Here is a 123,531-nt window from a genome sequence, read left to right as displayed (position 1 = left end):
GTTTAGAGAGTAACTCAATTTTGTGACATTTTGTCTCTTACTCTTTGATTTTTTATTATTACTATTAAGAAAATAATTAACACCGAAGGTGCCTTGTTAAATATTTCATTGAAATGTCAGCAGTGCCACCATAGCACTCAACGAGTCAACGTAGATCATTGGCGGTATGTAAATTGAGACTGTACATCCATTGACTGAAGCTACTCATTCAAGTAGCCAAGTTAGACTTGTGCTCTTAAAAAATACAGTGAACGCGTCAATTTAATATAAAAAAATGGTGAATCAATTTAGTGTCCGAAATAAATCACAGAACCAGTTTTAAAAGAAAGAACACCCAATCTTATCATTAAAAGGATATAAATAATATATTTTGTTGAAATTGACGTATACCAACTCATCCATAATTAAATTTTAAAAAAAATATATTAATATATCAGTTTAATGTCTATGCATTATTTTACATTGTTGTCATCTAATCACATAAATTCATTTGAATTATTTTAAGATAATTATTTTAAAATTCAACAAATTTTTTATACATGATAATTTATCATGACTACGAAATTATTTTTGCATTAAGTGCATAACCTTTTTTTCCCTCAATTTATTTTAATAATGAAGTTCTAGAAGAGTTTTCAAACACTTCTGTAATTTGAATTTTTAATTTCAAAATGTATTAAGCCGTTTTTAAATTAAATTTCCAGCAGTAATGCACAAGTTAGACAGTTATAATTGTAGAACAGTTGAAAAAGCTAATTCCCAATATTCCATCTCAAAATAATGGTCGATTATCAAAACAAATTGCACGTAGAAATATTGATTGAATGGTGTGGCCATTTTGCACCAGAAGATTACATACAGAGCCACGTCACAATACGAGACCTCTAACACCAAGAAGCCCCTCTTCTTCAATCAGGTCAAGGTACCACCACTCTATTTTCAGGTTTCGAAGTTCGCTGAGAGTTTTTTCCTTTGATTAATTATGTTGATTCTACATAAATATATGCAACAACATGATGAGGTCGAACTCTTGGATTTGAAAAATTACCTGAAGCTGGAGGTGCAAAATCAAATTAGAGCCTGCAGATACATGAAAAATATACCATCTTTTTTATACATGAAATTTGATTGCTAGAGGAATCCTTTAGTTGATTCCCCACATCCATAAAAAAAATGAAAGTTAACTTCAAATCCTTAATTACTTGTATCAACATTGACGATCTGTGTATATTAAATTTCACATAAATTAGTTATCTATCAAAATAAATTTATTAATCCGATAAAGTATCAATTAGTTTGAATTTACTTAAAATTTTATAAACTTAATCTATTAATTTTATAAGGCCTTTCAATTATATATAATGATTAGATGTAAATATAAAAGTTTAACACCTTGTATCAATTTATCCTGTCTCATATACACATATATATACATTATAAGAGGTGTCACAAGTGAGAATTTCTTGATTAATGTGAAAAAAATAACTACAATTGGTCTACACAACTATTCATAAATGATCAAAATTAATATTTATAGTGTGTGGTAACATGATTACTAAAATATTTATTAACATAATTTTTTATAGGAAAAAAAGATACTGCAATCACATTTAGCACGAGACATGGCCAATTTGGTTAATAACGAGTACCCAATTTACATGAGGAATAAAGCCATCTTTCCATGGAAGATATAGAGGGGAAAAAAAAAGATTTGCAGCACAGTTAATACATCTTCAAAACCAATACATGCATTTTACCTAATAATGCATTATTCTTGCATGTTATACATCAAAATTGTAGCTATTGAATGATTAGAGCACCTACAATCCGCTAATAGGTCAGTAAGGTGTGTGATAAGCTGCAGTAAAATGTTAGTCTTAACTCATAATAACCTCATATTCCTATCCTTACGCCCTATATCAATTTTCAACCCATAAATTAGCTAGGAGTGTTGTAGAACCTTGGAACCTTTATCTAGCTTCCCTTTAGCATATATATCCGTTCCCTTTTCTTCTAGTTTACACCGAATCAATTAAGTATCCCCTTCTCATGCATCCTTATTGATTAATGCACCGTTCCGACCACAAAACAATATTTTTGTTCTTCTCTTTAGCTAATTTTAGCCGAATCCAAGAAAAGGATTTTGTGAAATCTATCTATCAAATTAACAAAATCAAAAGACCCCTACAGAAATTCTCTGCTTCTACATTTGACCAAACAATCACGTGCCATAACAACATACATCTCCTCTTGATATGTGGGAGGTAATGAGAAGCCCAAAGGAGAAAGACATCCAAACTAGCTAGTCCAAGCATAAACAATTGTCCAAACTCCAAACCTTTAAAAACCTAGCTAGGATATGCAAAAAAGTGTGTATCTTCATAATATTTGGCATAAAACACGCATTTAGTTTATTATTAATTAGATGAACGAGACCAATTATAACAATTGGTGTTAAACTTTTGCGGTTCCACGACCTAACAATTAACTTAGTGTAGAATATGAAACTGTTAAATTGTAAATTCTAATAAAGTATATAAGGATTATAAAATTTCATTGAAATAAAAAATAATTATGATTTTATGGAACTACATTATCTTGAAAGCTAGATAATATATTAATTCTGAATTAAACAGCAGTGAAAATAGAAGACAAGCATTGATAAGAAATAAAGAGCCTAATTAACTAGGTGTTGGACTCTACAGGGTCCTATTTGATTTTGAGACCTCCAGCAATTAATTTTGCTCATCCAACCTCAACAGCAGACTCAGTAGTTTTTCTTTTTCAAAGACTTTGCTTTTGTTGTTTCCAATTCCCGCTGCAGCAGAGAGATGTCTCCTTCGGATTATGGCCATCAGTATCTTCTTTCTCTGATCACTTTCGGTCTCAAACACGTTTGGGCAGGTGTGGATGCCACCATCATCATCATCTTCGTCTGTTGGTTCGACGTCGTGGTCACATATAATTAGGTTCTTGAAAGTATTAATAATGTTATCATGATCACAAAGTAGGGTTTTGCCTTCATGATGATGATGATCTAACCATGGGGGCTTTGAATTAGCGCCACCATTACCGACAGCAACAACCTTATTATAATTTGGTGGCATTCGGAGAAGTTGGGCTTTGAGAAAGTCGGTGCCGTCGACGTCGGTAATTTCTGGGGATAGGGACATGTTTTCAACCCTTTCACCAATAAGGCTTCGATTGGGTTGTTGGAAGCAATGGAATTGTGAATGATGATGGCCACATTTTATAGGAGATTTGTGTCATTTGATTGCACTAATTCCGTCAAGAACAAATTTATTTGGCTTTGGAACAATATTTAATACTTAGATATACTACAATATTTTGGCCAGTCCAATGTGTCAAATTAGAGAATTCTGCAATTCAGAATATATGGAAAGTGTTTTAAGGATCTGAGTTTGAAGATTCAAATATATTTTAATATCAGCATTTCCCAAATTATTACCTCCATCTTCTATATGTTTTCCATTCTATGGTCAAAGTCTCTCGTCATTCTTATTAATTATATCAGATAAAAATAACTCTAAATTATCTTACCATTTCTTTTTACATTAATTCATGCTTATAAAAAAGTATTGAATTTTTAATTTTTATTACCAACAAGATATTATAATATATTACCAATATATTTCAGATTTGAGTTTGTAAAAAACGCCCCCACTAACCTTTTCATATTTGTAAAAATATCTTTTATGTATAATAATATTTATGTAATTTGAAATGCAGTGAGAATAAATCTCATTATACTTTTAATTCAATTTTCTAAAATAATGAAAGTTATCAATGAAGGCACTAGATAAAGAATAGGTGTTTTGAGCACTTAGATGATTTTGGTTAAAATTAATTTTAAAATAAAAAATCTATATTTAGATCTTTTATTTTAAAATTAAATTAATAGTAAAACTATATTAAAATGTAAATACGAAGCAAAAAATACCGAAATTGCTTTACTATGCTCAGTAAAAAAGAATAGTTATTATATGCATGTGTAAAAATGAATTTTATACTAATAATATATAAAAATTAAACTCTAAAACCGATCGATCAAATACTTGTGCGTGTTTAGATTCATATTAAGTTATATAAAAATACATTGACACACCAGTTAAAAACATGATTACTCATATGATGATGGCTTTCCAATAAAACATCATATGGGGTGACTCCCCCATTAGCCATATACAATGACCGTCCTATTAACGATGATATCGGTTGATATTCAATGTGATTTTTTAAAGAGAATATTCAATGTAATTTTGGTTTATGCACAGTAAATCTATCTTTATACTCTCACCTATGAATATATTACATTTATATTATTAATTAATCAAGGTTATTGTATAGTCTTACAACACCAAGACATAAATGACTCCTTGATAATTTTAGATAAAATAAGATATAATAAAATAAGATAAAATAGGATATAATATAAGAACATATTAAATAAAAACGTAATAAGTTTTAATTTTATTTAGCATTTGATGCGCACTAGATAACAAATCATATATAATAATACGATTCATTGTAAATTATGTTCATATAACAAAGTTGCTGTTCCAATGAATAATATATATATATATATATATATATATATATATATATATATATATATATATATATATATTAAAACAGTTTTTTTCTCCAAATTATGAAGATTATAAAAAAATTCTTAAAATTATTCAAGTAATTCTCCTTTAAAATATTTGATATATATAAATTTTTTGCATAATAAATAATTATAGACATATAATAATAATAATAATAATAATAATAATATTTAATATATTATATTATGCAGAGAGTGAGCTTATCATGTCTTATTAATCCTACACTAGCACTCCCATCAGAATAAAAAAATACACTAAAATAATAGAGTATAATAAAAGATAAGATAATATTATCATATCATATTAATATAACCAAACATATCTAATTAAAATGTCTATCATCGTCATATTAAATTAATGTGAAAGATGAGTATTTATGATTTATACACATGAAAAGGATGTGTAAGGACTTATTCTATTTTAATTTTTAATATTAATTAAAATATATTCCAACTAGTCTCCATTATTTATTTTTAATTTGATTTAAGGTTAATTAATGTCTCAGAAAGTTTCAATTGTTACCTCCATGTTTTATTTCGCATTTTACGATCAAAGCCTGTAATAGGTTTTATTATGCCTGAAAAGGAGTTATTCTCTAATAGGATTTTTTATAGGGTATTATTCTTTATTAGATAGATGGGAAACATATGCTTACGCTTGATGTAATATATGGTGTAGAGTTTCAAGTCAAAAGATAAGGTGCATGCATATTGGGAATTGAATTTTTATCACTAAGGTTTAAGTGACTTAAATACAAAGTGAAAAATTATATTTTACTAGATGAACCTTAGTTGAATGGATGCATTGAAAGTTATTTTTATTTCAACTTTCAAAAGAGTTTATTTATTATAGTTGGTGACAATCTTCACTATAAATAGAGAAGATAATTAGTGAAGAAACACAATACATGAAAAGAGTGTGTGAGAAGAAAGATTGTGAAACAAAATCACTTTGTTGAGAGAAAAATGTCTTTGTGTGAGAGTGTTATCATTTCTTGTAACCATTGAGTGAAATATTCGGGTTTATAGAGTGATACACTATTTGGAGTGGTTACAATCTTGTAATCATTCTTGTGATAGTGAAATAGTTTTGAGACGATTCTGTGAATGTAGACAAGAGATATCGAACCATGTTCAATTCTTGTGTTTGTTATTATTTTTTCTAAGGTATAATCTTTGTGTGTTCTCACGATCCTTTGTGGATGTGAGTAATTTTATTTATGGGAGAGTTGAACCCAATAGTGATACCAGAACATTGATTTCCCAAGTCATGGTTATCTTAATTTGACTGAAACTAAATTCACAAAAAATATAATTAACTAATTATAAAATTAATTTTTGGGATAAGCCAAAAATGATAATTACATGTGGGATTTTCTTAATATCACAAAGTCAATATTTAGATAAAATTTATTTGAAATGGAGCCTACTTTTAATATATATATATATAACACTGATCTACATTAAATTGTGATATTTTAGTGGTTTAAGATTTATAATGATTACAATTCTTATGCAATTCATGTGAATGATGATTTTTTAAAGCTTATATCATGATTTTAAGATACATTTGATTTTAATTTTAACACCTTGATTTTAATTTTAATGAGTGCCAAAAATGGTCTATTTGTGTTGATTACTTGATGAATAATTTGACAATTAAGTATGAAAAGAGTATGCACAATCAAATGTTAGTCATCTTAAAAAGGAAAACATTTATATTTTATCGAGAAATAACACCTTAGCCTTTTATGTTAACAAATTTTAAGATTAAAATATATTTCTATTTATTCTTAATTTAATATGTATATAAATAGAAAAAGTGACTTGTATATGTGAATACTTATTTATATGAGAATACATGAATAATTAATAATTAATAATGTATGTATCAAGATTAAAAATAATATATCATTGAGATTAAGATATACTTGTTAACAACCTTTAAGGAATCATTAATATGTTTTTTTACATGTAAATTATTCATATGTTATTATTATTATTGTCACTATCATCATCACCTTTATTACTATCACCATCACCATCATTGTCTCTATCAATGATAGTGGCCATGATCAATAATGATAATAAAAATAATAATGATACTAATGGTGATAGAAGAGACATTGGTGGTCTCACAAGAATAATTGCTCTTGTCACATAATTTAAATGCAAGCTTATTCTTAGTGGTAGCTGATTGCGTTGTAAAATCTGACCGTCTATGCAAATTAATCCTATAGAGAACGGGTCTAAGCAAATTAGCTAAATAGATTTTGCACTATTAAAAGTAGGCAGTGCTGAATTTCAATTCTGGAAGGTTTGGTTAGATGGAAGAATATAAGAGAATTAATACTGATGATACAGGTATTCACAATACTGACGAGACCTACAGAAAATCTAGGCTTCCTAAAAAAAATTACCGACTCAACCCCACAAAATTTAATAGACACCATAGATCGTATCACGTTTAGGAACAAGGCATGAACCAAATACAACTATATCCCAGTATTGTGATTGTTCCCAGCTAGAATTAGAGAAATTTCTAACCCTCGGCTAAAAGCCTGGTTAAACATTAGGCGAGTTTGGAATGTTGATACAAATGGGAACCACGAAAAGAAGGCAATGGGTACAAAGATGAGCATTCCCATACCAGCATCATAGAGCCGAGCAATTGATCTAACAGATTTCCATAGTCCAAACCTCTTCATCACCGGCTTCCAGGCAGCAGCAATCTAAACATGGACAATCAAAGCACAAAAATAAGAGGCACTGCATACAAATGAGATGTGAATCCATTGTGTACAAAATCAGCTCCATTTCAGCACATTGAATAGTGTTCTTCGTACCCCAAAAAAGTGAATGGACAAGTGTATAAGATTCTAGATGTCAAACAATGTCAATAGAAACAATTTGGCATCCATATGGGCAAGGTACAATTTCATTAAAAGAAAAGAACATGTAGAGGATCCTGTTCTTTTGTTTCTTTAACAAATGCAATTGTTCACCTTTTAAGCTGGTTTTGTGCGATTGAATTAGGTCCTAAAGTCCAAATTCTAAGACAGGCAATCCAATTGCGTAAAGAACAAATAATAAACATGGTTCAGAGGAAAAGAAAACTCACTGACAGAATTCCCCAACCAGTAGGAATGAAAGCCAACATAGAAGCAAATATGTCCGGTAAAGACAGTTCAGTCAATATAACTGCTACAACTAAACCAGCCAGTGCAACTAAAAGGGAGATTCCTTGTATAAAGCGCAAAAGAAGCTGGAAATTGACCGATATCTTCTGGCTAAAGGTGAATACCTATTGTTCAAGAATAAAAGATAGCATCAAGATACAAAATTACCAACATACACATCTAAATGGAGCACAAACACAACACATATTTTTCACCTTGAAAAGAATTATAAGCACAGCCAGAACTACCCATGAGAGACCATAAACCTATACAAAATGCCAAACAGAAGCGGTCAGTTCACAAACCTGTTCATATTCTGTACATGTAAATATGTAAAAAGAATTGCATACTAACACTTGTCAAATATAGAACGAATCAAGCCATCCTATATATATGGATAATTTAAACAGAACCAAAGAAGTCAACTCTCAAAAAACAAATATCGTCACTACAGAAAGCTGTGGCTGATACCTAGGAAACATAGATAAAATACATGTCACATACACGGTAAGAGTAATTACAGATATTAAGCATGCGATAAGCGAGTAATTAGGTATTAACTGTATAGTTAAAACGAGTTCTGTAATTTGAAAGTCAAGTTAGGAATCATCTTGGACTAGAAAACATGTAAGCAGCATAAATAAAAGCCTGTGTACACTAATTATTAATTAATCACACAACTTCCACAAAAACTGGAAACAAGAAAAATAAGCTTGTATATAAGCAGGTAATACCGTCAGTGAAGTACTTGTTCCTTTCACATTAAGCTTGTACACGATACCATATTGAAAGATGAAAAATCTAAGACTCAGAATGGTTTCTGCTATCCTTGAACCCAAGCTCCTGATATGAGCCTGTAGACGAAATAATTTATGAATATTCAGACAGATATTTGAATAAAGTCAAACAATGATGAAACCAAATGTTAAATTGAGAGGGAATATATGACAAATTTAATTATATTATCTAACCATTGAAGAGCCTATCATTTTGAGGAAGAGAGAATGTTTACTTCATGGATTAGCTTGCTCTTACTGTTGCAAATTAATTATATTATCTAACTAAATTATTAAGCAAGTAATATATACTTAATATAGATTGCATTTCCAGTAGTTTTAATCAATTTCAGTTGGCTGAAGAAAGCATGACCAACAGCCTTTACCCGTCATCTTTATCCAACTTTGCATCCAGAGCCGAATTTGAAAGATAAATTTTGAATTGTAACAAATAATAAATAAATGAATGATAAACCAGAAATGGAACCAAGGAGATTAAGAATCTTAATAAAGCTGTGTAGGCTGCATGTCAGAAATGAAAACTCCCATGAAATGAGTGATGCATTAGAGAAAATTCATATAGGCAATCTGATCCAGTGATATATGCAACAAAGAAATGCCCCTAAAAGCATAGGCAATCTGTTCCAACCAAGACAACTGCTCACATTGCATATTGCAACAAAATTTTGGGATTTAACTCGTCTAAAGTGAGGAAATATGTAAAGTGAGAAAGTAACGCACACACTACCATTGATCTAAAGTGTGTCAAGTTGTTAAGGTGCTTTAATTCAAATAAACAGTGGACACACCCTTTCACAGTTTATATATTTCCTCACCAAATCCACACTTTTGGTATTCACAAAAACCATTGAAACAACTGAGAAACTTCTAAATCATTTTGATAAGGATCAGGGGGTCATTGGGCCTAAGGAGCCAATGGCAAATGAGACATCAAAAACCCAAGAGAGTGGATCGTTTATACTCGTAGGAAGAAGAGGGCAAATTAGGAAAAAGGGGATTTGGAGTTTGTTAGAGGAGAGAGAATAAATATTTTCTGTTATGGTCTTTTGCTTTTTATCATCAGGTGTTGGTTAGGGGAAGAGGAAAAATTTTTTTTGGGTGATATTATGGCTTTTGCCTTAAGGTAGAGAAAATAGCTTTTCTCTATACGGAGCATAGCTCTGGGACATTAGGGGTTCATCCTCTATTGTAATTTTCTGTTTTCCTTCAATCAATATTGAGTACTCACCTGTTCTTCTTCATTCCCTTGTTGTTATTTCTTGCTGTTGAATCTGTTTTGTATTACATTTGTATAATGTTTTGTTGTGAATCATGTCTATAAAAACCATTGACCTCTAAATCATTTGTACTAAAATGAGAAACAGTTTTTTTTCCCTTCTAAATGTGCTTGAGCATCACCTGAATGATCTATTTATATTTTATAAGGATTGCAAAGATAATCACAGCCAAATACAAATTATAAGAGAGCGAGTTATCACTACTTCCTAATATGCACTGAATTTAGCTATATACAAAGTATCTGACTACTAGGAAAGAGGAACAACATTAAAAATGCACTTATTTCCTAAAATACTCGTATTTCCAGCATCCTTCTTAATGATTTTGCCTATATTTTTTTCTTTATCTTCCTCTGCCTCTAACAATAGGGCTACCCTATATCTGATCTTAACTCGTTATTGGGGCTTCTATAGTTCTTCTTCACACATGCTCAAATGCCCAAGGAGATATTCTACCATTTTTTCTCCAATAGATGTTACCCCAATTTTCTCTTTAATTAATGCCTTCGTTCATAATCATATCTTGTCCACTAGTATGTCCATACATCTAAGATCCAACAGAACATTATCATCTCTACAACAATGAGTCCTAAAGAAGTGTCCAATTTATTTTATCACTGTTGGACTACTATTTTAGAATAGTGCCCGATGTTCTTAGTGAATATTGTTGTTTAGAAAAGCAGCTGCAACAGCACAAATACCCAGATAGAACCTATAGGATACATACATCTGTAAGACATCATTGTACTTATCTTATTTGAGATTTTATGGGAGTTAAATTAACAAACACCATATTAATAGATAAGGGTAAAAATATATAAAAGCAATAAAAAACATTTATTGATTAAGGCAAAACACTAATTACCAGTTCTTCTTCCCACCAAGCTTCCCAGCTTTCTTCTCCCTTAACACCAATTCCACCTCGGTAGAGTAGCCAATTTGTCCAATCTCTGAAATCTTCCACCACCCTAAAAAAGCACCGTGAAGGAAAATAATCATGACTCATGAGACATGCCAGGAAGAATACAAAGATAAATAGATAATACTTACTTTTGCCACTCAAATCCAGATGGGTTGAATAAATATGGAGCAAACAACCAGGATAGAGCCATAAACCAACTGCTTATACTCAAAAGAATATATGAGAGTGCACCACCTTCATTATAGCCATAAGCAAGATATACTATCAACAAAAGCGCAACCTCCAACCTGAGGACAAAACATAGGAATACAATTATTACATTCCAGGAAAAGGAAAACAGGTATCCAATCTAAACGAGAATAATTTCATAAACAAAAACACGCAAGAGTATTCTAAAACCATCAGCCCAAACAATTTGAGTGCTTAGAGTAACAGCAGTTGGAATAGCAGCAGTCAAATAAGCTCAGTTAATTTCTGCTAACCCTCAGTTAGATGCAATCACTAAACCTCTCTCTCCAGTGAAAGCTGGTAACTAACTGTTAGAAGCTTGCGTTGCAAGACTCTTAGATCTAGTATAAAAGCTATGTTGTAACTGAATCTAATCGGGAATGAAATCATAATTTTTTTTTGATCCGCAAAAATAATATTATATATTAGATAAGTTTCAATACAAGTCGTATGAAGTGTCCCATGTGGAGGTTTGGTTCCCTAATACAAAACTAATCATGATGGATTAAAGAACCAAAACTCTAAGTATATATTGGTGATCCCTATCTGTGGAGCTATTTTCCACTAATTACAAAACCCTTCTCTGATATGACTTGACCATTGATGGAAAGGATTGTCGAATCCTTTTTCTAGGTTCCTTAACCCAGCAAAAGAAAATGGCATCATCCAGTATCTTACTGGTGTTGGGGCTATCATTTGAAAATACGATTCTGTTTCTATGGTTCCATATACTCCAAGTTAGTGCCACCCACCAAATTAACCATCTTTGTGACTTGATACCAAGATGTGCATTGCAGAATGAGTGCTGCATGAAATTCTGCCTTGGGTGTTGCGAAAAAGATCCCACCATGTTGATCCAAGACAAGGATTCCCACCATATCTGCCTAATTCTGTGACAGCTGAAAAACAAATGCCCTGCATCCTCCTCCTTTTCTGTACAGAATGGGCAGAGTGTATCATTGATGTCGATATTTCTTCGAGTCAAGTTCAATTTAGTGGGCAGTCTGTCTCTCATTAATCTCCAGACAAAAAATGCTACCTTGTTTGGTATTTTTAGCTTCCATATGGCATGAAAAATTCCATTTGTGTTATCATCTTTTGAGTTCTTGTCCAGTAATTGGTATGCACTTTTAACTGTGTATTTTCCAGTGGTATCATTTGTCCATACCCATTTGTCCAATTGCTGGAGATTTATATTAATAGCTTGTATTTCCTCCAGAAAATCAGCCCCCATACTTATTTCAGTCTCGAACAATAGCCTCCTCCACTGCAGACACCATTCCCATCAGTTGTCCATCCATCTTCCCAAAATCTAGCTTTTGAACCAGACCCTACATTCCATCTTATGCCCTGTTGGAACCAGCTTTCCTCCCCTGAGTTATGACACACCTTTTTCAGGTCGTACCACCATTTGGAGACTGCTTGAGGTGTATTGTTGCCATCCAAGCTCCGCCAACCTCCATAGTTGGAGTCCAACACTCTAGCCCAGAGTTCTCCCTGATGGTGAAATAGATCCCACTTCCACTTTCCTAGGAGAGCCTGATTGAATTTGGTCAAGTCTCTAATTCCCAGGCCTCCTTTTTCTTTTGATAGACATACTGTCTCCCAGCTAACCCAAGCAATTTTGTGGTTATCCATATCTCCACCCCATAAGAAACTTCTTTGTATTGTGATTAGCTTGTGTACCACCTTTGGAATCCTGAAAAAAGAAATAAAATAGATAGGAATTGAATTTAGGGTTGACTTTATCAAAGTCACCCTGCCTCCAAAAGATAATGGCTTTTGTTTCCACTTAGCTAATCTACTCTCACATTTTTTAACTATGGATTCCCAAGTCACACAGCTTTTTGGGTTTGCCCCGATGGGGATACCCAAATAGGTAAACGGTACAGCTAGCAAGCTACAATTGAAGTACAAGGCAGCATCATTCAACCATTCAGCAGATTTTCAAACCGCCCCAAATTGACTTTTTGCATAGTTGATTTTTAGGCTTGATACCATCTCAAAACTTCTGAGTATTGCCTTGAGGACCTACACGTTTTGCACGGATGCTTCACTGAAGAAAATGGTGTCATCTGCATACTGCAGGATGCTGATTTCTATTCCATCTTTTCCCACCAGCAGCCCCTTGTACTTGTTTGCTTTTATTGCTTCTCTCATTAAACCCGTTAAGCCCTCAGCCACAATATTAAATAAGAGAGGGGCTAGTGGATCCCCTTGTCTTATTCCCTTTTGTGGATCCACAAATTTTAGTTTCTCTCTTTCTATTACTTTCTGTCTGTTACTCACTGAGGAGGTCCATCGAGTTATTGAGGCTCTAGTGAATGCTAAATCTGGCACTTGGGCATGACACCTCTGTTTGCTATCAAGGCTACAACCATCATTTTCTTTATAAATGAGTTCAATTAATACGTAGGGGTAATCAAGTAGGACCAAGCAGTAATCAAACTACATTGACCCAGGTCTTGTATGTGATTCCTACTAGTGATGCTTCATTGGTAGATTGCCTCAAAATATCACTATAAGCTCATGTTGAGGCTTAAGGCATGTCCTGACCTTGGAACAGGACAACCTCCACTCCCTAAACCTTTACCATATTATCAAAAGAGCAAAGGCAACATGTTATCCCCTCTCAATGAAACATCATTCCCACACTAAATCTTCAACCTAACAATCCAATTAGAATTCTCAAATATATCGTAAGGCTGCGTACAATATCCCTCCCCCATACCTTCGCATAGCGAAGAGCCTCCGGGCAATGGGGTACGAAGAAGAAGAAGAAGTATCGTTTCCTGTTAATACAACTGTTCTAAATAATCATATTCAAGAAATGTATCATAATAAGAAATTTGAAGTTATACTGTAGTAAAGATGGACACTTAGAGTAAAAAAAAAATGTTGATTTCATACTTTGAAATTTTATGCTGCTTGAAATTTCTTATCAGTGTTGGGAAACTGATGAGATAAGCAAAGAATGCTAGAAAGGGAATGAATTAGCATTATTCAACTGAACCCTTGGGTAGCTTAGGCGGTTAGGAAGTTATGCCAGCTGTCACGATGACAGCTGAGCCTATAAATAATCAGTTGTAAACTACTGTTAAGGTTGGCCAATAAAAATCTCATCTCTCTTTTCTTCTTTTTCTAAGTTTCCCTGAATTTCAACATGTACATAATTTGAAATTTTGGAAACTTAATGTCGCACAATAAGCACACCAGATATTATCATGTATTGTCTACTTAGAAAAACAGCACGTCTCACCCTTTAACAAAATGACTACGAGAGTAGAGTCTGTAGTTCTCTGAAAATTTGATATGGCGAACAACAAACCCGCGGCCAGTTGCTTGATACTGTTGACAAATAAACAGATTAACATTTCAGAAGACAAGTACAGAAAGAGACAGCATAGAGTAGGCAGACAAACCCTTGCACCACCATGAAGAATTGTCCGACCAAAATAATGTGTTCTTGTACCCAAGGAAAATGTGAAAAAGACAGTGCAAAGCTGGAATTGCATTGTGACAAAACTGACAATGGCCTGCAGAGCAATATTTGAAAAAACAAACAATAAAAACATATTAGGAAAAACATCAATATTTTTGCTTGCAGGGCATTGAATATATAAAATCAAGACAGATTCAACAGAGATGAAGAAAATACCAATTCATTAACTGAAATAATAATCAAATGCCTAAAAGATGTAGGATAGTAGCCAAATAAAAGATGATGTAATCAGGATGTACACTTGACGCAGGTTCCCAAGGCCTTTTTTATTTAATACAAATAGTAACAGTATGAAAAAATGGCCAATATAGCCAAGAATACTTGAGGGCAAAAAGTATAGTGGGGATTGAAAAACAAAAGCATTTGGTTCTTTAATCATGCCTAGGGAAACAATCATGACATGTTAATTCTTTGTAAGAATAACAGAATTGGCTGGATACAACTTGTCTCACCATTGCTAATATAAGCTAACTTGTTCAACTGGATTTCTTTGGTCATATCTATTAAGATAAAGAAAAGGACACACACTTACCTTCAAGAAACCTTGCTCAAGAATGAAGCCCAAGATCATTGGCACAGCAGTGAAGATACCAATTTGAAAGAGAAATTGTGTATTCAAAGCAGCACTCAGTGCAGTGTTCTTATTTATCCTGGCCCTTTCTTCAAGGATTTCACCAACACCAGACAGTGCCTGGAAAACATATTGCATTTGTGTTCATAAGTATAGAAATAAGTTCAGTAGTAAGTAATGAATGTACATAACTATAGTACTATACTAGCAGTGTCCTTGTATTGATAACTTCTATACACAACCTTTGTCTATTGCCAATAACATGTAAACATAAATTGCTAAATAAAACTTGTAAACTGAGAGATTGTTACAAATCAAAATAAGGAAAAATTCCATAAAATGACAAAACAACCCCACCTAAAATGTGAAAAAAAGTGAAATTAAACCATGTCCAACTCAAGACTAACCATAGACTTGAATCTGGCGTGAATAATAAACATTTGCCACTATAAAACTATGAAATTTTGAACAAAAGGGAAAGATAATCTTGAATAAAGCAGATAAACAACCATAAAAGTTTAACAAAATCCAACTTACCAAATATGCTTTCCCATATAGAAAGGCATATACAGTCAGCACTGTTAGCTGCAGGATGAAAAGGACAAAAAATCCTCAGATGAACAAAAGCTTAGATATAAATATATGTATGCTGATGATTCTAAAATTGTACTGAGGGAAATTTCCATGAGATGTGTTACAATGTCAGTGTTAATGTAATGCATGGCTTGCTTCTTCCTCTCATTCTGAATTGTAAACAAAACCAGTTTCCAGCTGCTATTGCTTCTTCACAAAACAACCATTACCACAAAGACTTCTTGCTCAATCAATAAAACCATGTAAGTTAAGGTCATTTTTATGTTTCCGTAGGTCTTCCTCTAGACTTGTTAAAGATATGATTTGTAAAGGGAATATTTGCAGCTGATAATTAGGGATTATACTCATTACTTGTCATTATGTTTCCCTATATTGTAATCTGTTTCTCTATAAATAAAGAACTATATGTGTGATACAAAACACAGTTACAGAAAATCCTTCTTTAAGCTCTTAAACTAAAATATCATTCATTTGCTTCATTTTGCTCAAAAAGAGCAAGTGTTGTTTTTCTTCATACAAAACAACCTCAAACAAGCTCCTGTCATCTTCTTCTCAATAAGCTACTCCATCTCAACATTATAATTTTTGCTACCCTTGTATTTTTTTTGGCAAATGTTGCCACTTCATTGCCCAAAATTCACCACTATAGAGTATCAATTCTAGGTAGATTTTCTACTTTTGTTGATAGGCACTGTGTTAATTCAAAGATAACTGAAGTTTTCTACATTTCATCCAACTGGCAATCGCCCCATCACATTGTGAGATTTGTTTATGGAGGCTCTAAGGACAGGGATGACTGATTTCATCAGTAACAAGGTAGGCAAGATGAATGACTATGCTCCAGCAGAAGGTTTGAGTGCAAAAAGAGTGTAAAAGGGTCCCATTGTCTGTTGTGTTGTGTTGCAGTCTAGGTGCACTAACATACTTATTCATTCAATAAACAAAAATAAATGACGCATAATTGGCATACCATGGTACAAAAGTAGTACCCAACTGTTGTAAAATAAAAAGACAGCATCCGGAAGAAATCAAAAAGCTGCCCAAGTCTGTATACATCACGACTGAGAACTTGTTCACCGTTACCACCAGAAACTTTTCCTTCAAATAGTGCAATCTGATTGAGCCCAACATCTCTTCCCTTTCCAACCTGTAAATTTAATATTAGAAAAGGATTTGTTGTAGAGGCATCATTAAACAACAAGTCTCACCTGAATATATTCATGATGTGTAATATTTCCTTGACGTAAGGTTGAATTGAATCCTGTGAATTAACAAGAATATAAAAAAAAGAGCAGAAGAGGGAAAAGCGAGGCAAAAAGAAAACACAATTTCAAACAGCAATAAAATAAGAGCTTAAGCCAAAGCTCATCAGGTGTCTGTCTTGACCCAAATCCTGACATCACTACTACAAAGAAAACTGTATTACATAACATAAATGAGTAAATAAGTTGTGAGAAGAGAGAAACAATTTTTTCCTGAGTTTGATTACCACTAAGCAGATTGATCTATTTATAATAATAATAATAATATTACAAAAATACCTAATAAATACTAATATTTTCAGAGAACAATTAAAATATCACAACTTCCTAAGATCTATCAAACTCAGCTAAAGACAATAACTAAGCTACTTAGAAGAGCTTCTTAAATTTGAGTTTGTCTCTAACTCAACCCTACAAAACCAACTTGTAAAGTGAGGGTTGTTCCCCACTTACATACTTTTAGTTTATAAGAGTTTTAGAGAGAAGATATTATTGCTAAACTATAAAAAACTTCGTACCCCATTGCCCAGAGGCTCTTCGCTATGCGAAGGTATGGGGGAGGGATGTTGTACGCAGCCTTACCCTTGCATATGCAAAGAGGCTGTTTCCGGATTCGAACCCATGACCAACAAGTCACCAAGGCACAACTTTACCGCTGCACCAGGGCTCGCCCTCATTATTGCTAAACTATGTTGAGGATAAAATGAATTCAACCCACTATGAACAGAATACATGTAGGAATATACACTAGATCCTAACTGTCAACTAACTGAAGTTAGTTGAGAGTACAGCTGTGAAACTCTAGTTGTCTAGATACAACTAACAGTTAGAAGCTAAGACTAATAACATCAGTAATACAAGAAAAAAGATAAACACTCCTATTGAGTAAGTATACTCTTATAAATTTGGTCATATCACTAATTGATGTGGGATTTCCAACAGAGCTGATCACCAAGAGAGGTGGGTAAAATAATTAAAATCTTGACAACCCCATTAGTGAAAATCCAAGATGCAACAAATGTTCAACCAATGGAAGGGAGAGGACATGAAAAAGAGCACTAATACCAATAACCCATTCCATCTTTTTTGAAAATGCTTCAGCTGAAAACCTTAAGGTGTGTTTGATTTGCATTTTCATTTTCTATTTTCATTTCCTATTTTCATTTTCTGAAAAATGTTTTCATTTTCAAAAAATTAGAATTATGAAAACATGTTTGGTTTGATTTCTTGTTTTCTGTTTTCAAGAAATAAAAACACTGAAAATGTGTTTTCAAAAGGAAATGTATTTTTAGATTTGCTTAAAATTACATTCCTTGCCACCGCGTTTTCATTTTACCCAAAATGAGGTTCCTGGTTTCAACTGAAAACGAGATTTTATTGTTTCCAGTTTTTGGTTCGTTTGAGAAAATATTTTCACTGAAAATGTTTTCAAGAATCCAACTAAACGCATTTCCATCACCATTGTCTATTTCCAGTGAAAATGAAATCAAAAAACAGCCAAACCAAACACCCCCTTATATTCTGCCTAATAAATAAAATACATCACTACCAGCAATGTATTTAAACTACTGCATTTTATTTGGTGTCGGAACATGCCTATAATCATCAAATATGTTCGCTAGAATAAATGTAACTGAAATATAATAATTATGGTCTGAAATGTTTATAAAATAATACTATAGCAAGAGGTTTTTAAAACAGTTAAATGGTAGGATTGGTAGCTAAATTACTTGATTGCGAATTTGCAGCATTTTGCCCCCCTGCACCAGAACAGCAAAATAACTATGCAGCAAAAGCAACAGCCATACCTGAATAGATATCTTCACTAATGTTGATAACACGGGAAGCCTTGCTGATACCACCACGGGTTATGTGGAATATTCTATCAAAAACATCAGGATGCCCATAGTGCATGCGGACCCTGAATAGAGCATCATTGTCATACTTAGTTTGAATCTTGACGAGAAATCATTATTTAATTTAAAATGGGCTTACTTCAATGGATTTGCTAAAACTCGCTGCCCCAAAGTCACAAAACTAGTTTCTTGATTGGACATAAATGATGCTAAAGATGAGACACTGCACACAGTAACAGAGACTTTACACAGCCACAAATGCAGCAAAACCAAGTCCGAAAAGGACACTATCAAAGGATGTAAGCAGCACATACCTGCCAGTGAAGACATGTTCTCTAACACCAAGTATAGTAGGAGGACGAAGCCCATGATCTGAATGAAATTCTTCAAGAAGGTTCCTCATCTTCAAAGCCTCCTCAAAATAGTTATCCTATAAGAAATTCTACTAGGCATTAAAACATAAAGCAACAGCATAGAACTTATACATTATCAAAAAATCATAAAATAGTAAATTTCCTACAAAGTATATATATATATATATATAATGAAGTGGATCAAAGCCATGAAGATAACATATAAATATATAATGCATCACATAAGACAGAATGGCTAACAAAATAGGAGGGGGCACAACAGGAGAATACAGCATGGGTCCTTACACAATCTATTATGATGAAATTAGTCAAAAACTTCACCTGATTCATGTCAATTGTTTGGACTGCATTTCCACGCGTAAATATAATTGCATGATTTTGATTCTCGGGCTTCCCTTCTCCCAATTTGGGATTTCCAGGTAATTTTACTGAGTATATCTCCTGCGACAACAAAAAACTTCAATAAAGGGAGGTAGCAAAAGTAAAAGAAAGCAACCTAAGCAATTATGGCAATCTAATTCAATAACAAAAGCTAGCAAAAGTAAAAGTAACAAATAGTTATTTTATTCCTATTGTAGATAATTCAGTTATTAGAATCTGTTACAACACATTACCATTCTACAGTATGCGAATGATACTATATTCTTTGGGGAGACATCTATGGAAAATATCAGGGTAATTAAAGTCATTCTGAGAGCATTTGAATTGGTATCCGGGCTTAAAATAAATTTTGCGAAGAGCAGTTTTGGAGCTATTGGAATGCCAGATTTGTGGAAGCACAATGCAGCAAATTACTTGAATTGTAGCTTGTTGACCATTCCTTTTGTCTATTTGGGGATACCTATAGGGGCAAACCCAAGGAAGTGTCAGTTGTGGGATCCAGTCATTCATAAATGTGAGAGGAAATTAGCAAAATGGAAACAGAGACACATATCTTTGGGGGGGAGAGTCACTCTTATTCAGTCAACCCTAACATCTGTTCCAATTTACTTTTTGTCTTTTTTCAGGGCTCCTAGAAGGGTGGTGGATAAGTTGGTTCGCATACAAAGAAGGTTTCTTTGGGGTGGAGGTGTGGATCAACACAAGATCGCTTGGGTCAAATGGGAATCGGTCTGCCTTCCAAAAGCCAAAGGAGGATTGGGAATCAAGGACATCAACACATTTAATATTGCACTGTTAGCTAAATGGAAGTGGAACTTATTCCATAACAGTGGAGAGCTGTGGGCAAGGATCTTGAATTCAAAGTATGCAGGTTGGAGAGGCCTGGATGATGCAACAAGTGATAACAAGGCTTCTCTATGGTGGATAGATCTCAGATTAGCTCTTCACCATCCATAGTTTGAGGCTGATTTACAGGGTGGGATAGCATGGAAGACGGGGCGTGGAGATAAAATTAAGTTTTGGGAGGACAAGTGGCTTCATGATGACACACCTTTACTAGCAAAATACCCTGGGTTGTATCTAATTTCATGCCAACAGAATCAGTTTATTCAGGAGATGGGAGCACAGGAGAACAATGGGTGGCAATGGAACTTTGAGTGGAGAAGACACTTATTCGACCGTGAGCTTGAGTCGGCTGTTTGTTTCCTAAACGATATAGCTACCAGCTGTATTCAACCTCAAACAAAGGACAGGTGGATATGGAAACCAGAACAAAGTGGACAATATTCAGTCAAAAGTGCTTATGATATGCTGAGACGAGATGATATGGAGGGAGTTGACGTGAAGGTGTTTCAGGATTTATGGAAGCTGCGGATCCCACCTAAAATAGCAGTTTTTGCATGGAGATTATTGGAAGAAAGATTGCAAACAAAGGCTAACTTGAGAAGGAGACAGCTGATGATCAATGACACATCATGCCCATTTTGTGGGATTTATGAGGAAAACGAAGCACACCTATTTTTTCTATGCGACAAGATTCTCCCTTTATGGTGGGAATCTATGTCGTGGGTGAACATCCAAGGAGCTTTCCTGCAGAATCCTAGGCAGCATTTCTCCCAACATGTCATTTGTTTGCCTAATCGGATTCGAGACAACAGATGGCAATGCTGGTGGTTGGCCCTCACATGGGCAGTGTGGAAACAGGAATAAAATTATCTTTTCAAATGAGACTTTTGACGGCAACAAGGTGATGGAGGATGCTATTTTTACACTCTGGACATGGATGAGGAGCTTTGAAGCACTTCCCTACAGCTATTGGTCGACTAACATTTCATCAGTTTTTGTAAATACAGCGGGGTAGAATTCATAGGAAATGGACTGTTAACAGATTTTGTACCCAGCTATTGGTTCCCTTTGGGACTGATCTTAGTCTGATGTTGGAACCATGTGGCTGGTAGTCTAAATATTTGTAATGATAGTACCACTGGTACTGATTAACTTGAAATGAAGGTGAGGAGGAGTCAAAACCTCACTTTCTCTCTCAGCTTTATTAGATTCAAAATGTTACATATATATAGGATACAAAAAAAAGAGAAGAGAGATGACAGTGACATCTCACTGCTGCCTTCTGAATAAGGCTTACAGATTAAGCTACCAAACAAAGCTAAAATACAAAAGAAATATTCAACATTCAACACTCCCCCTCAAGCTGGAGCATATAAATCATATGCACCAAGCTTGGAACATATAGTCTGAATTCTGGGTCCTCTTAGGGACTTAGTCAAAATATCTGCTGGCTGGTCATTAGAACCAATGAACTCAGTGACAATCTCCTTGGACAGAAGCTTCTCTCGAATGAAATGACAATCAATCTCTATATGCTTAGTCCTTTCATGAAAGACTGGGTTTGAGGCAATATGAAGAGCAACCTGATTATCACAATACAACTTCATTTGCAACTCTTCACAAAACCTCAATTCTTGCAGAAATTGTTTAATCCACATGAGTTCACAAGTAACCATAGCCATCGATCGATATTCAGCTTCTGCACTAGACCGAGCTACAACCGTCTGTTTCTTGCTTTTCCAAGAAATAAGATTTCCTCCAATGAAGACACAATAGCCTGATGTAGACCTCCTATCCATGGGACAGCCAGCCCAATCAGCATCACAATATCCTGATAATTGCGTATTACCTTTGTCTTCATACAACAACCCTTGTCCAGGAGCTCTCTTAATATACCTCAAAATACGCATGACAGCATTCCAATGGTCCAAATGAGGATTTTGCATAAATTGGCTAACCACTCCCACAGCAAAGGAGATATCAGGTCTAGTGATGGTAAGGTAAATGAGTTTTCCCACAAGCCTCCTATATCTCTCGGGGTCAGGATAAACTTCACTTTGATCTGCCATGAGCTTCAAATTAGGATCCATAGGACTTTCAACAGGTCTACAATTTTGCATACCTGTTTCTTCTAAAATATCAAGGGCATACTTCCTCTGAGAGATCACAACACCATCTCCTGATTGAGCCACTTCAATACCAAGGAAATACTTCAAAGATCCCAAATCTTTGGTCTGAAAATGACTGAATAAATGCTCTTTTAGCTGGCTGATCTTAGTAGCATCATTCCCTGTAATCACTATATCATCAACATAGACCATTAGATAAACACATTTTCCAGGAGATGTATGACAATAAAATACAGAGTGATCAGCTTCACTTCGTTTCAGTCCAAACATGTGAACAACATGACTAAATTTACCAAACCAAGCACGAGGAGATTGCTTCAACCCATAGAGAGATCGATGAAGCTTACACACAAGGCCATACTCCCCCTGAGCAACAAACCCAGGTGGTTGCTCCATATAAATATCCTCCTCAAGATCACCGTGGAGAAAGGCATTCTTAATATCAAGCTGATGGAGGGGCCAGTGACGAATAACAGCCATAGCAAGAAACAGACGAACAGTGGTGAGTTTGGCGACAGGAGAGAAAGTATCACAGTAATCAATGCCATATACCTGTGTGTAGCCTTTAGCTACCAAACGAGCCTTAAGCCGATCAACCTCACCAGTGGGCCCAACTTTAACAGTGTAGACCCACCTACAACCCACAGGGGTCTTACCAGGGGGAAGAGGAACAAGCTCCCAAGTGCCATTATTTTCAAGGGCCTGCATTTCATCAATCATAGCCTGTCTCCAGCCAGGATGATCAAGTGCCTCACGGACAGTGGAAGGGATGGCAAGGGAAGACAATGAACAAATAAAGGAACTGTATGAAGGAGACAAACGGTGATAGCTTAAGAAATTATAAATAGGATGAGGATTACGAGTAGAACGAGTACCTTTTCTGATGGCAATGGGCCAATGTGAATCAGAATGAGGAGAAGAAGTGGAAGGAGAGGGCGGATCCATGAGTGGAGGACTGGTTGAAGAAGGACGAGAATCACTAGGAGAGGCTTCAGGTACTGGAGATCCAATATGCCTTGTCCTGTGTTGATCTGTAGTCAGAGGTGGTAAGATGACTTCAGGTGAATTTGGTGAGGGAGATGGAACAATACTGACATTTTGGCCTGAGTTATCTAGGGGATAAGGAGAAGGAATAGGAAGAACTTCCTGAAGAGATGAAGAATGGTCCATGGAGGGTGAAAAGAAAGGTGTGTCTTCAAAGAAGGTTACATCTGCAGACATGTAGTATCGTCTCATGGTTGGAGAGTAACATTTGTAACCCTTTTGAAGACGAGAATAACCCAGGAAGACACATTTGACTGACCTAGCAGAGAGTTTATCTAAACCAGGAGACAAATCATGAACAAAACAGGTACAACCAAACACTTTAGGAGAGACATGAAATAAAGGATCATGAGGAAAGACAAGTGAGTGAGGAATTTGGTTTTCAAGAGAAGAAGAAGGCATCCGATTTATTAGGAAACAAGCAGTAAGCACCGCATCTCCCCAATGATGTATCGGAACATTCGAATTTAGCATTAGGGAGCGTGCAGTTTCAAGAAGATGACGATTCTTCCTTTCTGCAATACCATTTTGTTGTGGTGTGTGAGGACATGTGGATTGATGTAGAATACCTTTGGAAGACAGAAAAGAAGAAAGATCATGAGAGAAATACTCTTTAGCATTATCACTTCTGAAAATTTTAATTGTTTTTCCAAATTGATTCTCAATTTCATTGTAGAATGACACAAATATAGGCAAAAGTTCAGATCTGTCTTTCATTAAATAAACCCAAGTACATCTAGAGAATTCATCAATGAAGGTTACAAAATATCGAAAACCAAAAGATGTAACACGACTTGGTCCCCAAATATCAGAATGAATGGTAGAGAAAGCCGAGTTACATCTTTGTACAGTTTGAGGAAATGACGACCTGACATGTTTTCCTAGTTGACAAGACTCACAATCTAAGACTCGAAGATTCTTAAGACTAGGGACCATCATCTTCAATTTTGATAAACTTGGGTGTCCTAGACGATCATGCAAAAGTTTGGGTTTTGAGATTGCAAAACAAGACCCAGGTGGACTGGATTCCAAATAGTAAAGTCCTCGTGATTCATGTCCTTCTCCAATCAGTCGCCCCGTCCCATGTTCCTGAATAACAAAAGAATTAGCAGTAAAGGTTACTGAACAATTTAACGAACGAGTTAATTGACTTAGTGAGATTAAATTATAGGGACACTGTGGAAGGAATAAAACAGAGTTTAATTTCAAGGAAGGAGACAATGAAACTTGACCACTTCCTTGAGACGCAACCTTGGAGCCATTAGCTACAGTGACGAGGTGAGGAATTTTTGGTAAGGAAAAGGATGAAAAGGAAGACTTATTACCAGAAATATGGTCAGAGGCACCTGAGTCGAGTATCCAAGGACTAGGACCTTCAATTGATTGAGAGATACAAGCTGTTGAAAAACATGGTACAGATGAGGATTGAGCTTGGTTGCTGGGTCTCTCGGATTTGAGCTTCAAATACTCCTGATACTCCTCATCAGAGAACTTAGACTCTGCTTTCTCTGATCTAGAAACCTGTGCAACCTTGTCAGGAAACCCATGCAACGAATAACAATTCTCTTGGGTGTGATCCATCCTCTTGCAGTAGGTGCAATGAGGACGTCCACCCCTTCCATTGCGGCCTCCTCTGCTGTTGCGACCGCCTCCTCTACCACGTGATGCAACCATTGCTGACGTCTCCACACTATCAGTAGGATTTTCATCCTTCGATAAGTGAGGCACACGGAGAAGCCTAGTGATGAGAGAATCCATGGATGGAACCTGATCCCCAGCGAGTACTTGATCACGAACATGATCAAAGTCTGAGTGTAAGCTTCTCAGGATAAGGACCATGTAAAACTTGTCCAGTTTCTTGTTCACTTCTTCTAATGAATCAGCCACAAGAAACTTTCTCAGCTCTTCCACGGCAGCCCGAGCCTTACCCACATGAGCAATCATGTCATGGCTGGTTTGCTTGAGGGCTGTAACCTTCATGGTTGCATCAAATAAGCTCTGAATATCATTGGCAAAAATTTCTTGAGCCTTCTTCCAAAAAGAACGACACGTTTTAAATGATCTAAGGATATCCAAAATATCCGGTTCAACTGATTGCCATAACACAGCACACAATTGATAATCAAGCTTCTCCCATTCGGCTCTTTTGTCACTTGAAACAGAATCGGAAGCTTTCTCCAAGTGGTCGTGGTGTCCTTGACCAAGAAACCAAAGTTCTACGGAAGCAGACCATGAGGGGTAATTTTTCCAGTTGAGTTTAGCAGTTGTGATGGTTGGAGTCCCGGAGAAGGAGAAAACAGGTCCAGGGGAAGCCATTTTGAGCCACAAGGTGAAACCCTAAGGGAGCAAAAAGGTGGAGAGAATAGGGCTGTAGCGTTCCAGGTGACGAAACGTGAAACTGGGGGCTGGAACGGACTCAGGAGAAGCCGACCAAGAGAACGGCGGAGGCGCGGCGCGATTCCGGCGCCGGGACGGCGGCGCGTGGACTGCACGCGCCGGAGGACGCGCGGGACGGTGGCGGCGCGTGGCTGCTCCGTTGCCGACGCGAGTTGGCCGGCTGGCTCGCGCTTCCCAAGGCGAGCCTAACCCTGGCTTCGCCGGAGAAATGGCCGCCGGAAAGTGGCGGCGGCGGCGGCAGACGGCGGCGGTGGCGGCGGACGGCGGCGGCGGCGGGCGACGACGGATGACACCTGCTCTGATGCCAACTTGAAATGAAGGTGAGGAGGAGTCAAAACCTCACTTTCTCTCTCAGCTTTATTAGATTCAAAATGTTACATATATATAGGATACAAAAAAAAGAGAAGAGAGATGACAGTGACATCTCACTGCTGCCTTCTGAATAAGGCTTACAGATTAAGCTACCAAACAAAGCTAAAATACAAAAGAAATATTCAACATTCAACACTGATTATATTTAAAATATATTATTTTGGCCGACCAAAAAAAAAACATTAACAGCTAAGTTTTTCAACCAGACTTAAGAAGAACCCTATGTCCTGAATCATAACTAAAGTATACATACAAAAAGTAGAAAATGCTTCTGTATATACAAAAAGTGTAGAAGAATAGCACCTTGTCTTTCCCATTGATATCAGCTTTCACAAGCTTTGAGTAGTATTCTGTGTTCACTTTTCCCTCTTTTAAAGTTTCAACAACATCAATGAAAGCGACCCGAAGAGCTTCATTTCTAAAATCATAAATAATCGGGAAAAACAAAAGGATGCAACTATAAACTTAAGCATTCAATAACCAAGAAAATCAATTAATTAGCAAAGAGAAAAAACATAAGTGAACCCACCTTTGCATAAGTAAAGCAATATCAGCAGCCTCAGGCTTTTGCTCTTCTTTCTGCTTACCATAAATTTGACATGTCACAACATAAGTGAACTTAAGATCTGCCTGGGCACGTGCCTCAGGGGATAATTCAAAGCCATGCGTATTAGTTACTTCATCACAACCTATTGCAGCCTCCAAATCTATATTACAGGGGAAAAAATTACAAACATAGTAACATACTAACATAAGGAAAACCATGGAGTTCTTTGTCCTTACCTCCAGCAGTTGTCCTCTCCAAATAGGTCTGAAGCATAAGAGCTTTCCTATAATACATCATCCCCCGAACTGTGCATTTCAGACAACAAAGAACAGCAAATGTAGTAAATATTTTGCAGTAGATATCTTCTTTGATATTATAAGATTTAGACAAATATCTCATTATGTATCCATTTCCTTTTTTTGTTATTTCCCTTAATAGGGTTAGTCATTTTAGCCAACAAAATTGTGATTGGTGCTTGTATTAAAAATATACTGAAATACAAAAGTTCCTTTACTTTCAAGTGAAACTTTCAGAGGGCTTTTTTGTCATGTTCAATATTATCATTCCAACAATTGGATATTAGCATGTGTCTTGTCTATGTTTCCTACCTAGCTAACAATAAGTAGCAATCCTCTCCATCAACACCACTAAAATAAAATATTTCATTTTAAGGACATAATCTGTTTGGACTAATTTCTCAGTTCTTATTCATCATGCTTGCTATAACCATGACAACTGTGGGATACTCATATACAATGAAGCCAGAAAACGCAGTGCCATTAAACTCTATTGAGCAACCTTTGATATTTCCTAACAATGGAAGCAGCTCAATCTCAATCTAAACTAGGTATTTGAGCCCCTATGACCAATTGATTCAGTCCTTGAAATCCCCACTCTTCATAATCATGTAAATTTCAGCATAGTTCATTTTCCAAACCTAAAGGGCTTTTAAAGTTTTTTACAATGATCTTGGGACAAATAATGGAGAATGTAGCTGTATAAGCTTGCCAAAATAAGAGAAACGAAAACATGAGATCTAGAGCAAGATATTAAGGATTAAGGAGAGATTGAGATATCAAAGAGAGATGGGAGAAATTTTTTTTAAATCTTTTCAATCATGGACAAGAATTGACTTACAATATGGAGGGCATAGAAACCTAAGCAAACAAACAAAATTGGCATACTATTGTACAATTCGAGTTATACACAGTGGGGAATGCATACAAGATGCTGATGAAAGACCACACTGATGAAAATCAGGATGGTGCTTTTAATGTGTTATGGAAGGTAAAGGCCCCTAGTAAAGCTTCTTTCTTCGTGTGGAGACTAATCAGGGATAGACTGCCAACTAAAGTAAATTTGCGTAGGAGAAATGTGGAAATAAATGATCCAACCTGTCCATTCTGCACAAATCAAGAAGAGGATGCAGCACGCCTTTTTTTTAGCTGTAACAAAATTTTACCACTTTGGTGGGAATCATTATCATGGACAAATATTTCACGAGTATTCCCACAAAACCCGAGACAGCACTTCCTCCAGCATGTGTTAGGGAGGGATAATGGCATCAGAGGTCAGAACTGGCAGTGCTGGTGGGTCTCTTTGACATGGAGCATTTGGCAGCATCGAAATAGGATTGTTTTTACAGATGAAACTTTTAATGCGAGTAAGCTGTTGGAGGATGCTATCTTCCTATGCTGGACATGGCTAAAAACTTTGGATAAAGGTTTCAATACACCTCTTCATCAATGGTCCAGTAATATGAGGGAGGCTTTTTGTGATTAGGGAGGGATAATTATATAAGTGTCGGTAACAGTGGGCCAGGTTTACTGTCAGAATTATGGTTTCTTAATTCATGCTGTATAACTTGTATTAGGGCACCATATTTCTGCTCAATTTGGCACCCAAGTGTAATTTTCACAGTACAACTTGTACTGATTTATATATAATACAATATTACTTTTGCTGATTAAAAAAAAAAGAGGATGGATGTATCCTACTGAAATTTTGAAATGTGTAGGACAACAAGGTATCGCTTGGATCACTAAGCTATTTAATAAGATTTTGTGATGTGAGAAAATGTATCTAAGCAGAGCAACACTTGGTACCTACATTCAACAACAAGGGAAATGTATAAAATTGTGTTAAGTGTAAACTACAAAGGGAAAAAAATATGAACTACACTATGAAATTATGGGAAAAAGTGATTGAACATAGATAAGAGACAATGAGCCACACCATGGACCAGCCGATCCACCCCCTGGAAATCGGAATCAGTCCATTGGTCAATTGGAGCCAACTTATCAAACTGGTAATTAATTTCCAGGACTAGGTACAAATCATCAAAGGCTGTCATGGTTAGATATGGTCAGCTAAGGCTTAATCTTACCCAAATGCATAAGTTATGTCATTGGGACATGAATTTGGGTTTTAAGTTGTTATCCTTGCTTTTTGTCCATGGCTTTTGCCATCGCTAAATATCACCCATTATTTATCACGCAAATTCTTTGGAATATTACATTCTAAATTGTATTATACTAATATTAATGAATATTTATTTTTACTAATAAGATTTACATAATTTATACATCAATTCAACATTTCCCAATAATATTTTACCAACCAGGCATCCACTGTATATAATATGATCATTCTGTGCTAATTTGAAATTTTACCTAACTTTTGATATTTAGGATTCTATGTAACATATTACATAATATTAAAATATATATTAAATCATCACCGATAACCACGCTTGGACAAGTAACAAAGAACACATAAGAAGAAAATCAAGTCCATTAGTAAAACTATTGATGAACATCACCTGTCCTAGCCAATGTTTGCCCCCGATATGAAGCCCAAAATCGCAGTTCAAGAATATCACCAGGATTATCATAAAGTTCACTCTCAAGTGTGTTTTCATCACGGCCAATTCGGGCAAGAAAGTTTTTCCACTCATCTGCAGTGAATTACAAAAAATATCAATTACTGGATAACAACTAAGAGCTCAGAAAAACTGCTGAAATCAGGCTAAGCCCTATAAATGCTCAGAATAAAAATAATATGAACTCATGTGAACATTCCCAAAAATTATAGGGATAAACAAATTAATTTAACCAAATTATTTTCAGACTAAAAATAAGCAAGTTGATCTGAATATCAAGCCAAAAGTAAATAACTGGATCAGGCTGAAATAGAACCAACCTGATCAGTTTCAATTGATCGACATTAAATCAAGCAGGCCATCCGTTATACTTTGATATTCTGATAGAAGCAAAATGAAGTAAAAACTACCTGGATATATCTTCTGAAGGTAGAACAAAATTGAAATGCCATCTTCATTTTTCATTAGGAGTTCAGCCATGCTATAAAGCACAATCTCAGAATAATAAGGAGTGAAAACACTGCACAAAAAAAAAAAGATAAGCATGAAAACACTAAGGGTAATAATTTCTTCCAAGAGAAGAGATTTACCTAAAGGATAACATCTCCCGAACTGGCTTTGCACGAGGCATCTTCATAAAAAGTGAATTTGTGAAAAACTGCAGCCGTCGCCTGGCCTCAAGGTTTTTAGGAATGCTTGAGGCAGACTCTTTGATAGTCAGCAGTGAATACAATCTTTTGACTTGCATTTTCTGCATGCAATCAATGGTTAAAAAGTTCATAGACAAGTTATTTGAAAAAAAAATATAGACAATTATGATTAGAGCATACTAAATCTGTATTCTTGGGCCATTTTAACTTTTCAAACAAATGCCCTTCATCCCTAGCTTTGCTCAGTAAACTCCACGTGTCATAATTCTCCCTAAATTTTAAAAACAAAATTCAAGATTAATCCAAAGGGATGAAATTCCTGATGCAGGCAACCAGGAAGACTATATTTAAAAATCAAATTATAGAGACAACAGCAACTGTGACAAACCTCAGATTTATGCTAAGGACATCATGTCGCATAACGTCATACAGATCCTGCACAGCCCTAACTGCACCCCTTTCCAGTTCAGGTGTTTCAGTCTCTTTCTGCAAGATGTCAATATAAAGAATAAGTTCAGACCATAGGTCCCATTTTACAAATATTCGCAAAAACAATATATGAAAAGAATACACGGAAAAAAAAAGGAAGAATATGCCAAACCAGAACTATACTGAATAGAAACAGACAAGCAGACTTTCATAAAATAATTCAAGAGCATTATTTTGTGACACCTACTCTTGATATCACAAGATTAAATACAAACCAGGAAGTATAAGTTGAAAGATTAAATACAAACCAGGATTCCCATCAATGCAGTTACTCTTGATATCACAACAGCCAATTTACTTAGTTTGAAGTCCCCATCAATACTCCTCTTTGTGATACTAGCATTAATATCATCATATATCCTTTCAACCCTGGTAAAATGGCAACAATTGCAAACAAACATATCAAATATCATAAATTAGGTTTATAATATAGAGGAAACACAGCTCGATACAATAAACAGTTACAATTTATACTTACCACTTCCTTCCCACATCATCTAATATCTCTGTCAAAATGAATTTAATAGTATAGTAACACTCCTGAACAGCATACATCATATAATCATCTCGGGAAATCCTATCCCAAAGCTCATCTTGAGTATCTTTACTCTCAACAGCAATATCCCTAGCCAAAAATATCTACACAATCATGCAAAAGAACAAATCAATGAATCTTAACAAAAGAAAACATAAGAGCAAAAAGTCAGTAAATGAGAGAAACCAACATAACATAAATACATATGCAAAGCAACCTGTGATAAGATGTAGTACCTGTTTGTGTTACAGTTCACAAAACATTGTACACTTCCCTATATATAACCAACGACTAAAATTTACATATGTACATTTTTTCAATATCATTAGATGGAAGCATTTTTTTTCTAGTTGGACAAGCCTAGTTGGACAAGCCTCAGTTTGTATTAGAGTATGCTGTCAGTCAACTATGAAAACAATTCTGTAAACTAATTGTAAGGGCTGTTAGCTTTTGCTAACAGCACCTATCTTAGAGTTGGTTAGAATCAGTTATAGTTGGTCAGGTTGTGTTTTTTTTTTTTTATCCGCAAAAATAATATTATATATTAGATAACTTTTAGTACAAGTCGTACTATGATTTTTACAATCACCAATAAAGTCTCCTATGTGGAGGTTTGGTTCCCTAATACAAACTAATCATGATGGATTAAAGAACCAAAACTCTAAGTATATATCGGTGATCCCTATCTATGGAGCTATTTTCCACTAATTACAAAACCCTTCTCTGATATGGCTTGACCATTGATGAAAAGGATTGTCGAATCCTTTTTCCAGGTTCCTCAACTAGCTTCAGCAAAAGAAAATGGCATCATCCAGTATCTTACTGGTGTTGGGGCAATTGTTTGAAAATATGATTTTGTTTCTATGGTTCCATATACTCCAAGTTAGTGCCACCCACCAAATTAACCATCTCTGTGACTTTATACCAAGATGTGTATTGCAGAACGAGTGATGCATGAAATTTTGCCTTGGGTGTTGCAAAAAAGGTCCTACCATGTTGGTCAGGTTCTGCTAGTTAGTTACAATTTTGTTAGTTAGTTACAATCTGTTACAATAACAGAACAGAGGTCTATATATAACTCTTTTGTAACCTTCTGTAATTAACTTTGATAATCAATAAAATCAGCCTTTCTATTCAACAAGTTTTCTCTTCCTTCTCTCTCTCTCTCAATTTATTCAACATGGTATCTAGAGTAATTTTTTTGAATTCCTAGTTCCTTCGCAAGGTTCAGTGTTTTGTGTTCATGGCTTTCGCTCCTTCCAATTCAATTCTTCAATCATTTCCAACTCTGTGGCTGAAAAACTTGATGATTCCAACTATCTTCACTAGCGTCAACACGTTGAACCGGTTATTAAGTCACACAGATTGCAACATTTCATGGTTAATCCAATTATTCCTCCTTGTTATCTCATAGAGGATGATCGTGTTGTTGATCGTATCAACCCTGATTATGAAGCTTGGGAGGTCCAAGATTAAACACTCTTGGTATGGCTGCAATCAACTATTTCTAAATCAGTATTGTCGTGTGTTCTAGGTTCAGATCATTCCTATCAGGTTTGGGATAAAATTCATGAGCATTTTAGCCTTCACACGAAAACTCAAGCATGACAGTTCCGCACTGCCATGGGAGCAATTACTCTTGACGCCAAAACAATTGAGGAGTACTTGCGAAAAATCAAAGGGTGTGTGGATGAACTTGTTGGTGTTGGTGTTCCTGTTCGTCACGAGGAATATGTTGACGCGCTGCTTGAAGGACTGTCGTCGGATTACGCGTCAGTGGTTTCTGTTATCAAAAGCAAAAAGCAAACTCCGTCCATCACAGAGATTGAAGCGTTGCTCTACGAACATGAAACTCGACTCATGTGCTACAACAAAGAAGCACAGGTGATTAACTCTGCTTCGATAAACTACATGCAAGGCTGTTAGTATCCAAATGCCTATAAAACTGGTGATTCTGGTGGTTCTCGCGGTGTGTATGGTCGTAATAGCGGTCGTAGTGCCTTTTCGAACTGTGGCATGCGCCGTGGTGGTGGTGGCTCCGGCCGAGGTCATGGTGGTGGACGATTTGTAAATTATCAATGTTAAATTTGTCTTAAATTTGGGCACACGGCTAATGTTTGTCATTTTCAGTCTGATGTGACCTTCCATCCTAATAAGTCTTTAGCTTTCTTTGATCCCACTACATTACAGCCTATCCAATACTCTACTGGTTCAGTCAGAACCTCAAACACCTGGGTTAATCCAAATTCTAAGAATCCTGGTCCAAATCATAGTCAACCCAATGCCATGCTCACTAGTTTAACCTCTCAAAGGAATGGGCAAGCTGATACCACCTGGATTCCAAATTCTGGAGCTAGTTTTCATGTGATTGGAGACCCTCCTAGTTCAACTCTCGCTATTAATAATAATAGTTCTACTGTAATGTCTAATTTTGTTTCTTCTTCTCTCAGCATTGCTAATCTCTGGCATGCTAGGTTAGGGCATCCTAATGATCATGTAATGAAACTTGTTCTCACTCATTGTAATATTCCTTCATCAAATAAAAATTCCACAGGTTTAGTGCTTCTTGTTGTATGGGTAAATCTCATATATTACCTTTTCATGTTTCTACTTCTGTTTATTCTCCTTTAGAGCTCATTTTTACAAATTTGAGGGGACCTTCTCATATTATCTCATATTCTAGTTATAAATATTATGTCTCTTTTATTGATGCTTTCTCTAGGTATACTTGGATATATCTTATAAAGTCCAAATCTGAAATCATGTCTGTTTTTCAAACTTCCAAGTCCATGGTTGAACAATAGCTTAACCTCAAAATTAAAAGTGTCCAAACTGATTGGGGAGGTGAATACAGACCATTTTCTACACTTCTAGCCTCTTTTGGCATTTCTCACAGACTTACTTATCCTCACACTCATCATCAAAATGGTGTGCTTGAGAGAAAGCATAGACATATAATTGATTTGGGTCTCACATTGCTGCATCTTTACCTTTGCAATTTTTGGATAATGCTTTTACTACATTTGTTTATCTCATTAACAGGCTTCCCACTACTTCTCTAAAATTTGCCACTCCCTTTTCTTAAAACTTTTGGGTGTTTTCCTTTATTGAGACCATATCACGCACGTAAAGTGAACTTTCGTTCTCAAGAATGTTTATTCCTAGGGTATTCCTCTTCCCACAAGGGTTACAAATGCTTATCTTCTTCTGGTAGAGTGTACATTTCTAAAGATGTTTTGTTCAATGAATTGAGGTTTCCCTATTATGATCTGTTTCCCATTTATACTAGTTCAGTCACTAACCTTGATTCCTACTTTAGTCTCACTCCAAATCTTTCTCCACCCTCTGTCTCTTCCAATCTACAAACGTCTCAAGTGTCTGATACAGCTTCTGTTCCCCTTGTTCCTCCTGGGTTTTCTCCTTTATAAACTCAATCTCCTAGCAACATTGTGTTTGTACCTCAAAATTCTGCTTCCACTGTATCTTCCTCTGTTCAGCCTGTCAATTCAGAGTCTACTACCCTTGCTCATCCTCTTCAGAATCTATTTCTGTACCAGTCAATACTAATCCTATGCAAACAAGGTCTAAGTATGATATTCACAACCCTAGGTTACGTCCTTCTTTGTTTCTTACTCATTCTGAGCCTAAAACTGTAAAACAAGCTTTGGCCAATGCAGATTGGCTCCCTTCTATGCAACAAGAGTATGATGCCTTGCTAAAGAACAGAACTTGGGACTTGGTATCATTACCTCCTAATAGGCAAGCTATTGGCTGTAAATGGGTTTTCAGGGTAAAGGAAAATGTTGATGGTTCCATTAACAGGTTCAAATCTCAATTGGTAGCCAAGGGATTTCATCAAGTGCATGGTTTTAATTTTCATGAAACCTTTTCTCCTGTGATCAAACCTGTTACTATTCGGATCATCCTTACTCTAGCTTTGTCTCATGGGTGGAAATTATTTCAAATTGATGTAAATAATGCTTTTCTGAATGGGTCACTTGAGGAAACTATTTTCATGACACAGCCTCCTGGTTTTGAAGTTACAAATAAGTCATTGGTCTGCAAACTCAACAAAGCCATTTAAGGCTTAAAACAGGATCCAAGGCAGTGGTTTGACAGGCTATAATCTACTTTACTGCAGTTTGGTTTTATTGGGAGCAAAAGTGATTCATCTTTATTCATTTTTCGCCAACAGATGCCTGTTGTTTATCTCCTGGTCTATGTAGATGATATCATTCTAACAGGTAGTTCAACACTTCAACTACACTGATACAACAGCTTACATACAAGTTAAACACTGCTTTTTCACTCAAGCAGCTTGGTCATCTAGATTATTTCCTGGGTCTGGAAATCAAGTATCTACCCAACAATTCTGTCCTTATGACTCAGACCAAATACATTAGAGATTTACTTCACAAGACTAACATGGCTGAAGCTCACTCTATTTCTTCTCCAATGGTATCCAACCACAAGTTGTCTAGACATGGTGTTGATGTCTTTCATGATTCAACCTTATACAGGTCTATAGTTGGTGCATTACAATATGCTACCCTTACTAGACCTGAGATTAGTTTTGCCGTCAACAAAGTTTGCCAATTTATGGTTGCTCATTTGGATTCTCACTGGACAGTGGTAAAAAGGATATTAAGGTATTTGAAGGGCACTTTGTTTCATGGTTTGCTTCTTCAACCTACATCTGTTACAATGCCCTTAGTTATTCAAGCTTTCTATGATGCTAACTGGGCATCAGATGTGGATGACAGGTGCTCTACCTCAGGGGCTGCTATTTTTCTTGGTCCAAACTTAATCTCTTGGTGGTCTCAAAAGCAGAAAGTTACTACCAGGTCTAGTACAGAAGCTGAGTATCGTAGTATAGCTCAGACTCCCACTGAATTAACTTGGATTCATACTCTGCTAACAGAATTGCAAGTTTCATTCACCACTCCAATTATTTTTTGTGATAATCAGAGTGCAGTTTCTATTGCACACAATCCAGTTTTTCACAACCGTACCAAACACATGGAAATTGATGTCTTATTTGTAAGAGAGAAGATTCTGGCCAAGCAACTTACTATTGTCCATGTTCCAACTATAGATCAGTGGGATGATATTCTCACCAAGCCTCTTTCTGCATCACGATTTGAAGTTCTTCAAGGCAGACTCAATGTGAAGAGTGTTTATCCTGAAAACTCTTCCCCTTGAGTTTGAGGGGGGTATTAGAGTATATGCTGTCAGTCGACTGTGAAAATAGTTTTGTAAACTAATTGTAAGTGTTGTTAGCTTTGTTAGTTAGAATCAATTAGAGTTGGTTAGGTTTTGTTAGTTAGTTACAATTCTGTTACAATTCTCTTTTGTAACCTTCTGTAGTTAACTTTGATAATCAACAAAATCAGTCTTTCTGTTCAACAAGTTTTCTCTTCCTTCTCTCTCTCTCAGTTTATTCAACAGTTTGCAAATAAAGCAAACAGAGCAGCATAAAATCTAGAAATTTGAACCAAGGTTATCAGAAATGTAAGGTTTTTTAGTCATATTGTACAGTTTAATTATTATATTCTCAAAAACGTCAATTCATGTCATCAATACAAATCTGGGAAGGCACAAATTGTGGCTAGAGAAGAGTAAGGATTCTACTTGTGCATCATCCAGATAAAGCCCACATCAATTAGGGTTCTGTATGGACCCAAATGAGGAAATCCACCTATTTTCACAAACTTTTTTGAGGTGACGACAACGGCGAAGATATTTAATTTGATTTGCTTATAAGGTGGCATCCCTCATTTTGAGTCAAATTTTAGGAAGATTGAGTTTTCTAGAAACCAAAATTTTTTAAATGTTTGTCACTTATAAAGATACAATAAGAAATTGTAGCAGCAAGCATTTAAGTATACTGAACGGTATCCATATCAAGTTATTAAAATTGAGTACTGAAACAACTAGAAAATGATTAGTGTTTAGGTAAGAAAGGAGAAAAGAGACTCAGAATAAGAGGATACCAAATTGCTGTGGTATATTATGACGAAACACAAAAAAGACAGAACATTAAACCCCATTAGTGATAGTACTAGACTAATAGTATTAATCATAAAGAAATATTATAAAATATAGAAACTACTACTTAGAAATCATGCGAATAAAGATATTCAGATATACACTAGGACCAAACATTCTAGCATAAACATAAAATTTGAATTACAGTGCATTTGATTAAACACTCAAAAAAAGACCTTTAATCACAACTTGACAATGATTATAATAACTGAAATACCTTGCTTGCAAGTAGAAAAAGTGGCCATTGAACCAGAGGAAGATCCCCAGAATTCCTAGGCATTAAAAGCAACTCCATTTCGCTGTGAGCAAGGAAAACATGACCATTCAGGTATTAAGTAAGAAGGAAAGAAGAAAGATAAATAAAGCCAAGAAAATGTATAGCAGCTTCCATGACTAACAAGTTGGTAACATAATCCTCCTCCCTTAGATTTCTTATGATCTCATTCCAAAAGGGGGCAAACCGAGCAGCATCAGCCTTGCTATTCTCCACAACCTTTGGATGAAGAGTAATTGAATAAGTAATATTTACTCAAGTTCAAAACAAATGTTCAGCAAACATGAGACCAGTGTATTGTAACCTTCCCATCAACATAAAAAAGTTCCTTATTTTGTGTTAGTACACAGGTATCAAGCAAATAAACATGAATTTAGACCAAATTATGTCTTCCTTTATCTATAGCAAAAGGCTGACCTGAACAGAAGACTGATGGGAACTCCTGAAAATATAAAATATTGAGAAAAACTATATAAGCTTATACAAAAAACAGTACTATTTAAAGGGAAAATCTGAAAGAAGAGAGGATATATTCTCAGAGAGCTACAACAGAGATAGGACACACACATATACAACTATCTTCCAAATACAAAATGAAGATCATAAAACAGGAAAAAGCACATTTCACAAGCAGCACCTGTTGGGTAGAGGAACATGAAGTGTGTCCATAAAAGCTCCAGGAAACTGCTCAAAAAGTTTGTGCAGTGCTTCCAATGACCTAATCTGGTGACCACATACAACCACAAAAAAAGTTAAGCCGATACAGGTAAAAGATAATAAAAATAACACAGCATATTATCAAAAAGGTACTTACCTCTCCCAGTCGATCTCTTGCCCCCAGTAAGAATCCGTAGACAGCCGATACAAGTGTGTAAAACACATAAATATCTAGAAGATAAATCTGAAAGAATGGGAATTAAGAAATTGGAAACAGCCATCAAAACACTCAAAAATGGGAGTGGGGAAGCAATTTTACATAACAGTTAAATTGAAGGTTTTCCCATCACCTAAAAGCTTCTATACTATTTATTAACTACTAAACCAGTGAAATACAACCCTCAGTACTAAGTTCAGCAACTCCTGAAGATATAATATTTCAAATTACAACAGCTATATAACATTTTCAAACTCCTGAAGATGTCATTTTTAAACTGCTCAAACAAGAGATTTTTTCTGAAAAACTTATATTGAATGCAAATAAAGCTAAATCCAAACAAGCTATGAAACTACATAACAGACTATATTAAAAACCCTGCTACTATACACCAAACTTTAAGGACCTCTTGTCAGACATTCTTCCCCATTGAGAAAAACAGATTAAAAAGGAACAATATATCCTCCTTTTATTTATTTTTGTTATCAGCAAAGATAAATTAGTATATATAAGCAAGTACCAGGGGTACTAAGATTACAAATTTTTTGGAGTTCAGCAGACATATGGTTTCCTAATATGAATTTGATCAGTCGAATTAGCTAACCATAAGCTGCTCACATTGTAAGCTATAGGCTACCCAGGTCCTATATATCCTCCTTTTATGATTAACATATTTGAAGAAGGGGGAAGGAGGTAAACAAACAATGAAACTATACTTACAGCAACCACAGGAGCCCACACGCTAACAACTGTCAAAGCATTATGATTATCTGCAAAAATAAAGGCACTCTAATGACTACTAATATCAAAGAGAAAACAGCAAAGACATAACCACAGCCAGGCACACCAGTGCTTACTTTTAGAGACAAAATCATGCCAAGAGTAATTTATGTTATCCGCTATTATAATAGCCTTTGTTGGTTTCACCAGAGGCCTGATCTACAAACCGAGAAAAAGAAGCCAATCAAACATACATGCATATAAACTCACCATTATATGTACCTTCACACACTCGAAAAAATTATGTATAATTCCAAATGTGTATCTACAAATCCAAGGGCAATGTATCACTAACCTGAAGAAAGTAAGCAAATGCAAATTTTCCACTCAAAATAACAAGCCAAAACAGCATATACCTGAGAAAAGGGGCAAGGTATCAAACTAAAGTGCAACAATGCACAACTTCAGCTTGCATGTAAAATTAATTTCGGAGCACACACAATATTTAAAAAGAATAAATACATCAACATAACATCGTTCCTTCATCGGTCAACAGAAACAATAAATCTCTAGAGTGGGGAAGCAAGAATCTTGATTTTCCTACAACATGTATTAGAAATTTAAAAAATAAATAAAAAAAGACAAAATCTAGTGCATACTTTATGAAATCTGAACTCCTTTCATACATTCCCCGTCCAACATAATGCCGTTCCTTCATCAGTCAACAGAAAAAACAATAAAGCCAAAACCATCAGTCAGCATAATACCACAGTATATTGAACAAACAAGATTAAAAGAACTAATGTAATTAGCAACAACTAATGCAACTGAAGAAATATAAACCTGGCGCAGCCACTTCACAAAGTGAACTAAAGGCCAACGACCACATTGATTTGTTAGACGATGACATGCCGGTATCCGCATGAGGAAACTAATGAAAAATTGGACACCAGCATAAATCCCTATGACAATCACATACAATCTGAAGACAACCGAGTTTCCATTACTTTTACTCTCTTCCTGGAGTGCTTTTCTGCAGTCATGCACAAACATCTGGAAATGTAAAATCACTTCACACGAATAAAAAAAATCAAAACAAATAGATAAAAGGATGAATATGTGAGAACATAAGAACAAAATTATTATAACTGAAGGCATACATACACATAAAGGAAAGTTATGAAAACTGAAGCAAGGCTAAACCAAAGAAAACGTAAAAAAATTCGAGAGACAGCTAAGCGTCTTGTTGTTGAATATGCACCATACATCATGAAAATGTCCAGAACACCTAAAAGAAATGAAAAATGTGAAAATATAACCAAATGGTGACAAGAAAATATATGATGAAAATGTGAAAATATAAACAAATGGTAAGAATACACACTCTCAAAAAGTTTCATCACAACAAATGTAGGTCCAAGACTAAGAATTTCTCGCAAAGTCTTGGCATTAAACTTTCCATCATTGAATGCAAGGATGGTTAGACCCTGAAAATTGACAATAAAAAGAAAATCATTATGAGACAAAAATAAGTAACACATGAACCATGAAACTGAAGGCCACTTAAGAAACATAACTAAAAGACTTTGAGTTGGAAGATAAACAGAAACTAAAAAATGAATCTAATAATATTATTTTCATTAATGAGATAGGGGGTTCATACTATTGGAGTATACTCACCCGACACTGTATTTTCTTTTTTAGCTAACTCAGTAAGTCTGACCATTGTTAGTAGTTAGACTGCGGGTAGTTAGTTATTAGTTAGGACAGCTGTGTTACAGCTGTCACTAGCTAACTTAGTTTGTTGACAGTTACATAACTGCAACTGTTATATAAACAGAGTTGTAAACTGTTTTTAGTTGGGTTGAATTCCTCAATACAATTCTCTTACTCCTCTCTTCTCTCTAAATCTGTTACATACAGATATTTATAGACCTCTGAAAAGAGTCCTTGAGGTAGGTGCTGACTCAGCACTGACTAGACTAGTAACTAACTTGTTACAGTACAAATGACTGCCTACTGCAGGGCTAATGTAAGACAGTAGACCCTAATACAAAGAATTCGAACATATACTCTAATAATAACTTGAAAGTCTGAAGAGGAAAAACAAAAGTTCAATTCTAAAAACAGCAGATGAGAACAGCAAGCATTTGGCAAAAGTTCATGACTAAGTAAATGAATGTACAAACCTGAAACATCATGAATAGAAATATCCACAATCGGTGGAAGCTATGATAAAGATGAAAAAAAGTTCGATGCTCCACAAAAGATGTTTTCCCCTGATGCCTACTGCTGCCAGATATAAGCATTCTCTGCATTGTACAACAAAGAATAAATAAGTAGCCAAGGACATCGACCAAAGAAAATATCATATATGGATACTCATACTGTCATACATTTAAGTTATCTTCAGAGCCAATCCAATATTCTTTATCATACATGTTTTTCCAACCAAATAATGAAATATCAGTTCTTTCAAAATCATAACCCAATCCCTAGAAATCAACAATTCATTGCTATTGTGCAATGTGCACCAATTTCGGTATTACATCCCTTCCAAACCTCTCGTATTGGGCTAACAGTAGAATACTGTGCAGGAAGACAGGGTCATCCATTGCAGACCCATGGGTAACTTCCTCCAGCATTACCCTTTAGCAGGATCAAGGGGGGCTAACAGAAGATGGAAGATGTGGTGGATAGCAGTTACAAATTCAATCTGGAAGCTCAGAAATGAGATGATATTTCATAATCAACCCTTTGATATCACTAAGCTGGCAGATAGAATTCTTTTCCTTATGTGGACTTGGTTGAGGGGTTGGGAAAGGGATTTCAAGGTCCCTTTCCATTGTTGGTCTTCAGCAATGTCTATAGTTTTTAATTAACGTTTTCTTTGTAGGGCAGGGTGGGGCTTGATGTTTGTTGTATGTTATTTTGTCCCTGCTTTTGCAGGGTTCTTTCTTTTATCTCTTGTAGTACCTCTGGTACTTCTAAGTTATTAATATAAATTATCTTTGCATTTCAAAAAAAAAAAGAATACTGTGCACCACTAGCAGCCATCCATTAGAAAATAAAAATAAGAGTAGGCATCAATTTTACTCTTAGGGGGCGTTTGGTACAAGAGAAGTTTTTTCATGCCTGGAAATCATGAATCCTGATAATCATAATTCCTAAGAATGACTAAAATCTGTTTGGTTCGTCATAAATATTCTAGGAATATTTATACAAATGTTCTAGAATCAAAGAGTAATGTAATATTTTTACCAAAAACTTCAATTATTTACCACACTAAATGATCTGATAAAATAGTAACATAATATTTTTACTGCAGTAAAAAAAATTTAACTCGGGAAAGATAGATTCCCACCTACCCCATGAGGCCAATTTTGTGGGAAACATAGCTAAAAAACATTCCTGAGGAACAGTTTCTTGGAAATGTTAATTTTTAAAAAGTAAACCAAACATGGGACAAAGTTTCCCAACTTCGAAGTCCCAGGACACTAAAAATTTCCCATGTACCAAACGTCCCCTTAATTCAAAATTAGATGCAATAACCTGCCTGCCTTTTAATTAATGCCACCACAATGCACGTCAGTATTCAACATCCAAGATATGAATGCAATAGAAAGAAACTGCATTGTAATGTAATTAGAAGGGAGTCTAACATAATTGTAAACAAAACAAACCTTTGATCTGGGTAGTGGCTTTTGGAAAAACGAAGAAGTTTTGCGCCATGGCCAACTAAGCTCAAAGCAACGGAGTGACCTTAAGGAGGGATGGTCAGCCAATGGAATAAAAAAAAATTGAAATAGTCAAAGATGGTCAATAAAGAATTATTACCAGAAATACTCATTAAAATCATCATAATTCCTCCACGAGGAATGAGGTGCTTTCCCATTATCATTGTTTGCAGCTTCCTGAAAGTCCATGAATGTAAATAATGAATTCATATTTTTAAACCAAAAAGGATAAACTTGAGTCCCAAACAAATGCATTTCAGTACTTAGACAACAAGAACTGCAGAGATAAATTAATTAAAAATACAGTATAGAAACCCAAAGAGAGAGTAAAGGCTCAAACTTGTACTTGAAAGATATTCAGGATATGAAATTAATCCACCATAATATAAATAATCATCTAAAAAAGGGACAAAACTGATGTAAAAATATACATTGCAAGACTAACATTATGTCAATTTTAAACATTGAGAAACCAAATTGATGTCCAAAATTTTAAAAGGACTAATTTGCTGCCTCGAAAATCTTTGAGGACTAATTTGAGTATTTGGCCAAAAATAAAAGTAAAAATAACTGGATATTTTTACTGTTTTCTATTCAAATCAATGTTATTAATGGCGGATGGCGGTAAGCCAAAAATCCATCATAAAAATATGGCGGATGGCGTAGCGACAAATGGCGGACGTCATGACGGACAAAAAAAAGAAAAAAAAATATATATATATATATATATATATACACACATACATATAAATATTAACAAAACAATAGATAAAAAATAAATAAATAAAAAATAATGGATTGCATTCAAATAAACTAAAAAAGTTTCATGAGTTCACACAATAACCAACACCAAATAAACTCATTCAAAGAGTTCAAAATAACAAAATGATAAAAGCATAATGCAAAGTGCAAAGTAAAGGTTGAGGCTCTAATCATCTTCTCCAATCCCAACATAATCCTCTTCATTGTTATCATAAGGTAGTGGAGCACTCCCTCTTCTCCATCAAACGCCTCAAAATTAACCATGATTTCTTCTTCTTCAGATTCAGATTCAAGTTCAATATCCTCAAACTCTAGATCCTCATCATTTTCTTGGACCGCTTTTTGCTTCCTTGATGAAGATCCCACAACCATTGCCTGTTTTTTAGATGTATGGGCGGCAGCAGCAGTAGGACTAATACCAGCACTTGTCGGTTGCTTTCTTTCCCTTTTTTCCGCCTAGTATACATCGTACGCTTTCCCTTTTTTTCCGCCTAATATCATCATCTTCAAATACCAAATCATTTCCAACATCATTATCATCATCTTCATCCATCTCTCCCACGAGCCATTCATTGCACACATCAATATCATTAAGAGAAATTGGATCAATTTCATCTCTTGCATTATATCTTTGCTTCAAATGTTGGTTGTATTTGACAAACATCAAATCATGCAACTTCTAGTGCTCAAGCCTATTTCTTTTTTGGGAATGAATGTACAACATAACAAATAAATCTTGATCGCAATCTCAAATACACTCCAAATAAAACTTGACCATCAAAATTAAATAAAAAGCATAGTTAAGTTTTGTCACAATTACTTGCTCAAATACACTACAATTTCTTTCACATCCTGAAGCACTGCAAGTCAAACTCAAAATTTTAATAGCTAGCTTCTGCAAATTAGGAGTTTGTGACCCAAACATTCACCACCAATATGCTACAATACCAACCAATAGCATAACTTAGAATTTTGAATTGTAACATTAATATGTAAAAAACAAATAGTATAGTATTTGTCATTTGGTAAAAGTTTCTTACTAGAGAATGGGTTTTTCTTTGAGTCATTGCAAACTCAGAACCAAAGTGTTCAGCACCAATCTAGTAAAGATGCAACTCAGTTAGAATTTTCTGTTGCACATCAAATTGTGGAACCAACTTCTTAATGCAATCAAGCAATCCATTGGTGACCTCAAAATCAAACTCCAAATCAGTGTTGTCATAAAAGAACTCTGGATTTTAGAAGTGGGCAGCTGCATGCAATGGCCTATGAAGATGCCAAATCCATCTTTTATCAATGATTGCAAACACATCTTTGCACTTGCTTTCATTGTTGTTGAAAGACTTGATAATTGTTTCTTTTGCCTTGTCCATTGCTTCATAAATATAGCTCATGGCTGGTTTCCTTTCACCATCCACAAAACGAAGCACTTTGACAAGTGGAGCCATGACTTTAAGAGTGTAAACCACACTATTCCTAAAAGAAGGCATGAGCACTACCTTTGCAGCTTCTTTCCCCTTAGGCTCCTTAGATAACTTGTTTAAGATCCATTCATCAGAAATAAACATCTTTCTAATATTAGCTTTCTCTTTGTGGAGCCTTTCCAAGGTTAGATAAGAAGTGGCAAATCTAGTAATAGCGTGTTTCACCAATTCCCTCTTGTTTGTACAATTTCTCAACAAGCTTAAGGTACTAGAATGGGCATAGATAAACCCAACTAGATTAATTGCCCTTCTAATTGTCTTCCTTATCAAGGGAAGCTTCCCAATGTCGTCAAGCATCAAATCAATACAATGGACTGCACAAGGAGTCCAATAAATATGTTTTCTTTTGTCCTCTAATAACTTACCCACTAAAACATAGTTGCTCCCATTATTAGTTACAACTTGAACAACGTTCTCTTCTCCAACTTCCTCCAGAATAGTATCAAGCAACTCAAAAAGCTTTTCACTTGTCTTCACAAAATCAAAGCCATCAACAAACTTCAAAAACATTGTACCAGCTTGAGAGTTAACCAAAAAATTAATGATGCATATTTGTTTCTGATCAGTCCATGCATCGGACATAATAGTACAACCATACTTGACCCATTGCTCCCTATGGCCTTTCATCAAATTTTCAGTGTATTCAACTTTCTCCTTCAAGAGAGAAACTCTGATATCATGATAGCTTGAAATGGACAAATGTGACCCATATTGACCAATGGCTGCAACCATATTCTCAGAGCTTTTCAATTTAATGAGGTTGAATGACGAGCCAGCTTGGTACCAAAAGCGAGCAATATATTGATGCACCTTCAATACTTCATTCTTATCCATTGACTATTTTATGTTCCTTTGCCTCAACATTTTCATTTTTCTCCGATTGATTGCATTTTCTGGATTCTTACAAAACCTGTCCATTGGTCCTTTTTTAGTCTCACACTTTGTCTTTGCGGCCAAAGCAGTAGCATTGCAAGAGTCCACAAATTCATCTTCACTTCCATCGCATCCAATTGATTCACCAAATTCAAAATCTCTTATATTTGGCACATTACCACTACCAGTACTAACGTAAGTGGTCCCACTTTTTTTGTTAGCCATATATCCCTTAAGCTCTTCGACTACATTTGGTGGAGTTTTCTTGCAAGATGTAACGTTACTCGACTTCCCAACCAAGTGTTCTTTGGCTCTCGTTATTCCTCTGTGATTTTTCCACAATAATTACAAACAATGGTGTTTGTATCACCTTCTACAAGTGGATGACAATACTTCCAACCAGGGTTTGTCTTATTTTTCCTTGTTGCAGCATTAGATGATGGTTCAGCCATTGTAATTAGTAAAAGAGGGCTGAACAATAAAAAAAAAAAAAAAAAAAAAACAACAACAACAACGCCTTATCCCACTAGGTGGGGTCGGCTACATGGATCAACTTTCGCCATAATGTTCTATCAAGTACCATACTTCTATCCAAATCATTAAGTTTGAGATCCTTTTTGATAACCTCTCTTATAGTCTTTTTGGGTCTTCCTCTGCCTCGAATTATTTGTCTTCTCTCCATCTGGTCTACTCTCCTCACTACAGAGTCTACCGGTCTTCTCTCTACATGCCCAAACCACCTAAGTCTATTTTCCACCATCTTCTCTACAATAGGCGCTACTCCAACCCTCTCTCTAATAGTTTCGTTTCTAATTTTATCCTGTCGAGTCTTACCACACATCCACCGCAACATCCTCATCTCCGCTACACCTACTTTATTCTCATGTTGGCTCTTGACCGCCCAACATTCTGTTCCGTACAAAATCGTCGGTCTTACCGCAGTCCGATAAAACTTTCCCTTTAGCTTGATCGGTATCTTTGCATCACATAACACCCCCGATGCTTTTCTCCATTTCATCCATCCTGCTTGAATGCGATGATTCACATTCCCTTCAATTTCCCCATCATCCTGTATTACAGACCCAAGATATTTAAACCGTGTGACTTGAGGGATAATATGGTCTCCTATTTTCACCTCTGAGTTAGAAACCCTCCTTCTTTTGTTGAACTTACATTCCATATACTCCGATTTGCTTCTGCTTAGGCGAAAGCCATGTGTTTCTAGAGCTCGTCTCCAAGTTTCCAACCTCTCATTCAACTCCTCCCTCGACTCTCCAAGGAGGACTATGTCTTCTGCAAAAAGCATGCATCTCGGCGCTATCTCTTGGATTTGTTCCGTGAGGACATCCAGAATTAAGGAGTGTCAAACAGAAACAAAAAAAGCAGAACCGAAATTAAAAAAGAGTGTCAATCAGGGTCTGTCTTATATTGCGTCCCCGTCCAGTCGCCGCCGCGTTGCCGTCTATAGCCATCACCATCACCGTCTATTGCTCGCGTGCGTGGTGCATGGTGCTGTCGTTGACTTCTGGTGAGACTGTAGAGAACTCGCACTAGTGCGTGCTGCGTGCTGCTCATCTCATTTTGATTCCAAACTCGGGTTTAGGGTTGGGTTGGGTCGGGTCAAGACGGTCAAATTTGTCATTTTGGAAAAATTTTCAAAAAAAAAAAATGTTTCTTCTGCCATAACCGCCATTCCGCCACCATCGTTAAACCTATGGCGGCCGCCATGGCGCCGCCATAACCGCCATTTGACAACACTGATTCAAATAGCCATGCATATTCTCATACTTCATTGCTGACCCAAACTGCCACAGTAATCTTTTTGGCTAATCAATGAACATAACCAACTTATTTTGTCAAACTATCTTGAAAGATCCACTACATAACACAAGGATTTATTAAAGTATATTAGGAAGAGACTGATCCTCCAAAACCAAAAGCTTAAAACAAAACAAAATGAGGTAGATTTTTTTTCCTGCAGGCAGTGGGGGATGGTTTAAGAGCAAAAGAATAAAAAACATATTGATTTGTTACCAAGGTTTTCATAAATAAAAAAATTTCTCATAATTAAAAAAAAACATATATATTCAACAAAGTTTCCCGAGTAATGTTCTTGTTAGAATGTGGGTTTGGGTCAAACTCAACCCTACAACAAAACCAACTTGTAAGGAAAGGATTGCACCCCACTTATATACTCTATCTCGGCACTATCAAACACATTTTCAACCTGTTTTCTCATATATTGAAAAGTAAAACAGGGAACATGCATTCCAAACACACTCCAAGACTTGGCATTTATTTCCGTTGTATATACACTTCTTGAAGTGGTTAGACAAATTTGCTTAAAAAGTTAACATGTTCTTGTGTATCTATTGAACGTAATCCACAATCTAAGATTGGGGTTATCAACTAATTTTGATGTATGAGCTTATTTCACCTTTAAAATAAATATTCATGAAACATTAGTGGAACTTACTGCGGAAACGATATCATAGAGAGGAAAGATAACATTATCAAGAAATGAGACACCATCCTTAGAATCATAAGTGCAACTATTAGCTGGCTGTGCAATCTGCTGCCTTAAAATCTCATCCATCTCTCTAGCCATCTGCATATCATAATCATGACACAAAAATAATAAACTGTGTTGAAGGCAAAGATAGAAAAGCAAGACAAATTAAAAATTCAGGCATGAAAAGAAAAGAAAAAAAAAGTATTGCAGTATACCAAATAACAAGAAAAATATTGGTGAGCAACATATTCACTGAGGAACTTGGAGGAGAACTTTTCTATACCCTTCAGCCATTGGTCGTCAAATTTATCATCAGTTTTTGTATAATAGTGGGGGGGGGGGGGGTTAGAAATAGCTGCACTGGCAGCAATCTTCCTTTTTTTTTTCTGCTCTTAGTATCTGGTTCCCATCAAGACTGATTTAAGTCTGATTCTGGAACCAGCTCACTGAGATACCATGTTTTTTGTATCCTTAGTACCTCTGGTACTTCATTATCAATATATATTACTTTTGCTGACCAAAAAAAAAATATTCAGTACCGAATATATAGGTGAATATGTATGCATCTGTTAAAATACATGCAAAAGATGTTAGAGAATGACACCATACATTAGGATGATTTGTTACTTAAGAGAAAATTTTGTTAGAAACCTCAACAAATTCATCAGATATATGTATCATTTTATGTATTCCCTTAATAATGATTATTCAGTTAGCAGTCTACATCTCAGAGCATGTTTGGGAATCCATTTGCAAAATTACGTTTGAGGCAAAAGTAACTTTTCCAACAGATCATGACCCTTGCTTTTGCGTTCATTTTGCTTTTATCTGTTGGATTTGCATTGGAATGTTCCCCGCAACATTTCCAACTGCAAATCAAACATGCACTCAGCTTTGTCGCAATCCTTGATATTGAAGAAAATTGCGGACAAATGTAACCACAATTGCAGCCATAATGCAGTCGCAGAGACACCAAAAACCTTAACGTTACAGTCCAAATTGCAGTTGCAGATCATTTTTTTAAAACACCTCGGATAGGAGTACAGGACTATTGAGTTAGTATTTTATATCACCTCATGATGCACATAATTAATTTTGGCCTGTCTGTTAGAACTAAAATAAATGTGAATATGTGATACAGCTTTTTTTAAGAGTTCTTTTTTCAGAAGCTACTATATTTAGTATCTGTTGAAGCAATAAAACATTTTTGCTTTTTTGGTTTATACTTTTTTCAGCAACACATACATTTAATTGACCATCTCTTTTAACTAAAAGCACTTTTTCTAAAAAACCTGAAATAAACGGCACTTGACCTGATATTATTTGGAGATTCTGTTCTATCCTTTCTAACCTAAACCCTAAAATTTCAACAGAATCTGATAATATTTAGGTTTCAAAAAAGTCCCAACCGTACACTAACGGAACTAAGATCCAAGTTAGTTCTATTAATGGATTGGAGAAAGACACATCGTTAATTATTAGGAGTATCTGTGATAGAAAATAACTGGTTCTGTAATAACAAATCTCTATTGAGGCAGAAATCTAGAGCCAAGTGGTTAAAAGAAGGTGATTGCAACTCAGCTTATTTCCACAAGGTAATAAATTTTAGAAGAAATTATAATGCCCTCCAAGGTATTCTCATTGATGGAGTGTGGGTTCAGCAACCTGATGTGGTGAAGAGAGAAGCTGTTAACTTCTTCCTCAAGAGATTCACTGAACAGAATTTATCCAGGCCTACCCTTGATGGGGTTCAATTCCCTTCAATTAATCAGAGGCAGAGGGAGGAACTGATTGCCCCTTTCTCAGACCAAGAGATCAAAGAAGCTGTGTGGAGCTGTGGTGGGGACAAATGCCCTGGGCCTGATGGTTTTAATTTCAATTTTATTAAGGAATTTTGGGGAGTGATGAAACCTGAGTTCAGAAGATTTGTGGATGAGTTTCATGCCCATGGCAGCTTCCCTAGAGGCAGCAATGCTTCCTTCCTGGCTTTAATTCCTAAAGTAAACCATCCTCAGTCCCTTAATGACTATAGACCAATCTCCTTGATAGGCTGCATGTACAAGGTGATAGCCAAGTTATTAGCAAACAGATTGAGGCATGTCATACCTGTCTTAATTGATGAAAGACAGACAGCTTTCATTAAAGACAGACATATCCTTAATGGTATTTTGATACTCAATGAGGTGGTTGAGAAAGCTTGTAGGAGAAAGAAACCAGTCATGATCTTCAAGGTGGATTTTGAAAAGGCTTATGACACAGTCTCCTAGTCTTTCTTGGATTATATGCTGCAACGATTGGGCTTTTGTCTCAAATGGAGAAAGTGGATCTCAGCTTGCCTCCATTCAGCAACCATATCTATTCTTGTTAATGGCAGCCCTACAAAGGAGTTTGCTCCAACTAGAGGTTTGAGACAAGGGGACCCTTTAGCCCCTTTGCTCTTTAACATAGTTGGAGAAGGCGTCACAGGTTTGATGAGGGAAGCAGTTCAGAAAAATCTATACAGAAGCTACATGGTTGGAAAGAAAAAAGAACCCACTAACATTCTGCAGTAAGAAAATGATACTGTTTTTGTGGGTGAGGTTGCTTGGGACAATGTTCTTGTGCTGAAGGCCTTGCTTAGAGGTTTTGAATTGGTCTCAGGCCTGAAGATTAACTATGCTAAGAGCCAGTTTGGGGTTATAGGAGGTGTTGTTAACTGGGCCAATGAAGCAGCCTAAATCCTGAATTGTAGGCAATTGGAAACTCCTTTCTGTTACTTGGGTATCCCTATTGGGGCTAAACCTTCAAGCAGTTTGGTGTGGGAGCCTTTGATCAAAAAATGTGAATCTAAACTATCCAACTGGGCCCAGAAAAACATATCCACGGGGGGGAAGATTACTCTAATAAACTCTGTCCTCAATGTTGTACCAATATATCTGTTATCCTTTTTCAAGATTCCTCAAAGGGTAGTCCATAGATTGGTAGCCTTGCAAAGGAATTTTTTGTGGGGGGGAGACCATGACCATAAGAAAATTCCTTGGGTAAAATGGGAGGTTGTTTGCCTGCCCAAGACTAAGGGGGGTCTGGGGATCAAAGATATCTCCAAATTCAATATAGCTTTGTTGGGCAAATGGATATGGGCCTTAGCTTCTGATCAGCAGCAGCTATGGGCTAGAATTATTAATTCAAAGTATGGAGGCTGGTCTGATTTTCAGTCTGTTTGTGTCCAAGGGGGGGTATTCCTACTGGTGGAGGGACCTAAGGAAGTTTTATCATCAGTCTGATCACAGCATCTTCCACCAATATATGAGTTGGAAGGTTGGGTGTGGGGATAAAATCAACTTCTGGACAGATAAGTGGTTAGGGGAAGATTATACTCTTGAACAGAAATACAATCAGTTGTTTCTGATCAATAGGCAGCAATCAGACCTCATTTCAATGATGGGCAAATTCTCTCAGGATAATTGGAGGTGGGACTTGAAGTGGAGGAGGAATTTATTTGATTATGAAATTGACCTAGCAGTGAATTTTATGGAAGATATTACTTCTATACCTATTCAGAGATATGTGAAGGACATCATGATTTGGAAAGCTGATCCTAGTGGTGTGTATTCCACTAAGTCAACTTACAGACTAATGATGAACCCCTCTACTCCAGCCTCTGATGTGAGAACCTCAATATTAATTTGGAAGCTGAAAATCCCCCCAAGGGCTGCAGTCTTCACTTGGAGGCTTCTTAAAGATAGGCTCCCCACTAGGGCCAACCTCATAAGAAGAAGTTTGATCATCCAGGAGGCTGTTTGTCCTCTCTGTGGCCAAGAGCAGGAGGAGGTGGGTCATCTCTTTTTCAACTGTAAAAGGATAATTGGCCTGTGGTGGGAATCCATGAGATGGATACAGGTTGTGGGACCTCTCCCGGCTACTCCAGCAAGCCATTTTGTTCAATTTTGTGATGGGTTTTGAGCAAATATAAACCATAGTTCATGGTGTGGGTGGTGGGTTGCTCTAACTAGTACCATATGGCAGCATAGGAACCTCCTGATTTTCCAGGACAAACCTTTTGATTCCTCTAAAGTCATGGAAGATGCTTTGTTCCTAGCCTGGTCTTGGCTAAAAGCTAGAGAGAAAGGTTTTAACACTAGTTTTAACCACTGGTCTTCCAATATCTCGGAATCCTTTGGTTAATCTGTGTGGGGTAGCCTTTCTTGTTGGGTTAGCTTGGGTTTTCTTTTGGAGGGCAGCACCAGAGGTGCCTTGTATTTTCTTTCATCCAGTACCCCTTGTACTGTTTTGATTATTCTAATAATATATATACTTTTTGCCTTCCAAAAAAAAAAAAAGAGAGAGGAGCTCTGTATTAGAATTTAGAAATTGTAAAATGACAGTTATTTGTAGAAAATAACTGCCGGCAGTTATGTATTAGGGTTTAAGAGTATATATCTGATAGCAAATCTATTAGGAAGCAATTCAGTAATTGAAACTGCATGATGACAATCATGCATAGAAAATAACCGGTCTAAGTTATGTGTTAGGAGTATATATCCTATAGCAGGTAATGTAATTAGGAAGGTGAAGTTATTTGCAGTTCACTTTTGTCTCTGGGACAGTCTATTAGAACAAAATTCATTTTCATTTACAGAAAAAATGTCGTTCACATCGAACTATATAACAATGAAAAATTATGGCAGTTCCAAAAAAGTGCACTTTTTTTTTTTGGAAGACAAAGATATAATATATTATAGAATCTAGTACCAGAGGTACTCCAAAAAAGTGCACTTATATTTAAAAATAAATAAATCATTCGTAACACTACGGAAAAAGAAGGGATATTGGACAACATTGAAAATTTTGTCACTATCAAGGCACTCTTGATATCTTCTTTACCACTGAAACTTTAACTCAAAATTTTAGGTCAATAAAAAAGAAGAAAAATCCTATAAGATGGCAAAGTTACTGCAACCAATATCAATAAATCAAGCAAAATCTTAAATAACAAAAAACAAAAATAAGAACTGTGACTCAGACTTGTTCAATTAACTTACATGATGGTATATGTAGCACAAGCATTCTGGTAGAAATCTGATATTTGAGGCTTCACCCCATATTAGGAAGTACAAAGAAACATATAGTAATTTCTTCTCTTTACTGACAGCCTCCAAACTGCACAAGAACCATTATACTCCCATTCAGTCTTAGCAACCATATACCAGTAAATTTCAATAATTTTTCAAACAAAACAGGGATAGTACCTGCTCCAAACAGGCTGAATGCCTAAATAATCACACCACTTTATGTAATTCTGAAGGGACTTAAGGAATATTTCCTGCACGGCAACTTCATCCAATTTCTGGAAAAGAAATACATAAAAAAAAAATGAATGTCAACATCTGGGTGACAAATCTGTAAGATATAGGAAAGAATATCAAGCCAAACTGTTAATCCTTATGGTGCGTAATCTTGTGAGTCATTTTACAATTTTCCTTATCAGTTTATTTAAGCTGAAAATTTTCCCTTTGTGGAACCATTTGGAAGTCTAACGTTCAAGTCTTTCATTTTGTAAGCAGAACTCAGCAATATATACACAGAATTCAGTGTAGATAGGATTAATTGAACAGAAGTGCCCATTTATTCAAACATTTATATACAGACAACTTTCTTAAGAATAGAATGAGCTTAGAAGTACTCCCTCCGGACTGAAATATAAGCAAAAAAAAAAATCAATGTGTTGGACTAAAATATAAGCAAATTTTAACTAACTCTCCTATTTAATGATAGTATTTCCAAAACACCCTTTTATTTCCAACAATCTTCTCTTTTTGTCCTATGCAATAAATGTCAAGGGCACTTTAGGTAATGAATTAACTTTTTTATTGAGACTATCAACATTAAATGATGTTAACGAATTTTCTTGATGGATGAGTTAGTTTTTTTTTGCTTATATTTCAGTATGGAGGGAATATCTTCTAATTTTAAAGCAGTCACTCTTTATACACTTTAGAGAGGCTTCCACATTGGAAGTACAGGATGGCATAATTTCTTCAGATTGCAGTGTTACAGGGTAATAGTGAATGCTGCACATCATAATTTCGTTTGGAGTTGATCAATGGGATACTTCACCGTTTGTTATCTGATGAGACTTTTTTTGAGAATTGGAAAACTCAATTAAACCATACTCACACGCACGCATGCACACATGAACAAAACAATTATGCCCTTTAATACACCAATGAGGTGAGCACCATTGGAATGTCAAAAACAATTTTTTTTAGCATCATTCTCCTCATTGCACACATCCACTCTCAATCATTATTCAATAAGTGAAAATTTTGCTTCAGCCTTGAGCACAACAAAACTTCCCCGCAGTCCAATTTTTTCAGAGTTCAGAATATCTACTTCCCTCATTTCACTCAGTAAATGATATAATATGCAAATAAAGCACTCAACAAGAAACTAATCATGTTACTATACACCATTATCTAACAAAACATCCCAGCCCATAGCCCACATTTTTCAATGCAATAATAGTATAAAACAAACGATCCACAAATTAAAAAAAAAAAAAAATCAAAAGACTTACGGGTTCAGCTCCTTCTGGAATTCTTAGTCGAGATTGCTCATTTGCAAGCAGGTGAACTATGTGTTCATGCTGATTAGCTACATTGTCTTTCTGGAAGCAACAAGTTATAATTATAAGCAACAGAATAAAAAGGACTCGGCAAGAATATCAATGCATGAAACAGCTTTCAACCACAAAACAGTGGCACCAATAAATTTAAATTTAGAGCAAGTATGGTATCAAAATGGGTGAGGAGCCAATCTAGGAATATCTACAATCCATTCTAGGGAAAAGGATCCTCTCATGTGGGAAGAAAAATGAGAGATTGTAAAGTGTGATAATCTCACCATTTATTTTTTAAAACTTTCACTTTATAATCAAACATATTTTATTAACAAAATTTATTTAAGGGCCAGAATCTCATCCAGTGAAAATGCCAATGGAGAGAATCCATTAACCCATTCTATTCCAGGAGATTTTTAATTAAACAATGGTTACCTTTGGTTGTTATACATGCATCATCTTTTTGGGGTGTTTACGTGGGAGATGTTCCTTTCTACTCTAGAAGGATTTTAATTTTTTTCATTATTGCCTCTCTACTTTGCATGATTTGCCCATTTGAAAATAGTATTGTATTCAAGGTGAATATTTAAATAGAGACTTCCAATTTAGTAGGGACTTGGTGATACTGAGAAGTGAGAACTACAATAGCTGTTGTACTAGCTTCATTCAGCACATATCTCAGCTAATTCAATAAAATGAGTTCGGAAATTGGAATGTTGTGAGGAGTCTTAACCAAGTCAAAATCACATTCTAGAGCGCAAGATCGTACAAGATTATGATCTTCTCCACCCTCTCTGATTTGGCATCGCAGTTGGGTCGCAATCAACGGGATCATCATGGAAGATTGAGACTTACGCACAGTTCTTTTTGCGAGTAAGTTTGGACTTTGGAGGTTTTTGCAGGTCAAGGTTTTGCAACCCAATTTCAACCAGAGTAGCTTCAGCCAAAAAAAAAATCTAATTACTTAAGCCCAAAGCCCAATTTCACTATTCCCTCTCCATCCAACTACTCTCACGCCCCCTTTCCACCTAAAAAAAAAAAAACTACCGCTCTTCCTTCAGCAAAAAACCAAAAATTACCGCCCTCTTTCTTTTTCAACTAAAAAGAAAACTATCGCACACTTGTGACTTGTCTCTTCCACTCACGCGATAGTTTTCTTTCTTCTCTGTCTGTGTGGACTGCACTCTTCTCTAGGCTCTGTGATTCTGTTTGCAGCACACACACCATCTGTGTGATTCTGTTTACAGCAGACCCACAGCTCTGTTCTACACCATCATTAAAATGACTTCAACCCCAATTCCAAACTCCTCTGTACCTGTGCCTCCTAAAAATGCTGCTGGAAATAGGAGTGATAGGGTTCGGAAGCATTGCATTTCAGTTGGTCGGGATGCTAGAAAACTTCAATGAACGGTATACTTTTTCTTTGCTTATCAGAAAGTGAGAGAAAACTAGCCAATTGGAAACACAGACACATATCCTTTAGGGAAGAGTGACTCTCATAAATGCAGTCCTAACAGCAATTCCTATTTATTTTTTCTCTTTTTTCAGGATGCCTTCAAAAATAATAGTTAAATTGGAAGCCATTCAGAGAAGATTTCTTTGGGGAGGAGGATCAGAGCATAGGAAGATTGCGTGGGTCAATTGGAAGACAGTATGTCAACCAAAAGACAAAGGTGGCCTCGGAATTAAAGACATCAAGATATTCAATTCAGCTTTGATGGCGAAATGGCGTTGGGACCTCTTTCACAAGCAGGAGGAGCTATGGGCAAAAGTAATCAACTCAAAGTATGGTGGATGGAGGGCATTGGAGGAAGGCATAAGAGGAAATCATCAGCAGCAGCAAAACCTAGTAATCAAACGGGAAACCGCTTGGAAGGTGGGTGGAGGTGAAAAGTTTAGATTCTGGGAGGATCCTTGGACTGATAATGGTATGCCACTAATGGAGAAATTCCCAAGGTTGTACCACATATCAAGCCAACAAAACGCAAACATTATGCAAATGGGGAGCATCAACAACAATGGATGGGAATCGAAGCTCACTTGGAGGAGGGATCTATTTGACTCCAAAGTAGAAATGGCGGACACTTTTATTGGGGAAATTTCACAGCAGCAAGTTCAGCCTCATAGGGAAGATACCTGGATATGGAAGCACGATCAAAGCGGGAGCTACTCAACAAAAAGTGGGTATGACCTAATAAGGAGAAAGCTAACGGGGGCAAACCATGACTCTGATTTCGTGGACCTATGGAAGCTACAAATTCCAAGTAAAGCGGCTATGTTTGCATGGAGGCTAATCATGGATAGACTATCAACAAGGATGAATCTTAGAAGACGGCAGGTGATGGTAAATGACTCGATGTGCCCACTATGTGGACTTTAGGAAGAGGAGGCTGCTCATTTATTTTTCAGCTGCAGCAAGTCCCTACCTCTATGGTGGGAGTCGTTCTCCTAGGTCAACCTGGCAACAGCACTGCCGCAAAACCCTAGGGACCACTACCTGCAGCATACAGCAGGGACAGCAGAAGGAAAGCAGCTTACAAGATGGAAATGCTGGTGGATTGCTCTAACATGGATAATCTGGAATCACAGAAATAAAATAGTTTTCCAGAATCATTCATTTGATGGAAGTAAAATATTGGATGAAGCAATTCTCGTACTCTGGACGTGGGTCAAATCCATGGAGAAGGACTTTGCCATACACTTCAACCAATGGTCTTCTAACATAAAGGAAGCATTCAGTAACTAGGAGGGAAGGGGTGATGCTGTAATTATGAATTTCATACATATTAGCTTGGGTCTGTGTATACACGTGAACCAGCTATATATCTACTCCTATATATGTATCCCTAGTACCTCTTGTACTATTCATTATTAATGATATATTTATTTTTGCTGAGCAAAAAAAAATACTAAGATTAACCCACCATAACTAGCATATTCTAATAAATATGACAATATAGTTTCACTACATAGCAGAGATAAAGAAAACTTTGTTTGAGAACCCAAAAATATTCTGTACAATTGAAAGAATCACACCAATCTTGACACGACACCACACAGAAAACATGGTTTACAGACCTGAAATCCAAAGGTACACTGCAAAAAATCGAACATGTTAGCATTCCTTGTAGGTTGAAGGAAATAGCCCCTAGGCAACTCCGGCAAGCCATTGAAATACTTCAAAGCTGAAACTGCTGCTTGCACCTAACAATCATTTTTCTCAGATAATAAGTAGACATGAATATGCAAAAATTTGGGATCTTGAATAAAGTAACTCAAACCTCAGGGAAATAAACAATAGCATTTGTTGAAGAGGAAGCATCTAACGGGATGATGTTGTACGCAACCAGATCCTCTGTCAATGCAGAATCTGAGTCCATGACTCGCTTCAGCTGTAACAAAAAAACAGACGAATATACAATGAAGTTCAGAAAATTTGCTTCTGATTGCACGAGTGATGTCAAAGTAATAACATAAAACATGCTTCAAAGCTCCAACTCACATGTACAATCATTTAACTTAAAAAGTCTACATTCCTTATGAAGCTAATTACACCCAAAAAAAAACAAACACAAGAGAAAAAATTCAAAAGGAACTATATCAGAAATGCTAAACCCAACAAATTTTAGCACTCTGCTAAAAAGATACACTGAAAATAATATGTGCAAAAAATATACCAACACCGCAAACACTGCCTTCCTTCATAAAGCAACTTTGTCTCCATTTCAAAATCCTTTAACCATGCAATAATAGAAAACTCAGCACTACTGCAATGTTGTATATTAACATGTGCTTATATTTATCATAATGCAATAAAAAGATATTCATTGGTGCAAGAACATTTTCAACAGGAAAATATATTGGATAAAGAATGGTTTCATCAGACACAGTTCAACACCACCAGCTAAAACCACATATAAACCCACCACCCCCAACAGAAATTATATTTGCAGTTCAAAAAAAAAACATATAAACCCACCACCCCCAACAGAAATCCAGTTTGATAACACTAAATATTCTAAGTAGCTATCTTCCGTCATACAGCAAGATATCTGGTATTCAAGGGATCATACATAATTAAGAAAAGAGTAAAACAAGTGTTAGAATGCGGGTCTGGGCCTAACTCAACCTCAAGAGCTAACTCATATGGTGAGGGTTGTCTCCTACTTATATACTCTATCTTGGCTTTATCTCTAGTTGACGTGAAACTTAGGTTTTTCCTAATACACACTGCCCCCTCAAGCCCGGCACTTTTTGGGCTTGGTGCGTGGATAATATGGTGTGTGACTCTTTTTAATGGATCTAAGACAGACTTTAATACCATCTTAGAATGTAGGTTTGGGCCTAACTCAACCCCAAGAGTTAGCTCATAGGGTGAGGATTTTTCCCAATAACTCGCCATGAGGGAGGCTCCATCAGAAGTGACAGAAGGTACAGCTTACGCAGAATTGTGGAACATGAAGGTACCGAATAAAATATTAGTTTTCGCTTGGAGACTACTAAGAGATCGGCTTCCCACAAGAAGCAACCTTCATAGGCGACAGGTGGAGATAAATGATAGGAGATGTGTGTTGTGTAGCAGCATGGAGGAGGACACAAAACATTTGTTTTTCCATTGTAGCAAAGTCATTCCTCTTTGGTGGGAATTGTTGTCTTGGGTGAACTATGTCGACCCTTTCCCGCAAAACCCAAAACAACATTTCCTACAACATATACATGGTGTGACTCAGGGAGCTAGGGGGGACAGGTGGAGGTGGTGGTGGTTGGCTCTTACATGGTCGATATGGTAGTAGGGGTGGGAATAGGCCAGGCCAGGCTTTGAAAGACCTGAGTTTAGCCTACAATGAATTTTTGAGGCCTGAACCTGGCCTATAGCCTATCAAAGGCTTTTATTTTGGCTCGGTCTGGCCTTTTTAAAAGCCTAGTCTGGCCTTTTTAAAAGCCTAGCCTGGCCTTTTTAAAAGCCTAGCCTGGCCTGATAGCCTTTTTAAAAGCCTTCTTTACATTAAATCTTTAATATCCCTTTGCTCTGGAGTAGGCACGTAATAGGAAAGTTAAAGAAAAATGAAACGTTAACAGAAATAGGAAAGCCAATAAAAATAATGAGAAATATAAAGGGGCACATGACTCACACCTAAATTGTAATTAAAGTCTTACTTGATTATAGGAATAGAAGTTATGGAGCAGTAATATGTAATCAAAGTCTGATAGTTTTAAAAAAAAAATTTAATTGTACCCAAAAAATAATATAAATATATATACATATATATAGGCCGGCCTATCAGGCTTATAAGGTTTTTTAATAAGCCTAAGCCTGGTCTATTTAATTTAATAGGCTTTTAAAAAAACCTAAGTCTAACCTTTTAATTAAATAGGCCAGTTCAAGTCAGGCTTTATGTAGGCCAGGTCGTAGGCCCCTGTAGACCGGCCTGGCCTATTCCCACCCCTATATGGCAGCAGCGGAATAAGATAATCTTCTCCGATGACACATTTGATGCTAATAAAATCATGGATGATGCATCTTTTCTACTGTAGACGTGGCTACGGAATTTAGAGAAGGACTTTAACATTAGCTACAATCACTGGTCCAGCAACCTTAGATCAGGATTTGTGTATTAGTTTATGACAGTACAGGGCATAGTTGCAAAATACAGGTCACTTGTAATCTAGGCTTTGGTTTCTATTAGGATTACATTAGTCCGATAATGAAACCATCAGCCTGCGGTCTTATATTTTACTTGTAAATCTAGTACCTCTGGTACTCAATTAATATATTATCTATTTTTGCTGCGCAAAAAAAAAAAAAAAACAGAAAGAAAGAAAGGTAAGAAAACAAATTTAAAAAAATAACAAAATTAAGAGGGAGGGGAGGGGGGTGGGGGATGATCATCAATTCTAATACAAAGTAAAGAAAATAACAAGTCTATAAACGAATCACCACCTCTTTTACAAAGTTATCAAAAGTTCCCCTAAAAGATCTGTCTCAAACATTTTATTGTTATTTTCACTTTTATTTATAAAAGTGAACTATTTCAAAGAAACAAGAGAAGAAATATTGAAAAAGGAAAATCCTCTCAAAATCACAAACCAACTCATTAGCAGAATAGACAAAAATGCTCCCTCAAAGAAAATAATCCATAACAATAAGCAAAACAAGAATCTGTTAATTTATATTTGGCTTATTGCACTTTTTTCCCCCAAAGTTTCACAATGCATGATTTTGCCCTGAACTTTTTTTTTGCAAGTTTTGCCCACCAACTTTTTTCCACGAATTTTGCCCCCACGTAAAAACACCGCCACAATTGATGGAAAAGAATCATCACAAAATGACAAAAAAGTCTTATTTGTGGCGGTTCAAAGGAAAAACTGCCACAATGTCTTAATTGTGGCGGTTTTTCTACATGGGGGAAAAATTCACGACATTGTGAAACTTTGGGCACAAAAAGTGCAATTAATCCTTTATATTATTAAGAGTGCCCAGAAGGTAAGAACCCAACCTCATCAGGAATTTCTTCACTCAGCTGCTCAAGTACTGTTCCCAAAACCTTTAAGGTAGCAAAAACCCTTTTCCTCTTCACAGTCTTGCGCTCCAACCTGTATTCAGAAGAAAACACTTAATGTGAAAAGGAATGAGCATAATCAACACAAATCATGTAGCATGTATAAATTAAAAGCCATGACAGAGATCGCAGATCATAAAAGAAGTTTGTGAACAAAGTCTATGTAGTGAGCAATTATTTTGGATAACCAATGAAATTTTGAAAAGGGAAGAAAGAAAGAATTAAAAAGGAGGAACAGTTGATAATTATTTTGAACGCGAGTGTGTGGATAGTTGATAATTATTTAGGCCGCAATGGCATGTTTACATAGGGAATTTTAGCCTTCCACCATTGATAACCTTGGCTTCAAAACAAGGAGTGCCACTTAAGATGGCTGGGTACAATCTCTGCTCAGTGAACTCCTAAATTCTGTACTCCTACAATACTTCAAAATAACCAAAGCACTATTGCTTGGTCACAATCTTGTGTTAACTCGCGTACTAAACACATGGAGCTGAATATTTTGTTTGGGAACAAGTCAATATTACTTTCGAGAAGTCAATAATACTCAGGAATATATTTTTAAAACTTGTAACAAACACCGGAAACTCACATTTCCAAGTTCAATTTCATAGGAATGACTTTGTAAACCTTCAAATAAACACACTAATGAAACTCTCCTATCATCCAAATTAACAGAGTACAGCATTATAATGGGTTGGACAATCTATTGGCTCAATTAAAAAATACTACCCTTCTTGGCCATAAGTTATGGCATATACCTCTGAACCTTACTAATTGAGGTTGAGGCAATAATACGACATCACAGCAAGTATATTCTAAATTGGATAGTTTTGCTGGGACTCTGACACAGGATCAGCTTCATTCTAACAAGTTTTAAATGTTTATATTACAGGTATGTATACATATGCTTCACTTTCTTTCATATGAAAGAGATTCTGGATGACTTGAAAATTTTCAGTTTTGGAATAATTTGAAGATTTTTTTATACAAAATCCGCAATTAAAAAAATTAAATTACCACTCAACTACAAAACCTAATGACTGAACTCAATGTACAAACACAAAAAGCATGATACATCAATTATCAAACTTGTTAAATTCTATTGTAAATAACAAAGTCAAGCTTTATCCCATTAGGTGGGGCAAATCCATCACAAGCAATCAACACAATAAAAATGAAAGAGCACAGAAAAAAAAAAACAATCAGACACATTTTATAACTTATTTTGAGGCAGGTGGTGCCCCAACAGGAGGGGGAAAGAGGAAGCACAGGATAATCCAAATGAGTGTTATGCCATTTTTTCAGTCAAAATACATACTCGCCAAGATCCCGGCTGAAAGCACCAGATTCCCGTAACTTCATTTCTTCCTCACGTAATTTATCCACATTATGCTTCTCTCTATAACTCTTGTAGAACTCTTGTAACCGAGCTATGTCCTGACTTCTATCTATGGTTCCAGCTTCTCTTTTAGCCAGCTTTTGCTGAAAATATAAACAAATAACATAGATATAACAAATTATACCAGACCCTAAAAGGATGGACAAAGTTTACTAAAATGAAGAAACTAAAAAAGAACAGTTAATACTTTAAAAAAATAAAGGGAGAAAAAAAAACAAGTGTAGATCATAAAATGTCATAATCTCTCTAAAGAGAGCATGTCAAATTCTGTTACATTCTGCTAGAACTGACAGTTGCCAGTTAGAGTAGAACACATGTATAGTTATAACAGGATATCTACATGATCTTGTATAATCTTAGGGCCTATTCTCATCTCCTAGTGGTACAAGAAGCAATCATCAGTTCCTAGATCCAGCACTCAAGCTGAATGCAAGTGCTTGGCCAACACAATAGCTGAACTACTGTAGATTCAATCCCTTGGCTGAGCAAAAGGAAAGCTTAAAATTTTGACACTCAATAGAATCAACTCCATCTGGAATAATATCCTCTGAACTCAAAATATTCACTATATGATTATTTTTTCCTTCACCTTCTTGTTCATCTTCCCCTAAGATCATAACTCTCAAATTCTTGGTAGGACACCAATGGTTCGAAGAAATGTCTCACCACAGCAAAAACATTGACCCTCTTCCATTCTATGCATGTACTGGTTGTAGGGTAACTGTTTGGCACCCTTACTACCATCTGAATGAGGCTTTGTACTCCCTCCCAATCTTGGAGCTTGAATTTGATTGTGAAGCATTATTGTTGCCAGCCACCTTTTCCCAGTTCAAGAGAAGGGTTCTTGGATCCCAATTGAAAGGAATTGCTGAGCAACAAATTCATCTTGACAATTGAATCACCTCAAGAATCAAAACGTGTAGAATAATAGATACCTCTCTTTTCCGACCCACTCCATAATTGAGCTTCCAAGAGCTCCCCCACTCAATTGCACAAGCTATCTCCACTGCTCGCAATATCTCCTTTGGGTTATGCACCTGAATTTGTCACCTTAACTCTGGTTTTAGCCCACAAAGAAAGTACCCCAACAATTGCTCTTCCGGTAAAGCCCCTGGTTTGGGCAATGAGGGTTTCAAAAATGTGCGCATACTCCCCAACAGAGTCCCTCCTGTTTCATAATAGCCAATCTTTCAAAACATTGCTACTGTAATTTCCACCGAACCTCCTTAACAAAGCTGTAGAGAAAGCCTCTACTTGAAATTGAATTCTTTTTGCTGCCAAAATCGAAACCAATGAACGACCACTCCTTCCATGCTCACAAATGCCAATCATAACTTTTTCGAAAAAGGAATACCTTGTACCTCAATATATTTTAGCACAAGCAATCCAAACAATTGAAATATCACCTTCAAAGACTGGTAAATTCACTATTTTGGCCTACACATGCATCCCCTCCATCATTGTATGGTCTTCCTCCTCGTTCGCCACTTTCTTCCTGTTCGTCATAAAAGAATATGGCTTGGGTTTTGTCTTTTCCCCTTCCTTCTCACCCTCAAACCACCGTAACCTTTGCTTCTCCATCAATTTGATAATTATCTATTTGATTTCTCATGTTGATCCAATCTTTCCAAACAACATCATGGCAAATTCAAGAGAACCCTCCAATTTCTCAACACAGATATCAATCCTTAGAGGTCATCAATAGGTCAGACACATTGTTATGTCAAAGCTAAAAGAATAAGCAAGAGGAAAGAATGAGGGAAAGAGAAAAGAGAGAACGATTCAAAGCAAGCTCCGCCAAGGGACAGTCCCCTTTATCAACTGAGAAATCAGTTATCACAAATGTGATTAGGCATACCCTCTAAATTAAGAGGCCCCTTCTATTTATATCTATCACTAAGCACAATTCAGTGTGGGATTGTGGGAGTCATAAAAGCCCTAGACCAAATGGTTTGAATTTCAAATTTATCAACGAGTTTTGGGATTTAATGAAACCTGAGGTGCTTAGATTTCTGGATGAGTTCTATGCAAATGGGAGATTTCCTAAGGGCACAAATGCTTCATTCGTAACATTAATTCCAAAAGTGTTCGATCCTCAAAACCTTAACCAATACAAGCCCATATCACTGATAGGGTGCATATATAAAATAATGGCCAAAGTATTAGCAAGAAGATTGAAGAAGGTGCTGCCAAAGATCATAGTTTTTTTTTATCAGCAAAGATAAAAGGTATATATAAGTAAGTACTAGGGGTACTAGCCAAAGATCATAGATGAGCGACAATCAGCTTTTATTGAAGGAAGGCACATGTTTCACAGTGTCTTAATTGCCAATGAAGCGATGGAGGAAGTCAGGAGAAATGCTAAGCTGTTTGATATTCAAAGAGGACTATGAGAAGGCATATGACTCAGTTAATTAGGACTTTTTGATCTTTATGCTCAGGAAGATGGGCTTCTGTCCTAAATGGATTAATTGGGTGGATGGCTGTCTCCAAACAGCTTCTATGTCAATTCTGATTAATGGAAGTCCTACAGTTGAATTCAATCCACAAAAGGGACTCAAACAAGGAGACCCATTAGCCCCTCTCCTATTCAATATTGTGGCTGAGGGCTTAATGGGTATAATGAGAGAAGCATTGAAAGTAAACAAATATAAGGGACTACTGGTTGGAAGAAATGAGGTAGAAATCAGCATTTTGCAGTATGCAGATGATACCATTTTCTTTGGTGAAGCATCCATGCAAAATGTGAAGGTCCTCAAGGCAATGCTGAGGAGTTTTGAGATGGTATCCAGCCTAAAAATCAATTTTGCAAAAAGTCAGTTTGGGGCGGTTGAAAAGTCTGTCCAGTGGTTGAATGAGGCTGCCTTGTACCTCAATTGCAGTTTGCTATCTGTACCGTTTATCTATTTGGGCATCCCCATTGGGGCAAATCCAAAAAGTAGTGTGACTTGGGAACCCATTGTCAAAAAATGTGAGTAGATTAGCAAAGTGGAAACAAAAGCAATTATCATTTGGGGGCAGGGTGACTTTGATAAAGTCATTCCTGAACTCAATTCCTATCTATTTCATTTCTTTTTTCAAGATTCCAAAGAAGGTGGTACACAAGCTAGTCACAATACAAAGACGGTTCCTGTGGGGTGGAGATATGGACAACAATAAAATTGCTTGGGTGAGTTGGGAGACAGCATGCCTATCAAAAGAAAAAGGAGGTTTGGGAATCAGAGATTTGACCAAGTTTAATCAAGCACTTCTTGGAAAATGGAAGTGGGATTTATTTCACCACCAAGGAGACCTTTGGGCTAGAGTGCTAGATTCCAAATATGGAGGTTGGCGGAACTTGGATGGCAACCATATACCTCAATCAGCCTCCAAATGGTGGTCTGATCTGAGTGAGGTGTGTCACAATTCAGGGGAGGAAAGCTAGTTCCAACAAGGTATAAGATGGAATCTAGGTTCTGGAACAAACGCTAGGTTCTGGTGCAAAAGCTAGATTTTGGGAAGATGGGTGGATGGCTGATGGGATCCCTTTAAAGGTAAAGTACCCTAGACTTTACCTGAATTCGAAACAACAAATGCAATACATTCTACAGATGGGAGAAAGTTCAGAAGGAAGTTGGGAGTGGCGTTTGCAATGGAGGAGGCTACTGTTTGAGGCTGAGATACCTATGGGAGCTGCTTTTCTGGAGGAAATACAAAATGTTAACATACATATGCAGCATACGGATACATGGGTATGGATGAATGATCCAACTGGAAAATACACAGTGAGAAGTGCATATCAATTACTGGACAGGAACTCAAAAGATGATAACACAGATGGGATATTTCATGACTTACGGAAGCTAAAAATACCAAGCAAAGCAGCATTTTTTGCCTGGAGACAAATACGGGATAGGCTGCCCACTAAATCGAATTTGACTAGAAGAAATGTCGACATCAATGATACTCTCTGCCCGTTTTGTAGAGAAAAGGATGAGAATGCAGGTCATCTATTTTTCAGCTGTCACAAACTTGGGCAGATCTGGTGGGAATCTTTGTCCTGGATTAACATGGCGGGACCATTCACGCAACACCCAAGACAGAACTTCTTGCAGCACTCGTTCTGTAGTACCTATCTTGGTATCAAATCACAGAGATGGTTAATTTCGTGGGTGGCACTAACTTGGTGTGTATGGAACCATAGAAATCGAATGATCTTTTCAAATGAAAGCTTCAATGCCAACAAGATACTGGATGAAGCCATTTTCTTTTGCTGGAGTTGGCCGAGGAACCTTGTAAAAGGATTCGACAATCCTTTTCATCAGTGGTCTAGCCATATTAGAGAAGGGTTCTGTAATTAGTGGAAAATAGTTCCACAAGCAGGGATCACCAATGTAAATTATACACTTAGAGTTTTGGTTCATTAATCCATGATGATTAGTTTTGTATTAAGGAACCAAACCTCCACACCGGAGATTAGATTGGTGATTGTAAATATACCAGTACAACTTGTACTGATTTCAAATTAATATATAACATTATTTTTGCAGATCAAAAAAAACAAACTAAGTACAATTCAGTTCTCTTCAATTACTAACTGCCTAACTAACTCCCCTTTTTCCTTCTACTGTACACATTGAGTATCTTGGTCCCTAACAGATTCCCTCACTTTCCATCCCTTTACATTTGGGTCTTGAATCCTATCATAAATTAATCGCATCACATTACTGTTTTGAACTCGTCCAAGGGTCCAGGCCCTACACGCAACCTGGGACATATTGTCCATCTTTGACCCAAATCCGGATCACCCATCTGAAGAATCTCAGAGGCATTCCAGAACACTTTACCACCTCCTGCGAGAATGTCTTACCGCCAAGGCTCCCCCACCTTCTTAGGTGCAATAGGATCTGAGCACAGGAGCTGCCTTATGTCCACCAAGCCGTGACCCAACCACACCCAAACTATAAATAAGGGGGAGCCACCCTGACCAGCTACTAGAATTTGCCATTGATTTGAGCATCAAAATGCCTGCAATTTTCATTGCAGTTCCATTACAGAGGAGTAGCACCACCATAGGAATAGAGCTCTGATAAGCAACTCAGAACTCAGCACATACGCATACTAATCTCTTCATAAATGATGACTGGTGAGATATCAATAACTACCGTAGAGGTTTTACCCTAAATGTATAGTGGCCAAGATTAGTTTGAAATATTAAAAAACAAAGAAAGAAATGAAGATGGAAGTTAATCTAAAGCCCTGCTAGCATTGCATTAAACTGTAGCAATAGGCCCATGGACTAATTATCAAAATGACTATAAGGCAAAGTTCATACAGCAAATTCAAAGACCAATCATGCAATAAAATAAAATAAAAATTAAAAAAAGGAGTCAAATGATATGAACTTTCCAAGGGAGCTGCACTGAGAGACCATGCAGCAAAATTCTAGCATGCCTTTCAAGCACCACAAAGTCACAGACAAATCAAAACATACCGGTATGCACATGTCAAGTATCCTGAGCACAACTTTTATTTTACATAAAAGTAGACAATAAATTTCTACCTTGATGACAGACATCAAACCAGTCTTGAATTGTAAAACACCTCGGCCTTCACTGTTAGGATCCAAATTTTGAGATAATGAATATGCATGCTCACATACTGCAAACAAATAAGAATTATTAGAACAAACAATAGTCTCGGCCTTCACTGTTAGGATCCAAATTTTGAGATAATGAATATGCATGCTCACATACTGCAAACAAATAAGAATTATTAGAACAAACAATAGGTATCATGTCTATAGGAGCTTGTTGGTCAAAGTATATATATGAATTTTCAAGAAAAATGTTTTCAATGGGACTTTCCCATTTTTCACCACTTAAGTTTAACAATTTCCTATCATCCACCACACAAGAAAGCAGAGATAATATGAAACTGCAAAACTTCTATTGACTTCAAAACTATTTTGTGGTAAAGATGTTGAAAAGATGGCACATTAATAAATAAAAAATGCATAAGGAAAACGAAGCAAGATGTGACAAACATACATATTCTAGAGATATTGGGATCATCATCTTCAATTTCATCAGCAACTCTCAAAATTTCATCGATATCCCTATTTTTAGCTAGGGCGGATGGTACATTTCCAGCAATTCCACCAACAGGCTGCCCGTATGCATCATCACCAGTCCTTTCCCTCCTCAATGCAGCACGGACTAACCGCTCCCAAAGCTCCTCAGCTCGAGACATTTTCTATAAATATAAAGTGAAAAACATACAAGTTAATATTAATAATTTACAAAACATGTCAAACCAAAAACCATTCCTGCAGGAAAAACATAAGTGCAAATCAAAACAACCAGCAATCTAAACAAGAGAAATGTTTGTTAAAATATTACTTCACCATCCATCCACCAATATTGTCTTGTTGTTAAATCTCAAAAGTTGACTTGTAAATTTCAAAAATGTGGAGTGGAAGATGCAAGCCTCCACACAAAAACCAATTATGAAATGCATGCCGCAACCGAATCATAAGAAATATAGAACTCCGGTGATGTTTAAAGTGCAGTACAGACTACAGAGTAACTAGCTCCAATAACCATTACGTTAGAGAGTCACCAAAGATTCACAGTACTTATTACCTATTGAACTTAAAGGTTCACAACAGCATCAAACGATGAAAAGTTGATGAGAAGAGTTATCGAATCGAGTGGATCCACTTCAACCTCAGTCTATAGCATCAAATCAGTAGCACCAGCAAACAATCCACTGCAGCAAGACAAATTACCTTCCATGTTCAGAAAAGCACACGAAATGCTACAAGAAGCTACAAGCATAGCAAGTGAAACTACAAGAACCACCATTCCGCATATAAACAGAAGATCACACGATTCAGACAGAAAGAAGCTTCATACAGTTCAGAAACTTGAATTTAAACGAAACGAAAAGAAAAGCACGAGATCGAAAAGCTTTCTTTTCCGCGCTAAATTTTTCTCGGAAAAACAAAAAACGAAGGGAATAGCAAGAATAAGCGAAGGAAATGGAAAATGGAAAACCTGAAAAACCCTAGGAATAGGGTTGGGAGTTGAAAAGGAGCAGAATCGCACTCTAATTACTGAAAAACGGTTTTTGTGCGCTCTCTGCTCTGTTTGTTTGGTTTGAAATGCAGAAAAGTGAAAGAAAAGGAAAAGTAGTGGGCAACCGGATCTACCGGTAACGGGCAAATGGCGTTTGGGTTGGGGTGGATGGCGTCGTCAAACACAGACGCGGATAAGTAAATGGCAAACCCACGACGGCACAAGAAATGGACCACTTCAGCAAAAGTAATCAAAAGAAAATCCGTGTCTTAACCCGATTGTGATGGACACGAGTAACTTAACAATTAAGTAAGTAAACGCGTCATTTCAAAAATAGGGTCACTTATTTAAATTTATTGATTGAAATAAATTTTTATTTTAGTAAAACACATAAATTTTTTATTTGTTAGTATGATTGTTTAGAAAATTATATTTTTTTACTTCTTAAAAAATACTTATATAAAAAGCATTTCTCATAATGGGGAGGATGTTAGATTTACACTCCATAAGTAAAAAACTGTTACCATTTATTAATTTATCATTTAATATATGCTTTAAATTTTACGGAAATAATTGTACGCTATTTACTTATTTTAAAAAAATTTAATCTCTTAACTTGTCTTAATATGTATTTTTTTAAAATTGAACTTGAATATAAATATTGATGAAATACACGAAATATTTACATGTAATAAAAATATAACATGATGTAAGAAGTTATTCACGCCATGCATCATAATCGTTAACTATCTATTTTAAATTATTTTTAAAATATTATTGTAACTAGAAATTTAGGTTATTTTTACAGGATAAATGTTTATCTTTATATAATTAAAATTTATAATAAATAAATATTTAAATATATAAATTATATTTTAGAATAATTTAAATTATGATATGAGGTTATTGATATTAAAAAAATCTTAAAATTAATTTAAAGATAGAGATAAGACCCCCTAAAAAAAAGATATAGATAAGACACAATAATTAAAAGGGATAAATAGTTAAAGAAATTGAGTTTTTTTTTTCAGATGTGCTAGTGGCTGCAGTTAGGAAATAGTTTCCTTTTCTATTTTTTTTCTTTGTCTTTCCCATTAATAAAAAATATGGTTAAAAGATAAGTTTTTTTTACTAGTTATAAGAGTAATGTGTGAATACACCCTCAAATAAAAAAATATTTAATTGAGAAAGTAAAAAAAGTGAAAAATTCACTCTTTACACACAGTAGATAAAACTTATAATGTCACTTTGCTCTTAAGAACATAGATACATTGTTGAATTTTAGTAAAACCTTTGCGCGTTTTTGTTTTCGTTCTTTTTCTTTAACTAATCGTTGTCGCATTCTTAAAATATCTATAATTAAGTATTGTACAAAATTGAGATATTCTAATTACTTAAAAAAAAAAAGATAAACACATGTAATATCGAGAGTTTTTTAATCCATCCTCGTGTTACTTTGTCCACTAACTTACGGCATCTATTTATTTTAGGACAAGAGAATGTAAGTGATAGCTCACGTTAATTTTTCATCTCCATCTAAAATCCACAATTTTACAAATAACTATATAATCATATTTGATTACCATTACCATTGTTGTTATAAATTTAAGGAAACAAATGTGTGTTTTGATTCCTGTAATTTCAGCCATAGGTGGTAAAATAGGCTACTTGGTCCAATATAGACTATAATGGATGGGATCAAAAAAGTCTGAACTTAATTTGTGCCTAAAAAAGGAACTAGCATTCACAAATTATCAATTAGTGACAAGATTAAATATGCAAAATCTTAAAAGTTAGGTGGCCAAATTTGTAACATCATCAAACATAAAAATAAAATGTGTAATTAAACATATTACAAGCGCTAAAACATTATTGTGACAATATCATCATAGTTTTTATCCACACCATATAAATCGAAAGGAAGAGACCAAATGGACTACAATTAGAAAATAACACTAATCTCACAATATTAGTTGCACTTTTTTCTATTGTCAAAAGCCAATATTGTTGGTAAATTATTTTTTTATATTTAACTAGGTAGCTGTCTGTGCTTTGCACAGGCTTAGTAAAAAGAAGGTAGCAATGGCCCATAAGAAAGAGAATGTGCAATGCAGTAAAAAAGTTAAATCAATGTGCGTGGGCCCATATCATACACAATCAACACGTGTACAACTAAAATAGAGGTCGGATAATTTTTATAATAATATTGAATTGATTGATTGATTTGTGACAATATCATCATAGTTTATCCACACCACATAAATTGAAATGAAGAGACCAAATGAACTACCATTAGAAAATAACATTAATCTCACAATATTAGTTGCACTTTTTTCTATTATCAAAAGTCAATATTGTGAGTAAATTATTTTTTTATATTTAATTAGGTAGCAGTCTGTTTGCACAGGCTTGATAAAAAAAAAAAAAAAGATAACAATGACTCGTAAGAAAGAAAATGTGCAATGCAATAAAGAAGTTAAATAAATGTGTGTGGGCCCATATTATGTCAACAGGTGTACAACTAAAATGGAGGTTGGATGATTTTTATAATAGTATTGATGGAATATTACAGGATACTAAGTTACTAATTATAAAAAGATAGTCCTCGCCAAAAAGAAATTATAAAAAGATAATAAATCCTTTATTTATTCAAATTATCTTTTATATTTAAATAAACATATGCAACTCACAGGAATTGCATCCGGTAATAACATAAATTTGTGTCTTGTACTTTTAAATTTTGATAACATTTAGTTTCCTATCTTTCAACTAGGTTTGAGCAAAAAAAATTAGAATTTATTTGCGTAAAAAGTAACTCACAGGTATTACAAGTTTAGAATTAAAATGGACTGAGAATATTGTTGAATTCGTCGAGTTAACATTATTAGTAAAATATCTACCCAACTCTTCTAAGTTCGTTATACTATTAGATGGTGTTCAACAAGAATTAGCAAATAGGAGTTCTTCTTTCCATAGGAAACAATAACGATGCCCAAAGTTTGCAGCTTGCTTCTTGGTCATATATTTGCAAAATGCCAGATCAAGCTAGTTACTTGCCTCGGGATTATTAATCAGGAATGCCATAGAACTAACATTGCAAATGAACATCCGTCAAACAATATGAGAAGTCTTGACACCCGTCAAAGCTATTAATAGAATTTAAATATCCCTTAACGAAAACATCAATATACTTTGTTCAGTTTATTTAATGTTGAAGTCCTTACCCACAAATTTTCCTAGTAAAGTTTGAGAGAAAAAATTGAAATTTTAATTCAAGATAAAGTATTGTTTGACAATATAAAAATTATTATCGTGTGTTAAGAAAGTTGGTGGAGGCATAAAACAATTAGAATTATCTTGCACGTATTCAAGATATAGACTTGCATTCCAAAATTCATCCGAATGGAGTCTATGCCTTTAAAAGACAGTACATCATGCCTAAAAATGTTTCATGCTCCCCCGCTTGCCTTTTTTTACTTAGAGGGACTATTTTTCAGCATTTTTTCAACTGGGAGTCACTTTTAAATAATTTTTCAAAAGGGATAGCTTATAATAAATATTACGATTTCTGAGTTAAAATTTTATGACTTTAGTTAAATTTTTTTTAACTTAAGTCATAAATAATTTTTTATAATTTTATTTTATATGTTATATATAATGAGAGAGAGGAATCATTTTTAAATAGGTCTAAAAAAAGTTCATTATTTAAAAGTTAAGGACATAATTGTACTAAGTATTCATATAAACAAATAGATGACTAATATAATTTATATTTTTTATATTTTTCTTTAATTTGTATTGTTCATTTTATATTAATGTATTATATTGTTTTTAATTTTAGTATGTATTTTTATTAATAGATTATCTAAATTTTAAATAAACAAAAACTTTAAATAAAATAATATTAAAAAGATATAATATATTTTAAATAATAAAACATTAATAAATTATATAACATATAAAATAAAATCATAAAAAATATCCACCATATTAAATAAAAGCATTAACAAGTAAAATTAAAATTATTTATTTGACAATTAATTAAATAAATTTATTTATAATTTTAAAAAATTAAAAAATAAAATAAAATGACCGTAAAAAGATTTAAAACTTTTATAAAAAAAACAATTTTTACGAAAACAATTTTACTTTTTTAAAAAAAGATTTTATGATTTTAAAGTTGTAAATAAAAAAAAACTTTTATAACTTTGAAGTCATAAAAGCAAAAGAAAAAAAAATACGACTTTAAAGTCATAAAAAAATTTAATTGAAGTAATAAAATTATTTATAACTTCAGTTAAGAAAAATTAAAAATCAATGTTACGACTTAGCTCTTTTGAAAAATTATTTAAAAGTGGTTGAAAAAATGGGAAAAAAATGCCACCTCTGGCTAAAAAAGTCCCCCTCCCTCCGTTTTATTATTTTTAATTGTCTCTTTTCAAAGGTTTAAGCCTTTTAGGTTGCAGCTATTTCCTATGAGCAGGAACTTGGGAAACCAGAATCTCTCCTAAATTGTGGAAATTAAAGTAATAGGACTACACAGCAAGCAAGCCAAATATTCTTTAACAAAATTGGGTTCTTAATTTTACGTTCTCCTATGCAGTTTCTCAAATTGAAATAACATTCGTAGATGTTCCAAATAAACAAAATTGAAGCCTAGGATCTACCCTGTTCCTAGTTACAACATACAACTACTTACAATAGATACCAAAACTGTGCTCTAACCTGTTGCTGCAATCAAGGAAATGTAGACAAATTATTCCTTATTGCGAGAAGAGCGCCCCTTCCTTTGACCTCCAAGAATACGGGAAATTTGCAAACCTCGACCGAATGCTTGGTTGAACAACATACGGGTCTGAAATTCTGAAAAAAAAAAGGAAACCAAGCCAAGAAGGCAACAGGAGTAAGCAAACCCACAATCTCATAACCACGAGCTAGAGTTTTTACTGATCCCCAAAATCCAGCTCGGCGTACTAGAGGCTTTAATGCTTGTGCAATCAGCAAAATAAAACGGAAACGGTGACAAGGAAAACTAAAAACAAGTAAATTGAGGGAAATAAGGGTAAAACAATTGTCCAATAAAATGGAATCCCAAACCATACCATTCTAGGACTCATTGCATACGAGAGCTTCGCTAAATTGATGCATAGAATTTTTATATGTCAATGAGTCTAATCTTTACATTTTCATAATCAGACATCGTTTTGTGGATGAGGACATAGCACATAAAGAGAAAGAGGATTCACCTGTAGCATTCCCCAGCCAGTTAGCATGAAGGCAAGAATGCAAACAATAATGTCCTGGATTGTCATATGAGGGAGGGCAATCATGGTGACTAGAATTGAGATAAATGTTAAGAATATCAACCCCTTGATTAGCCGGAAGACAAGTTGAAAATCTGCACTGAATTTCCGCCTCCCGACAGACACCGTCTTGAGACAAAATGGAAAAGAAAATCAGAAAGAAAGCAGAAATTTATTCCAAGAACAAGCCTTTTGACATATATAGGATTCTAACATGAATTTCATATATGGGCAAAAAAGTGAACAAGCCTTTTGCTTCATTGCAGATAACCAACCACACTGCCCACCAATGAGGAAAGAGTAATTTTCATATTGAGAAGTCATACAATACATTATATGAACAATTTTAACAGGCCCCACAAGATACAAAATAGCTTGCTACTAACCTTCATAACAAATAATATTAGAAAGATCACCAACCACGATATGCCATAGACCTGTAGCCAAGAAAAGGATATCCATTCAATATGCCAAATTATGAAAGTGAGATAAATAGTTGGAAAAAAGGGAACAACACAGGTAAAAGACTTGCCAGAAAACTTTTTGTCCTTTTCGTAAATTTCAAGTGATAAACAAGGCCATACTGATAGTAAAGACAGCAATATCTCAGCAATGATTCCGCGCATTCCTGAATATTGGAGATGCTCTTGTTCCTCCTCCACCAGGACTCCCAACTTTTTTCAGGTAGTACACCAATACCGCCTCGGATGCTAATCCATTTGTTCCAATCAGTCCAATCATCAACAATCTTTTGCCACTCAAACCCAGAAGGATTGAACAAGAAGGCCATGTGCCAACCAAAAACCACATCGATACCGTAATTGTTATGTACAGGGACCAGAGCACAGCAAGCACAGAACAAAACGCAGAAGTAAATGAAGAAGAAGAAACGGAGCAAAATGCAGAACCAAACGAAGGAGAAGAAAAAAGGACAAAAAGGGAAATTAGCAGACCTCAGTACCTTAAGGATTATGAAACTTAGTATGGCTGAGCTGGCAACGACCTTCTAGAAACAGAATCACAAGTCCTTGGTGCCATTAGGTGATTGTCTCCTGGTAGCGTTTTGAATTTCCTCCAAGGCATATGCTGCCAAATTCTGTTAGAATTTTCATCCAGCATTTGTAAGCGAAAATCTATAAATAGGGAAGGATGTAATTCTGATGGGTAGGCAAAAAATTAGAAATCCCCTCTCCTAATCTTTCTCTCTCGGGAGGACTCCTAGGCCTCAAATGCTAGGAAATTATGAGCTGTTTTTCAGCTCATAACAACTTGGTGCTTTCATTGAGCACTGCCACCATGGCTGAATCAACTCGATCCAAAACCAGAATGGAACGCATAGAAGAAGCCATAGCCAAGCTAGCCTCTAACCAACTCCATGTCACCACCAAGCTAGATGAACTCATTCAACGCATTACTGTGTTGGAAACCAGTCAACACCACTCACCCACACCTCCATCTTCTTCCTCTGCGAAGGCACTCCTCGCACACACACCCATGCCAACTCCGCAGCCACGCCCCGCACTTATGCCGCAACACCCCGCACCCATGGTTTGAAGCCCAACACCTTGAGGAAAGGGTGTTTTTGATGGACCAGGGAATGTTAAGTACAAGGACAAAAGTTACTCATAACCATTAGCATAAAATACAAATCAAGGACAAAAATCCTTTTCAAATAAACTCTAGCTATGACCTTTTTCCTTTCTATTAATGTACACTTTTTTTTATCAGAAAAGTGTACGACTGTAGGCTAGTCTACATATAAGACTACTAAAATCAGGGCCATCCCGTCCTATTTTCTTCACTATTAAATTAAATTCTACTAGCATTTTTTTATTCTACTTTTCTGGCTCTCTGTTCGCTTTGCCTACAGAGTACCACCTTGAAACTTTTTAAAATGATCTATTAAATAGTAAAATAAAAATGAAATTTTTTCACTAAATAAATCTTCCTTTGATGTTTGTCAGTTGAGCAATTGCATGTTAAACAGACTAGTGTTAAAATAGAAGAACAAATGGCTCCAGAATAGAGGCCAGAGTAGCAATGTAGGCTACAATTTTATACAGTAACAATCTACTAAATACAGCAAGATAAAGCTGGCTATTGAGTACGGCAGCAATAAATGTGCTGGTAAATTTTGCTATTACCTACCTTGTCCAAGCTTCAATATAGCTGCTGTTACAAACACGCTAAAAATCATTTCATACAATTCTCTCATTGGAACAGCAAAAGCTATATAGACAAGAGATGGGAAGTGCTTTGGATAGCTCTATCCATGACTATTTGGAAGCATAGAAATTCAGTGGTTTTCAATAACCAGATTTTCAACCCCGAAAAAGTCATGGATGAAGCTTTATTCCACACTTGGTCATGGTTAAAATGTATGGACAAAGATTTTCATATTCATTTCAACCAATGGTCTACTAGCTTGAAGGAGGAGCTGTCTTAGGGGGTTCTTTCCTTTTTGGTTTCAGCTATTGTGTTTATGTATCTTATAGTTGGGATCGGCAATTATCTGCCTTGTATCTTTTTAATCCTCTCTTCAGTACACCTAGTACTGAAATATATATAATACTATCTGATTTTTGCTGTGCAAAAAAAAAAAACACGCTAAGCACCTTCTTGAAAACATCCACATTAAAGATTGCACTTGGATCGCCAGATCCATTCCATGCAACAATAATCATAGCCTAAAATAAATTAGCTCTTTCAGAAATGGATCTTATCATGCAAGATATTAAAGGGAAAAATCACTCACATGAATCTTATCATGCAACAAACAAATTATTACCTGTAAGCACAGAATGAAAAAACCCCACATGCGATCAAAACTTCTGAAAATATGCCAAAATGACCTTATCTCAACAAAGTTGACTTTTCCAATCCATTTGTCCCTGTTAGTTGGTTTGTTATCCTGTAGATAAATTTATAGCAAGGCTTAATATCCAGTGGCAGGTACAAGTTTCAGGCTTTCAGCAGTAGCTATTCAAATATACTCTGTATAAGAAAATGAGAATTTTAAAAAGCACCTGTTTAACATTTTAAATCAGTATCATAATCAAACACAAAACATTTTCTTCGCATTTTCAGACAAAAATCCAAGCAGAATCATTACATGTCATAATTTTTTTGTATAAAAAAATGCATATCATAACCGATAATCAACCAAATATATAACGCATGTTTTTTTTTTTTTTTTTGGTCAGCAAAGATAATATATTATATATAGAAAGAGTACCAGAGGTACTGGAATACATAAGGGGTGAGCCATGGTAATGGTTCCATAATCAGACAAAATAGTCTGAGAAGGAACCACTCTATAGAACCCAAAGAAAAACATAGATAATGGCTAAAGTAAACCTCTAGTAGTACAAAAAGATTGTCTAATATTGCTGGACCAGTAATTAAAATGTTCTGTGAAGCCTTTCTCATAATTCCTAAGCCAGGTCCAAAGAATGAAAATTGCATCTTCAAAGACTTTGTTTGCATCGAAAGAGGCATTAGAGAATACTATGCTAATCCTTGTCTTCCAAATGGACCAGGTTAGGGCCAGCCACCAGCACTGCCACCTATTGCTCCTAACACCATCAACTTGAAGTCCCATATGTTGATTGAAATTCATTTTTGGGGTGAGGGGAGCAGCTCCTTTTATATTTATCCATGACATAGCTTCCCACCATAAAGGCTGAATTTTTGAGCAATGGAAAAATAGGTGTCCTGCGTTCTCTTCTTCAACTCTGCATAAAGGGCATGAGGTGTCAGCAACCTGCACTTGCCTTCGCTGTAACTTATGTCTTGTCGGAAGTCTATCCCTAATAAGTCTCCAAGCAAAAATTGCTATTTTGCTTGGAACCCTTTATACTCCATAATTTGGCAAAACAATCCTCTTGAGTTACTGCTGCTGCTCCTTCCATCAGTACCTTGTAGGCGTTGTTTGCTGTGTATTGACCTGTAGGATTAGCTGTCCATTCCCACACATCAGGACCTTGGTGTGGAAAGATCATATCCTGAATCTCGTTGAGGAAGACAGCTGCTGAATCAATTTCATTATCAAAACATAGCCTTCTCCAAGTAAAATTCCATCGCATACCACTATTAATAATCTGACCCTGAGGGGAGTGAACGAGGGTCTTCTTCAAGTCTCTCCACCAAACTGATTCTAAACCTAGTCTATCTGCTGCCAACATGCCCTGCCATCCGCCATACTTAGACTGCACCACTCTAGCCCAAAGTTCTCCTTTGTTTTGCATCAGACCCCACCTCCATTTACCAAGCAATGCTATGTTGAAATTGGTGATATCCTTAATGTCCAGACCTCCATTTTCTTTAGGTGATGTCACCGTGTCCCACCTAATCCATGCGATCTTATTTTGGTCAAGCCCTGCTCCCCAAAGAAACCTTCGCTGCAGTCTCACCAATTTGTCCACCACTAATTTAGGTGCCCTGAAAAAAGAGAAGAAATATAAAGGAATGGATGTTAGCACAGATTTGATTAAAGTCACTCTCCCCCCCATAACATATAGATCAATTTTCAATTATTGTAAGCCTCTTGTCAATTTTGAAAACAACTTTTTCTTTCTGAGAACTAAATTTTATAAACAATTTAATTAATCATTTGGTTCCTATACCTACAAAAACTTTTTGTTTTAGTCCCTATACCTAAAAATTTTATGTTTTAGTCCCTATATACAAACAATTTTTTTATGTTTTAGTCTTTACGACTCCACTTAGTGACAGTTTTCCACAAGAAAACTAACAACAGGGACTTAAAACCAAAACAAAAATCCTCATGTAGGGACTAAAACAAAAAGTTGATGCAGCTATAGGGATCAAATGATTAAACCTTTATAAAACTTAACCATATAGAGAAAAAATAAATGTTTATAATAGTAAATATAGTCAGAAATTGAGAACATTAACAATGCTTACGTTAGATTTGTCAAAATTTAGCTGCTCAACTGGCAGGCAAAAGAAATCAGCATCAGCACGCATCGGCCAGCCAAGCTGAAAACAATCAGCTGACCTATAATTGTCATTAAAATTAATACCCAGACAGGTATAAATAATAAACCAGAAAAGACAATACACAAAAGGAGAATCAATTAATTATACCAGAAATATTCATTTAAATCATCATAGTTCCTCCATTGTGAATGCTTTGACCTACCCTTTTTGCTCCGTGCAGCTTCCTATTGAGCAGAACGTGATTGTCAATTTTTATGAGAAATACTCGATAATACGAGTAACCTGTTAAGTATACAGGCAAACATAAAAGAATGAAAAGAAGAAAATAATCAATGGCAGAAAGCACCTTTGCAATGACATCATATATAGGAGTTACAACTTTCCTTAAGAAAGCCTCATCTTCACCTCCATAGGCTGGCTTGACATTCTCTCCTGTCATTGGACTAACATTGCCAGCAAGCATACCGTACAACTCAAAGGCATCTACAAGGAGCACCATAAAATGATCGCAAAGCATGTCAATATCAACAAAAATATAGGTTTCCTTTGAAAAAAATCATTTAATTCCAACTATGTGAGTAATGCCAAAACCATAGAGATAAAAATGTAATTGTCGGTGATGTAAACATTCATCATGATTTGGAGGTTTGTACATTGTCCAAGCCTCACACGTAAAAGGCTCTTCTTGTGAAAGGGTGCATGCTAGAAATATGAAACCACTAGGAAATAAAATGACAACAAAACTATGACAAATTTTGAATGTTTAAGCCTAAAAGTTTATTTACATTAATATTATAGTGCCAAATGACTAAGCAGGATGGGGGAATTCGTCTTGTTTCTTAATCTCAACTTGGTTAGTTTGTTTAGAACACCAAGAAACACAAGCTCTTTTCTACTTGCTCTTTTCTAAGTTAAAAGTACAAATCTACTTTCTAAGTTAAAAAGTGCTTGGGGTTTGATAAAATGACAGATATAGACATCTGCAATTCAAACTGTTCTAACTAGAGAGGGAAAATATTTGACATGACAGTTACCCAATAATAGGTAAAACTGATAATGTGCCAAAGTCCAAAACCAGGGGCTAATCCTGTTATAATATTTGGAATAAAAGGGCACAAGAAGATTGAAGCAAAGAGATATAGAAAGGGTGATAACAGGGATTACATGATTTAAAAAGTTAAGGAAATCCATTTGAAACTATGTTCCAAGGTAGATTAAAAGGCAAAATCTGCACAGAAACAAGCAAGGGCAGCCACATAAACACACACAAATTTGTTAGTGAATTTTATTTGGCAATGGATTTGCATACCCAATAGCAACTCCATTTTCAACTTCTTACCCAAATATATCAAAACATCTACAAAAATTAGAAAATGGTTACAAAAATTATAAATACAGCCAGAAATAGTAAATAAACATCATTGTAGATAGGGTTAAGTCATAAAGCTCACATGGTGATAGATATAGCAAAGGCATTCTGGAATGAATCTTAGGTTGGCAGCTTCACCCCATATTAGAAGATACAGACCCATATAGAGTAATTTACGCTGCTGCACTTCTTGCTGTATGGTTGGCAACCTGCAATATACATCCATTTTCCACGAGATATGTTACATTAGAACTGAAATATGCATATACTACTTGGAAAAGCTAATTAACAACAGTTAAAATTAACACTAGCTGCAAATAAGAATCCAGATTCAAAACTATAGAATAAACTATACAACTACAACATAATAACAAGTTTAAAATGTTTCTTGTCCCCAAATGTAAGTAAGCAAAGAGGTCCAAGTTAACAGAAAGCAGTTACAGTATCTTTTGACATTATGAGAACAGAAACTCTCACCAAAGGCTACTATTCCGACCTAAATACTTGCACCACTTTTTGTAATTCTTAAAAAGTTTCTTCATCACTTCTGTAAGTGCACGCTCGTCCAACTAAGCAAAAAATGTTACAAGTCACGAGCAGATTCAGCACAAATCAATGTATGAATATTTTTTGAATGACCATAATGAAAAGATAAAGATTAGTTGTTATGATTAGCAGATGAAAATATATACTAAAAGGAGCAACATGCATATGCTGTGCAACTAAAAAAAATGAAATGAAACATGGAAAATGGAACTGTTTATAGCAGGAGCCAAGAAGGAAAAAAAATTATTCTTACTAGGATAGAAATAATCAAGTGTTAAATTCCTTCCTCCCCCCGCCCCTTAAAAAAGAAAAAAGAAAGTCTACTCACAAAGAAAGTATAAAGTAGCATTCAACTATATAATTAAATTGAGAGAAGCTACATGACAACTAAAAAATTGAAAGTAAAAAAAAAAGGGGGGAATTAACACAATGGTCCATATGGAAACTAAATTGGGGGCAGGGGGGACTATATCAATTATCCAAATAAACCCTGACCTTTGGCTGTTGATCAGGCTTGGGAAATTGTCTTATGTGCACATTTGCAAGCAATAAGATCAAATGCTCTCTCTGATTTGATACATTGTGCTTCTGTATTTTGTACAAGAAGTGGCAAACAAATCGAATTTCATGTGTTAGTAACAAATAAGTCATATGCTGTTCAAATAAATTAATATTTAATACAAGACTAAAATATATAAGAGGGCGAGCCCTGGTGCAGCGGTAAAGTTGTGCCTTGGTGACTTGTTGGTCATGGGTTCGAATCCGGAAACAGCCTCTTTGCATATGCAAGGGTAAGGCTGCGTACAACATCCCTCCCCCATACCTTCGCATAGCGAAAAGCCTCTGGGCAATGGGGTGCGAAGTTTTTACAAGACTAAAATATATAAGTTAATAAGTTAACAGCTCCAGAATCTAATTTACCTGAAATCCAAACAATACCCCAAGCCAATCCAGAATGTCTTCATCTTTTTTTTTCTTGTAGTCCTTAGGCCAGGCTAGACCCCTTGTGTTATGAAGAGCATATACAGCAGCTTGGATCTGTGAAGAGTGATGAACAAGTATTTTAATTCAAACTATAGATGTATGACCAGAGTACTTATAAAGCCTAGAGATCATACCTCAGGAAATCTCATTATTGCCTGATTTGCACTATCAGGATAAAGAGGAAGAATATTGTAAGGAACTAAGATCTCTGTTTTCTCAGCAACTTTATCTTGAGTCTCCAAAATCTGTCACAATGCCAATGGGAAATCAATCATCAACTGTAAGTGTAAAGACAGGTGAATAAACGATATAAAGAAAATTCAATTATAACCATCTTATTTAAATATCAATAGAGGTTCACATAGAAAAAGGACACCAATCGGAAGATAACATCTTAGGAGATACAAAAAAATAACCTCACGATCCACTTCCATAGATTGCGTCATGTTAACAGCCTTCAAAAACCTCAAAAAGAACATTGGCAGTTTGATATGCCTTGGTAAGCTGCGCACTGAAAGTAAGAAGACAGACTCACTGCTAGTCGCACAATAGGCACGAACATATCATGCTGCAAATTATGTAGATAACATACCGATCAGCTTTATCAGCAGCATTTTGTAAAGCTTGGATATATTTTTTGTAGTAATGCTGATAAAAACTCTGCATCTCATGAGCATCACTTTTCTTTACTCTTCCTTTCAATGTTGGATCGTTTTCCTAAAAATGGAACAAATGGATAAAAGATATATACAACTAACTTGAAACCATTGCCATCTCTAATCTAGTTAGGGGCAATCATTCACGTTCATTCTACATAACAGGAAAAAGGTCCACAAATAAGATGTTCAAGAGTCTGACATTCTTAATTCAATTTCATATTATCATTAACCAAGTCCTAGGACAGAAAGCATTACGTGTTAGGCCTACAATGTATGGTGCTCAAAGCTTAGGAGGTCGAATGTGTAAGAATACACTACATCATAAGCAGGGACCTAATTATAAATTTTCTGCTGATGGCTGTAGACATGTCTCATATGCTCTAAGTTAATTACTACTCGGATAATAATGAAGAGTTTGATTCATTTTTTGTTTCAATGCTAATGGTCTGTTTGGTTTTAGAAAATGTTTTTGTTTTCATTTCCTGTTTTAACCAATATTTGCAAAAGTGACACTTTGTTTCCTTGTTTCTTATTTTCTGTTTTGTTGTTTTTACTTTTTACCATTTCTGATGCAAACAATTGAAAATAGAAAACAAGATGGCATATTTTTTGTAATTAGTGATGGAAGCAAAAAATGAAATTGTGAAATTATTTTTTGTTTTCATTTTTTTAATTTTCACCTTCAATTACAAAATTGTCACCCTGCTTACACGGTTTCCCAGACAAACTATTGAAAACAAAATGAAAACATGGCATTTTGTAATTAAAAGTGAAAACAGACAATACTTTCTGAAACCAAACCGCCTCTAAATTTTGTTGGATTCACAATTCCTTCATATCGAGGAAAGACACAACAACTGGATCTCAACACATTGATTTATAAAGTTCCGTTCCTCCAAAGCCAAATATTAGTGTAAGACTAAAACATCTACATGACATGAGGCATAGAGCAATAAAATAGGCAGTAGCTTATTATTGTTGAGGAAATAGCAATACCACAAAAGCTTATTGGAAAAGAAACATTAGAACTGTATCTTGTACAGACAAAACAAAACATGCGAATGCTTACTCTTTCCAAACGTTGAAGAAGGGCAGTTTTGAATTGCCGAACACCACGACCACTTGAAGTAGGATCCAGTCTATGAGCTTTCTCGAACGCATAACACCGGCCTACAAGAGCAAAACAACACGCTCCATAAAAAAAAATGCATTCAAGCACCAAAAAATAATTAGTGTTTATTTGCAAACAACTGAGGACTTATGTCATAAATTCGACCATTAAACTTGCTGAAATAAGCTAAAAAGACAGTGCCATTTTAATGAACAACACAACATTAAGAAGCTTGCTGAAATAAGCTAAAAAAGGCTTATGGAAGTTGCAAGCTATTCTGATAAGTCCAGATAAGCTCTTCTAAACACTCTCGATGCATATGAACACGTGGACACTACAGATACTGCTCGCATTATGACAACAACAACAACAACAACAACGCCTTATCCCACTAGGTGGGGTCGGCTACATGGATCAACTTCCGCCATAATGTTCTATCAAGTACCATACTTCTATCCAAACCATTAATTTCGAGATCCTTTTTGATAACCTCTCTTATAGTCTTTTTGGGTCTTCCTCTGCCTCGAATTGTTTGTCTTCTCTCCATCTGGTCTACTCTCCTCACTACAGAGTCTACCGGTCTTCTCTCTACATGCCCAAACCACCTAAGTCTATTTTCAACCATCTTCTCTACAATAGGCGCTACTCCAACCCTCTCTCTAATAACTTCGTTTCTAATTTTATCCTGTCGAGTCTCATGCTCGCATTATGACAGACAGCGAATAATTCTAATTCTAATTCCAATCAACATATAAAATCAGAACCAGCCACAAATAAACACTGAAAAGCAAGCATCTCATCTCGATGTACACACTGACAGTCAGAGAGAGAGGTTTGAACATAGCAAAGCGAAAAGCGAAGAGCTGGTGAGAAAATGCATGCGCAGGCAGAATAAAACAAAATGAAATGAACTTACAGAGATAAGCAACTCTAGGATGAGTCTTCTCAACCTCATTAGCAACGCGAAGAATGGGTGCAATCTCGACGAGAGACGACGGCACCACCCCACTGTCAAATATCGCCTCTGCGCCGCTCCCTGCGCCTCCGACGACGACATTCTCCCACAGATCTAACTTCCTTCACCAAAATGTGCACAGCATGCAAAGCGCGTCCTTGAGAATGAGAGCTAGAGAGAAGAACCCGAGAAGGGAATAATAATGTTGTTTGGGATGGGTGAGAAGAGGTTACTAATAGTAATACTACTACTATTGTGGACAGAAAAGCCCCACAAACACAATGGAAATGATGCTTTCTTTTTATTGGCTTAGAAGACTAGAGACTAGTGTTGTAGAGTGCTACATTCGTCAAGCCAAGTTCGTCATAGAGTGGGTCCTTTGTTTCTTTTTGGACTTTGGTTTTGGTGCAACCAAAATGCACAGCTTTTTCGCCCCAATTAACGCTTCTGCCATTTCATATGCTCTTTCAAATTTCAAAGTTTAAACTCCAACGGCATAATTTATTCTTACTTAAGTCAAATTAATGTGCGTGTTAGTGTATATGGAATGTTACTTAAGTCAAATTAATTAACTAAGCATTCCTTTTTCTTACTGAAATCTTCCTTTTTTATCTTTTTATGCTATTTTTTTATTAATCTAACCAATAAAACTGTAGCAAATATATAACATAATTCATACAATTTGAATATGTCAAATAATTAGATTTGTTTTAAGATAGAAAATATTAGGGATTAGGGGAAGTTTACAATAGAAGCTTTAACCTAAATCCAAAACGAGAATCAATTGTTGGTGGTATGGAGAATGCTTTCAAACTCATTTAGAAGTGCATGTAGGCTTCTTAAAGAGCATGCATGCCAAGAAAGTCTCTTAATTAGGATTTAAGATTTGATTCCTATCTTAATAATAGGGATACAATTAGAGAAATAGAGTTACAAAAAATGGAGCTTTATTTCCTCCCAAAAACAAAAGAATACTACAACTTTAACTTGTTGTTCTTAATATTAGAAATTTGTTTTAAACCTTAATATTGAAAATTTGAAATTAATATTTTATAATCGAAATCATAAACTGTCATTCTGAGTCTAAAATTTTAAACATTCAACATTGAAATTTATATTTATTTGTGAGATTTAGAATCAAGTATTAGTTATAAGTTCTCTTTTATTGAACAAAAGTAAACTCAATTATGAGTTTAATTTAAAATCTTAATTCAATTATAACCCAAATTTTATTAACTAGTGAGATTTTAAATTCAATTTGTGCAAAACAATTTAATTGAGTTTAAATTATAACCTTAATTTGGTTTATCGTTTGCACGATTTCAAAATCTCGTCCATACATCTCAAAGGAGCAAACCAGAAAACAAATATATTGTCAAATTAGAGGAAAAAAATGTGAGTTATGTTGAACCCAACCATATTTCAAACACACCCATAACCTTTTTAATTTGAATAAGTATATTTTGACTTGTTCATAAAATTTGTAGAAATTAATTTCTAATGAAACTTTTAACTAAAGTACTGCAAAGTTGTGAAATGTTTAAAAGTGAACACAACAAAAATTAGACCAAAAAAATAAATTTTATGAAAAGTGAAAACGTAAACGGCTGAATTTATAAAACGAAGAGGTAAAGAAAAAAAAAATATAAAATGAAAACAAGTAAATAACTTTGAATTAAAATCTAAAGTATTGAAATTATGAAATGCAAAAGTAAATATAAATGATTGAAATTAAAAAGGGGCAAAGAAAATAAATTAAATTAAAGAAAGAGTATATAAAATCTCTTATTTATATATTTCTAATCCTAACGGTAAAAAATTATAGTTATACACAAGTACAATGTCTAGAATTAACACTATAACATTTTATAATAAAAAAATTACTTCATCCATCCTAAAATAAATGTCATATTTTAATAAAAATTATTCCAAGATAAATATCATTTTAATTTTTTAATATAATATTAATTTTTTAATATAATATTAATATTAACATTAATTTTGTAAAATTATTATTTTTTATTCATTTATTAATTTTTTTTATCTATATGAAATGATACTTATTTTAAGAGATTTTAAGAGGGAGGGATATATATGATTTTGTCATCTGTCCCAAGTTGTACAAATTCAATAATTATCACTACTCTAGACTAATATCATATTCTCAACCTACTTAAAATCTTTGGTATCTTCACCACTCATCATTATAATAATGTTATCTGACTAATTGTAATGCTAAAAAATACAAAAAACATAAATTTGATACTTTAGAGTATAATTTGTAACCAAACAATCCATAAAACATTTTAAAATAAATAAATTTGATAGGTTAACTCAACTTATCTCTTAACTTCTCGGGTTAGTGGATTATTCGTGTTGAAAGATTGATATATGATTTCTAATTTTTTATGTAACGAAAACTATTTTTGTTGTGATTATAACATATATTATATCATTTTTAAATTATTAATTGTTAATTTTTTTATATTTTTAATTTATTGTGAAGTCCATTGAAAAAATATCCTCATTTCTCATGAAAATAAATGTATTATTAGACTATTAACAACAAATCATATTGAAAAAAAATTCCATAAATTACAAATAGTATCATAAAAAAATCATCATTTTATGGGTTGTCAATCCAGGGTGATGTAGGGGTTTTTGATTTTTTTCGTTCTTTTATTTCTAGTTTGATCATGGCAAATGTAGCTAGAATTTTGTTTCCCCGTGATTTTTAATATATTTTATTCTTTTGGGGTGCTTTGACCCATGTTTGGCACGCAGAAATATATATAATCACCCCTTAAATCATCTAATTTTATGAATATTTATTTGAATGAAACTTAGATTTATGATATTATTAATTAAAATTAATAAATTTAACTAATTTTGGCTTTGGTTATTCTGGTTTTTCTCCTCAATAATATATTTATGAATTCATTTTTTATTTGGTGTTTTGCATAAAAGATAAAGTTAGGCTCTAAATAGCCTAAAATATTACAGTATTTCATATACTATTTATTAAATTTAGAAATATGATTTGTAATTAAGGTTAATTTTATTAAAAAAACATTGTTTGATAGATTATAGATTTATTCTCAAAGACAGGATCAAAAGGTTTTTTTTTGTACATTTCTATTTTTAAATTAGAAAAATCAAATAAAAGATAACGTCACAATTAGCATCGAATAATCTATTCCGACATTATATATATGGATTCGCATTCTTTAATGAAAGTGGTTTTATGAGTTATTTTTCAATAAGAACATTTTCAAAAATTACTCTTAAATTAGATTTTTTTTTTAGTGAATTATTTCCCTCAGACTTCTTACCATCTTATAATATGTTAGCACTGATTACTATATTCTCTATATACAATAATACATACTCGTTATATGTTACTGCTTGTTACAATATATACTGATATTTTTAATAATATAATTTATTATTAATTATATTATAATCTAAATATTAGACATTAGATGACTTATCATTAGATGATTTAGACATCTTTTAAGCTTTTTATAAAAATATTGCATCTAAGTCAACAGGTTTGATGACAAAAAACAATATTAAGAGAGACTTATTCATTAATAAATACCTTGTCTACAGAAAGTAGGAAATACTCATCGGTCCAACCAAATAACAATTGAAATATGCATTTTATTTGAATTATTAGTTTATATTAGTTTATATACATGACTTTGTTTTAAAAGGAATAAATCTACGAATCAATCTTATATTTCTTTTTATAAGTCTAATAGTCATATTGAGTTATGTACGACAGATATGAAAAGTCTTCATTCTGTCAGACAAAAAAACACGCAGTATCTACTTATTTCAGGAAACAATATCAATATGCATAATTGTCATATTATTAAATACTGAAGATAATCTCAACAATTACAAGTTTCTCTCCATAAATAAGACATTAAGAATTGAATTAACAACAACGAATGAGTACAAAAAAATAAGAGTAGTGAATCAAGAAATAAGAGAAAATAAAAATATTTGCTAAGGAATACACTGAGCTTAAGATAATTTTTCTTTTGATATAGAGAGTACTTGTGAGAGATACAAACTTCATTGTATATTCACTCATTGAGTGTTGTAAAAAAATTATGATTCTATATCAAATTTTTATTTGTGAAAGTTAGGAGTGACTCAATAACAAAACAATACTTTGATGTTTTTATATTCAAGAGAATCTAAGGATTGTGTTAGTAATGACTTTGATAATAGTGGCAAAAAAACTTGTAATCAAGTTTGATTAGTGGAATTCTTTACTTGTTGGTAAAGAATAATTAAACGTGACACAGGTTGAGTGATCTAATATTAAATGAATTTTTTTATTGCTTTTCTTTAACTTATCAAAGTATTTGAAAATTCATTATTAATACGGTCTATAGACATGGTAAAAAAATTCGTACCCGTTCGAATCCATTTTGACTTTGACAGGTAATACCCGAGTTGACTGAGTATGAGTTTGGGTTTTCCCTTGATGACCAAAAGTCAGGTACAATTACGGGTATAGGATTATTACATCCGTCCCGACCCTGAACCCAGACTCGCCCCACCACTTAAAATTTTTAGAATGTTTGCATAATTTAATCAAAAGGCCTAAAATTTTTACTACTTGTTAATTTTATTTTAGAATTTTTACATAATTTAATATTATTTTCTTAACGATTTTTGTAGACGCATGCGCTATGATAAATTTATTGACATATAAGTAGTTAAAAATAAATATTTAACAACAATTTATTTTTTCCAAAATCAAATTTTTAATTTTTTCTTTACAAAAAAAAATATTTTTCTAATTTGAATCGGGTACGGGACAGACTCGGGAATACTCAATACCCAACAGCGGTGCGTACAGGGGTGGGATAATAAATTTTAACCCGTTGGATCCAGGTATTAGAATATGTTACAGAGTCGAGATCGAGGATTGGAGAGACAATATCCGTTCCTGCCCCACCCCATTATCATGTCTAACGGTCTACGCACAAGATTTTTATACATCATTAAATGGTAGTCCACTTTTAATAAAGGACCAGAATTTTTATAAACTTTGTTTTATTATAAATATACTTTATTTTAAAAAATTTTATATTTTGATTAACACATTATTCCATTATCTTTTAGTGTGATTTATTGTATTTCAATAAAGATACATATATACTAATTATTTGAACAGTTAATAATGTATTTTTTTTTATCAATTATTATATTTTGAAGGAACTTATGTCATTTTATTCATGACAAAAGATATATGAGAGCTAAGATACAAAATTGACGCTCTAGTTAACAAATGAGTGATAAAATTTACTTGCGTCTTAACAAAACTCTCACCATAGAGGTAGAGAAATAGCTAAGTAACTAATTACATTTATTAGTCTTTTATCAATTATTATTACCTATACGAATTGTGTATGTTATAATTGTTCATTTATCTATCCACATATCTAATTATTAACATTAATTATTATTATCGGTATATTATAAAAATATTTATATATAATATATAATTGGAATATTTTTTTTATAAATTTTAGTTATTATTATATTATATGAGTTCTTCTTCTGGGTCTTCTTGATTGTGAGTCTTATTTGATTATTATTATTATTATACTTGTGAGATTGTCTTTTAAAACTTTGAGAAAAAAAATTAGTACAATAAATTAAGACATATGTTTTTTCTTGTATAGTTTGAAATAAAAATTAAATTTAGTTTTATGTATAAAACTAATAAATAATTTTATAAAAAAATTTAAATAATTATCTGTTAGAAATTAAATATTTAAATAATCAAAGTGCAAAAAATAAACAATTTTTTAGATGTATCCCTATTTACACGTCTTATACTAATCTCATGAACTGAACATTTAATATATTTTCTATTTTTTCAAAAATATTTATAATTTCCATTTTAATTTGATTTAATAACTATTCCAAAAAAAAAAATTTCTCAACTATTTCAAATCACTATCCATTTATGTTTATCCTATTTTACTTTTCCTTTATCTTTTTCAATCTATAAATTTTATCCTTCTTTGTACATTAAATTTCAATAGTTAATTTTTCTAAAAAAATATCAATATCATTTGTTTTTCAAACGGTCAATAATCCTCTTTGCATATAGTTAAAACATTTATAGCATGGATCAATTCACGTGCATGTATCAATTTATGTGGAGTTCTTGAAACTTAACTAGTGTCTTAATCAGTGTTTGAGATTTGTCATCCATGATATCTTATATGCTTAAAATATGTTTGTCTTTAATAAAAAATATGATCTAAATTAAAAAGAATAAGAAAATTATAATTTATCAATGAAGTAAAATAAAAATATTTATTCTATTTTATCCTAATGGTTGCTAAAATTTAACTTTTTTATACCATGCATTTAATTTAATCTTCTTATTTTTTGGAATTAATTTAATATTTCAAAATTTTTTGACATTAAATAATTTATTTAAAAATCATAAAATAAAATATTTAAGGCTTATTTAGAAAAAGAATAAAATTTATTTTAGGTAAAATTTAAAATCAAATAAGGTTCAAAATAATATACTAAAAAAATTATTGTTAAATAAGATAAAATGCTCATGAAGACAGACATCAATTGGCAAGGTTCAAAATTTCCCAGTGCAGTCGTACCTTGAAACGGGAAATCAAGAATCGACCTTTTCGGAGACGAGTGACACGTGTTCATCACGAATATGAAATCCAAACCGTCCATTCACCAAATCAACATCTAGCCGTCTAATTTATTCCTGACCCACTATATAAACCCCTTCGGTTGGGACGAGCACCTCACAGAAGTATAATCTTCAGCGATAATAACCAGAATTTTCGAGAGAGAAAAAAATCAAGAACTCGGAATCAGGGTTTTCTCTCAGATTCGTGAAAATCTCGAAAGAGGAATACGATTTAAGCCTTAGGTCGATTCCCTTAAGATCAAACCCTAAATCTAATATTCTCCCTTCCCAATTTATTTCAGAGAAAAAAGGAATTTAGGGTTTCGGTCTCTCTTTCCCGGTGCCGGTTTTCACGATCAGCGATACGACTTTATTCTCGACCGTTCCGTTTGAAATCGTTATAGCCGGAACCGTTAGGCCTAGGGTTTCGTTAAGATGAACGACCAATCGCAGATGATGATGAATTTGAACCAGATGAGCCAGCCTCAGATGATGAATCAGGTGCAGATTATAGGTCAGTCGCAGCCTCAGATGCTCTCGCACAATCAGGGAATGAATCAGCAAGCGCAGCAGCCTCAGATGAAGACATCGCAGATTATGATGAACCAGTCTCAGCCTCAGCCTCCGATGATGAATCGTGGATACAACAAGGTTTGGTCTCAGCAACCTCCTCTGGACCCTAACATGAAGTTTCAGAACCCTATGAAACCGAATTACCGGAGCAATTGGAAGGGGAAGAAGGTCACTGACAAACGCAAGGACCCTAGGAGAATGGAAAAACCCAATCCAAGTGGAATCGCTACTCTTAGTATTTCCAACAGCGGTGTCGTTGGTTACCAGCCCCCAACGTTGCACGAGTTGCAATCGCAAAATCGCTTAAAAGCGCGTAAGTTTTATCCTAAGAAGAAGTTTAATAATAGATTCGCTCCTTATGCCCCTAGGAATACGACGTCGTTTATTATTCGTGCCAAGAAGTCCGGTGGCATAGCATCGCTTGTGTCGCCTTGCCCTGTGACCCCTGCAGTGCTTCCCACGCCTATATTGTCGCCGTCGAGGGAGGTGTTAGGGGATATGGCGAAGGAGGAGTGGGGTGTTGATGGATATGGGTCGATGAAGGGTTTGATTAGACTTCGATCGCCCGGGAATGAGGCTGATGTTCATGATTATGAGGATGAGGAGGACGGTGGGTCCAGTGAGAGTGATGTGGAGGAACATGTGGAGGTGGAGAGGAGGCTGGATCATGATTTGAGCCGGTTTGAGATGATATACCCGAACTATGGCGTTGAGTATAATAATGTGCTCGAGAATAGGGTTGATGATCAGGATTCCCATATAGCTCAATTGGAAGAGGAGAATTTGACTTTGAAGGAGCGCCTTTTCCTGATGGAGAGAGAATTGGGCGATCTGCGAAGGAGGTTGCTGTTTCTTGAGAGGCAGAACCAGGCTGTGGAGGATGTCAACGAGGAAGTTGTGGAGAATGGGTCTGATAATGAGAGTGAGGGTGGATCAGATGTTCCAGTTATAGGAATTGAGAACAATGTTGAGATGGTTGACTCGCTGCCGGAAAGTGGGAGAGATGGAAATGTTGAGGCTGATGCCAAGTTGGATAATGGTGGAGTATTGGAGGCTGAAGGTGTAGATGATGTTTTTATGGAAGGGTCTGTTCCAAATGAGGCTATTGTGAAGAAGGATGAGATCAGAGGTAATGAAATGGGGGGTGACTGTGTGTTTGATGAAGTGAAGGAGAAGGATGAGCAGCAGGATGAAGTAGTGTCACGACAGTGTTTGACAGATAAATTTTTTGCAAAAGATAATGAGGTTATGGATAACAAAGAGAGTGATGATTTTGAAATGCTGAACAGAAATGAAGAATCAACAAGTCAAGGAGCAACAGATGAAAACACAAATGACTTAGTCTTAAATGAGAAGGATGAAAGCAAGAATCAAGTAGTTGGGACAAGCTCAGAGACTACTTCCGGAGATGATAATTTGTCTGTCCCATGTTAGCTTAAGTTGTTCATCTGAATAGACTTTTGATGGGAAGGCCAGAGTAAAATGAATTCTACAACTTTTTAATGCGTAAATGTTGGTATTTGTAGATCGTAGGTTAGCAGTTTACTTTTATTTTGTCGCTATTTTTTTTTCTTTCTAATTTGTATGTGTTGGTAAAATGAAAGATTGGGGAGGACTAGTGGTTTTGTTCTTCGTTGTCAAATCTCATGGACATTAATGAGGGCCATAAGGCTAGGACCTGACTTTTCTTCCTTTTCTTTTTCCTTTCTGGGGTAGAGTTTGGTTGGGTAGGTCTTTCAAAAAATAGTAAGAGAGATCCTTAGGTTTGCAGGTTCATTTATGTACTAGGGATTAAAGTGTATGCCAAAGTGTTGTCCTAATTAGCATGTAAAGAACCTGTGAATTTGTGAGGAGAACTAATGATTACTATGTACTGAAGCTACTTTTAGTTAATTTCATGCAATTGATTTTGTATTTGTATATTTTGGTTGTTTCTGCTGATTATTATCCTCCCTTCTCTTAATGAGTTTCTTTTTCTTTTTTTCATTAAAAAATTATTTGGGATGTTCACTGTTTACCATGATGAACTTCATCAGACATTGCTGAATAGAATCAATCCTTTTTAATGAGGAAAGCTTTTCATAAAGGACCAATTATAATTTTCTTCCAACATACTACTATTATTATGTAATTATCAATTAGTTAATAATGCTAGGTTCTTGAAATATTCATATTTACAAGTATTTGTGTCAAGTCACATTTAGCTTGATTGTTTTTTTGGATAGATTCTGATCATGCATGAGTTTCTCTTTCACATGTAAGTGAATCATTGCTTTAGCATAACTATGTTAGCAAATACTATGTGAACTTTCGTATCGAGTCTTGATGTAGAACTTGGTGATGCTCTTAAATTGTTTGGTGGCTTTGGACTCTAAGTTTGATAGAAAGCAGTATTTCTGCCAGATTTTACTACGATGGGATATCTGGTTTCACAAATGTGCCAATTGCAACTGTGTTGGATATTCCCGAGGAATTAGATGGATGATGCAGGGGTTCGGTATTAGAAGGGTTCGCATGGAAAAGGATGCAGGGATGCTAATTTCGAAAGAGAAAATGGAAATGCTTTTGCCGGTATTTTCTCTAATATTTCTGGTTTTCCTATTCTCCTTGAACTTCAAATGCTTAGTTAAATACATTTCACAGCTGTGTATTTAAATGCCATTTGTTGTTTTTAATAAAAAAATATTGACCTTTGAATTTAATTCTTGGGCATCCGTTACTTATGTTTATTTTTCTCATGTGCATATACATTTTAATTTTAACCATTGTTTTTTGTGTTTACAGATACTATTTGCTGCTAGGCTATGCAAGTCAAAGGTGTAAAAATATATGCCTATTGGCAAACAATTTTGTAAATCTTGTAGTTGCGTGGTGTTAAGAGTTTGTAGTGCTAGTGCATCTAAAAAAGATAGAGCAATATCTTTGAAGTTACGAATTGGTGTGGATTACGTAATAGCTGCTGCTTCAACTGCTTTAACTTGTCAGATACTATTCATGCTTGCAGGTTCTGCACAATTGCCCTTGTTGGTGTCTTAACAAAACCAAAAGAATTGTTTGCTGAGATCATTGGCCTTTTTCTTAATTTTGTTCGTCAACGAGTTCATGTGTCCAGGAATTGCTTGTATGGCGAAGGAGCAGATTCGTAATTTCAGTCTTTATTTTCTTCTGTCTTGCTACTCTTTCAGCATGTTACATGGCAAAGTATCACTTAAATTGAATGGTTGACCTGACTTTCATGCTGTTGATCATGTTAATGGTGTTTTTCTTTTTTCTTTTTACCCCGCTCGAAAGTAGTGTTTCTTTTAAGCGTTCCTTTAGCTCTGTTGCATTGGATTATTTCTCAAGTTGTGGTTAAAGTGTTGTGGTGATTATTTAATTATTAATGATTTATAATAATTTACAGATAACATATTGGGTGTCGGCAAAAATATTAGTTTTATTGCCTGTTCTTATCCAATTTCGTTCGTCAATAAAAGGGACCAGTAACCCTAAAAAATGAAAATATAATTCATGCAAGGAAATAATTATTTTAACTTAAAAGAATCTGAATAATAATGACTTTTTTTCTTAATAATTCATTTTAACCATTCATATATGTGACTATGTTAATTGAATAAATTAATCCTAGAAATGAATTCTTACACGAGAATATCTTGACAAATGTTGTGTAATAAATGAATGGCTTTCCAACAGTAATCCGGTTGTGTGGATATTGAAACTCGAAAGTGGGGCAGAAAAGGGATATTCTATCTATATGTTGTTTCCGGGCTTGCCACGTATTCAATTTGATCTTGGCGCCACATAACAGAAAAGGAGAAGCTTGCTCCCTTATCAATACAATAACTAGAAATCTAGAATGGCTTTGAAGCTTGTAAATCTAGGGTTTCACTCATCGATTCCGTGTTCTCCGAGGCCCTTGAAAGATCGGTTCGTGCTTCGGTCTTCTAAAGTGGAGCAAATATCGTTTACGGAATCTGAGAACTCACTCATCGAAGCCCTTCTTGGCATCCAAGGACGCGGACGTTCTTCTTCTCGTCAGCAGCTCAATGTCTCTCTCTCACGTTTCTTCAATTCCTTTCTGAATTCATAATTCATTTTTTTTTTTCTCTCTTTCAGGCTGTTGAGCGTGCTGTTCAAGTCCTGGAGCGGTTAGGGGGTGTACCTGATCCGGTTCGTCTTCAATTTCATTGCATTCTCATTGTTTTATTTCTAAGCTTCTTTTCCAATATGGTTTCGTAACCTTCCTTTTTTCTTCTTAAATCATAATACTTCCTATTTATCATTTCCAACTTTTTAAACTTGTTTCTTCTTTCTTATAAGATCTTGTCCATATTATTTCATGCATTAATTATTTTTTTATTAAAAATATTTCTAATTAAATAAGAGAGATGTTTAACATCAATCTAAAAGAGAGAAAAATATTAATAATAATAATATTTTTAGAAAAATATATAAATTTGTTATTATTAATTTTTTTTTTTTAAATTTTGGTGAACTAAGTAATTGAGGATTATAAATAGGATTGAAAGTTGTAATAGTCAATGTGTTTCATTACCCAGGAATACTAAAATTAGTGACTTGTGGTTTCAGGAATTTACTTTTATTTTTATTTTAATTTCGTTAATTTTAGTGACTTAAGTCGAATGAATCACAATTTTAGAAACTAATGAATTAGATATTTATTCTTAGACATATTTTTCCACTAGTTGTAACCCAGCATACTATTAGGCACGACATATTATTTGTTACTACGTTCTGCAGACAAAATCAAACTTGATCGAGGGTCGCTGGCAGCTAATTTTCACCACAAGACCAGGAACTGCATCGCCCATTCAGGTTCTGTCTTGCCTTTATATCTTGGATGTCCAATGAAACATATTTTCCATTTTTTTACCTTATATTTTCATTATTGCCGAATGCCTAGATTAGACTTCGGGTCTTTGGAAAAAAATACACAAGATCGGATAATTGCTTCAGAAAGGTTATTTAAATTGAGTGCAAATTATTATCGAATCATCATAAAGTTGACTGCCATGTCATCAAATTGTTGGCCAACTCAGCCTTTTCCAATAGTACTTGACAGTTGATTGTATGATTTGGATCCGATTAAAAAATAGAAGTTTTTGAATGTCTCATTTAAAACTATTGTTACTACGACGATGATGATGACAACTTTAGTATATTTTAGCTGTTCAAAGTTTTAAGGTTTTTGTTGTTGTTATTATTATTTTGAAACACAAACCTTATGAAAGGCTTCTTCATCTTGGAATACATGGATTCATCTTTAATATAATTCTTGGAATGACTATATCATTCAGTATCATGAAAACCACAAGGTCATCTCTTGAATATTACCGGACGAAGCAACAGTCTTCATCGATACTACTGATATTAACTCCCTAAGGGAAAGCAACATATATTAGCCTTTTCTACATGGAATCCTGTCTGTGCATTTAGGCATATTGAACTGAAATTGACTTCAACCTTATAATACCAGAACAAGTGTCATGGCCTGTTCAAGACAGACTCTGTAAATTGCTATATCATGTGTCTCAACTCTCAATGTGGTATTTTATATTGCTCTTTCAGAGAACCTTTGTTGGGGTTGACTTTTTTAGTGTATTTCAAGAGGTTTATCTTCGAACAAATGATCCACGCGTATGCAATATTGTGTCATTTTCTGATGCTATTGGTGAGCTCAAAGTGGAGGTAATACTAAATAACTTCAATTGAAGTTATGATAAATTTAATATACATTTCTGTGTAAAACTAAACTTTCTCTCTTTTTATAATACTTGGTAACACTATCACACTCATTGAAGCCCTTTAGCTTAAGAGACTTTGCCAATAGTCCATATAGGTAAATGAATTGTGCTACACATAATCTATAAGCAATGTTGTTATAGGCCTTGTTCAAGGATGATTGTTTTTTTGAAGTGCAATACCATACTTTAAATTCTTAAAAAAAAACAATCAGCTTTGTATACAGCTGATTTACTTACTAATTAGCAATTACTACGTGCTTGTAAAGAATCAAACTTTAATATGGATGACTTTCGGGCTTTTCTTTTCTTTATTTACATATAGCATGATGGTTGAAGTCCCATTTATGTTTGCACTTATTCATACAAAGAATATGATATCATATCTGTACATAAATTTTGTTATCTCTGTTCTTCCATCTATTGAAAATTTGGCTTTGAAAGAGCCCAGTAACATTGTTTGATCTTGTACCTGAGCCCATATAGTTGGATAGAGGTTTAGTTGTTGTAGTTCTTGTTTTTATGTCTTTCAATTTACACAGGCAGCAGCATCAATTGAAGATGGAAAAAGAATCCTTTTTAGGTTTGACAGAGCTGCCTTTTCTTTTAAATTTCTTCCATTCAAAGTTCCGTATCCAGTTCCATTTAGGCTGCTGGGAGATGAAGCAAAGGGTTGGTTAGACACCACATATTTGTCGAGTTCAGGAAACCTTCGTATCTCAAGAGGAAATAAGGTGATTAGGCATTTCCAGTAAAAACATCATTCTAGTAGTCTTTTGTTCCGTTCCTTGAGTAAAATGCTTAATTGTCAATAACATAATGTATTTCTATATACGCTTTATATTTCTGAAGAATTATTAGCAACATATCTATAGTGCAGGGAACCACATTTGTGTTACAGAAGCAAACTGAGCCTAGGCAAAGGTTATTGACAGCTATTTCCTCGGGGAAGGGCATTAAAGAGGTCAGAGTGCTGATTTATTTGTTTATATATTTTTATAAACATAACTGTAATATTTCAATTGTGAATGTTTTTCACACTCTTATTCCAACAGGCAATAGATGAACTTATTTCCTTAAAGCAGAATACTGGTCAAGAAGATCCAGAACTAGAAGAGGGTGAGTGGCAGATGATGTGGAATTCACAGGTTAGATTTTGGAAATCCAAAGGAACGCCGATAATCAATCACTTACTAATTTGAAGTTTTTTTTTGGACAGTGCTGATTGAAGCTCATTAAAATGTGTACATTTTTTGTTGCAAAGCTTCCTTTTCTTATTTTAACAACTTATCATCTACAGACTGTGACGGATAGTTGGATAGAGAATGCTGTCAATGGGCTGATGGGCAAGCAGGTATCAGATTCATCTTATACATTTACTTTAATTCCCACATATGCTGCCTCACATCTTCAGTGTATATTATGATGGCTGTTGCAGATTATCAGGAAGAATGGAAGAATAAAGTTTCTGGTTGATATCTTGCTTGGGCTTAAGTTCTCCATGAGTGGAAATTTTGTGTAAGTTTCCATTGTTTCATGTTACTACTGATGTTCATGAGAGGGTCATCAAAACAAAGGAAATAGGAAGGCAGGCATTTAGTGGCAATGAAGGGACCAACCTCTCTGTAGACAAATAGTGGAGAACCTTTGGATAATTAAGGGGATAGATCTAGAATATGTGAACAAAGAGGAAGGTGGGTCTTCGGCCTTGGACAAAGATATTAAAGCCCAAGGGCACGCATCTGTCACCTCCAGAGAGTACATGTTCTAAAAATGTGTTAAGGCTTCAAGGTAAAGGAATTTTAAGGGAATCTCAGGAATTGAGATTGAGTAGAAGTAATATCAGAACCTGGGTAAGTATGCTAGGCAATGCTTAATGTATGCTTGGAATTCTTTGCCAAAGCTCTAACTTTAAGACAGGGTATTTATAAGTAGGAGAATTTCTGCGGGGGCATCAATGGGAATGTGTAGAATGACTAAATATTTAGTTTTACAATGAGAGGTTGTTTAGGGTGTCGCCATGGGTTGCCTGAACTAAGCGGCTGAGACAAAGTATCTTTTATGAAGTGTGTAGCTTTGATATTTAAGGGCATGGTTAAAGTTAGGGTAGGGGTTCTGGTCTTAGGATGTTTTTTTTTTTTTGGAAAGCAAAACTGGTTTTATATGTCAATAACATCCTAAGACCAGTTTTGCTTTAAAAAACTTCGTATATAAAAAAAAAAATACTAAGTTTTTTAAAGCAAAACTGGTCTTAGGATGTTATTGACATATATCTTGATATGTCAGCTATTTTATAGGTCATGAATTAATTGCTTTTCTCATAGGTCATATCGATAATTTGGCCTCTTTGCACGGAAGGGAGATTCTTTAATTGAAATGGTTGACTTATTTAAAGAGGACAAAATTTAGGTGCAGTTCTTTAAATATTTTTTATACTGTTCTCAAATTGAAATGGACATTAAGATCAGCACCGATTCTGAGATGAAACTCTAAATAACACTAAAAGTATTTAAAGAACTGCACCTATGTGTTGCCCTTAAAAAGCTACAGGTAATCATGATTCAACTTATTGGAAAATCAAAGTTTATTGATAGCAAAAGAGGGGGTTGATCATTTGGATTAGTGGCTAAGAGAATCACAAAGATGTCCTGAATGATGGCCGAGGAAGAATTTCAAATCTATCCAACGTGTTTGTCACATTTTTGGCATTAGTTTGTGAACGAGTATTTAGGAAAGAGATTCTAGAAATTGATTTGAAGAAAGGAATAACATGAGGCGAAGATCAAATGACAATGGAAAGGATCCTGCTGATGAAACAATCACGGTATTTGCATTGATGAAATAAAGAAAGGCTGCAACTGTATGTAAAATCCCTCCAAAAATATAGGTTGTATTTTACCAAGTCGTAGTTTGCCAGGTAAGTAGGTATGTAACTGTATATGATAATCTGTTGAGTAAACCACAGTTGCCTGGATAGGAGTGAGTTATAGTGACAACTGACAACGGATAACTTGATGGGCACAGATTAGAAAAGCAACGTTGATCCATCTATCTATTTATCTCTATACGTGCTCCTTGAATTTTCTGTTTGAAAATACGAACCCCACTGAATGTTCATGATATTTTGCCTCAAATTTGACAGAAAAACTGGCTCCGGAGTGTATGGCGTTACAATGGATGATGCAGCCATAATTGGTGGCCCATTCGGATATCCCTTAGAACTGAAAAACAACTTCATATTGGAGCTTCTGTAAGATGACATCATATTCTCTCTTAATCAATCCAATATATGCATTGAATTCACTTTTTAAGAATATGTTTGGTGAAATTTTGAGTGGAGGGGAATGGAGAGAACTAAATTCCTCTTTATCTAATTTTTGCTCCCCTAATATTCTGAGAATTTCGAAGGAAGGGAAAAAGAATTTAAAATATTTGAATTGAACTGACTAAAATATTTTTACTTATGTTTTAAAATTTAAAATTATAAAAATACAAAAGTAAATTTACTTTTAAAATTCCTTGCCTTCCCTTATCAAACAAGAAAATGACTACCTTACCTCCCCTTTTCTTAACCAAACATAATATCTAATTAAAATTCCCTTCCATTAAAATCCCTAATCTCTTTTGAACCAAACCATTCGTAAGTTTTTTAATTTTAGTTTTCTATTAATGTTTTTTTTCTTTCATTTTCACATCTTCCCTCATTTGTATTCGTTAAGAATTGATTAAAAACTAATAAGAAATCAAATAAAAATATTTGGCATCTCTCTAATATCCCTCACTAGTTGAGTTTTCCTTTGCAGATACAGTGACGAGAAGCTCAGAGTTAGCCGGGGAAACAACAGTATTCTTTTCGTACATGTTCGTACCGATGCATTGAGGTGACCTAGTACATATGTGATTGTTTAGAAGAATAGACGAAACCTTTGCGAGTGACAATTTTAAATTTGTGTTCAATTGGGTATTTAACTGTACGACAATGCAAACTAAATATAAACATAACATGGACGTACTACTTGTTCAGCTTCCATTTCAAGTTGTGGTTTATTAAATGCTTCAATTCTATTTTGGCAAGTAATAGTTTTCCACTCTTCATTTGGGCGTTTAAAATCTTCCGGAGTCTTTCAATTTGAGAGAACCTGTTCATAAAAATTGATGTTTCATTCTGTATTTCAAGGAATTATATTACAAAATCTATCCTAAATTTTTTACCTATTATAATTTATGATTGATTATTAATGTAAAAAAATTTACACTACCAATGCATATAAATTATTTTCCGCCACGCCGATTTCGTTTGGTACCCCATCCAAACATACTTTGTTTCCGTCACCATCTTAAAGTTTATTCTAAAACCATAGAATCCACAAGGTTCCTCCACACGCACGCACACAAGAAAGTTTCTACTATAAATAAACGAGAGATGTATTACAGTTGACCTCGACCGTTCACTTACTTTCCAATTACTATTATTCTATTACATAATAAAGAACAAACAATTAATGAATATGAAATTATATGTTCACCCTAAACAAAAATTACAGACAAGGAAGAAGAAACTAACTTCTTGCTCGTCAAATTGTCTTGAGTAGGATATAAAGAAAATCTAGGCACTGACTTCTTTTCTACTCTCATCCTGTACTTTAAGGCCATTGACGTCTTGTTCACTGATCGTATTTTGTTCCTCAACGCTGGGATTTCCCTCAGCTGGCTCTTCATTAGTGGGTTTCCCCTATTGCAGACAACAGATTCAAGTTATCAACCACAAAAAAAGTAATCATGCAAGTGTAATATTGATAAAACATTGAACCTTTTGGAATGGCTGTTAAAGCTAACCTTGTTTCGATCTCGCCATCCAAGTCCAAATGGACGAGAAAGCAAACTTATCCTCCTAGCAGGGATATCCGGCTCTTGATTGTTTCTCGATACCGGAGAATCTGACTGTGAAGATCTGTAAATCAAGAAGACATTAAGTCAAGCAGTTATGTTCATTTCCTTTCCACTAAAGTTTTGGCAGTTGGGGGAGGTTCAACCATTACAGTGGTGCTTCAAGAATCACCACCAGAAACCAAATGTTAACGATATGTATGTCAAAATCACAACAGATGTTCGTTACAAAAACTTTGAAAATAAAAATATTAAATTGAAAACCCTACCGGAAAAAAAAATTGTAGGTGCACACATGCTGTAAAGACTACAGGGATATTTCAAAAACTTATATACCGTGGAGATTGTAGCACTTTAACTTGGCCAGATTGGTACTGCAATGTAGCCTCCAGCATAGATTCTGCCATAACTGCCCTCTTCTCCATTTCAGCAAGTGCAGCAGTTGCTTCTTCATACTTTTCCTGCCAATATAATATGTATGATTGTAAGATATTGCAATAGAAAAATTCACCATTGTACCAGTCGAAATATAATATAGCAGTATAAAAAGGCATTGACATGGACTTGACATATGGATAAGCAATTAAGCATAGAGATTTTTTTTTGGGGATAGGCAAAGAGATTTATAAATACTTTAATATTATTGCATTGAAAATAGGCACAAGACGAGGCAACTTTGCTGAAATCAAAGAATGCTAATTAGACTGTTGAGCATAGTGCAATCACCACAATCCCCCCACCCCTAAAATAACTGTGAAACAAACATAATCTATCATTATCCGGGGCTAAATTCCAAATGGCATTCAAGTATAGCCTACGACAGAATAATGAATAATCATGTCTAAGATGCTACAAAATATATCAGCCACTATAATACAATGATGCCCAAATCAGGATCACCTTTCTGAAAAACAACGATGCTTTTTTAACATGATTATCTTGTATATGTGACAGATATTAACCAACATACAAGAGCAATACAAGGTAAAAAAAAGGAAAAAAGGTAACCTGAAGGACTTGCGCAGCATATCTTTGTGCGGCTGCATCTTGCTCAGCAAACCTACGAGCATCCTCAGTCACCTTTTGCTCTTGCTCCACCCGCATCAAGACCTATCAGCAACAAAAACTCACATCACACAAGAGAAAACATATGTTATCCCGAGAATGAATACAAACAGACAAAATGAGACCTGAAGCATAGCAGTTTCTTGTTCTTGTTTATCAGCAAGTGCCTGTCGAAGCTGAGCAACCTCTTCATCTAGTTGCTCTACCTGAAGATGATAAGAATTACGTGCTTTAACATCTCAAATAACAAATTAGAACCTAGTCTACAGGACATCTAATCTATAGCTGTTAGAGGCTTTTGATTCGCAATTCGAATCACATGATTCCATACGCGCAATTCTATATCACGAAATGATTTGTAGATGACTTTGAATTGTGTGATATATAGATGAATCTGTAATTCTATATCAACGATATGAATCACACCATTCAGAAGATTGTAGAGAAGACATGATGATGATGGCACTCTGCTGTAAATATATATGATGCACATTGGAAGCTGTAAATTTGAAAACCTTCCGAGTCAGGTGGACGAATTTTCACTGGTTTTACTACTTAGTGCTGAGTTAACCGGTTCTCACTGGATTAAATACATAAATGATCCAAAAACTTGACTGGCCATACTACTGGTTTCCGGTGGTTTGACCAGCCGAGCTGGGCTGGTTTAAATAACACTTCCTATTCTCATCTAATTAACTTTCACATAAATACTACTTCAATTATATAAACATCATAGAACTTCCTGTCTGTGTATCATGGACCTGAATCTGCATCCTGGAATATTCAAGTAGTACTTTGAAAGCAGAGAGTATCCCAGAAAAGGAATTTGCCAAAAAAAAAATGGATGTAGAAGTAAAATACAAGTATCCGTATCCCATACAAATGTGTGATAAGAACTTTCAGAGAAGTGGAGAACCATGTGCGCTCATGACTTACCTTGGCACTCAGTTGCCGCCTATTATCCTGCTTGACCATTTCCATTAATGCTGTTTCCAGCTCCTCCGCTCTGATAAAAAAAGGAAATTGAAAGGAATAAATGCTATGTGCAAAAAAGTGAATCTCTCAATTTTCAGGGGAAACTTCTCTCTCCACTTACATACATACACACATTATACAATGTCATGTAATTTAAGGTTAAAAAAGAAAAAAAAAACAAAAGGAGAATAATTCGAAATACTCTGAAGTTACAAATTTAAACTTCTCATAGACAGAAGTACTCAAGTCTATAATTATATATCATAACCAATGCTTTATGGAACTGGGCATATGATTAAGGTTTTAGAGTAGGTTAGGGGGAAAAGAAAAGAAGTTGCACGACTGCAAGAGAAGTCAGATTTTTAAGTACCTAAGAATGGCTGATCTTTTCTCCTCTAGTAGTCTACAAAGTTCAACCTTCAAACAGACAACCTGCATGGAGTTCACAACGTAAGAACAATGCCATTTTGTAATTAGTTGCTCAGCTTAGATTTACAAAAAATGAGATATGGTGATAATTAAATAACTCAAGTGGGACTTATAAAGTAAAACAAAATCAACAACCATATCAAAACATAGCTTTAACAATGTTGTACCAAAACTCTGCTCAACTCTGATAAAATGTGCATGCATTGAATTAGTAATATATACCAAAAACATAATTGAAATGGAAAATCTGCAAATGTTATGAAGGTAAATTGAGCCTAAGGACCAATTCAGGACAATAGTCCTCAATAACCTGTCAACCACACGTGAATTAAATTAATCATGTTGAGGTTAAGGGTTCATTTTAAGATAAATGCAATCTGTTGAAAATGAGGATAAAATAATATACATTTATTATTAGTAGGAAAGTAGGATTTATAGGAAAGTAGAATCTGATTTTGAGGAAACAAAATATCCTGTGTCATTATTAGTATTTATTATAACGACATCTATATAATGCAACATTCATGGTGTTCTTAAACACACAGTTTTCATTCAATTTTCCTCTGTTTCCTCCTATTTTAACACAATCATTAGTGAGTAGCCAAAACTAATTATGACTTTATAAAACATGGATTTTTTTAACTTCAGTCTTAGTAATTTGAGAATGTTATATATGTGAAAAGATAGCAATAAAATGCACCATCAACTATATCACAATCAAATAAAAAGTGAGAAGGGCCAAAAGGAAAGACAAAATTGACCTGCTCTTGAAGATCTGGAACAGCATCTATCTCACCCTCTCCAGTCAGACTAATCAGAATTTCATCTGCATTAGTGGAACCAGATTCTGTACGAGATAAATTGCCAAGCACTTGCATATCAGCTAGCTTTGATGCTAGTCCCTGAGAATCCTTCCAAGCTTTAAGCCCTTTTGATCTTTCTTCAATGGAAGCTATTACAGCTGGCCGATGTTTATTCCTCAACTGCTGCAAACGAGTTTCATTTATATTTTGGTAACCCATGCAAGCTGTCAGTACAAGCTGACTGCTATCAAATGTGGAGCCAGCCAACGACTGAAGTAAAGTAACTGCATCTCCAGCATCCTTTGTTGTTACCAACGCAGGACCTACAAGACATGATGAAATTAAGTTCTGTGAGCATATGCATGGCTTAAGCATTGCTAGTTTACTTTTTCCATTAAACATTTTCAGCCAGTACCATATAGCTCCATTAAAGCAACTGCAGTTCTAAAGAGCATGACTCGGTTTCCTTCAAAAAGAAGCACATCCCACACTCGAAGAACTGAAGTCCAAATAATTACAATAGATCAGAAGGAAGCTCGAACAATAGTGTACAAATGCTCATTTGACATTGGCAACTTTGTGAAGCAATACTAAGCTACGCTACTCAATAGATAGAACATAAAACCTGACCACTTTCCCAAGGAAGCATGTTCACAAAAATGGACAGGAACCATGGTCCAGTAACCCATGCCACCTGCACTCCCAGATAATCCAGATGATTGGCTGCAAAATAAGTATACACAATTAAATAACAAATAAGAAATGGAATGCTAGAAACAAAATTCACTTTGTGAGTTCAAAGACAAAAATGAATTAAAATAGTTTACAAACCCAATTTGGGAAACCTCTCCCTCACCAACTCCTCAAAAACAAGTTGATCCACCTGATAAAATGATAATATATTTGAATGAATATATGTCAAAATGTAAAAGTTATTCACGCACATTTAATTTAATTGATAATATGAAGTAAAGAAACCATACCTGAGACTCTATCATTTCCTCTGAATAATAGCCATCAAAATAATCATCTAAAATGCCCATTAAGGTCCTGGGAAAAACCATAGTTAGTGATGGAATATCAAATTAGTTCAAATTTAAAATGTAAAAGCTGCTGAAGATGCTGCATAAGCATAAAGCAATCAGTCAGGCATTCCTTCAGGGAAACAATGTTAATCAAACACAGCAGCAGTTATAACGATGATGCTCTATCCATAATTTACTTTGAAAAGTGCATATACTCTAGAAATAATACTCAAGCAGTTATCTAAGGACATACCAAAAGGCATTTTCTTCAGGCATCAAAAGTAGCAATAAGCCAGCAAAAAAATTCATGGCCTGCAATATAAATTATTTCAACAAGCTAAATCAGTGGGTTGTAGATTTCATGAACATACATGATATGTCCATGTGAGAGGGCATATGATAAATGACAAACTTAAATTAATTAATTATCCATGTTATATGACAGATCACTACTCTTCGTATCAATACCATGATTAGAAAAAAAGGACAGATCACTACTATTTATGAATCATACACATCACACATATGAAAGTTGCCACAAGGCATTAGGGCCCTATGCACCTTCAGTCAGTCATGCAACCTCAAAAACAGCTCTTGCCTGATTGAGGTTTGTCACAAAGTAGTTCCCAATTCATCTAACCAATTTACAATTTCAACAAAATGCTTGAGTGAGAGGATGCACATATATGAACCATTCCTATTGTGCTTGGAACACATTTCAAGCTCAAAGATCTTTCACAATAGGTTTGTAGTTTGTGTTATGGATATCAAATACACTGTTTCTATACCACAGTGACACAGATCATCTTCAACTCATTATACTATCAAGCACAAACCTGGAGAAACATTGCTCCAAAGTCCAAAACTACCTTAACAAAGATCAATAATATATTTTGTGGAAGTAAAATAGTGCAAGGTTAATGACTAGCCAAAAGTTTCATTTTCTAGAATTCATATATATAAATATAAATATTTTACATCAGATATTAGTAAAGGGTAAGTAGGTGGGAAATTTAGCTTTGCAAGATTTTTAAAATTTGTCATATCAATTGCCATTGGATTCCTTGACTCATCATTTAAAAGTGATGAAATTCAAGTCCCCAATTTTTATTTTGGAAGGAAAAAAAACTAGTACAAATAAGGCAACATAAATGTCTGTAGTTGTTGATTCGTTGCACTGTGGTACCTCATTAACTAACAAGTTCAGTATGAACCAAGTCCTTTAAGTCTAGTCAGATGTATAGATGTTTCATTTCATATAAATATAAACACCTCATTTAGATTGACTGAAAAATAATGGAAAAAACAGCTTTTATAATAAAAAAAATGGGAAAAATAGAACATGTAACTCTTTAAAGAAGCAAGGACCTGGCAGTAACCAACTGAGGGGTTATGTCGAGCATATGCAGTAAGTAATCGTCTCAAAGCATTTCTACCATCCTCGTCCAGAGCAGGATGACCAGGAAATGTTCGAGGCAGATCCTGCGCAAACAAGCAATGATAATGGACTACTAAGAAGAAACTTGTTTAAAGAGTCATACCAATAATATCACAGTATTAAGAACAATAAGGGTGAAATATCAAAAGCATATACCTTCTCAATCTGTCCTTTGACTCCTTTCCATTTTTCTGGCATACATCCAAAATCTGCACCTGTTTTCCCATTACTGTCAGTTGACTCCATGCTTTGCTGATCAGTTTTAATTTCAGAATCACTTTCTGAGGCTAGCAGATCCTGATAATACTTCTCCACCCGCCTTGCTTTTACACCAACAAAAGCTTGCCAAAGCTGAAACACAATAACAAAAAAGATGGTAACTCACCAAACAATAAATAAATTTCACAACAAATGCAAATCTCATGTATATAGTGCATACCTCTCCCCTCAATGCCATTGGTACTCCACCACGAACCAGAACTTCCAACTCTTCTTTCCAAGGAAATGAAGCCTCTGGTGGTGCAGCATCAGCAGTAATACCATTTGCTGAGGCATTTGTGCCATCAACAACAGGCATATCCGGACTAGGATCTGACCTCTCAACATCATAGAACTCCTCCTCTGAGTCTTCCTCAAATGCTGCTCCTTTTGGTGATTTCACATCATCAGAATGTGATGGTGATTTTGCAGCTTCAATAATCTGTTCATCTTTTACTGACCCAGTTTTCTTCTTTACACGAACACTCATCATATCCTCAATAGTTCGAAGAGATGATCTTATATCTGTCCATAACTGGACTCTGTGAACTTTTGTCTCCTCAGCTGGTGGCACCTCCTCCTTTTGACTACCATTTTCTGCTGCACTGTCAGAACCACCAGGCACCTGGTTGCTTGCTTCATGTCCATCAACACCCTTCTCCGAGCTAGTATCAGCTTCTTGCCCTGCAGCTTCATCACCCAAAACCTTCTCACCCTCCCCCACAACTAATCCGTCTGTGGCCAATTCAGAAGACTCAGCCTGTCTATCAAGAAATGAGTTCCACCTATCTGACCTTTCCTCCTCTTCCTCCTGAAATAGCAATAAAAGCTTGTTACACTTAGAACAACACCATCGATACGAAATTAAGTGCTTCTAGCTTTGGCTTTTGAGGATGAAAACAAAAACAATTTCCACCAACAAGTAGTACAATCTCGTAAGATTCTTCAATTTAGCAGGAAGTGAATTTTCTTTCACATCACTCTCCTAATCCTTCCAGAAAAAACTTAAAAAGTGGCAAGGCTGGAATCATAAACCCAAAGCATGACAAGACGGACCTTGTAAATGTTAGCATATTCACGGTATCTTTGCAGGTGCTGAGGCCGCACAGTAAACCCATAGGCATCCCTGTTCACACCAAACACGCATTAATTTCCAAAAATAAAAAACAGAATCCAACAATAAAAAGATAAAAAAAAAATCAACAGAGACTCAAAATAATTAACTGCACACAAACAAGTAGTACGAAACGAAACAACGAATTAAAGCAAAACGCAACTAAAATCGCCCATCGTCGCCCCCAAAGCTAAAACGACGACACATTCCGCACAAAACGCAATTCGCACAGCACTCGGCATTGATTGCCTCAGCGCAGCGCAGATTCTGAATTATCACTATTCACTACTCACTACTACTAAGTAACAAAAATTAAAATGAAGAAAGAAAAACTTGCAATCGGCGTCAACTGAAACTCAACGGACAGAGAGCGATCTTCAAAATCCACTAATTCAACGGCAAGTCGCATAGTAGTCCAAGTGAAATTCAGACCAAAACATAAAGCAAATGAAAGAGGAAAATGAAGTGTTGATAGACGGATCTAACATAAAAGCGAGAGGGAAGGAAGGAAATACGAGAGGAAGGAGGTGAATAACGAATAATATACCTCTTGTGTTCGAAGGTGATGAGAGGATTTACGGTTTTGTTAGACTTCATTTTGGGATTGGATCGGCGAAACTAGATCTTCTTCGCCTCGAAATTGTGCAACCGAATGCGTATATTTGCAGTTATAGAGTGTTTGCAAGCTAGTGCCAGTGAGTAAGGTAAGCTACAAAAACAGAGAGAGAGAGATTCACATGCACACTGATGGGCGTGAGGAGAGCGAAAATGGCGTCACGTTATTATTACATGTGCTGCGTGAAATGCTCACTCACACTCTCACAAACAGAAGCAATCAAAAGCTAAAAGGTGGTTTGGTTTGGTTCGCTTCGCTTCCTCAATTTTCACTTTTCTTTCTTCCGCGGCTGACCTGACCAATACAATCAACGTGCTGTTTCAGATTTTGACCCGGCTCAACTCTACGCTAATGATAATCAATTAATCATTAATCAACTTGCTCTTGTAAATAACCTTATAGTAATAATAATAATCCTCTACTATTTTCATTTATTTATGCTTTTTTACCCTTAAGTTTAAAATGTGGTGCGGTTCGGGTGGACCGCCATGCCCTAATTTCAACACCGACACCAAACCATACGCCATCATCGTATTATATTTTCAAAATACTATTTGGTTAATGCTTATATAATGGCAAATAGATATTTTTAAGCCGTCCTTGTTTGACCTTTTTCGTATAAAAATGCACGATTTCGCTTAAATGAATCGTTTTGTGTCCTATATATTCTACGTGTGAAGAGAGAAAAATGATTTTTTTATATATATAAATCTATACAAATTTTATACAAAAAATAGAAAAAAAGTAAGATAAATAATATAAAATTCAGTTAAAATATATTGATAATCTAATTTTTGTGTTGGTATTATTTAATTATAAATTATATTACGTTATGCATGATAAAATTGTTAATTTTTAGATGAAAATGATCATTTGTAGTTTTTAATTGATTTCTATATTCTTTTCTTCGGAATTTACCAAAATTTTGGATCACATTATAACACTTTTAGGATAAACATGGATATGGATTAGGGCAGTTAACATGAAAATCAACAACTTATAACCTTTTTTATTCTAAATGTTCAATCATATTTATAATTATCTATTTACTTACTATAAAGATGAGAAAATTATATCGAAAGATGTTTTTTTTTTTTGGTGGTTTAGCCATCAGTTTTCTAAACATAGATGATAGATGCTTATTAAAAGCTTTTTTATTTTAAAAATTTGCAGTCTGTCACAAAAAAAAAGTAAAGGATGACGGAGTTATATGACCTACAAAATGGTTCTTCATTTAGAGTTCTATTATTTGTTAATTCTCTCAAATGGCACTGCAGAAGATTATTTTCTTTTTTAAGAATAAAAAAGAATCAATGAGCGTACTATTGTACCGTACAAATATTCATTCCCTAATCCCTCGTCTCTTGAGGCTATTGAATGCCAAAAAAATCATTCTCTAATCCCTCGTCCCTTGAGGCTATTGAATGCCAAAAACTATTAACATGATCACAGTATAAGATAAAAAGTAGCCATCCGAATATAATAACACCGTTCTAATCTAAAAGTACAGTACTTATTTAATTGTCTAATAAATTTTCAAAAAATACCATTATTTGACAACATTATTTCATATACTACTAAAAAACTTATAAATCAGATGAAAATTTATAAATTAAAAATTGAGAAGTGGAAGCTTATAAACTAATTGTTTGAATTGAAGTCAAACTATTTTGTGAAATTAAATATTAACCTAATTGATATGTGCCTAAAATTTCCAAAATCACAAATACAATTTATGTTGAAAAATTAATATAATATAACAAGATAATTCTCATTTTGTTTTTAATGGGCTGTAAATTATTGATTAAATTTTTATAATTAAGTAATTCTAACATTTCATTACCAATATGTAAACAAATTTACTTCATTTATTCTTTAACATAATTAATACAGAATAATATTTAAATAGTAATTACTGAAATAATATTTGTGTGATTTTAATTTTGAAAATTACTTTCAACAATACAAGTATTGTTAATAATATTTTAGAATCAATGCATGTATTTGAAAAACATAAACATTTAACATAATTCAATATATTCTTTTGTTTATACTTGTTACAGTAATTTATTATTAAAAATGAATTTGGATTTTCAATTTTTAAATATTTATTATAAAAGATTAAAACAATATTTTGCCAACCTATATTCATCCAAAGTTTTTAATTGTTCAATTAATACAATGTCAATATAATAGTAACAAATTAAATGATATATTATATTATCATGATATTTATTGTTTAATAATTCAAATTAATGACATATGATTCTTAAGAAATATATGAAAATTTGAGGGCTAACAAAACTTAGGGCACAAGGCAGCAACCTCAACGACCTTGTAGTTGTCACAATCTTAAGTTAATAATATAAAATGATATTGAATTATTTGGTTATAACTTTATCTCTGTCTCTCTCTCTACATGTGTGTGTAAATTTATTTCTACTAACTTTTTTTACAATATTTTTTAATAAATTATCATTTTAAAAATTAGGACAATGATTTTTAATTTTATTATAGAAAATGGTGAAGATTTTATGATTTTACTTAATCATCTTCAAGTGGGCTACTAGTTTTGAAAATAATTAACGATTGCAATTAGTTTGTGATGTATTTTCTTCTTTTTTTTATCAAAAAGTTATAATTTAATGGTTTAAATATGATTTTTGTTCTTATAATATATATATATATATATATATATATATATATATATATATATATATATATATATATATATATATATATATATATACATTAGGATAAATAATATCAATTTGTATAAAATATTGTGTCAAGCAGAACGCTACTCATTTAAGTCAAGAAGTTGCGTCAAAACTATACTTCTTATAAAAAAATATGACATTGGATCAAGTTGAAATAAAGTGCAAATATAACTTGAGCTCTTATTCAAATGCCTCAGATTTAATTTCTTAAACCTTAATCCATCAAAAATTTCTTTGGGGTTGACTGAGTTAATGAGACGGGATAAATCATAAATACTTATAATCAAATCAACTTATAAGTTGTTAGACTGCCTTATCAAATACACTTGTATATTTCTAAAAAAAGATTGGAAAATGTTGGAAAGAGGGTGCCATCCTAACTAAATTGAATGATCCACCCTTAGCTATTTTTAATATTGGGTTAAGGTTGTTTTGGATATTATATAATTTTATTTACATAAATTTCTTTGTAAATACTTATGGAAGATAAAATAAAAATAATATGAATAAAAAATCATAACTTAAAATTAATATATGTATCTTAGTTATTTAAGAGATTATATGAAAATACTTTGTAAAAATTAAAGGTATGAATTGTTTTAATTTATAGGATAAATTGAATTTATTATATTTTTCTCTGTGTTTATGAAAAAAATATCCAAAAAAATCTTATTATTTAGTCATGTACACGTGTTTTTATTTAGTTATGGGATGGGATATATAGACTCAATATAAATCATACCATGCAATTAGTTTTGACTTGTTAGGTTTTATTTCTGTGTTTGTTTTTATCATAAATATTTTTTTTTTTATATCTAAAACTTTAGGTGAGTTAATTTCATCATAAAAGTTATCAAAGTCGGAACAAGTCTTATAGAAGTATTTATAAATTATTTATCAATAAAATACTCATTAAAAATTGAACCACATTCTTTTTAGATATGAATTATTTATTATTAATTGAATCAACCTTGATTAGTTTATCATAAATATTTTTTAACAAAAAGGCTTGAATTTTTAAATACTTTTTTTAACAAGAAATATTACTTTTTTTTTTCAAAAATTCCGAGCCCCGTTCGTGTTTTTATAACAAATAAAAAAATTGTAAATGTTAACATGTTTAAATGAATACAAACCTTTCTAATATTTTTCTCATTCGTCTACGTTTTTTTTATAAATATTTTGAAAGTATATTGTTTTAAAATACTTATTCTATCTATTAAGGAAGGTATTCTAGTAGATATGGTTTTTTGTTTTAAAGTTTGTCTAATATTTTAAACATATTTTTAATTAAAACATTCTAAATAAAGCTATATTTCTCAATTTATCATTTTAATTACCCCCTGCATGCCCGTCGGCACGTCACTAGTCATGCCGTGATGATCTCTCTAATGCACGATGTTCGCAATATAATGCCATCATGTAGGAGCGTAGACGACTTAGCTTTTCCTCCACCACACATTACTTATATATATATATTTTGCACCTCATGTATATTTTTATAAGAAGTATTTAGAAATTTGATAAAAACTTAGTAACAGCAATATTAATCATAATATATATAATGATTTTTAGACAAATGACAAGCATAAAGATGAATTTATTAAAGATTTAATAAAGATATTAAATAAATAATAATAATAATCATAGCAATAATTAAAATCCAAAACATTATTATTGTTATAACTCACATCTTGTTTTAGTTAAAAATTTGAGTATATGAGCAAATTAAGAAAATAATTAAAATAATACTTGAAAAAACTCATTCAAAGTAGCAAATATATAACCAATGTTTTAATATAAATAAACTAATACCATTACTTAAATTTCTCCTAACCATTTTTAAAATTATATAAACTACCTGCATATATTATTTAAAAGGCTAAAATCATTATGTTAATAGTACCATATAATTTTATAGAAATAGAAAACTCAAATAAGGATGAAAAAACGACACAAGTAAAAGAAAAAAGCAATATTTTTACTATAATCGAAGCTTGAAATATATATAAAATGTAGTGATTCACTATAAATGTTAGTGTGTAAGCTACCTTAACCATGACTATCCACCAATAATTTCATTATAAATTTTTCATTTTCCTTAATACCAAATTTATAAATCTTCTTCATCAGAAGATAAAATTAAAGTTCCACTCGATATCAATTCTAACATAAAAGACTAACTTCCATGTATATGATAATATAATTAACACTCATAACGTGAAATCAATTTCATATACAAAGAGTTAATAACATTACAATATCTTTTTTTTGTTATATACAGACCATAGTTATTATTCACCGAACAGTGGCGAAACAAGGACCTGTAGCTAGTGAGGCCAATTTAGTTTTACAAATATAAATATTATTATCATCCGGGTTTTAAATTGTGGTTGCAATTGTAATCATAATCGTGATTTTGGCATAATTATTAACATTGTGAGAAATTGCAAGAAAATGTGATTAACATGACTGTAATTATGATTGTAGACTAGAATTTAAAATCATGATTATCATATATTTGAAAATAAAACATGAGATGAAATACAATGCGCGATTGATTAAAGTGTAAAAGTACTTGCGAGCTAAAAAAGAAATAGAACTAGTCAATAAAAACAAATTTTGACAACGAAGAAAAATGACGGGCAACATGTTCAAATTATAAAATTAGATGAGATAAAAAGATAATAACACAGAGTCAGGATGCATTTACACTGTCTGAAAAATTGAGAGTAACAAGATCAAATTATAAAAATAAAGAGTAAAAAGATAAAAATGATATATTAATCTTTTGAGTCTACATACAACATAAGTCACGTGAATGATAATTATATTCGAGTTAAATATAATTATTTTTTAATAAAGTTATGTATCTGAAAATGTAACATAATTGGATACTAAAAATTCAAATTTAAGATTCTTTAGTAAATTAGAAGAACTCACATCAATTAATGTACATGTTATGCTTTACAGTAGATACTAATGTTAATTTTAAATTTTATGATATGATTTATTTAGCCTGGTCCCTTGCTATGAAGGATATTTATCTTAATTGGTTGAATAAAAGTTGTCTGACGGTTGAGACCAAACAGTAAGAAGGAAGCGGTTGCTGAATTGTGATCCAAGAAAGAAGAAAGTGGGGATTCCCATCTTATTGTTTGGGAAGGCCTTGGTTAAATCATGTTAATGTATGATTATTGTGGTCATTTATGTGTGAAAGGAGAATTCATATTTGGGGTCTCCTACTTTTGTTGCTTGCTGACTTGATGACCTCTGGAGGTCGAAGCTGTAATGGTCTAATTATGTCCATCGTTTTGTTTTCAATTTGTGTGAAGTAGTTGTGAATTCTTTGGCATGTTGTTAGTATATATCATTAAACACAAACCATGAAAACATATTTGACCAAGATTTATATTGTAAATCAACCATACCTTGTCGGTCTTAGCAGAGGATTCCGGTGAGATTCCTTGTGCAAGTCATGGAAAACCCTAATCTCCCATCCCCAATTCGCCAAGGAGCACCCCAGCACCAACTACAACATTCTGTTCCTGCAATGTCATGTTGTGGAACCCTTCCATCAGAAAGATTGCCCCTCGGTGTTGGACCTGCTAGGGATATTACTTCCTATGGTTTTGGCTATGACCTACCTCAATCACAAGTACAAGTTGCTACTTGCTTGTGTGTGTCAAAGGTATTCATCAAACTGTCACCAAAATATATACCTTTGGGCGGCGTGGAAAATTTGTGGCTTTACATCCTTTGCAATTTCTTTAGAGCTACGGAGCTTTCATCTTCCCGTGCCGCTTCCTCAAATTTGGGATTATTTTGTTTTATCTAATTTACCAGAATTTATTCTTTCCCATCTTCCATTACACGAAGTTCACAAGTAGGTTCCAAGGCGATTTAAATACTTGTGTAACTCATGGTGGGAATTTAGTTTTTGAACTCATGACAAATCAAAGTTGTTTCAATGTGCTAATAATTGCATTATGACAATGGAGATGTATCCAATTTTCTCAAATAAATTAGAAAAACATCACTCATCTGTTATTGTTAGACCCAGTGTCTCAAGTGTGATAACATCTTCTGCGGAATTAATAAAGAGGAGAGTACCAAACACGATACATAAAAAGAAGCTCGGTGGAAAAGGAAAAGAAAACAAGTGTGTGTGTGTGTGAGAGAGAGAGAGAGAGAGAGAGAGGATACTCTTTCTTAATTCTATTATCCCGGGGGAGGGGGAAGGGGAAGGGGAAATGTACATTTGGAATACAAATTTAAGAGAGGGATGGGTTCATTCCTGAACTAGGCATCTATAATACCAATACCATAACCACTATCACCACCTCCTTTGATCGAAACCAAGGGTACACGTGAATTGGCATGAGACAAAAAATTTGAATCAAGATACAAAACTATAACCGTGATGTCATCATGGAAATGTCTCCTCACCCCTCGGTCAATCTTTCTCAAGTCTGAGTATCTCATTTCTCTTTTCTTTGCAGCTTCACAAAGTGCAGTTTTCACAAGTTTCTTCGCGGCTCCCTGTGTCACAACCATGTGTTCAATAGAATTTTATACTAAAAATGGTTACCTAAATCAGCCATAGCTATTGACATGTTAAATAATTACAAATGTTTCATTCCAATTAATGTTAAAATCATTAATAAACATTATGACAGTTATATACATAGGAAAGTCAACTAAATTAGAATCCTACATTACGTGGACAGCTCTGGACAATGTCAACTGCTTCTTGATTGCTCATTTGCTCCCATAACCCATCTGATGCAAGTATAAGAAACTGATCTTGAGGACACAGTTTCTGTACTAGTATAGCTGGTTCAGCTTTAAGGATTGGCTGATCAAAGGGTTCTGAGAGTCGAAATTTTGCTAATAATGGTGCTTTATTAAACTCTGCCTTCTTTAGATAGGCATCACCAATGGATCTTGAAATCTACAATATAAATAAACAGCCTGATTAACACAACTCTTCAGTTCATCATCCTGCTATGGCATTAAATTTCCTTTATACAAAGAAGAACTTATAAAGCAATTAGATTTACAAGTAAATCACACTAGTTAATTCCAACAAAAGTTTCCTGGTAGCAGTCACATATATCACTAAAGTTCCTTTCTATGTATTTGCTGGCTATTATCTATTAACAAATTACAATAACATAAGGGAGGCTTAGTGCATGAGGCTCTCACCTAGGGGGGTCTGAAAAGGGTAGGTATACACAGCCTTACCTAGTGCCAAGGAAAAACCTACTTGGCCAAAAAGAACTCTAGAGCCATAAATCACCATACATCCATTCAAACTACAACATATTCATGAGTTCTCTACGTGGACCACAAAATAACCATAATTGGAAGCCTCAAATGAGGCTAGTGTATTAACAAGAAACAGAATAAGCCTATAACGAAAAATATGATTCAATTTGGAGGGTGGGAAGATGAAAATATTGTTGACCAGGAAAAGGAATGGGGGAGTGAACGGTCACTTTAGTCCACTAACTTTTTCCATCGACTTCAAATTAGTCTTTCTACTTAAAAAAACCTCTCTTTAGGTCCTAAAAAAAATCAATCACACTAGTCCCTAAGTAAAGACTAGGGAGACTGACTTTTTGGTGATTTTTTCATGAGCCCAAGGTATTCTCCGGCCGAAAACCAAAGATCCCCTGAGGTATTAAGATTCATTTAAAAGGCTAACCTTTCTCACCAATTTTTTTTTTCTTACACAAAAGTGTGAGGATCAAACTCCTGATCACATACTTAAGAAACATGATTATCTGCCAACCATACTATATCGTGTTGGTTGACTTTTTGATGGTTTCAAGACAAACATGGTTAATTTTTTGACAATTCAAGGACTTGAGTGGGGGTTTTTCAAGTAGAGGGACTAAATTGAAGATGGTGAAACAGTTGTAAGAATAAATTGGATGTTCAATCAAGCAATGAGCCAATGATGCGGGATGGTGCAGAATTGCACAACACAAAATCAGCTAAACAGAGATAACCTCTTAATGCAAACCACTATGCACTGTATAAAATTAATCCCCAACCAACCACATCCATGAAGGCCAGTTTTATGAAAGCACAAAAGTACTAATAATCTGACAAACTGAATATCACTGAGACTTTCAACAAGATTGTGACTCATGTAACCAACGATGAATTGAATCAACGATTGTTCCTTGAATCTGATGCTCCAACTCAATTCAGGTTCCTAATCTTCTAAAATTGGATCCTAAGCTAGGCATATATCTGATGTCAAAACCTGCTACCATACCTTCTAAGAATTTAGGAAATGCAGATTTTTGTTTGGTTGCATTATGCAATTAGAGACACACGGAGAGTATAAATAAGCAATATAGGATAGTTAAGTAAAATTAGAAAAAGATCAATTGTTATCCAAGCAAAACATTGATGGGGGGGGGGAAAGACTGCATGAATTGGAAAAGGAATAAAAGTTTGCAGAAGACATTAACACAGACCTTGAATGTGTGCGTGTATCTCATAAAAAAAAAAAGAATTTTGAGATGAAAAATTAAAAGTCACCTGAATCAGACCCTTCACGCGCCAGACCTGGTGCTTCATAACCACAATCTGAGGATCATTAGGATGCAATGAGTGCAACTCTTCTCTGACAGATGCATGGCTAGCATTGTGCTCCACGGATAGTTGAATAGCTTTAATCTCTTTCATAGCCTCATCCAGTCTACCTAATACTGCTCGAGAATCTCCTGCATTTGCAATATAGAGCTCCCCACTACATATTATGCCTATCAAACAGCAAGAACCAACTGATGCTATCGGCGGCTTGTGCAGCCACAGCTTCTCTACCAAAGAAAGAAATTCTTCTTCAGTTGCCAAGAATGCTTTATTGATAACATCAGCTGACATTCCATTATTTTCTGAAGTAAACTCTGCATTAAGATCAACCATTAAGTCAGTAAAACATATCAACCAGCTACAAAACTCTTGCTACATAGGAAGGTAAGAATGGTGTGAACTTTGGATGCAAAGGTGAAAAAAATGGTTTTTAAATGGTGAAGTGAAGACAAAAGAGGGGTTATTGGTAATTCACTCAATTTCTAAAGTTATTTCCAGAAATAGCAATTTGTGTTGCAGGATGAAGAAAGAAGAAAAACTTACTCTTGATGTTATTGAATAAACGGTCATTGACAAACCGGGCAGCTTCTGGACCTCCATGCCCATCATATATACCAACAAAAGTTCCTTGAGGATTTCCCTCAGTTAAGCTCAAGGGGCCGGATTCAAGTTGGCTTTGATCCTCTAACAAATTGTTTGCCTGAATAACTGCCATTGAGAATTCACCATTCGCATGTCTTCCTGAATCTTTATACCACAACAAACCATTAGCACGTCCACTTGCATCTCCATGCCTACTAGAAATTTCACCCTCAGATGGTCTCCAACAGGGCGACACAATTCGCCTAATTGTAGCTGATACCATCCCTTACATAGTCTCTCACACACAACTGACCAACAAATAATTCATCAAATAAAAGTCAATGACAATATGAAAAAGCCTAGTTTCCTATCTACACGATCTACGTAACTGAGCCCAAGTCACAAGCTCTAGGAATCAAATGCCTATTAAGAAATACTGACACCATAATATGTAAAAGTGGAAATCATCAAAGATGTTATTGCAGTGTTCAAAACCTGCAACAGGATTTGAGATCATAATCAATTCAGAGACCCCATCATTAACCATCTATCAAACAAATCCAGAATGGGGTTTCATCAATCACTATGAAATTGAACAATAACCAAGTGGCATAAACATTTATTGCCAGAACAGAAACAATCAATTGAAACATGGGGAGCTCTTAAAATTGCAAAGACAAGATTCTAAACTGATGAAGATGTGATCAATTTGTAGATCACAAGAATAAAGAAGACATACAAGGGTAAAAAACAATTTTTTTTATCGTACCTTAGATAGATATGTAGGGAAATTTGGTATTTTTTGATAATTCCTTGTACATTAAAAAGACCACTGACGATTTTAAGGATTGGATGAAAAGGAGTCAGAGAGTTGAGGATTTGATTGATGATTTGGAACGGAGACAAGGCTTTGGGGGGAATTGGTACAGTTTGTTTGTTTCTCCTTTCCTTATTCCATGATAGAAAAGGGGAATTAGAGAAGAAGAACAAAATGAGTCGGTTTGGTGGTGGAAGGAATTTCCAAAGGGCTTTTGGCTTTTGGGGTTGGTCGGCAGTTTTTGTTTTCTAAATTTTATTGGCTTGGTGGGGTTTAGACTTTGACCTTCAACTAACCACCATTTCAGGCAACTTTTCCTCATCTTTCCCTCTTCTTAATTTAGTATATTGCAACCTTTTCTTCAGACAATCTAACGAACCCAGCGCTTCCCCAAACCTCACTCTCTTTTACACTTTCTATTTTTGAAAATATCTTTGACTTGAACAAAAAGACCCAGTGGTCAAGAGTTGTTCCATGAAAAAATGTACCACACTATTTATAGAATATATTCAGTACTGCTTATAGCAAATATTTTACAATCGTTTTCTAAATATATTTAAGTTATGCGTTTGTTAAGTTATCTTATATTAAACTTTCTGACTTGTAAAAAAAAGTTCTCTTATATGATCAGAAACAGTTTGTATTTCTTGTACTGTATCCAATAAATTTTATGATGAATATTAAGTATATTTTGTATTGTTAATTATATGCATAATGGCGTTATTTAAATCTGTATATTTATATTAATGATGAAATATTTAGACTAATTAATTATATATGATTTTTCATGAGCATGATACACAAACAAATCATATGCGATAAGTTATCGGGTAAATTATTCTCATAATTCTAGAAACTTAATGAAATTATACTCGATATTCCTTATTTTAACATAAATTTG

At 34.6% G+C, this 123,531-nt stretch overlaps 6 protein-coding genes and 1 pseudogene across 13 annotated transcripts; 2 read left to right on the top strand and 5 right to left on the bottom strand.

Moving 5' to 3' along the window:
- Window positions 1-6,888: 6,888 nt before the first annotated feature.
- LOC114403203 (callose synthase 9-like) lies at window positions 6,889-70,612 on the bottom strand. 3 transcript variants are annotated; one of them, XM_028366006.1, is made up of 53 exons: window positions 70,500-70,612; window positions 69,931-70,057; window positions 69,337-69,541; window positions 68,850-68,947; window positions 63,227-63,390; window positions 61,843-61,939; window positions 58,627-58,737; window positions 58,424-58,549; window positions 55,304-55,393; window positions 53,976-54,073; window positions 53,769-53,886; window positions 48,712-48,843; window positions 43,217-43,293; window positions 43,063-43,141; window positions 41,569-41,691; window positions 40,764-40,866; window positions 40,544-40,667; window positions 40,223-40,412; window positions 40,039-40,091; window positions 39,735-39,795; window positions 39,517-39,598; window positions 39,380-39,429; window positions 38,600-38,686; window positions 38,423-38,508; window positions 38,203-38,227; window positions 37,910-38,004; window positions 37,729-37,810; window positions 31,407-31,567; window positions 31,177-31,297; window positions 30,828-30,925; window positions 30,620-30,710; window positions 30,380-30,540; window positions 30,200-30,309; window positions 29,730-29,864; window positions 27,145-27,213; window positions 26,891-27,068; window positions 26,665-26,779; window positions 19,514-19,633; window positions 19,133-19,248; window positions 18,958-19,041; window positions 18,771-18,883; window positions 16,909-16,961; window positions 16,671-16,847; window positions 15,644-15,691; window positions 15,068-15,226; window positions 14,456-14,569; window positions 14,293-14,381; window positions 10,934-11,092; window positions 10,749-10,851; window positions 8,544-8,663; window positions 8,025-8,075; window positions 7,752-7,934; window positions 6,889-7,362 (listed from the first exon to the last, which is right to left on the bottom strand). In XM_028366006.1, exons 3-53 carry the CDS (start codon window positions 69,536-69,538, stop codon window positions 7,126-7,128), a joined length of 5,718 nt encoding a protein of 1,905 aa, XP_028221807.1. In that variant the 5' UTR covers window positions 69,539-69,541; window positions 69,931-70,057; window positions 70,500-70,612; the 3' UTR covers window positions 6,889-7,125. The 3 variants fall into 3 exon arrangements, with proteins under 3 accessions (XP_028221807.1, XP_028221806.1, XP_028221808.1); XM_028366005.1 differs by lacking the exon at window positions 70,500-70,612 and adding an exon at window positions 70,345-70,484; XM_028366007.1 differs by lacking the exons at window positions 6,889-7,362; window positions 7,752-7,934; window positions 8,025-8,075; window positions 70,500-70,612 and adding exons at window positions 8,148-8,280; window positions 70,345-70,484.
- Window positions 70,613-74,926: 4,314 nt separating this feature from the next.
- Window positions 74,927-76,180, bottom strand: LOC114403204. Its single transcript, XM_028366008.1, has 3 exons — window positions 76,055-76,180; window positions 75,612-75,797; window positions 74,927-75,228 (listed from the first exon to the last, which is right to left on the bottom strand). Exons 1-3 carry the CDS (start codon window positions 76,128-76,130, stop codon window positions 75,122-75,124), a joined length of 369 nt encoding a protein of 122 aa, XP_028221809.1. The 5' UTR covers window positions 76,131-76,180; the 3' UTR covers window positions 74,927-75,121.
- A 2,668-nt stretch (window positions 76,181-78,848) lies between these two features.
- On the bottom strand, window positions 78,849-87,072 carry LOC114402212 (annotated as a pseudogene).
- A 5,989-nt stretch (window positions 87,073-93,061) lies between these two features.
- On the top strand, window positions 93,062-96,805 carry LOC114403449. 4 transcript variants are annotated; one of them, XM_028366440.1, is made up of 4 exons: window positions 93,062-95,060; window positions 95,931-96,098; window positions 96,312-96,344; window positions 96,532-96,805. In XM_028366440.1, the coding sequence occupies exon 1, from the start codon at window positions 93,390-93,392 to the stop codon at window positions 94,959-94,961; it is 1,572 nt and encodes a 523-aa protein (XP_028222241.1). In that variant the 5' UTR covers window positions 93,062-93,389; the 3' UTR covers window positions 94,962-95,060; window positions 95,931-96,098; window positions 96,312-96,344; window positions 96,532-96,805. The 4 variants fall into 4 exon arrangements, with proteins under 4 accessions (XP_028222241.1, XP_028222239.1, XP_028222240.1 ...); XM_028366438.1 differs by having other exon boundaries at window positions 93,062-95,039; window positions 96,312-96,805; XM_028366439.1 differs by having other exon boundaries at window positions 93,062-95,039; window positions 95,919-96,098; window positions 96,312-96,805.
- A 443-nt stretch (window positions 96,806-97,248) lies between these two features.
- Window positions 97,249-103,363, top strand: LOC114403450 (probable plastid-lipid-associated protein 12, chloroplastic). Of its 3 annotated transcripts, XM_028366442.1 has the most exons (11): window positions 97,249-97,575; window positions 97,644-97,697; window positions 98,289-98,363; window positions 99,117-99,236; window positions 99,832-100,023; window positions 100,170-100,253; window positions 100,345-100,437; window positions 100,590-100,643; window positions 100,728-100,807; window positions 102,432-102,539; window positions 103,093-103,363. In XM_028366442.1, the coding sequence occupies exons 1-11, from the start codon at window positions 97,384-97,386 to the stop codon at window positions 103,172-103,174; spliced, it is 1,134 nt and encodes a 377-aa protein (XP_028222243.1). In that variant the 5' UTR covers window positions 97,249-97,383; the 3' UTR covers window positions 103,175-103,363. The 3 variants fall into 3 exon arrangements, with proteins under 3 accessions (XP_028222243.1, XP_028222245.1, XP_028222244.1); XM_028366443.1 differs by lacking the exon at window positions 99,117-99,236 and having other exon boundaries at window positions 97,256-97,575; window positions 103,093-103,319; XM_028366444.1 differs by lacking the exons at window positions 98,289-98,363; window positions 99,117-99,236 and having other exon boundaries at window positions 97,250-97,575; window positions 103,093-103,319.
- Window positions 103,364-103,617: 254 nt separating this feature from the next.
- LOC114403447 (TBC1 domain family member 10B-like) lies at window positions 103,618-112,226 on the bottom strand. The gene is made up of 18 exons (XM_028366436.1): window positions 111,831-112,226; window positions 111,226-111,295; window positions 110,351-110,980; window positions 110,068-110,262; window positions 109,842-109,955; window positions 108,727-108,785; window positions 108,432-108,498; window positions 108,280-108,331; window positions 108,079-108,171; window positions 107,864-107,947; window positions 107,407-107,771; window positions 106,587-106,648; window positions 106,178-106,247; window positions 105,367-105,447; window positions 105,185-105,286; window positions 104,513-104,637; window positions 104,126-104,240; window positions 103,618-104,021 (listed from the first exon to the last, which is right to left on the bottom strand). The coding sequence occupies exons 1-18, from the start codon at window positions 111,878-111,880 to the stop codon at window positions 103,896-103,898; spliced, it is 2,460 nt and encodes an 819-aa protein (XP_028222237.1). The 5' UTR covers window positions 111,881-112,226; the 3' UTR covers window positions 103,618-103,895.
- Window positions 112,227-118,623: 6,397 nt separating this feature from the next.
- Window positions 118,624-123,069, bottom strand: LOC114401227 (probable protein phosphatase 2C 38). The gene is made up of 5 exons (XM_028363690.1): window positions 122,583-123,069; window positions 121,775-122,121; window positions 121,178-121,545; window positions 119,337-119,573; window positions 118,624-119,161 (listed from the first exon to the last, which is right to left on the bottom strand). The coding sequence occupies exons 2-5, from the start codon at window positions 122,094-122,096 to the stop codon at window positions 118,922-118,924; spliced, it is 1,167 nt and encodes a 388-aa protein (XP_028219491.1). The 5' UTR covers window positions 122,097-122,121; window positions 122,583-123,069; the 3' UTR covers window positions 118,624-118,921.
- Window positions 123,070-123,531: the final 462 nt, after the last annotated feature.

Source organism: Glycine soja, chromosome 20, assembly GCF_004193775.1.
Source record: "Glycine soja cultivar W05 chromosome 20, ASM419377v2, whole genome shotgun sequence".
Classification (NCBI taxonomy): domain Eukaryota; kingdom Viridiplantae; phylum Streptophyta; class Magnoliopsida; order Fabales; family Fabaceae; genus Glycine; species Glycine soja.
The sequence above is the reverse complement of the archived record's forward strand: the minus strand, read 5'-3'. Positions and strand labels throughout refer to the sequence as shown.

Coding starts and splice junctions, on each gene's coding strand:
- LOC114403204 (XM_028366008.1), bottom strand. CDS start 76,130: ATGGATATCCTTTTCTTGGCTACAGGTCTATGGCATATCGTGGTTGGT. Junction 75,798..76,054: donor TAATATTATTTGTTATGAAG/GTTAGTAGCAAG, acceptor TTTTGTCTCAAG/ACGGTGTCTGTCGGGAGGCG. Junction 75,229..75,611: donor CTGGCTGGGGAATGCTACAG/GTGAATCCTCTT, acceptor TTTTTTTTTCAG/AATTTCAGACCCGTATGTTG.
- LOC114403447 (XM_028366436.1), bottom strand. CDS start 111,880: ATGAAGTCTAACAAAACCGTAAATCCTCTCATCACCTTCGAACACAAG. Junction 108,786..109,841: donor CCTCAGTTGGTTACTGCCAG/GTCCTTGCTTCT, acceptor TTTATATTGCAG/GCCATGAATTTTTTTGCTGG. Junction 108,172..108,279: donor GGAGAGGTTTCCCAAATTGG/GTTTGTAAACTA, acceptor CTTATTTTGCAG/CCAATCATCTGGATTATCTG.
- LOC114401227 (XM_028363690.1), bottom strand. CDS start 122,096: ATGGTATCAGCTACAATTAGGCGAATTGTGTCGCCCTGTTGGAGACCA. Junction 121,546..121,774: donor TTTATTCAATAACATCAAGA/GTAAGTTTTTCT, acceptor ATCTTAATGCAG/AGTTTACTTCAGAAAATAAT. Junction 119,574..121,177: donor GCGTGAAGGGTCTGATTCAG/GTGACTTTTAAT, acceptor TTTATATTGTAG/ATTTCAAGATCCATTGGTGA.
- LOC114403203 (XM_028366006.1), bottom strand. CDS start 69,538: ATGTCTCGAGCTGAGGAGCTTTGGGAGCGGTTAGTCCGTGCTGCATTG. Junction 15,227..15,643: donor TATATGGGAAAGCATATTTG/GTAAGTTGGATT, acceptor TATGTTTTCCAG/GCACTGTCTGGTGTTGGTGA. Junction 14,570..15,067: donor TTGAGCAAGGTTTCTTGAAG/GTAAGTGTGTGT, acceptor ATTGCTCTGCAG/GCCATTGTCAGTTTTGTCAC.
- LOC114403450 (XM_028366442.1), top strand. CDS start 97,384: ATGGCTTTGAAGCTTGTAAATCTAGGGTTTCACTCATCGATTCCGTGT. Junction 100,254..100,344: donor CGGGGAAGGGCATTAAAGAG/GTCAGAGTGCTG, acceptor TTATTCCAACAG/GCAATAGATGAACTTATTTC. Junction 102,540..103,092: donor AACTTCATATTGGAGCTTCT/GTAAGATGACAT, acceptor TTTCCTTTGCAG/ATACAGTGACGAGAAGCTCA.
- LOC114403449 (XM_028366438.1), top strand. CDS start 93,390: ATGAACGACCAATCGCAGATGATGATGAATTTGAACCAGATGAGCCAG.